The sequence below is a fragment of the Cryptomeria japonica genome, chromosome 3 (assembly GCF_030272615.1).
Source record: "Cryptomeria japonica chromosome 3, Sugi_1.0, whole genome shotgun sequence".
In the NCBI taxonomy this organism is placed as follows: domain Eukaryota; kingdom Viridiplantae; phylum Streptophyta; class Pinopsida; order Cupressales; family Cupressaceae; genus Cryptomeria; species Cryptomeria japonica.
In genome coordinates, this window is record NC_081407.1 from 553,066,063 (window position 1) to 553,210,241 (window position 144,179).

Genomic DNA, 144,179 nt, shown 5'->3' on the forward strand with positions numbered 1-144,179 from the left:
TCATGTTGTTGGATTAGTGGCTAGATTTCAAAAAGAGCCTAAGGAGAGTCACATGGTGGTTGTGAAGAGAATTTGTTGGTATCTCAAAGGCACAGTATACTATGGTTTATAGTATCCCTATAAAGGAGATTTTACTTTGTATGTCTTTACTGATGCTGATTGGCCAGGTAATGTGGATGATTGGAAAAGCACAACCAGTGGGGATTTTCTACTTGGCGGAAGATTAGTGGCACAAAAAAGCAAGAAACAAACATGTGTTTCTAAATCTATAGCTGAAGCAGAGTATGTAGCTGCATCCATGAATTCCATGCAGACAATATGGATGAGACACGTGCTAGAAGGATTCAAGATAGATATGTCTAAACTGGTGACTATCTATTGTGATAATACAAGTGCAATAAATATTTCTAAGAATCCTGTACTTCATTCTAGAACCAAGTACATTTAATTTAAGTATCATTTCCTAAGGGAAAGAGTTCAAGAAAAACATGTGAAAATGGAATATGTGAATAGTAAAGATCAGTTAGCTGATATCTTTACTAAGCCCTTACTGAAGGCTACCTTTGACTTTCTTAGAGGTAAACTAGGGGTTAGACCCCTACATTGGAAGAAATAGAATGATGGAGATGCATTAATCCTATGTATTTCATGTTTATCTTTCATTAAGGATTGATGAAGGTGCAGGCTACTCCTTTGGGGGAGAAAGTCTGATGTGAAGTTCTGATTTAATACTCTGATATAATTTTTCTGATTTGATTGGCAGAGATGATGGAAGAGGCAACAAAAAAATTGAAGACAAGTGATGCATTTACACCTTTGGCATTTCTTTCAAAGGGGGAGAAGAAAAGAAATCAGAAATGGGAGAAGAAAAGAAATTAGATATGAGAGAAGTTGATCAGATTGAGAGAAGCGTTGGTTAAGGGGGAGAAGTCAAAAGGAGGAGAACCGACAAATGATGTGAGACCAGAAAGCAAGTTGCAAATGATGATGTTACTTTGATTGTATATGTAATTGGTGTTGCCATCAATACCAAAAGGGGGTAATTTTGGCATTTGGCATAACTAATACAAATGAGGTGATGCAGTTGAAGATGGATGATTGCACTGGTAAAGGATAGAAGTCTATTTGTGATGAAGAGATTGATATTTTTTTATTAGATGACTTGATCAGTTATTTGTGTTGTCATTGATGGCAACTGATGTCAAATGGTGATTACTGATTCCTGATGTTTTATTTTGTCATCTAAGTGATTTGGTTTACCGGAAGACAAGGTTTACCGACAAAGAACTGAAGTCTATGAAATAGGACTTTAACTGGCAAAGCAGAGATGTTTTGATTGAGTTGGATGATCGGTGATGATTGATGATTTGTGGTTCGGATGGTGATATTTTATCATCGAAAGGAGTATCTAACCAAAACTGGAATTTGTGATGACTATCGGAAGACATGTTTCAAATTTATGATGAAGTTTTTCTAAGGTTTTAGTAGGGTTTAAGACCGATGAAGAAATCATCTAACCGGTACTGATTTTTGTTATGACGGTAATCAACGACGAGTCTACATGAAGGTGGTAACATGACACAACCCGTGTGAAATGATTTGATTTCTATTTTGGTGCGATACAAGGAAGAATTTCTTAGGAAACCGTGAAATGCCTAGTAGAGTGTTTTGAGGGTTTGACTTTGGTACAAATTAGATTTTTGTGATGGGTTACAGCCAACCAACGGTTGATCTTACATTGTAATTTGATTTAATGATTTGTATATTGATCTGAGATGATCTCTTATGATTTGTATTGTAAACTCATGATATAATTAGGGTTTAGTGGCCGACCTAGTTGAGATGGCTATTTAGATGGCACAGTTGATGTTTATTGTGTCAGTGGTCTTAGAGAATGTGTTGAGCTATCCAAGTGAAGTGTGAGATCTTCTTGGGAGTTGCAGAGTGTTAAGCATAATTGGATCTGATCAAGCAAGCTGAGAAGTGCAAGTAACATATCACTTTTTCAATGTTGTTCCCTAACAGTTGCAACAGGTTAAATCCCTTAACCAGTTAGGTCCTAACATTCCTTAAACATTTAAGTCCCCTAACAGGGAAGCTCTCAAAAGAGTGTTAAATCCTCTCACAAGGTTGATCCTAATAGATCATCAAGCTCCTAAGCTGCTAGGCAAATCCCTTAACTGGGTGATTCCTATTATAGGGCATATTGTAAGTTCCTAAAAGGGCATGCTTGAAAAGAGTACAAATATTTGTGGGTACCAACTCCCACCGTGGTTTTTCCCTATTTGGGTCTCCACGTCAAAAAATATGGTTTCCATGTGATGTTCTTGTTTATGTTACATTTCATGCATTATTTCTGAGTACAGCGGTGATGATGTTTTATCAGAGCTTTATCAAAGGTTATCGGTACTGATAAGAGTTTTTAGAGAAAGTGTCTGATCTGATAGATGAGGATAATGAGTTGGTAAATGATCAAATCTATATGATTGCTTAAGTGGTGAAATAATTGATAGATGTTGTAAATGATTTGATTATTGTGTTAAGCAAATCTGATAAAGAGGTTGTTAGATCTGATAAAAGAAGAGATATTCTGATAAATGATTTCAGATCTAATGTAAGTTTGTTTTTGGTTTAAAGTTTCAATTGGTATTAATATTGATTCACCCCCCTCTCAGTATTAACTGGATCCTCATAGGATTAACACTAATATGAGGCATATGTGCCAGATGAACCAATCTAATCGCATCACTCTGAGCCCACTTTGCAGGTTTGAATCCATCAGCTACCCTCAAAACCGCTGAGCGCCTCTTTTGACTCACCAAGATGTCTATGCCTTAATGCATCCAATAAAATCAACATGCTAGAGTCATTTCTTCTATCTATCTTATCTCCTCTTAGTTTTTTAACATTTCTTTTTTCCTCTTTTTCCCTTTAATCCCGCCAATTGTGGCAGTTTTCTATTTTTTGGACAGTGGCAGGGAAATCTCGCCTGTCCTTGGATAGTAGGATCACAATATTTCTATTCCTTTTTGTGATCCTACTAGAGTGTGAACACAATACTACAACATCCTAGTTTAGTGTTCTTCCTACCCTTTCCCTGGTGGCAGGATTGTGATGTCGTTGGCCTAAAGTAGTCGGATTGCATTCCCGCCATCACCATCAATGAACCCACTTTTAAGGGATCATGATCTATTTTCCATCTATTTCTAACCTAATCCTACCCGATCCTTCTCTTGTGTGCGAGCAGCAGGAATGCATTCCCGCAGCTTTAGCACGTAATCCCATTGTTCAAGAACTGATAGGATCGCTATTTTGGTGGTATTAAATGCTAATAAATACATAAAAACTAAACTAAAGCTCAAGTTTTTTGAGACATACCTTGGGATTGGGTCGTTGGTTTTGCCTAACACTCGCCACCATGTCCACACTATGCCTTAGGATCTCCCTAGCTTCCATCTCATCCAATTCTCTGAAAGCTCTCAACTGTAAAAGGTAAATGCAAAAGGGCTCTAAATTGCTCTGAGTTATCTCTCGTGTGCAGTAAAAATAAATAGTAAATTTCCCAATTTGCTAATATAGGGCTTTGCAAAGCTATATTTTTTACTATCTCGGTCGCTTTAAAACCGTTTTTCTTGCTACATGCTATCATTTTTTGAGTGTTATTCTTGCCTATTGAGCCTATTTCTTGTCCTTCCTCCATCTTCTTAGGGAATTTTCTCGTTCCCTATTCTTTGAGTTGTTGGTGTCTTATTGTCTTCACACTGATGCTATGTTAGCACCACCTCAAAGAGGGGCAAAATGTAGACACCTAAATTTGATTAATTTAATTAATTGAATTTAGTCTTCCCAAGCACTTGTTGTTAAATAATTACGCATTATTTAATTAATTGGCAAACTTTCCTTCTACCTAATTATTATGCCATATTTTGCTTTTAATTAATCAATTGGTAATTAAAATCAATTAGTTAATTGAATTTGTCCCTCTTCTATTAAATATGTCAAATTTTGTAATTTGATTATTTGATTCATGTTGACTTTTTCCTCTCAAATTATCTCGTTGAATTAATTTATTAATTAATTTATTCAATTCCCCACATGTCTCCTAGCTTGAACATTAAAATACCACCAAAACATGCTCTTGAAATTCAGGGAGAAGAAATCAGGACCAGGTAGCTAGCTACCTAGTCCGAACACCTAGTCCGACCAACTTTTTGCCAAATTTGCGGGGAAGCAAGATATTTTGATTCTAAAGCGAATTCTAGAAGGATATGGAAATTTACGATGTCTAGATATGCGAAATTGGGTCTTGAAGGTCGAAATATGACATAATTAGGGTATTTGATGAAATGATGTATTGGAGGAATAAAATAAAAAGGGGCACACTTAATTTAAAGGGCCCAATTTTAAGATATGTAGAGTGATGAAAGAAGACTTTAATTTTAATTAAATTAATTAATTAAATGTTTAAAGATAATTTGAAATGTAAGATACAAACACACTAAGGGGGGTGCTAACCTAAGCGTGGGATTGTACCACCCAATTAAGGGTGTACAATTTATGACGCTACATTTAGTTCCCACTTTAGCAATCATATGACACTGTGCATATGCAAGCTAAAGTACATAAAAGTAAACATTTCATGAAAAAAGATATATCCATAAGGTGTCAGACGAAGCACCTAGCGGTATCTATTGTACACTACTAGGAACCACACCCTACAAAACCACTTGTTTGATAAAATCACAAAATCACCTAATGTCTACTAGGGAAATGATGAAATTTGAGGGTAGCTATATGCCCCCCTATTTTGACTTTCTTATTAATGAGGTGAAACAGGGTATCATGTTTACCACATTGAATTGTGATAAAAGGCGATGACAAATGATGACAATGAGGCTCTATCAAAATGCATCATGGAACATTTGGCAAGAGACAGAATTAAATCATGATTCCAACGCCACCAACGGTTTAGAAATCAGAGTTCTCTAGCTAAGATACGAAAGATTAAGTAGAAAACTAGATATTAGGTTTTCAAAGAAAAGAGAAAAGTGCATACCTCATAAATAGTGAAAATGACACTTTCATTTGTCATTTTCTCATATTTTGTCTAATTTTTAGCAAAGGAGCCTACATAGGACCCACGATGCCTCAAAGATGACCTAAGATGCCTACCCGGATGGAGATCCTGCGATAATCCACCATCACCGATCAACCGCTTGATGAGGTGAGTGTACTAAACTACCTTCGTACTTTCCATTGACTTTCTATTGACTTAGGTTTGACTTTTTAGTGTTGAGGAAAGACTAATTTCATATGTGCACCTAGAAGGCCACCATGGTACCACCAAGGCGCCATGGTCCCAACTGGGTGCCCTAGTCTCACCAGGGTGCCATGGTCCCACTGGGGCGCCTTGGTCCTGCTAGAGCGCCTTGGTCCTTCCATGGCATCTTTGTCCCCGGACAAGGTGATCAAGGGCTAACAAAGGATCAAGCTTTCAATGTTGAATTGATTGATTGCATAATACTGATTATTTGATTTTGTAGAAATTACCTTACATGCGAGAGCACATTACCGAGCATACATATTGGAATCTGCGAAGCCAAATTCCCCGCTTGTCTCAAGATGACAGAGATTTGCTTAAGGCAGTAGGGTTGTGGTACATACACAACATTCCATCCATTAAGTTCCATCCAATGATGCTTATGGCACTCATGGAGAGATGGGATGTAGACACCTCCACATTTGTCCTACCAATGGGAGAGATGACAATTATGCTTGAGGGCATGTATCGCATACTAAGGTTTCCCATCATAGGACATATGGTGAGATATCAGATAGGTCGTTCACCATCTTCTTTTAGGAGAGAGTAGATGTATTGCATCGGGCGGCCCATGCCCAATGAGACTGGAGGTCGGATTTTAATTCACTGTCTACTACACCCTATCGGTGCAATTCCACTCATGAGGAGACTCATGATAGCCACAATAGGGCTAGCCATATGCACTAATGGATGAGGCAGTCACATGCATGGGGGTCTCAATTATGTTATTCGAGCGATGGAGAAGCGACAAATAGTGTTCTCCTAGGGATGAAGCATGTTGGCCCATCTCTACCATGACTTAGGATATTATGTCTATGGCAAGGGATGTAGTTTGATGACATGAACCATTCTACAGGTTTGGATGTTTGAGTGTATCAAATGCACTAGGCCAACACACTCATACCAGTTGATATTGGTTTAGAGGTCCCTAGAGAATATGCATACCCACTCACTAGACCATGGTAGAATGGTGAATTGATGCATTGGAGGATTGTGATTGATATATTAAGATAGATGTCATTTCATGGAGGCCATATCAGCACATGGCCACATGGTGAGACCAACACCATCAAATTTTCTTTATGCAGAGGAACCACTACCTTGAGGGGTGCCACAGACATATCATAGTCCCATTCTACTTTGATCAAATCAAGTGACAGTTTGGGCTAGAGCATAGCATTCCATCATATGTGTCGATCTTTGTACACCACTCTCAAGTGATCATGAGACTCGGAGCAGTTCTTAGGCCTAGTAGTGATGAGATTGAGATGACAGATTCAGATGATTCTGATCGAGATGTCATGGTTCCCTTTAATGATGATGTGGGAGCTCACCACAGGTACATCACATGGTGTGACAAGACTTACCTGGGAGCCGTATTTCCTTTTGACTATCTGCGGGGTAATATTGAGCCACGGAGGCGATCAACTGGCTCCATTAGCAATGATAATGAGACATCTAAGGACCCGAGTGATGGAGACAATGTGGATCACCAAGATGAGAGGGAGGAGGAGGAGAGAGAACATTAAGGGGAAGAAGATGATGATGATGGTGATGAATATATTGGTGGGGAGGGAGGTCAGGGTGGGGATGATGAGGATGATGATCCAGAGGAAGGAAGAGAGGGTGAGTGAGGAGAATAGGTGGACAAGGAAGAGCAAGAGGAGAGGGAGAGAGAGGAGAAAGAGGAGGAAGATATTCCTCATCACTTGGGGGACAACACCATAGCCCTATATCCACCAACAGTGTCAGCTAAAGGAGAGGAATCCGATCTTGGGAGACCCACCTCTAGCTTAAGCCGATCATCTCCCACAATACCACCTGCTAGAGTATAGAGGCACTACAAGTATGGAGAGGGCAGTGGCTCCAGTTTAGAGATGGCCTTGACACATGATCCACACTAGCGGGCGGGGGATCCAGGTAAGGGTCTTTTACCTAATTGAGTTAGTTTTTAAATTATGATGTATATTTGATTTGGTTTTTATTGCCTCTTCTGCAGTTACAGTATAGGAGTGGCGATCCCTGATCCAGTAGACCCTATTTGAGATCATCACTATTTAAAACATACCTAGGTCTTTGTAGATCATACATAGACCTCAAAGGAGTTTCGGACAACACTAGGATCTATTCAACTCTGTTCGAATAGAGCTAGATATCAAACGAGAAGAGGAGAAGCGGCTACGACGTGAGCTAGAAGAGTCTCGGGTGGAGTCAGCCATGCATCGAGGCATATTCATGGATTGAGATCGAAGGAGCTCTTCAAAGATTCACTCATGGTCCTCATCCCTTTATACACCTATGAGACCACCACGACAGGGACCAAAGGGATCGGGTAGCCACTAGCTATAGATAGTGTTGATAGAGCAGAGACCACATTTTGTCTCTAGTGGTTGATTTTGTATATGATGATGTACCTTAAAACTTTTGATGATGTATATATATGATGATTTTGGTCTCAAATGTGTTCTTTTAATTTGCAAAAATAATGTATATATACTGCTTTGATTAAAAGTAACAGATCTAGAAATTGACATGTATGTCTAAATAATTCTCATGTGATGAATCTTTTAATACCTCATGATTAAATTGATACATGTGTGATCTAATTAAATAAATAAGTATTTGATTTAAATACAACATTGATGATGTAAAGAAACGTGTTTAAGTTAGGAACTACATAAATAATGTGATCTAATTAAGGGCTTAATTAAACACAATTTGATGTATTCTAACCCCAAACACAAGAAAATTGCATGATATGCTAGCACATAAAAATCTAAATTCCTAAATATTTACACAATGAATTCAAGACAACCAAAAATTTGAAACATGTTTGTCAAGAATGAAGCAATATAGATCAAATATCAATAATTTAATACTACATGATTTAATGAAGACATGCTACCATATCACATAATTTTGAAAAAGGAAAATAAAGGAAAAGAAAAGGAAAGGAAAGGAATGATTAGGCATAATATCTACGAAGATGCATAGCATTTATGGGTTCCTTAAGAGGAGTACCATCCACATATGCTATTTTTTAAGCACTTGACCCATAGGCCTCAGTGATGATATATGGTCCTAGCCAATTTAGGCTAAACTTTCCTTTTTCTTCAGGTAAGGCATTCACGTTACGCTGATTCTCATCAAGCATGAGGTCACCCACTAAGAAGGAACATTGAATGACCTTATCATTGTAACTTCACTACAAGGATTTGTGATATGCTTGGAGATGCTCAAGAGAATTTATACGTTGTTTGTCAAGCATCTCAAGTTGTTGAAGGCATTGTTCTCAATAAAAATCGTCATCAACTATACCCTTAAGAGAAATTATCGGCGAGGGAATCTCTAACTCTAAAGGCATAATAGTGTCAACACCATAAACAAGATTGTAGGGAGTAGTACCTGTAGCTATGCGAACACTTGTTCAATAGGCCCAAAGAGCATAGGTCAACTAGGTGTGCCAATCTTTACCATGCTTGTTTACAGTCTTACAAAGAATTTGTCCAAGGATTTTGTTAGAAGACGCAACTTGGCCATTAGATTGAGGATAATAAGGTGTAGAGAAGTGATGTTGAATATGGTATTTCTCAAGAAATTTTTTCACAACTTTGCTCTTGAATGAAGTCCTATTGTCAGAGATCAAAATGGAAGGTATTCCAAATCGAGCAAGGATGTTATCTAAGATGAACTGATAAATTACTTCAATGGTAGTGGATCGAAGAGGAATCACTTCTACCCATTTTGTAAAATAATATGTAGCAGTTATGATGAAAGTATGCCCTTGGGATGAAGGAGGAGAAATTTTACCAATAAGATCCAAACCCCATATGAAGAAGGGCCAAGAGGCCACTTGTGGCCTAAGTTTTTGTGTAGGAGCATGAATCAAATTGTTATGTTTATGGACTAAGGTTTTGCCCCCAAAATGCCCTCTCCCAAGCACCTGAATGTGCCTCCTCAAGAGAAATCAAGATCTCCATTTTGTTGAGACAATGAAGGAGAAGACCATTATAACCTCTCTTATAGAGGACATTAGAGAGGATAATGTATCTTGCGGTTAACTTACAAATCCTATCTCTAGCATTTTGCTTGTGGAATCTGGAAATGTACCATCAGTCAAATATCTTAAGATATGCGAGTACCATTCATTAGAGTCTATAGTGTTGGAATTATTATCATTGATGTCAACCAGTATTGTAGGGATCTACAGGGATGTCTTGAGGATGTAGAGGAACAAGTGTTGCAGGTTGCAGAAGAGATCAAAATAATATCGATAATCATTTTGATCTTCTAAGTTTAGTCTGTGATTGTATCAGGATAACTCGATTGACGAGCAACTAGGAACAACAAATCGAAATAACTAGGCCAATACCGAGTTGTGTGGAGGAAGTTGCTATTGACATAAGTCAAGCCGATATTGGGTAGTGGGTAGTTTATGTCATATCTAGATAGCTATGCCAACCAGGAGACCGAGGATGTGCATCAGAATAGCTAAACATAGGCGGAGTAGCAATTTTGTGTAACACCGATAGAGTAAACTACTCTGATATCATTGTTATCGGAATAGCGATGCCAACCAGTAGACCGAGGATATGTATCAGAATAATAATTGAAGGTGGAATGACTAGTTTCAACTATGTCGATAGAATAAAGTATCTCGACATCTTCTTATCAAGATACTTTATGTCGATGCGGACACAATCGGATCACATTCAAGATCAGGATAGCTATCTCGACGGAGGTAAATGTAGAAAAGACCCCTTGGGTAAATCATTGGAATAACATATGCCGATGAAGTTTGTCATCGTGGAGTTTAAACTTCAGAATACCTATGTCGATAAAGGTGAGTTGACAGTGTGGCATCGGAATAACTTGTTCGATCGATCTAACATGTTTTCCCTATGCCGATAGTTATAACTATTCCAACAAGTGGTTGTTTGGCTTGTAGTCTTCCAGTTTGGGGTAACCTGTGCTGATAAAGTGTGTCATCATGGAGACTATGTTCGAGATAGCTTATGGTGATATGTGAAATCGAAGGTGAGGACTTCATTGGAGTAACTCCTGCCAACGAAAGTAACCAAAGACATCACAAAGTGACCGAGATAGGTTGTGAAGGTGGAATAGATGCAAGATATCAAACCAATAGTTAAAAATATACCGATGGAGCTTTGAGAAAGAGACTTTGGGATAACTATGGTGATGAACATGAGGGTAGAAAAATCTAATTGACAGAGTTGATCAGGATAGGTGTTTAATTGTAAAACCGATATGTACAACATGTTTGGATAACACAAAGGTTAGTCACAACATGAAGGTCAACTGGTCTGGGTAACCCGATAGTCCACAAGGATACTGATTAGGATTGCCAAAGTGACTTGGATGAAGAAAATGAAGGCATGTGGATTATTGGTGGATAGAACAAATCAAATTTGTAGAGTTAGTGCATCTAATGGAGGTAGTTGTCGATCTTTTCTGGGTAGGTCAACAGAGGATGAAGAATGGATTCATGGTGAGCCTAGTGGAGATTTTTGCAGGGCTCGAGGTGATCGAAAATGGCAAAATCAAATCTTTAAGGTAGATTTAGATTGCTAAAAATAGCAACCTAGTATAGAAAACGTGCAGGAAACCAGAGAAGAGTCATTTAATGCAGATGGTCAATTCAGGAGAGAAAATCCAATATTCTACTCGCCAGATCCTTAAACAGATATAATGAATCATTTTTTAAATGCTCATCTGGAGGGAAAAACATTCTCTAATGAAGAACTGATAGAGTAGAGAAATAAATGTGATTGGACAGAGGTAGTTGTTTTTGCAGAGATAGAGATAAATGTGAAGTATTGAAGAGAGGTGTATCTATTGTTAGAAGTTGTTGTTGATTAGATAGAGTGGTGTTGCCACCAAGAAAAGTATAGGGGATTGAGAATGGTGAAGTTTTGTCGTGAAAGTGAGAGAGTAGAGAAGAGAGAGAGTGAGTTATGAACAATTGTAGAAGTAGAGACAGAGAGCAACAAAGGTCAATAATCAATGTGCAGGAGGCAAAGACAGCTAGAGTCAGCATGAAGTTGAGCAGGGACAGAGAGAGCGGTATCAAGAGAGTAGAGATGAACAAGGTACAGAGAGTAAAGAGAAGAAAGGCAAAAAGGAAATCATTAAGGTGCTACAAAACTTCATTTGTAGCAAGGTGTCTAATTTGTAATTGAATCTATATTCTGTGTAATCTCTGAGTGGGTGCTCAAAGCAGGGGTAGGTGCTCCTTTGGGTTGTAGCCCATAAAACTAGGGGTTGGTGCTCCTTGGGTTGGTACCCTAAAACATATTTTAATTAGTGATTTCTTGTGAGGTTGGATTGGAGTAGTAGACTCCAGCAGCTATTCTCACCGAGGTTTTTCCCACATTGGGTTTTCCTTGTATATCTGGTGTTATGTGGTGTGCTCTTGTTTGTATGTGTGTATGCTTGTATTACATACTTAAAATTTGCACACTGAACTTAAAGTTTTGAAATACAATGATTCACCCCCCCCCCCCCCTTAGTGACCTTTTGTGTTCTTCAATTGGTATCAAAGCCTAAGTTCCACTATAGTTGAAAGCTTTCTCTAGCTTGGGTAGATTCTGGCTAGTGAGCATAATGGCTAGTAATTAATCCTCATCTTCTAAAGCACCTATCTTTGATGGCACCTAACTATGCTTTTCGGAGCAGAAGAATGGAAACCTACATGTCCTCCCTAGGATTTGATGTCTGGATGTCAGTAAAAAATGGTTATACTATCCCTCAAGCTCCTCCTACCGACCCTGATGCTAAAAGGGAATATGAGAATAATGCTAAAGCTAAGAATGTAATATTAAGTGGTCTTTTTGATATAGAGTTCATCAAAGTCATGCATTGCACATCATCAAAAGAATTTGTAGAAGATATATGAAGGAGATGTCAAAGTGAAGAAGGTTAAGCTGTAAAATCTTAGAGCTCAGTTTGAAGGTCTGAAAATGAAGGAAGAAGAGAAGATTGTAGATTCTTTCCAAAGAGTATATCAGACTGTTAACATCATAAGAGGACTAGGAGAAGAAGTCAAAGATGAAGTTATTGTCAAAAAGATACTCAAATCTCTCAATCCAAAGTATGACACAAAGGTCTTTGTTATTGAGGAAGCTAAAGATTTAAAGACATTCTCTATCGATGAATTGTTTGGCTCTTTGTTTGCCTATGAGATGAGAACAATAAGTGTTGAACCTTCAAAGAGAGAAGTTGCCTTCAATACCACACAGAAAGGAAAAGAACAAGCTACAAATGAAGATAAAAATGACTCCAATGTTGTTGAAGCTAACTTTGTTAGAAAGCTCAAGAAAGGATCGGGCAAATATAGAGGAAAATAACCTTTCAAATGTTTTAACTATGGTAAAATAGAACACTTTTCTGCTAAGTGTCCCTATAAGAAGAAGGTATAAAATTATGTGGAAGATGTCAAGGATAAGGGTAAAATGTCTTATAAACCAAGAAGAAGAAACTTTCAAAGTTCTTTACTCAATTGATAGTGATGTCTCTGATGATGAAAGTGAGTCGGTTGAGGAATACATTAAAGAGATCCTTAAAGAGAAACATAGTGATGATCAATCTTAAAATATAAATGACAGTGATGAAGAAGATGTAGATGTTGTGGTTGAACTTGAAGGAGAATTGGTTTGTGCTCTTGAAGAACTCAAAAAAGTAAGAAAAGAGTTCAAGAAATACAAGAAGTTTGTCATAAAGGAGCATGACTTACTAAACAAGAATATTGAAGAATCAAACGACAATATTGCTACCTTAACTACTCAGTTGGATGAAGCTAGAAGAATCTATGAAGTGACCAAATCAGTTTTAGAAAACAAAGGGAAAGAATGTCAAAAGATGGAGGAAGAAATTGTGAATATCAGAAAAGAACTTGAAAAGTGCAAAGATGAACTCAAGGTGAGAGTCAAGTATGAGGGCAACATTGATGCATTGGATAAAATGTTGAATAGGCAAAAGAACTCAAAAGATATAGGAGGAGTTGCATTTGATGTTGGTCAATGTTCTACCATTAAGGACTCAACAAATAAAGAGATACATTTTGTCTCTTCAAGTAAGAATGGAAATGAACAAACCTTTACTATCAGCAAGCCCACTAAGAAGAAAAATTATGTTGTTGTTACAAAGAACAGTTATGTTGATCCAAAATGAAAAGCCAAGATGGATGATGGAAGTTTCACAAGAGTCAAGGATATGAGGAAGAGCTCAAGAAGACCGAGTTATGTTGCTCCAAGGAGACCAATGAGAAATAACCTCAACAATGATTGGTATGTACCTCATTTTCATGGCTAGTATTATAAATACAATACTTATGGTCGTAGAATTGCAGAATGTAGACTCATGCATAGGTCCTCTCCTAGTTATGAGAGTATAAATCCTTTTGATGCTCTTAGAGATATAAATGTTATTTGTTATCATTGTAATCAGTATGTTCATAGAAGTTATGAATGTAGGACAAAGGTATCTCATTCCTACAATAGATTTTCAAATGCATCATTCAATGTAAATATAAAATGCTATCATTGTCAAAACTTGGGCCACATTGCAAAATACTATAAGCTTAGAACAACTAAGAAAAAGAAGAAAGTGTCAACATCTGAACCTAATGCAAAATCAAAACCGAATGGGACAATACAAAATGAGAAAGAAACCAAACAAGTTTGGGCTGAAAAGGATAAGGGTAAGGCTGAGTCAAGTTTGATTGTTCAAATTGCCCTGCATGCATAAAGGAAAAACTTGTGTGTAGTAGATAGTAGATGATCCAACCACATGAATGTTGATAAGAAGAAATTCATTAATCTTTAATATTGGAATGGTGTCTCAGTGAGTTTTGGAGACAAATCTTCAATCAGGATAAAAGGGAAGGGCACACTAAACATTGATGGAAAATTAAAAGCTCATGATTTATATTATGTGGAAGGTATAAAACATAATTTGTTGAGTGTAAGTCAAATGTGAAATCAGAAAGGAAAGCATCGACAAACTTGTTGTTGAAGGCAAAATGACAGATGGAAATGTGTACAACTTGAAAGAATGCTTTGAATCCCAATGCATGTTGGGACAAGTTGATGGAAGTTGGTTGTGGCATAGAAGGCTTGGTCACATAAATTTTGATAATCTTGTTAAAGTAAGCAAGAGAGGGTATGTTAGGCACATACCTCATATCATCAAACCACCTAGTACTTTTTATGATGAGTGTCAAAGAGGAAAACAAACTAAAGAGAGTTTCAAGACAAAGGAGTACTCAACTACAAGGCCTTTAGAGCTTGTGCATACTGATTTGTGTGGGCCTACAAGAACAAGAGCCCTAAATGGAGAAAGATACTTCATTGTGCTCATAGATGATTTCTCAAGAATGACCTGGGTCACCTTCCTACAAGACAAGTCTCAAGCCTATGAAAGATTCAAAATCTTTAGGAAGATGGTTGAGAAGGAAAGTGGATACAAACTAAAAATTTTAAGATTAGATTGTGGAGGTGACTTTACATCAAATGAATTTGAAGACTACTGTGAGAGACATGGAATCAGAAGACAATATTCAACCCCTAAGACAACACAACAAAATAGTGTTGTGGAAAGGAAGAACAAAATAGTCAAGGAAATGACAAGGATGATGTTGAATGAAGCTAATCTGCCTGATATATACTACAAAGAAGTAGTCCATACTATTGTATACACATTAAATAGAGTTCAACTGAGAGTGAACAAAAGAATGACACCTTATGAGTTATGGTATGATAGGAAACCATCACTCAAGTATTTCAAGGTGTTTGGTAGCAAGTGCTTCATCAAAAGAGATGAAGATGGATTAGGAAGTTTTGATTCAAGAAGTGATGAAGGTATCTTCTTGGGGTACTCTACTCAGAGAAAGGCCTACAATTGCTTCAACAAAAGACTAAAAAGGGTAGTTGAGAGTGTACATGTAAGAGTGGATGGATATCTACATAAAGGAAAATAGAGCATAATAAATCAGATTGAAGAATCACATAGTGAAGATGAAGATGAATCTGAAAGTGAGCAAGAAGAAGTACCCATCAAGACTCCAAATAGATATGTGCAAAAGAATCACTCTGAAGAACAGATCATAGGCAACAAAAATGAGGGCGTACAAACTAGAAGAAGACTTGAAAGAAATAATGAACATGTAAACTTTTTCCTTATGACTGAGATGGAACCCAGGAATTATGAAAGAGTCAACAAGAGTGAGAAGTGGATAAAGGCTATGAAAGAAGAGCTACAACAAATTGAAAAGAACAAAACATGGGATTTGGTTCCTAGGCTAGCAGACAAGAATGTTATTGGCACTAAGTGGGTCTATAGGAACAAGACGAATGAAGAAGGCAAGGTAATAAGGAACAAGGCAAGGCTTGTATGCAATGGGTATGCTCAGGTAGAGGGCATAGATTTTGAAGAAACATTTGCACCAGTTGCAAGGTTTGAAGCTATAAGGATGTTCTTGGCATTCTCAGCCCATAAAGGATATATCAGATGAATGTCAAGTCTGCAATTTTGAATGACAATCTTGAAGAAGAGGTCTACATAAAGCAACCTGAAGGTTTTCAGCTGCATGAATATGAGAACTTTGTTTGTAGATTGAAAAAAGCATTATATGGTCTGAAGCAGGCACCTAGAGCATGATATTCTAGGTTGGATAAGTACCTCCATTAGCAAGGTTTCAGAAAAGGAAATGCTAACAACAACCTGTACATTAAGGTGGATGGAGACCACATGATCATAGTTGTGGTGTTTGTAGATGACATCATATTTGGAGGCAACAAGGACATCTTATGTAAAGAGTTTGTTGATCAAATGCAGTCCAAGTTTGAGATGTCAATGTTTGGAGAGTTGCCATATTTCATTGGTTTGCAGATTTATCAGTTAGATAAAGGAATATTTATATCACAAACCAAGTATGCAAAGGACATGTTGAAAAGGTTTCAAATGGAGGACAACAAACCGATTAGTACTCCCATGGTGATAGGATGCAAAATAAGCAAGGATGATGAGTTGCCTAGTGTAGATCGAACCTTGTATAGATCCATGATTGGTAGTTTATTGTATCTCATAGCTTCAAGGCCTGATATTGTGGAAGAAGTATGCATGGTAGCTATATTTCAAGCTACTCCAAAGAAATCACATATAAATTCTATTAGAAGAATCTTCAAGTATCTGCAGGGAACACTCACTTATGGCTTGTGGTATCCAAAGAAAGGAGATCTCACTTTACAATCTTTTATTGATGTTGATTGGGTAGGTTGTGTAGATGACATAAAGAGTACCAGTGGTGGAGATTTATTCCTTGGTGACAAAATGGTCTCATGGAACAACAAGAAGAAAGATTATATCTCTCTATCCACAGCTGAAGCAGAGTATATAGTTGTTGCCACATGTTTCTCACAGGTTTCGTGGATGAAACAGACTTTAAAGGATATTCAGGTATCATATTTAGATCCTATAGCTATTATGCATGACAATTCAAGTGCAATAAACATCTCCAAGAACCTTGTTATGCACTCAAGGACAAAACATATAGCAATTAAGTATCATTTTTTGAGGGAGAAGCTTGTAGAGAAGGAAGTTAAGGTTGTATATGTTCCCACAAGTGCATAGGTTGCTGACATTTTTACAAATCCTCTTCCAAAGGACACATTTGAGTATCTAAAATACAAGTTGGGTGTTGTTCCACCTTCCTTCAACACAGATGTATTGTTGAGGTTTGTGGTTCAGGGGGAGCATATTGTTTTTCAATTTTTCATCGTTGAACCTCATGTTGGTCTCAGGAGGAGCTTAGAATTTTTTTTGTGAGCAATATTAATCCTGCCTTGTATATTGTAATAATGGTTCATCTAGTGGAATCTACAGAAAATATGAATTGGCAGCCATTGTCTATGGTGAATGTCTATAGGGAGAGAAGAAGTGTACAGGTTTTTATGGCAGGTGATATGCAAGTCCCTTTGCCATTGTTGTCAAAGGGGGAGAAAGAGATGCATGTGTGTGTTGACATCAATGCAAAAGGGGGAGATTGTTGGCATTATTGTCAGAGATGTCAACAAGTGTTGCAAGGATCTGCAGGGATGCCTTGAGTATGCAAAGGAACAAGTGTTGTAGGTTGCAGAAGAGATCAGAATAATACCGATAATTATTTTGATCTTCTAAGTTTAGTCTGTGATTGTATCAGGATAACTTGATCGATGAGCAACTAGGAATAACATATCAAAATAACTAGGCCAATACCGAGTTATGTGGAGGAAGTTGCTATCGACATAAGTCAAGATTATATTGGGTAGTGGGAATTTTATGTAATATCGAGATAGCCATGCCGACCAGGAGACCGAGGATGTGCATCGAAATAGCTAAACATAGGCGGAGTAGCAATTTTGTGTAACACTAATAGAGTAAACTACTCTGATATAATTGTTATCAGAATAGCTATATCGACCAGTAGACCAAGGATACCTATCAAAATAATAATTGAAGGTGGAATGACTAATTTCAACTATGTCGATAGACCAAACTATTCTGAAATCTTCTTATCAAGATACTCTATGCCGATGCGGACACCATCATATCACATTCAAGATCAAGGTAGCTATCCCAAGGGAGGTAAATGTAGAGAAGACCCCTTGGGTAAATCATCAGAATAACATATGTTGAAGAATTTTGTCGCCATGGAGTTTAAACTTTAAAATACCTATGTTGATAAAGGTGAGTTGACAGTGTGGCATCAAAATAACTTGTTTGGTCAATCTAACATGTTTTCCCTATGTTGATAGTTATAACTATTCATGGAGATTGTGTTCAGGATAGTTGCATAATAGATTAAAATAATACTGATAATCATTTTGATCTTTTAAGTTTAGTATGTGATTGTATCAAGATAGCTCGGTTGATGAGCAGCTAGGAATAACAAATCAGAATAACTAGGCTGATACCGAGTTGTGTGGAGGAAGTTGCTATTGGCATTAGTCAAGCCGATGTTGGGTAGTGAGCAGTTTATGTCATATCGGGATAGCTATTCCAACCAGGAGACCGAGGATGTGCATAAAAATAGCTAGACATAGGCAGAGTAGCAATTTTGTGTAACACCGATAGAGTAAACTACTCTGATATTATTGTTCTCGGAATAGCTATGCCGACGAGTAGACCGAGGATACCTATCAGAATAATCATTGAAGATGGAATGACTTTTTCAACTATGCCGATAGACCAAACTATCCTGACATTTGCTTATCTGGATACTCTATGTTGATGCGGACACCATCGGATCACATTCAAGATCAGGATAGTTATCCCGACAGAGGTAAATGTAGAGAAGACCCCTTGGGTAAATCATTGAAATAAGATATGTCAATGAAATTTGTCACCGTGGAGTTTAAACGTCAGAACACCTATGTCGGTAACGGTGAGTTGATAGTGTGGCATCAGAATAACTTGTTTGGTCGATCTAACATGTTTTCCCTATGCAGATAGTTATAACTATTTCGATGAGTGGTTGTTTGGCTTGTAGTCTTCCAGTGCGGGGTAAGCTATGCGGAACAGGTGTATCATCATGGAGACTGTGTTTGGGATAGCTTTTGGCGATACATGAAATCAAAGGTGAGGAACTCATCAGAGTAACTCTTGCCGACAAAAGGAACTAAAGACATCACAAAGTGAGCGGGATAGGTTGTGAAGACAGAATAGATGCAAGATGTCAACCCGATAGTAAAAACTATACTGATGGAGCTTTGAGAAACCAACTTCGGGATAACTATGGCGATGAACATGAGGGTAGAAAAGTCCAATTGACAGAGTTGATCATGATAGTTGTTTAATTGTAAAATCGATACGTACAACATGTATGCATAACACAAAGGTTAGTCATAACATGAAGGTCAACTATTCTGGGCAGCTTGATATTCCACAAGGATGTTGATTAGGATTGACAGAGTGACTCGGACAAAGAACGTGAAGACATGTGGCTTCTTGGTGGATAGAACAAATCAGATTTGTAGAGTTAGTGCATCTAATGGAGGTAGTTGTCGATCTTTTCTGGGTAGGTCGACAGAGGATGATAGAATGCATTAATGGCAAACCAGGTTGAGATTTTTTGCAGGGCTCGAGGTGATAAAAAATGGCAAAATCAAATCTGTAAGGAAGATTTAGATTGCTAAAAATAGAAACCCATTATAGAGAACGTCCATGAAACCAGAGAAGAGTCATTTAATGCAGATGGTCAATTCAGGAGAGAAAATCCAATTCGTTAATGATCAAATCCTTAGACAGATATAATGAATCATTTTTTAAATGTTGATCTGGAGGGAAAAATAATCTCTGATGAAGAACTGATAGAGAAAAGAAGTAAATGTGATTGGATAGAGGTAGTTGTTTTTGCAGACATATAGATAGATGTGAAGTACTGAAGAGAGGTGTATCTTCTGTTAGAAGTTGTTGCTGATTAGATAGAGTGGTGTTATCGTCAAGAAAAGTGTAGGGGATTGAGAATGGTGAAGTGTTGTTGTGCAAGTGAGAGAGAGTTAAATTAGAGAGAGAGAGAGCTGTGAACAGTTGCAGAACCAGAGACTGAGAGCAACAAAGGTCAGTAATCAGTGTGCATGAGGCAAAGACAAGTAGAGGTAGCAAGAAGTCGAGCAGGGACAGAGAGAGAAGCATCAGGAGAGCATAGATGAACAAGGTACAGAGAGTAATGAGAAGAAAGGCAAAAAGGAAATCAGTAAGGTGCTACAAAACTTCATTTTTAGCAAGGTGTCTAATTTGTAACTGAATTTGTACTCTTTGTAATCTCTGAGTTGGTACTTAGAGAAAGGGTAGGTGCTCCTTAGGGTTGTAGCCCATAAATCTAGGGGTTGGTGCTTAGAATATCAGGGGTCGGTGCTCTTTGGGTTGGTGCCCTAAAACATATTATAATCAATGATTTCTTGTGAGGCTAGATTGAACCAGTAGACTCTAGTAGCTATTCTCACTAAGGTTGTTCCCACATTGGGTTTTCCTTGTAAATCTGTTGTTATGTGATGTGCTCTTGTGTGTGTGTGTTTATGCTTGCATTACATCCTTAAAATTTGCACATTGAACTTAAAGTTTTAAAATACATTGATTCACCACCCCCCCTTTCAGTGACCTTCTGTGTTTTTCATATAGTACAATAATAAGCTACATCGCTCGGATTATCAACAATATCCGAAGAAGAAAGGTTATGAATAATAAATTTAAAGTCCACCGAGGGTTCCTCTAAGAATATGAGGGAAGCGACACAGGTCATTGCATCGGCATGTCGATTATCCTTTCAATGGACAGGCTCCATGGTATAGTAATTGAATTTTTCTAACAAGGATAAGGCTAAGTCTTGATATTGTGATAATTTGTCTTGTTTAGCTTGATAAATTATTGTAACTTGTCTAATAATCAATTGGATAGATATGTATATGCTTAACAATCAAGGCTAAAGCTTCTTTAAGACCAGCTATATGGGCTTCATACTTGACAATATTATTGGTACATAAGAAGTTAAGATAATAGGATAAGGGAATGTGTTTTTTATTAGGAGGAAATAGAACAAAACCTGCCCACGAGCCTGTACGACACCTAGAGCCATCGAAATACAACTGTCAAGTTTCATCAATCTCAATAGGAAGGATAAACTTGTTAGGAAAGGATTCTTGATTAGGTAATGGGAGTGTCAGCTAAGTGGTAAGTCAAAGCTTGTCCTTTAATTTCTTTCTGGGAGACAAATTTAATGTCAAATTCGGTCAACATCATAACCCACTTCACCAAACGTCCTAAAAGGTCTGTCTTAGAAAAGAGATGCTTCAAAGGATCGAATTTAATGATAACATGAATCTCAACATTCAAAAGGTAATGCCTCAACTTATGAGTTGCACAGACAAGAGAAAGACATTACCTTTCTATCGTAGTATACCGGACTTCATAATTGAGTAAAGTGAGGCTTATGTAATAAACCAAACGTTCTTTACTATCACCACTATGTTGCAAAAATAAAGTTGTGAGTGCATGAGAAGAAGTAGTTGTGTATAGAAGAAATGGTTTAGTAGGATTAGCAGGTTGTAGGATGGGAGGATTGGCCAAATAGGACTTTAAATCCTCAAAGGCTTGGTGGCAATCCTCATTCCATTGAAAGGCGATGTTTTTCTTGAGCAATTAAGTGAAAGGGAAAGTCTGATCCACAAGTTGTGACACAAACCTACGAATAGCTTGTATCTTTCCTTGCAAATTTCTCAATTGGGAAATATTTTTAAGAGTTGGCATATTAACTATAGCATCTATCTTTTTCGTATCTACCTCAATACCACGATGCAAGACTATGAACCCTAACAGTTTTCCACTATCTACACCAAAAACGCACTTTTGGGGGTTCAAGTGCATGTTGTATTTATGAATTCTCTCAAAGACTTGGCAAGGGATCTTAACATGGTCTTGACGAAGTATGGATTTAGATAAGATGTCATCATCATAATCTTCTAAGATTTTATGCATGTAATCATGAAAGATAAGAGTCATAGCACGTTGGTAGGTAGTGCCTACGTTTTTCAATCCAAAAGGCATCATCACCCAACAAAACATGCCCCAAGGGGTGGTGAAAGTAGTTTTAAATTGATCTTGAAGGTTAATGAAGATTTGATTATATCTTGAGAAACCATCCATAAAGGACAACAAGGCATCTCCAATAATAGAATCCACTATCATGTGAATGTTTGGAAGCGGAAAATCATCTTGTAAGGAAGCCTTATTGAGATCTCAAAAATTGGTGCACATGTATCTTGCGTCCAATAGTTTCTCAATTTCATCTTTGACAATTAAAGCTATTTTGGGATTCATTTTTCTAATCTTCTGCTTCACAGGTTTAGCATCAAGAATTAGGACAATGTTATGAGTGAAAATCTTAGGATCAATGCCAGGCATGTTAGAGTACATCCAAGCAAAGATTTCAGAGAACTCGTGTGATAACTTAGAATATTCCTTTTGTTCTCCATCATTCAAGATCTTCCCTATCTTTATGATCTTATCCTTACTAAAGGATCCATCTTGATTTCAACGATATCGCTTACAAGGATACTACTTTTTTGAAGAATATCCTTTAGTTGAGGGAACTATCTAATCATATCATCGTTATATTTGGCTAATCCAACATCTTTCCCAAAGTATGCTTCCACATTCAAATAATAGGGAAATCCATGGTTATCAAGGTAACAAGGAAGATTATTGTAAGCTCCTAAAAACTCAGCTAAGGAATCATCAGTAGAAAAGACATCTAAAGAAAGCACACTAGAATTAAAATCAATGTATTTGGGATGCTTTAATGAAAGAGATTTAGAAGAAAAGGAAATGACATTAACACTAATGGATGGTCTCTTGGAGGATTTGGTGGGTTTGAGGGGATTGTATCCAAGTCCAAAAGATGTCTCCTAGAAATAGCTCTCTATAGGAACTTTTATCCCCTATTCTTGAGCACCACAACCATTACCGTTATACCCACTCTTAACTAGGATATAAAAACTAGGACCATAGGGGTTAACCATTTCAGTAAGGGATGGAGGATTTTCATGAGTTTGAATGTAAAAATGAATTGAATTATAAATAGGTGAAGGTATAGAATTGGAAGCAGCCACAAAGTTGTTACTTAATGGTTTAGACAAAGTGGGTTGCTTTTTTGGTTAATCCTCATATTTCTTCTTTTTAACCTCAGATTCTCTCAAAGGAATTTTATATTCTCCCACAAAAGTAGGGTTAAAATTTAAAGACCCCCAATCATCATCTAAGAGTATCTTTTCGAGAGGAGATTCGGATTGAGAAGAATCCTTTTCAAGAATCTCAGGATTACTAGAAGGGGAAGGAATGGTAGAAGGGACATCAGAACTAGTTGGAGAGGAGCTAGTTGAGGAAGACTTAGAAGCATATGTTTGTAAACAAGCTTGAAGATTGGTATCAACAAACAAGGTATACATCTTGTTGTTATAAATGAACTTAACTTGCCTATGCAAAGTAGAAGGGACAACTTGCATGCTATGAATCCAAGGTCTTCCTAACAAAAAAATGTAGGTCAAATTGTCAGGCGTGACATGAATAGGTGTGGTTAAGGTAACGGGTCCTACCTTAATAGGCAAGGTTATGATACCTAATGAGGACCTAGCCACATTATCAAAGCCACGAATAGTAAGAGAATAAGGTTTTATGAGAGAAGTGTCCACATTAATCTTATGCAATAAGTTAACACTATAAACATTAAGGCCGGAGCTATTATCCACAAGGATTTGTCTTACAGCATTACCATTGACAAGAACAACAATAATAAGAGGATCATATTGGTGTTGAACTTCTCAAGGAGAAAAATCATCTTGGGTGAACACAATTTGAGCTTTAGGTGTTGCCATGGAATCAATCAAGGAAGCCATATTATTGGATGTCACTGCGGGTGGGACATTCAAGGTTTTTAAGGCATCTTACAACATTCCATAATATGTTAAGGAAGTTTGAATCAGGTCCCAAAGGGAAATCTTGGTAGGAGTATCCTTAAGTTTTTCAATGAGATCATACTCCTTACAAAGAGCCTGTGAAATTTGAGGTGTTTGAGGAGGAATGGGTTGAGGATTAGGAAGTGAAGTTGGAATAACCAGAGGAGGGTTAGATTGTATGTTGTTTCATGTGTTATAGGTATGAGAAACCGAATGATAACTCTCTCTAGTTATTTTTTTAGCATACTCATAAGTACTCTTACTCGGATATCCTCCTTGCACAGTGATAACAGGTTTACTGGGAGTGTGAAAAGGATAATTACCATAACCACCTTGAACCATAAAAAGAGGCTTGTTAAGAGATTGTGATGTTGGAGAAGTGAAAGCACCTTGAACCACAAAAAGAGGTTTTCTATGCTCATTCATATTTATCATGTTCATCAATTTTTTAGATGTGTGATTTTTGTTTGAAGAGGACATAAAATCATCAAGAGCATTAGCTAACATAGCATGGTCATATCTATTAAATGGCTTGTCTTTAGATTCAAAAGGAGATAAGTCCTCATAAAGGGGATTGTTGTAAACCACCATGTTACTATATTTAGAGGACGAGTTGATAGGAATGTATGCTTGAGAAGAACCATTCAACTTATCTTTCTCATCACTACGAAATGGCATAGTAACAAGGTTGATTATTTTTTGGCAAAATGATGGTTTAGAAGGCTTAGGGTATAAAAACTCATCAAGAGCCTCATATAATTCTTTCTTACTAAAATCATAATCATCATGAGAAAATGAATTATCAAAGGAATGAAAGTCTTTCAAATAAAGATCTGACATTTTTTAAATGAAAAGTGCAGACAAAATGCAATGAATGATGTTTCTCTCTCTTTTTTTATGCTTTTTAATGAAAGGAAATATGCAATAAGTAGATCTAACTAAAAAATGTTAAATCAAAGAAGTTTGGGTTCACGTTGGGTTCACCAAAAATGTGTTGGCATAAAAATGGAACTAAGTAGCTAAGACCTAATCCCACTCTCATGTACACATAGTGGAATACGAAAGAGCTTAGGGAGATATCTCACTTTGACTACTTGTGGAGAAGAGAGAGTCAAGGAATATCTCTTTGGGTTTATATTCCTTTACTATAATGAAGAGTAGATATGGGTGTGTGCACCAAGATGGTGTGCAAAAAAGTGGACACACATAAAAAAAACTTGAAAAAATAGCAACCGCGATCGTAGTTTTAAAATTTTTAAATACCCCGTATGCGGTTAGGTTCATTGTGGTTGAGCCTAAAGGGCCAAAACCGCGTATGGGGTCCTTTTGGAAATAAGACCGCGTACATGGTCCTGTAGGAACAAGGACCTTGTACACGGTCTTAATTCCTAAAGGACTGTGTATGTGGTCCCTATTGATAAATTGTTTTTTAAAACTGTCGACTGTAACTTTTTTACCCCGCGGTCGAGGAGTTTAGATGTGCTTTTACCGTCCAAACCACACACGGGCTCGATTTCTTCACACCCAATCACTATGGAAGGAGGTTAGTTATGATTTTTTTTTGTTTTTTCTTTGCACATTTGATAAATTTTATTTACATTTTCAATGAAAATTCGTTGATTTTGATTAGTTTTTTTAATTTTTTGTTACCAATATCAGATTTTGAAAATCCAGAACCACAACAAGACGCCCCTCAAAAACCAAAACAATTCCCACAACAAACACCTCTAGCTCCTACTTTAGACCATACAACAGCTACATAGGAGGAATTGCGTAATCAGTTAGGGCAAAAAACTACTAAAATAACTAGACTGATTAATGGATTGAAAACATCCGAGCTTGAGCATCATTTATTCCTTGCCACTAGCCTATAAACATTGACTAGTGATGCCACTACAGTTTAGAGTCAGATTACAAAATGGGGAAACTATAGGGATAGGTGTCACACTTTTTATGTTGATGGGTTATCATATGATGCAGTGAAAAATAAAAATATAAGTAAAGCACAAATATATGCTCTTTTTGTTGATCCTAGAACTAGTGAGTCCTTACCTCTTAATGCAAAGAGGTTTCATATACATTGGTGTACCAATGTGCAGATGAATCTTTTTTGGAATAGGTGGTGGATGGTCTTTGACGAACCACTTTGTAATAATTTTGAGGTTCCATTATATTTTTTGAGGAAAGTATATTGTGAGTTTGTCCTCAATGAGTGACCTAATTATTTTGATATGAGAGAGTTCCATGGTAGAGGTGGCGGCTCTGCCCAAGATAGACCTAGAGCCCATAGGGTATTAGACCCGTAGAGTCGTTGCCCCTAGCACCCAAACCCATCCTAGTAGTCCTGAAAGAGTCGATGGAGCTACAGACTCTTCAGGAGGCCACACCATTGACTGATGTGATCATCCAACATGGGACACAGTTATCACACCCTCTTGGCCTAGAAGATGATCCATTAGATGAGGCAACTAGCGTTGGTCAGCCCATTGAGCATGTGTGTCCCACTTGCTCAGGAATATGCACAGGGATGAATGTCGAGGTTAGTGTAGATGGTTCCATATCCCATCTATGCACTATGTGCAGGAGCAGATGTCAGACCCGCATGATTGAGGATATGGTGCTGACAAATAAATTGATGGACATGTTGTTTGCTAGTCAGTTGCAGACACAGGTGTGTTAATTTGAATTCATAACATTTTATTTATCAGTCACTTAAAATTTGTAATTGTAAATGAATTTTCATTTATAGATCAATTTAAATTGATACAAACAATATGCATTTTAGGATGCAGCAACGGGTGTTAATACACCATCTAATATTCCTCCCACAGTTATTGCAGCTACAACTTTGACGCTTGGGGTATAAATTTTGTAACATGTTAAAATAGAATAGTACTTTGAATTCAAACAAATTTATAAGATATACTAACTCTCTTTAATGCTTGACAATTTTTTGTTTTGTAGGCATTGACAGGGGACCAAATGTCCCACATTGATGATGTCACCCTCTCAGCGATTGATTTTGGCCTACAAAGCTATGCGATATCATATTTTGTACACCTTATTTTATGTATTCTTTTGATGGAATATGCAAGTCATTTAATTTTAGATTTGTTAAATTATGTTTCATATTATTTACTAATATCTCGTGTTAATTTTATTTGTTTTAGGGTACCCCCTTCATGTCTAGGCCTCGTCCTCAGTGAAAGAAAACCTCGACGATGCCTAAACGTGGGAAGAAGGTAATTGAACACATTTTTAATTGTACAATTGTTTGAAAATGTTGAAATTGTCTTAGTTGGAATTTGTAGATTGATTAGTGTTTTTTGTTTGTTTTATATATAGCAGTCATTGGGCTTTGTAGATTTGTTGAATGCACCTGATATGCTTGAGGATTGAGAGAGGGCAGAGGTATGTATCTCTACTTTATTTTCTTGATTTGATGATTATATGCACATGTACATGTGAACTTGTGATAAATTATAATTATCATTTTTCGTACAGGAAATATCCATAGCCGCTTCATTAATGGAGAGCCCTCCTCCATGTACTGGAGAAGCATCTCAAGCTTCGGTACACTTTTGTTTTATATATTGCATTAATTATATTTAACCTACAATAATTATCAGTATATTGATTGTATTTAATCTTTAATCATTTTTCGTATAGGTAATAGCCACAACTGATCCATCAATGGCGAGCACTCCTCAGACTACTGGAGAAGCATCTGAGGCTTCGATACACTTTTGTTCTCTATTTTGTAGATTTTTATTATTTTTGATCTATATATGTTAGTAAATTGTATTAATTGATTTTAATCTACAATAGGCCCCTACACGGTTCAGCTATAACTTGGATCCTTTCAAGTTTGTATTCAAGAAAAATCCTAAGATTGACAAGGAGAAGAGAAAGAAGACAATAGATCCTAGATCAGCAGATGAGGTAATCTACATTTCAATTGCAAAGAAATTATGGTTGAATGCATAGTTATGTTGATAATTGCGAACTATTTTCTACAAAAGGATTCTAACTTGGCTTTTGAATTGTGGTTATGTAGCCATCTACAGAGTCGTGTACTGCATCAAAGAGGCTCAATTTTGATGATCCACCACAAGTATAAGATCATATAGTGTTATTTGTGATCATTGAATGACTAATACATGTAGATATAGTCTACATTTTTATTGTATATCGATTTGGACATAGCATATACCATATTTTCGTAAAACTTATATTGACTTGGCATATATGCCTTTTTTGATATATATAAATGTTGATATTTGATCTAATAAATGTGTATTGTGTTCATTATTATGCATTTCATTGATATTGATAGGCATATTCTATACATACATAATTTGTTCATTGTGTTGCTTACTGTGCATTTTGATATATATAAATGATTATTTATAAAGAATTTGTTCGGTGTATTTGGTTTATAAAGTTAAATGAATATTTGTCTATGTAATCAACAATATGAATATAAACAACAAAAATCTATGATACAAAGCATTGCAATTATAGTGTATGATTTGATAAGATTTGTAAAATATTCAATTAACCCTACAAAACTTCTTGTCTCAATCAAAATGAAATTCAATGGTAATGGTCAGATTCGATCCGTGGTAATGATCACTGGATGCTTTTGATTCCTTTCGTCAAAAATATTTTTTTCTTGTTTTCCATTTGTTTTATCTAAATAAGGTAATTTGGGACCATTAATGATCATCTGAAATCATTTGTGAAAGTTTGGGGTCATTTGGATAAAAGATGTAAAAGTTGCTTAGTTGTTGTCAAAGTTGTTAATGTCAAAGTTTTGTCGTGGGCACAAACCAACATCACGAGCATGTCCAGGTGGGCAGGTTTATGCTAGGAATGCTCTTGTTATGCCTCCCAACACACTGAAACGTCAAGAGCCATACCCTACCGACTTGATCTCTCAAGTGCCTTCAGTCCAAAAAATTGTCAAACTTTGACGGGTTGTTTCTTGCAATCCAAGATGCATATGATCAATCTATTTGAATCTATAGGGTCATGTGAGGCTCCTCTACAATGACCTATCTCAGTTTCTAACGAATCGGAGCCATTTTCAAATGGTAGCATTTTTTCACCTGCTACAAAAACCGTTAGTGGCATGCAATGCAAAGTTGCAAGATAGGCTAGATTTGATTCTGTTTGTTGTGGGCACAAACCAACATCATGAACGCGCCCAGGTGGATTTTTTTATGCTAGGAATTCTCTTGTTGTACCTCCCAATGCGCCGAAATGTCAATTGCCATACCCTATCGACGCGATCTCTCAAGTGCCCTGAGTCCAAAAAAAGGTCAAACTTTGATGGACTATTTATCGCAATCTAGGACATATATGATCAATCCATTTGAACCTATAGGGTCATGTGAGGCTCCTCTATAATGACCTATCTAGGTTTCTAACGACTCGGAGCCATTTTCAAATGGTAGCATTTTTTCACCCGCTGCAAAAAGCGTCAATGGCATGCAATGCAAAGTTGCAAGATAGGCTAGATTTGATCTCGTTTATCATGGGCACAAACCAACATCACAAGCACGTTTGGATGGGTAGGTTTATGCTAGGCATGCTCCTGTTGTGCCTCCCAATGCGTTAGAACGTCGAGAGCCATACCCTACGACATGATCTCTCAAGTGCCCTAAGTCCAAAACATTGTCAAACTTTGACGGACTATTTCTCACAATTAAGGATGCATATGATCAATCCATTTGAACCTATAGCATCATGTGAGGCTCATCTACAATGACCTATCTTGATTTTTGACGACTCGGAGCCATTTTCAAATGGTAGCATTTTTTCACCTGCTACAAAAATCGTCAGTGGCATGCAGTGCAAAGTTGCAAGATAGGCTATATTTGATCTCGTTCATTGTGGGAACAAACCAACATCACGAGCGTGTCCGGATGGGTAGGTTTACACTAGGCATGCTCCTTTTGTGCCTCCCAATGCATCAGATCGTCGAGAGCCATAACCTAGCGACGTGATCTCTCAAGTGCCCTGAGTCCAAAAAATTGTCAAACTTTGACAAATTGTTTCTTGCAATCTATGATGCATATGATCGATTTGTTTGAACCTATAAGGTCACGTAAGGCTCATCTAAAATGACCTATCTCAGTTTTTGATGACTTGAAACCATTTTCAAATGGTAGCATTCTTTCACCTGCTACAAAAATCGTCAGTGGCATGCAGTGCGAAGTTGCAAGATAGGCTAGATTTGATTCCGTTTGTCGTGGGAAAAAACCAACATCATGAACGCATTTGGTTGGGTAGAGTTATGCTATAAATTCTCTTGTTATGCATCCCAATGCGCCAGAACGTCGAGAGCCATACCCTACTGGTGCGATCTCTCAAGTTCCCTGAGTCCAAAAAATTGTCAAACTTTGACGGACTGTTTCTCACAATCTAAGACGCAAATTATTGATCCGTTTGAATCTATAGGCTCACATGAGGCTTGTCTACACTTACCTATCTCGGTTTTTGATGACTCGGAGCCATTTTCAAATGGTAGCGTTTTTTAACCTGCTACAAAAATCATCAGTGGCATGCAATGCAAAGTTGCAAGATAGGATAGATTTGATTTTGTTCATTGTGAGCACAAAACAACATCACGAGTGTGTTTGGGTGGGAATTTTTACGCTGGGCATGCTCCTGTTGTGCCTCCCAATGCACCGGAACGTCGAGAGCCATACCCTACCGGTACGATCTCTCAAGTGCCCTGAGTCCAAAAAAATGCCAAACTTTGACAGATAATTTCTTGCAATCTAGGACACATATGATCGGTATGTTTGAATATATAGAGTCACATGAGGCTCCTCTACAATTACCTATCTCAGTTTGTGACGACTCAGAGCCATTTTCAAATGGTAGCACTTTTTCACTTGCTACAAAAACCGTCAGTGGCATGCAATGCAAAGTTGCAAGATAGGCTAGATTTGATTTCGTTTGTCATGGGAACAAACCAACATCACAAGCATGTCTGGTTGGGTAGGTTTACGCTAGGCATGCACCGGAGCATCGAGATCCATACCCTACCGACGCGATCTCTCAAGTGCCCTGAGTCCAAAAAATGCATATGACCGATCATGGCGTCCTCTACAAGCCCATTCCTACCAAACTATTCTAATGAGAGGGCCAAAACCAACCCGACTTATCACATCTCATAAACTCAAAACCCTTAAGATATTCAAAACATAGTCACATATATTCAAAAAATAGTCACAAAACATAGTCACATATAATCAAAAAATGTTTTGCAAATCATCTCATCGGCTTTTATACAAAATTTGGCATTTAAATATGTGTGAATCAGCTCATCGCCGTTTAAATATACAAAATTTAGCATCTAAATATGTACAAATCAGCTCATGGCCATTTAAATATACAAAATTATGCTCTTAAATATGTACAAATCAGCTCGTGGTCATTTGAATATACAAAATTATTCCCCTAAATATGTACAAACTAGTTCATGGGCATTTATATATGCAAAAAATGAATACAGAACAATTCGCCGATGAGATATACAAAATTGTCAAAATCATTCTACCTTGAACTGTCAAATCAATCAAGTGAGCCTTTTGGATCGACTCTAACCCGTATTGTGTCAAGTATTGCCTCGTGGTCAGATTGATGAACTTTTCATAAAATCTTGTTATGAGGTCTACCATGATACTTAATCAAATGAATATTTGTTCCAACAACAAGGTTGGAGAAATGAAGAATATGTTTGTGTGTTTCAAAGTCCTCGAGAAACCAAACATCAGAATTATTGATAGGGTATCTCCTAAGCCATGTGCCTATCACGACAATAGACCCTACTCGATACTCAATACCCTCTCCATCAGTGATTGAGGTTGTCAATTTTCTCTTAGGCTCAATACAACGACACAAAAAGTAATGTGTTCCTTCTTCATTGTTCTCTTTTGCAACAATTGCATACACATGACCTGAATATTATAGAATGATAAGTAATACCAAAAATAATGTTTGATGTAACAAAATGAGCCAAAAAAAATTCCTGCAATAAAATTTACCAAAAAAATCACCCGGTTCCACTAGGTCAGATACATAATCAAAATCAACTAATGCTTCCATCTGGTTCAACTGTAGTGCTCTGGGAATTTGATAGCATTCAATGGGAACCAACGGTCCACAAGACCATTTGTCAAACCACTCTTGTGATTCACATTCTTTCCACAAAAAATAATACTTAAAGAGCAAAAACATACAATTTGTCTAGTATAAATTATCAGTGAACTTGCATTTGAACTTCGAAATGAGAGAATGTCACTGGATCCTTCAACTATACAACAATCTTGATAGTTTCAATGCCAGATTCAGTGGTCAACTAAAAAAATCTATGAACCATTGACATACCTGCATTACTTGGTCCCACTGTAGAGTTACACCATCGCACAATTGTTGTTGCATCTGTCAACTCAACACCACCTTCATACTTCAATTCTTCTCTAGCTAGGGCTCTTTTTACACATGCTCCTGCATCATCGTGATTTCCCTTTCCATGTCCAGCCTCAGTGAAATTCCAAAAATGTTGTACACTGCTTGTCACATGCATCCTACTCAACCAATAGAACATCCTTGTTTTTTTGAATTGCGAGGTGCAATTATCTGACCATATTATGTGTTGCTTGTATCGTATGTTTCTTTCCCTTAAACCATCATAGAAAAATTTAAAGAATCCTTGCACAAAATTTGACGAATGTGTACAAATGTCATTTATGTAGAAGTGATACTCTCTTACAACCTTTCTATCCTCCTCTGTGCTATCATCTGCATGCATGAATGTTATGTGTACAAAAATAGAAACTTGTGTAGAATGGTAATACATAGATTGCACTTCATTTTGAGGTTGTAGTGTATAATTTTCAGCAAAATCAACTATAGATACAATGGTACCAAGAGGAAATGTGTCCTTGCATAGTTTGAATTGCTCATCTAACCACTGAGCTCCATGTGTATGTGTTATGTACCCATAAACTAGTTTCTCTTTAAACGCTTTCATTAAATCACCTACACATATATCATTTTTCACTAACTCACATCTCTTCAATTCTTTTCCATCTTTAACGCCATATGTCATTATCTTGTAGTTTCCAAAAGATACTAGTTTCTTACCAATTTCATGTGTGCTATCCAAATGTAGACATCTTTGCAAATGTTGCAAACCACGACATGTAGCACAAGAACCTTTCAAACATATCATCTTATAATAAATGCAACCATCATCTCTTTTACATAACACATTTGAAATAAATTCTCTTGGTGACTTAGGAGGTGGTTGTATATTGCATTCCTGCAAAACATCGTTAGTGTGCAAAATACAACATATATGACAATAAATATCATAGTGCATGTAAATTCAATATGCATCCTACAACAACACGTGGTGCGTACATGATTAATCTTAACATAAAAAGGTTTTGTCATTTCAAAAAATCTTTGACTAATTCTTATTGAGGAAAATTTTGAAGGAATCTTTCATAAAATTTTGTTTGAATTATATCCAAACAGTATTTGGCATGTGGCTCACGATTTCTAGATCCAAATCGTCTTCTAACAACATCTCTTTGGTTAGGTGAAACCTTTGTGTTGTCGTGCCAAAAAGTTTCAACTAATGTTCTTAGTGCATCAACAACAACCTTGTCTTTGCATGGTAGTCTACCCGAAAATGCCTAAAGAGAATTATTGTTAGGATCATCTATTTTCTCCCGCCTATCTAATGCTTTACGTAATGTTGTTCTACTTATGTTTAATGACTTACTTGTTTTGCTTATCAAATGATCTTTTTTTATTTTCTTGCTCCTTATGGTTGATGTAATAACACGTCTAGTAACATTAGAATCTTTAGTACATGATTTTGAACCAATATCTTGATATGCATCAAATATATTTCTCACAATAGTTCTTTCGCTATTACTTTTAGATGATCGTAGGCCTAGAGTTTTCATTGTCTTTCTAAAATTCAAATTTTTAATCATTTCAACAATTAATTGGCATCTTGCAGTTTGATTTAAGTTTTGAAAATAGTTTTTCCATAATCTTTTAACCATTCTCCTACAAGTTCGTTCATTCATTTTATCGGGCATTGGCTTCAAAATATTCTCATCGATGTCAATTAGATATTTTGGTTTCTTACGAATGATTCTAGGAGGTGTTAGCAGTAGAAGTATAAATCTGACCACTTTCTTAAATAAATATTTAATATTTATTTTAACCCTATCCCCTTATTAATAAATATTATTTAATTAATTTCTTCATTTTCATCTATTTGATTAAATGAATTACTCAATTTATTTAATTAAATTCACCTAGACCTTTTCTAGCCTTTAATTAAATAAGTCACTTTATTTAATTAATTCCCCTTTCTTCCTCTTAATTAAATTTACATTTATTTAAATTAACCCTTGCATATAAATAAATCTAATTTATTTATAAAAATCCCCCCATTTGTATTTATGCAAGTTGCATATATTTTAGTTGAATTAAACTAATTGTATTTTAATTAAAATCCTAAATCCCCCCACTTCCATTTTCCTACATCTCCCACTTGCCTCCTAAACCTCTTCTAAAGCCTTTTAGATTCTTCTAATCCTATCTTAATTAGCTTTAATCCCTCTAAACATGTCATTTCCATAAGTTTGAGGATGTCACTTCTCAAATTTGGAGGAAAATCTTCTAAATCCATTTAAGGCTATATTTCTTCAACAAGATAGCTTGTTGAGTTCCCCCAAATTTGGAAAGACTCTTACAAATTTGTCCCCAAAGTCTTCTTAACCATTAATGGTTAACTCAACCCTCCTTTCATGGTAAGATACTTTCTCTCTAACTTAACCCTCATCTTACCCAAGGGTCTCATCAAGCACTTATGGCTTTGACCCTAGTTATCCTATTAACCCTTGCACAAGAGTTTACCCCTTGGGTAAAATCTTTATCCAATGGATAACCCTAACCTAACCATTACCTTACCTCCTAAGGTAACCTCCATGTCTTCTTAGGCATTTAATGCCTCTTGCATCTCCTCTCAAGCCACCTCTTGTTCACAATTATCACCATTTCATTAGTGAAAATTGTAAACATGAATTGAGTAACTTTCAATCCTAGTCATTGTTAAGAGTATTCAATCTTAACCCTCCATTGCCCTATTTGCCCTATAAATAGAGCTCTCATTCTTCATTCTCCAAGATAGATCCAAGTTTCATGCATCTACATTATAGTCTAATTTACTAAACATTTTAGCTTCTCTTTGTTAAAATATCATCAGAAAAATTTAGAAGCATTTCATTTTCATATCAATAATATATCCATGCTAGTATATCATGATTAGAATAATTTAGCAATATCTTTATCATATCACTATCTTCATACTAGCTTAATCATCATAGTTTTAACACATCATATAGATCTCAGAGTGCATTCATGCATATAGATCACAATATCACTCGTTCTTGGAGTTGTCATTCCTAAGTCATTTGCTCAATGATCTGAGAGCAAAACATTGGCTTTAGGGATCTTGTGAGATAGAGAACAATGGGACATCCCATGGGAAGTTAAACTAGTTCAAATTAGTTTATATACTTGCACCAAGAGTCTCATTGATATGTAGGTTATTTGATCTCGATTTATTCATTTTAATCACCACGTTTTCTTGCATACATTTTTGGCGCCCACCGTGGGGAACGTCCCCAAAAATAACATCTTTTTGTGTGCAATTAGAAGACAACACTCACATCAAAATTGCAAACTAGCACATCCGGGAATTTATTTAGCGCATCTGTGGCGAACTTTAGTGCATGTATGGCACTGTTTAGCGCATAGATGCCATAACTTAGCACATTCTATTATCTTTCTGGCACATACATCTTTCTTCTTGTTCAAACGCATAGGAGCATTGCTTTAGCGCATTCAGGCAGCATAACAACGTGTAGGTGCTCTCTTTTAGTGCTTCTGCACCATACTTTAGTGCATATGTGTGAAAGTTTAGCACGTATCTCTGATAAAGAGAAAATTTGTAACAGAGTCGGAAAATTTAGGCTTGTGAAGCCCACCATTAGGATTTAATTTTTTTGACTAATTGTGTGCAGGTTCTAACATTTTTCAGTGCAGGAAAAGGAGGAGTTAATTGGTTTTATTTACTTTCTTTTATAAGTTGGTAAAAAGAACTCACTTTTCTTTTTATTGCAAAAGTAAAATGAATCTCACTTCTCCTTTTGGATGCTTAAAAAGAACTTCATCATTTCTTTTTGGTGCCTAAAATCGACTTCATCTTTCTTTCTTGCATGATTAGAAAACAAAAACATTTTTTTTCTTTTATGCAAGATAGGATCATCTTTCTTTGGGCTCTAAAAAGAACAAAACAAAATTTCCCATTTTTGCAAAAAGTTAAAATTGAACATCATTTTCTTTTGGTGTTGATTAAAATGAACTTCATTTTTCATTTGGGAGTTTAAAAAGAAACTTCACTTCATTTCAAAAGAGCTTTCAATATTGCAAAACCATTGTTATTCATTTCATGAATTTACTTTGGTTGACCAAGATTTCTTTAAGTTCAAAAATTTTGCTATCTTCACACATTGTTATATTCGGATAAAAAGAACATCATGTCTTCTTGGAGCAATATCTCCATCTAGTTTAGACAATTTTGAAATGAAGGTTTAAAAATAATCCTTGTCTTTTGTGTTTGTGAGGTGATAGGTAAATGCTCTCACCTTCAATGGGTGATAAAAAAGCCAGAACCACCTCTTTTATGCTTTCTTTTAGTTTTATGCATTAACACCTTTAGAAGGCCAGCCCTCCCAAGTTTCCCTTAGGGTGCCATTAAGGTCGGTGACAGGGGAACGACCTAAGTGAGAAATGACTCTATCGCCAAGTATTACAACCCACTGTAATCAAAAGGGGAGGCTGATGAAAATCCCCTCCAACGGTTTTGCTCAGTGATTAGCCTTCCCTTAGTATCTTTAAGATACGTAAATCCTTTGTTCTAAAGGTTGGGAAGCCTCTCAAGGGATTTTATCACTGAAGACCGAAAGAAAGCCTGATTATAAACCTTAGCATTAGAAAATTTGAGTTGGGTCGGTTACCAAACATTGGCAATATTATAGTGCAAGGGTGGGGAAGAATCCGCCCCCCAAGATCACTCACCATATATCTCCCAAAATAACTACTCAATTGTGAAGAAATTCACTTTGGGTTAAATTCTGGACAAAGGCAAAAAAATGGGTGCCCCCTAGGGGGTGACAAGGTTGTTTGAGTTGACGGGCTATCGAGACTAGTAGGCTATGATATTATCAATGACCTTTGAATAAAGAGTCTGTTTGATCTGTCTTCTTTGTATCCAAGCCACTGAAAACATTAGGGATTTGAAAACATCCTCAAAAGATCATAGACTAATTGTTTAGCATAGACAAACTGTTATTACTTCTATCTATTGTGTTTTCAAATCATTTTATGAGAAAATCATCCATCAAAGCACAAAATTCATTTCTCAACATCTTAGCAAAATCATCAAAACAAGGTTATTAGGACAGTTAGCGCGTAGGAGCAACATCTTAGTGCATATCAACCATCAGATGGCGCATTCCAACCAACAATTAGCACTTCCATCATTCACATTAGCACATGACTAGTATCATATTGGTGAAAACTCAGATAGCGCTTGCCAACATCTTTGTAGTGCATAGGAGCATCAGCCTAACACATCTGAAACATATTATAGCACATTTGCATCAAACGTTAGCGCCTCAAAGGGACATATTAGCACATAACAAATTCAACAATTGTGTTATCAAACAACAAAAAACAATGCATTTGAGAAGCATCATAGCACATCTGGATCATTCTGTAGTGCTTTGGAGGCATCCTTTAGCACATCAGGGCTTTGTTCTAGCACATGATCAAAATTGGCAAAACCGTTTTCAAAAACCCTAGCATACTTTGTTTCAATCTTTCTATTCTCATCACAAAGTTATTTCAACTGTGTATTAATGTATAGAGATCCTAAATCTTCTATCTTGTAGTCAATATAACTAGACAAATCACCTTTGATCAAAACTCCACTCGGAACTTGTGACAATGCATTATATGACACAATTTGTTTAGCCTCTATTACTTCCATACGCTCAAAAGTAATCATTAACCTCTCTACAGTCTTTGAAGTTGATGCCATTCTAAATGAACGGGATTCAAAGCAGGATGTTCAAAGAAATACCTTGTTTCGTGCACGTTGCCCCATTTACCGGTTGAAATGCCCAAGTGCACACCAGTTTGTTTTTCTGCAACCTTCAATTCAACTTAATTACACAAATCATGAAGCAATTCGGCAATTAACAGCAAAAACAATCTTTCTCACGTCAGCAAGCACTCCAAATTTCTGTCTCGAATGCGTTAGGATAAAAATGACAAAGTAAAACTCGCATTTATCCTTTTTACCTATTGCATTTAATGCTCGCCCGTTATGGTTACAAACCCTAATTTCACTGCTCAAGGAGAAAACCAGTTGATAACATATTAACAAAAAGTTACCAAAATTTCATGTTTCAAAATTCTTTTACCGCTCATTTTTCTCAAGGGGTCCGTAGGTAATTTGACCGTTAAGCTCCCCTTAGCCATATTAAAAGGCTTAAGTCACTAGTGCAGGGTTCTCTTCACTGGGTGAAGGAACAGTTTCTTCTCCAAGTGAGTCATCACTTTTCTTCTTCCAAATCCGATTCATTTCCTCTCTGGTTTCTTCAACATTAACTTTCTGCTTTCCTTTCTGATCCTTAGAAGAATTGATTGGTTTGCTATTTCTGAATCTACAAAATTTTGCTAAGTGCCCCGGTTTGTTACAGTGATAACAGGCCATACCAGATGATCTCCAAGGTCCTGCATTTCCTCTTCCTATTCTTCTTCTGTAGTTCATAGCCACATGACCAAAGTTATTACAGATGGTACAAATAACATGTGTTACCTTTTCCATCTCAAATGGACTAAACCGGTTGTCATAGGAGCTTTGCTATTTAAGGTTTATCCGGTTGTCAAAGTTCCTCATCCGGTCACCATTTGGTCTTGGGAGCATGTGTGGTATAGGATTGTTTACTCCATATCTGCACTCAACAGATCTATGCCCATACATTCCACATGTGAAGAACTGACCTTCAAATTTCATGGACACATACCTAGCATTAGTATTGTAACTTGCATTTGTTTTAGGTTGGTCTCTACAAACATTTGCAGTGTGACCAGGTTTATGGCAAACAAAACAAACAGGTTTAAAGACCTTCTTACTGGTAGGCTTATTGATCTTAGGAGCAGATTTGTTCTTAGGAATGTTGCTCTTTGTACCGGAGGATTCACCTTTTTCAGATGTGTGAAAACCAAGTCCAAAGATATCACCCTTCATTCTTTGTGATTGAATTTGTTCTTCCAACATGGTAGAACTTCTGTTGAACTTCTCCAATTTCTCATTAGCTTCAGTAAGCTGTTTGGTGAGATCTTCATTATGCTTTGACAGGTTCTCTCTCAGAGATGATGCAAGTTCAAGATTTAGTTGTAGGTTCTCCTTTTCTTCTCTTTCAGTAACCAAATGCTCATGCATAGTGACATTTTCCCGCTTGATCTTTGCAATCTCTTGATCTCTTTCTTTGATAAGATCTCCAGCAACTCTTATGGCTTCCAGTTCCTGACTCATGCAGATAGTGAGACCTTCTAGCTCTCTCCTCATATTCAATTTCTCACCGTTTAACTTTTAAAATTCCTCTACTAAAGCATCAATATTGGCTTCGTCTGAAGAACTATTATCAAATATCTCTAATAGTTGTTCAGTTAGCTCTCTCATTTTGACTTGTGAAGCTTTCAGTTTGACCCTAAGGGTTTCAAGCTCATTTCTGCTAGCTTCTAGCTCTCTAGCCATCTTGAAGTAGCTCATGTCCCTCATGGTGGTTTCAAGGCTCCCTTCTAAGTGATTAGGCTTCAAAGAAGTTTGGCTCTGATACCAATTGATGGACTTGAAAAGCACTGAGAAGGGGGGGTGAATCAGTAACACCAAAAATAAAACTACTTCAAACACTAACTGGTAGATGAACTTAACAAAGCTTTTAAACACAATGCATGCAATCCAAAATGATATAACAACATCCACAAAAAGTAAAGCATCCACCATAACACAAGTGTTTGTACATGGAAAACCCAAATAGGTAAAAACCACGTGAGATAGAACTCACAAGTTAACTATTTGCAGTAATAGATAACTAACCGGTTAAGGTTTACAAAGTGCTCTGCTAGGAGCGAATCTTGTTAGAGATCCCAAAAATTGATTAGAAGCTTATATCCTGTTAAAGGCAGTACCCTATTAGGAGTAACCTCAGTAAGGATTTCTGAATCCAAACTAATGGATCACCCTGTTAAAGGATTTATACATTGAAGCTTGTTAGAGCTTACCCGGTTAGGGGATTTGATTCTGTTGTAATCGTTAAAAACAACAAGAATGGTTTGATATGTTCTGAGTAGCACAATACTTGCTTGATCAGATCCTTCTAAACATATTCAACACTGCTCTTCTGCATACTCTACAACTTAAGTCTTTTTCCTTTCGCACATAACATAACACTTTCACTTGTATCAAAATATTTCATTGCGATGTCAATATATAGACCTTATGATTTCATGTCGGCCTTAAGAAATCATAACACAATTTCCTAGGTGCAGTGTATCTAGACAAGTGATCATAACTCATCACAAAAATTACCACCAAGCAGTCTGTGCAAGTAACTCATCACGAAATTACCAAATACCGGTTGGAACAATCAAATACTGGTTTGAGTAAAACATATGAACCGTTGTCCTTGAATCTCTGCTTGATCTCCATCTTGATCTTCATCTTGATGTCAACTTAGTATAATCACAGGTTGTCTCTAATGCACATACCAGTTGACACAAAGTACCGATTAGAGATAAACCTCTAACATACCGGTTGACATTGTAAACAATTGAAGTTACACCGGTAGTCAATATAATCGTGTGTGTGTGTGTGTGTGTGTGTGTGTGTGTGTGTGTGTGTGTGTGTGTGTGTGTTCATCAATGACAACATATGATGAATACATCAAGACAACAATAGATTACTAATAATTCAATGTATCATATATACAATTTTATAAAAATATAACATGTTAACCTATATAGTCTAATTAAAAGGGAAAGATGAACCCAAAAAGCCATTTACACCTCTAGTATCCTAGGGTTTGCTATAGCTTGATACAAGCACATACACTATGTCATTAAAGTAGAAACTAATAGAGTTGATTTGCCATCCATTAACCCTTAGAGAAAAGATAATGTAGCTAGCAAATCTACATAGATTTCGAGAACATAATGACATATAAATCAATACTTCAAAAACATAAAAGAAGAAAAATAGAAGAAAGACAAATAGAAGAGGAGAAATGATGATATGCATGGGAAAAACGCTTTCTAGTGAAAAAATCCCCACTCCAAAGCATCAAACCAATATTAATTTGAAAAAAAATATTTACAATACACTTGTAAGCTCTAAATCTTTACATGGAGTCTACATCTCACTCTTATAGAGGAAATATGATAGCATAACCATGCAAATAAATATTTTCCTCTCCTCTCTCAATCCCACATCAAATACATAATATATAGAGAAATACAAGTTTGAAGTAGCTTCAAGACAAAGCCAAAAGAGAGGGTCGTCCAAATCCTTGTGACATATTTTCCATCCACTTGTAAGCATGCAAATGGCACTTGTGCATCATTTTCTAACCCCTCTTACATGCCTTCAAACTTAGGTACACATTTTGTCAATGCAACATGCCATCTAGCACTTGTACAACTTTGATAAGAATCCATCATCACCTATCATAAGAATTTGTCATGTACAATAATGACTTACATAGGTTTCTAAGATGTCGACGCATGACAAAACATCTCTACAAAAGTAGGATGCCTAGATACCCATATAAGGATAAAATGTATTCTTGTCATCCTTCATTTCACCCCCCAATGCGAAGATAACTCACTAATGTCATGTCACACTAGATGACAAACTACAATGAGTAAGAAATTACAATTAAGGCATTAAATAAATAATACAATGTTAGGAATGTTTAAGGTTGAGACACCTTAATCCCCAACGCTCTCCCACTTGTTGAACACCTTACCATGACCAATCTAAAAAATATTTAATTGCAAAGGGCCAAACAAACAGATGCATCATAACCATCCATGAAATCGCATGAATATATAGCATGCTCTTGTGCTCCAACAATATATTTGAAATAACATATAGTATCTCCACTATATCAAGCAAGAACTCTCTCATTCTCCAGCATACTAGCTATGATGAAAATGAACAAGCCAAGGTAAAAAGGCATCGATCCAAAGAGCACAAGCATCAAATCCAGGTGATAAAAAATATACAAATTGTTGTCACAAATCACTATGCTCACAAGCTTTATTGAAACATTAATATATACAACTTCAAACCCATTACCAGAACACAAATCTAAAGTTCAAAAAATCCCCCCCTTAACAAGATTGAACATGAATGTTCCAAAATAGTTAGAAAAACAACCAAAATTGCTTGTTAACATTCAACCAAAAAAACCACATGACTGGAAAAGGCAACCACGACAATTGCCAATCCATTCAATCACCCATGCCTCAGATATATCTAAAACATTAGAACTCAAACCAATAACATGTCAACCCATAAATTGCAATCACAAGCTCCATGTATAAAAGCTATCAATGGAGGATGTATGTATATAGGAACTCCCACTGCATGGGTAATGTCAAAACTAAAAATAAATCATGGCATACCAAGTCTACCAATCAACACTTCTATCAAAAATGTGTCAAAACAATTAAACCGTGTACTAACAAAGAACAATCAAAATGACACACACATGCAACACAAACTATTGCATAATCTTTGATAACATGTAACCATAACTCTTCCAAGTCCATCACAATAAAGCACGTGACCACAAACCTCTAGAAAGTAGCTATTTAACAAGGAGAAGTCATGTAAATCATATCACAGTCATGTCCTTCTACAAACACCTTAAAGTGCTATGTTGTATCAAGTGAGATCTCCTTCACAAGGTCCCCAACAAAAAACCTCAACAAAACCCAAACGTTCAATCTCATTAGGTTAACAAAAATTATATAAGATACCATTGTTATGGATGTAAGTTTCTCCAAGACAAGGAAGATCAAATCCAAAGTAATCATTTTCAAAGAAGCAAATTATCCTAATAAAATCATCTCCTAATATCCTCATAATGACATCATAACTCATATACACAAGGAGATAATCATGTTATTTATCTCTCAAAATGAATCCTCCAGAACTAACCATCCATCCATAACTAAAGATCCATATCTATGAAAGACAAGCATAAATCTTACCTAAAAGGAACTATGGACAATACCTCTCAAGTGATAAACCACTGAGTAGACTATTACTGGGGAATCAAAATGCCCCTCCAAGATATCCAAGTCATCATGACTCATCCAAGAACAATATTCTCTCAACTCCATACCAGGTGAAAACACCTCAATCTTCCCATTGAAACCACTAACCATCTCAACACATGTCTCTAATCACAAGAGAACTCTAGTTGATCAATCCAATCCAAACTCCAAATGCAACATAGCATCATCATGAAGTAATCAAGAAAATAATCATGTACTCAATACAAAGAGAACCAACCAAGATTAATATCATAATCCCAACCATCGAATCAAGAACATAAACATGACACCATGATTGAAACATCTCCTCCTAAGAGATCACATGCTCTAGTATGAACATATCAAATAGCTATATCATGCCAAAACTCTAAACTAGTAATCAAGAGTATACCAAGACATAATAACAATCATCATATCAAACAAGGATCACCTACTGCCAAAAACAATTCATAAACTGACACCTCAACCAAAGGCTTCCAAAAGTCCTCCATGGCTAAATAAGAAGTCAAGATCTTCAATCACATGAAGATAAATATCTCCTAACAATAAAATTGTGAATGTGAAAGAACTCTTCTGCTACAACAAGATCTAAGATCTCCTTCAAAACATCTGCAAACATTAGGGAAGATCATCCATCACCAAGTAATGAATTTACAATCACTACCCAAGCTCCCAATGCACTATGATACCGAGCTTTCCAATTATCATGATAAAACTTCCTCCTAACCCAAAGATCATCCAAGTTTACAAACATACAACTGAAATATCAATAACACCAAAGTAAGACCAATATCTCCAAGCCAAGAGAATAAACCACTACTGTCAAAATCTCCCATTGAATGTGTAACTCTGAAATTTAACCATGTTTGACATGACATCATGATAACCATATCATAAATGAAGATCATCCATGCCTCTAATTCAATCAAATACCACACTTGCAATATCTACAATAGTAAGTAGATCAAGATCACCAAAACTAGAAGATAAACAACATGATACAAGTCCTAGCATACCAAAAATAAAATCTATCCTCTCATCACAAAATACCATACCAATGTACAAATGACCACAAACAAGGTCAACTAACAAAGTTTGCATCAATGTTGAATCAAACCTTGTGGATATAGACAATTCACATCTATGTCATCCCACTATAATCAATAGGTTGCACATATCTACCAATCACATAAGTCGTAGATCCAAATTGAAAAATACAAACTCATCGTCGCAGTTGTAAACTTCAAACTGAGATATCAAAGAGGATAACCTATAAATTTTCATGACAAACACCAAATGAGCAATAGATCTGATTTTCCAAACAAATCCACAACTGAGCACCAAAGTCAAGGAACTAAAAAGCATTCTTGCAAATCTAAAAGATTGTCTTCATCTATAAAGCTCTAGAAGTATGAACACAATCTTTTCCACAGATCTACAAAACACATATTTGGTAGGCATGCAATAATTTCAAAACCATCTATGTGCAACTATGAATCCACCATGAATACTCCATATTTACACAAACCTGTAACTTTTAGTAGATTGGGATAGCTACAAATCCTTCAGAGGTGTGACAGGTGGAAAGTCAGGTCTTCACCAAAATGTAGGTAAAACCACTAATTTCATGGGATTAACCCTTCACACTTAAAAGAGGAATAGAAACCAATAGATCTAACCACAATTAAATTAAAGAAAGGGTTGAGATGCTGATTGGATTCATGTGCTTGATTCCTCTTTTGGAGTCAAATTTATATTTGAATTGCAAAGTTGGATCGAGAGAAAATAATTAGGAATTATAGCAAAACAACAATGATTGAGTGTTCCGAATTTTTAAGACAAAAAAGTGAACATAATTGCAAACCAAGTTAGAACATGAGAATCTAACTTCAATTTTTCTAGAGAAGTTTGATATTTTCATTAATTGATTTTAAAACTATATTTTCATTAATTGATTCATAGACAATGATAGCTATGCCACACACTAGTCAACTGTGTATATAGTTAGTGTCATAATGTGAGAGAAAAATGACAAGAAAAAATTAAGGGATATGAAAGATGAGACAACATGAGATATTTAGACACCATGAATTTGGGACCGACATACCCTAGAGAAACCCCTTTCATATACAAACTCCAATTAAATGTGTTATAATTTCACAAACTAATAATTTCACCAACAAATTACTTTGTTTTGAAAATTGCATACAAGATCTACACATTGATGTCCTATAACCCTAATCACTCTCAAGGATACAAGTAGTCATCTATCCAAAACATGCCAATAAGCACCAAAAACAGATCCTTTTCAAATCACTAATGGAATAAAATTGAAAAGATAACTCTAATTTAGCTAACCAGTGGGCAAATTTTAAGCGTTTACTTAACCTTTTAAGGTTGAATCTCTATTTCAGCCTCTACTTTGCATGGAAGTTAGGTTTAGTTGGCATGGGTTTCTCATGATCATAAAAGTTTTCACCTCTTCATTTGTTTATCATATCTCCATTGAAAATCCTAATTTACCCTTGTGAGCATCCCTAATCTTTTCCAACCTTTCATACTTCTATGTGGGGTGAGAAATGTTCAAGACATTCTCCTTTGGCTTATTGAATCTCTTCATCATCTAGAAATATTCATTCTTCAAGAGCCATGTTTTTAATTCTTCCATTTCACCTTATTGTGGATGTTTCGTGTTAAAATTAATCAAGACACTTTCGATAGCACTAGCTGCTCTCATAATGGGCATAAATATGTTAAAAAATTGTCACGACATACAAACCAAACAAAGCTACACAACAATGAACACAAAAGTCATGCTTTGATGCCAGTCTAATATGTAATTAGTACGGATATTCTATTACTTGATTCATCAGCACAAATCTTGTAGATAAGTTGTCCCTTATGCGAATGAAAGAAAAACCAATCGCTGTGACATTAGCAAAAAGAAAGAATGTGGTTTATAACAAGAGCTAAAAAACAAAAACAAATATCAGAACAGGGTTTAACCTCAAGAAACCCAAATAGGAAAAAAACTAAAATAGGGGAAAATTTCTCCTCATGCAAGTAACTCCAACTATTATAGGTTAATTGCCTTCTTGAAGCCTTCATGGACGTTCTTTACATAAAAAAACATGCACAAACACTCATACAAGGTCTTTGACTCACTATTACTACTTAGTCACAATCCGTTTCACTAAAACACCCAAGAGAGAGTAACAATACAACTCTCACTCAACCAAACTGAACCGCTCTCATTACAATAACCTCTTTTCTCTGAGCACAAATAAAAATAAAAAACTGTTCTTGACACTTGAAAAAGATTAAGCTGCTCCATTGAGAACAAGAACAATATGCTGCTTCTCCAAAAGATCATTCTATAAAACTAACCAAAAGACAGATCTGAAAAAAAAAAATCTAACCACCAACAGAATCCCATGAATAGAGGGAAATTTCATATAGATATTGTAGAAATTTCAAAAAAGACTAGTTATCATTATATACAGTCCACACATCTGACTTTTGAGGCATCACTGTCACCAAAAAAGTATTTCAATGTGAAATGACCTTTACACTTTCATCAGCACTAGAAACTGCCATTTTTTCCTCTGAAAATATTTTTAAATCAAGTTCTCTTAGAACATGAAGACGCTCTTCCAATGTAATAAAACCTGCAGATGATGCAATGATTCCGGAATTGCCTGCTTTATGTAAGAAAAGAATGGTGGCTCCAATGTCAGGACCATGAAGTTTGCCAGTGAGTATCACACGCAATGGCATAAACAGTCTTTTTCCCTGCAATCATATGCAGAACTGCTATTAAAAATGTGCTTCTAAGGAAATATATGCCTAAAGGATCAAAGTAGAACATTCTTGGATGACCAATATTATTGTGTGTGCACACACCTTTCGCTTCAATGCCTTCCCAAAACTCTTAACCCAGTTTTGCCAGCCAGAAGGACCACTCTCAAGGGCATTTTGTAAATTTCCACTATCAACCTCAGACAATAGAGCTTCTATAACTTCGACAAGATTATCATTTATAACTTCCTTTCCTTCAGGACTGCAAAGGTTAACAACAACAAGAGACCCAAAGTTCTTAATTCTATATAATATCTGAAACAGCTTTATTCTAATATTTTTCACTGCTTCCCACTAAATTCAACTTGATCATAAGTTTGATCACAATTTATAACATATCTAATCTGAAAAGGAAGTATCATGCTCAATAACTCAGAAAATATAAATGCTCAAATATAAGATCACAACTTACCCCGAATCGGCACCCATGGAATCAGAAAGTTTCTTAAAATCAATAATAAACAAGCAGCTAAGCTGTAACCTATGTCCTACCTCATTAAAGTAGATTGCAATGGATATGAAAATAAATCCCGAAGTGCTTGATCTGAACTTGGTACCAAGTCAATCGCATCCTTTAACAGCTCTGTTGCTTCCTGACATACACAATATACATGAGTTTTCCACTGTCAAGAAAAAAAAAAATAACATAAAATAAACAAAACTCCTGAGACCTAACTAATACATTCCTTCCGAATCACATTTGACAATGACTGTATCCATAAGTCTGAACTGTGCTTATCAGAGTTTCTGGAACCGGGTGGGCAGCAATAAATTTTCAAATATCTGGGGAGGGCTACTTAAAATATATAAAATAAATGTTTAAAATTAAATTACCAAAAACAAACAAATAACTTAAACAAAATAAAAATGGATATTAAATAAGTGAGTTTAGGGTTGGATTAGGGTTAGGAACATAGATGGGGCTCCATTTAAAATTTGGATGATGTATTAAATGTGTTTGTCCCTAAGATAGTTGATTGATGTCTTACCATCCCCAGGATGTCTCTCTAGTACATGCCAAAAAGAGGGGTGGCGTCCACAAGCTTGGGGATGTAGTAATTTTTGACACCATACCAGGCCTAGGGCACACCTTTGTGGTATGCTTGGAATTTATAGTTCATATCAAAACAATGGACATTTAGCTCTTCATTTATAGCGGGACAGTAAAACATGAATACTTAGAAAGGGAATAAGCTAAAATAATCTCCACAAATGCATACATGTTCTTAATTTGAGGAGACCAAAATGGTTTTATGGTTCAGTTCAATCATGCACATCAAATTCACCATAAAGAGAAAAATGTCTCCTCAAAAATATCTGTCTTAAACAATAGAAAAAGTATAGGAGTCAGGCTTTGATGAATGTTAAACATATTACATGTATGAAAGAACCCTCAGATTCAGACAGAATGCCACTTTTCTTCCAATGCTCTCCTAAAAGCTTGGCTAACTCATCTGATGGAAGGGACCTCAAATGCTGCCCATTCATCCACCTGTCAGGAGAAACATAATATCATAGACTGAGTCAGTGAGTAATAGTCAGAGAAACAAGAAATTCCATGCGTAGAAACAAGGAATTCATATCACCTCTACCTTCTGATAAGAAGAGAAACGACTGCATAACCTAACCTAACCTAAAATGCTACGCACAAGGTTTACAAAGAAAAACAGATGCTTCTATAAGAAAAGTATCATGGATAAAGAAACACAATAGATCAAAAATACCGAACATATAGATATTCCATAAGAATGCAAGAGAATAGACATATACCGTAATTTTGCCAAATCAAAGATAGCTGCACTTTTCGTAATTCGATCAACTGAAAAAATTTTTACTGCAAAAAGAAAACTTAGCACTACAATAAGTGAAGGTAACTTTATTATTTCCAAACTCACTTTCCTCCAAAATATTAACTGGCTTTTCATAAGGCCAGAATCTGATCAGGATAAAGAAAAATCCAAGATCATCTCATAAAATCTAATCAAGTCAATGAAATAATCAAGGAATGAGAAAGGAGGCTTATGAAAAAGTAATATATCTATGTACTTGCATAATAGGCCATTAAAGAGAAGTCAGCAGGAAGATGCATGTAAATTTTTATCCAAGTTGAAATCACACAAACTAGCATTAAAATGTTATGTTTTTGCATGCATTGTCGCTGGGAAACAAGCTAATACTGGGATTATGGTATGAATAACATAACAAAGAAAACAGGGACCTACTCAGTTGTTCAATGTTAAAATATTCTGCTTCTGTGCCATCATTCCATCCCAAGAGGGCTAAATAGTTCACCATTGCTTCGGGTAAGTACCCCATCTCTTTAAACTGCGAAAACAGAAAATCTCATTAACTACATGCAATTATGTTCACAATAATCATTTCCATTTGAAAATGCAAAACATGATGGACAACCAACCTGTCCCACTGACGTGGCACCATGCCGCTTAGATAGTTTACTGCGATCTGGGGCAAGGATCAAAGATACATGTGCAAAATAAGGCATTGAGAATCCTAAGGCCTGCATAAAAAAGTTATTCTCTTTTTTCAATTATGTTCGCAGGCATAAGATAAGATACTGCAATATGATTTCTATCCTTTTAAATGCAAGCTCATCTAGAAAACTTCAAAACGTACTTTGTAGATTAGTGCCTGCCTCAATGTGTTTGGCAAGTGTTCCTCTGCCCTGTATTAAAAATGGCAAAAAAGCATTTAGAACAACAAAAAGAATAGAGACATGACAAATCAGCTGTTATTATCTAATAAGTTATATTATATTAACCTGCTAGCATGCCACAACTAATTGAACTTTAGACAAAGCAAGAAAGTATTTAACCTTATAACATGAGAAATCTCCATGGTTGCATCGTCCACAGCAACACAAAAATTGTAGACAGGCTGTCCATTACTCCTCATAATTACAAAGTCACCAAGTGTATCCAGATTCCATGAAACCTTCAATGACAATTTGAAAATTGCTATCAGAACATTACATTTGACTATTTACCAGACATAAACTTCTCCATGTTCATTTAACCATAGGGGCTGGTACAATTGACTTACTTCACCACGGATAAGATCATTAATTTTCATGTTCCCTTCTTTAGGAACTCGAAAACGGAATGTATATGGTGTCCCCTTAAGCAACTCTTCCTGAATTTCTTCATCTGTAGCTGAAGCCCACTTGCCTGTATACACTGGAGGCAACTGCTTCAACTTAGCTTCCTCCCTCATTCTATCTAGTTCCTGAGATTATAATGAATATGCTTCAGTCTTGAAAACAAAAAATCAACTAACCTTATATTGTTTTTTGTTAAGTATAAATCCAAGCAGCCTGGATCGTTCAAGACATGAATTTTAAAAATGTATGTTATATAGGATGCAACAAACTCTATAATTCAAAGCCTGGTGATTGAGAAGTTCAAAATTGAGATTTTGACCATCACATGGTAATATGCATACACAAATTTGAATACTTACATATACTTAGAAAACAATCACTGACATTGTATACCTTTAAAAGAAAACAAATATTGCTTCTTTCAATATGAAAAGACTTGAAGTTGCATAGTGTCATCAAAACATTCTACGACTAAGTTGATTTCATAAATCTTTGTTTCAGATTTGGATCCTAACTTGCAAGACCGAGAATCCCAATACAGACTCATAAATAAGAAGAGTCTAGTCACTGCTAAGACTCTAGAATGCCCGCTGGGTTTCTCATTGCATTCATACAGAGTGGTGTTCAATTCAAATGTCAAAACACAAAACTAAATGAAAGAGGCTATGAGTAAGGTCATAACAACATTTTGGAAGGGAATAGACTCTAGGCTTTAAGAGTTTGAAAACAATGAATCGCCTTCATCCTCTCAAACTGCTGTGCATGGTTGCCATAATTTTGAGATTTAATGGGAATGTAATAGTTTGTTATCGATCCTTTTTGTTTAACTGCTTAAAGTTCTTAATTCTAACCAGTGGATGCACATGTTAAAGGAGGAAAGTTGGAATCAAACCAGAACTATTTCATTATTTATCCTTTGTTATTAAGTTATTAACTGCACTCTACAAGAGAAAAATAACCCAGCCACCAAATTGCAAATAAGATCATATTGCGCTTGTACATGTTGTGTATAACATTTATACACCTTATCATTCTAAGTTTACCTTAGTCTAGCTAGGTAGCTCGGGTTAGATTATTATGATTATGGAAACAATTATTTGTAATATGGATAATTCATAGTATTTTCCCCATGCAGTTGAACTAGCAGACAATCCTAGTCAGTACTCAACTCAGCACCCTAGTTCACTCCCTAATTTAACTCAATGTTAAATTAGAAGACTAATTTCGCTAAATTCATCCCATGAATTTGCTCTTAATCAGCTTCAATCAGAGAAGCAAAAACTAGGAAAATGGCCTAGACATTAGGCTATGCCAGTTTGAACCAACCAGCTGGTTTTCAATCAATTGGGTTAGAAGTTTCAAATAACTGTGGTTTTTTCAAAAGCCTTGTCCTCTTTGTTTACCACATACGGGTAAACGATTAAATGTAGATAGTAAATGCACAGGAAACATAATGGAAATATATTAAATAACCAGCCTCTGTATTAATTCAACAGTCCATGTACATCAAGTGCTTATAACATTACATCAGACACAACTATCATGATGCCACTACGAAGGAACGGTATGCAATATATAATACCCGAAGGGGTGCGACCAACCGTCACGTCCAACTGCCCTTTGGGACGACTAACCGACTGTCGTAACTCATTATTACCGACGACAACATAAACATAATATGACAACATAACATAATGATTATTCCCGGCAACATCATCCCCCCCAAGAAAAGAAGTCGACTCCGAACGACTTAATACAAAATAGAGATGAACGGCAGGAACTGCTGACGCTAGTCGAGCGTGGAACTCATACACCTACTGTGTCCTTGCCTAAAAACCCTTTTCTGCTACCATCTGATGCTCAAGTGCGGATCGCACCATTATTGCTTCCTTTGACATCACAGTCCTCCTGTGCCTAAACCAAACTTGTTTGCAAAACACATTTTTCAGTCTCAACCTCCACCAACTGCTACTCAAATGATGTTGTCTCCCTAGCCAATTTGTCCTCAATAGCCACCCGCGCTGCCCTCTCGGCATCCAACACCTGGGTACACTGAGCTGAGTCTCATGCTACTACTGCCTCCAACCTGGTGGTCAGCTCCTCCCGAGCCCTCTATGCATCCACCAAGGCAACCTCACGTCCAGCCGAGACATACTCTGAGTTCCTCAAAGTGTACCATTCGTGCCTAGAAGTGGCCACAACCTTCGGGCACAAAGGCTAGGAGACGCCTCAAATCCTCCATCACACTCCCCAAAGTTTGATAACTGAACTGAATAACTCTCAGGTGCAGTATGACTTCGTGTTCTTGCAATGCCTTCCCTCAAACTCTGTTTGTTCGCAACCTCCAAATCCGCCTCCCTCTATGGCTTATGGCTTCCCCGCCAATGCTTAGCTACAGGCTTCTTTCTCACAATATGGGACAACCCAACACTTACCGTGCCTTCTCTGATGCCCTTCGCCCAACTCCAACAAGTGTACTGTAGCTCAAAAATAAACTGGGGGTCTGGGGGCAGTGCCCCCAACGGAGTCGAGGGGCAGTGCCCCTCGCGGGGTCTGGGGGCAGCGGCCCACTCTAATATTTTCAGCGTCCTGGCTCCATTTTTCAATCTGGTCGTCGTCGTTTTTTTTTTTTTTTTTTTTCCACTGTAATGTTCCCGATGGCACCCTGGCCATACAACCTCCTCGTACGGTCAATCAACAGCACTGACACCTCCAATCGTACGGCCACCTTCTCGTGCGGTCAACACCCCTCCACCATATGGATCACCCCATATGGAATACACGACCAACCGTCTACCATACACACCGTACGGGCCTCCTTCTGCACGCCGAACGCTTAACTACCTCCTCGATGGCTGTGTATGCCTTTCCTGTGCTTGTGTGCTGCGTTGTTGGGTGGAGTGCGTGTTTGTGTGCCTGTGCGTTTGGGGCTACTACGTGTTTTATTTCTTGCGTGGCCGATGGTATCCACCGCACGGTGGTTTCCACCGCTCGGTGGTCCACTGTCGGTGGTCCCACCGTCGGTGTTGCACTGCACGGTGGTTCCACCGCCAGTGGTCCCACCGTCGGCGTTGCCACCGCACAGTGGTACCACTGTACGGTGGTCCCACCGTGGCTTTCTTCAATTTTTTTATTTTTTTTTCCTAAGTGTCTAGATTAGTGGTACCACTGTGGCTTTCTTCAATTTTTTTATTTATTTTTCCTAAGTGTCTAGATTCGGCTAGGGTTTCGTGCCTCTGGGATCGCCCTTTCTCGGTTTACCTCGCCCAAGAGTTTCCCGCTTTGGTCCCGTGCCTCTCGAGTCGCCTGCCCGGCCTCTCAGGTCCCCTTCCATCCTATCGGGTTCTCCTCCGGACTCTCGGGTGTCCTTCCGGCCTCTTGGGTCCCCTGCGCGCTTCTCGTGGTAGGGTTTCAATTTGGACCTGTTGGTGGCAAGTCTATTTTCAATGGCCATCCAAAGACTTGGAACCACAAATTCTATAGGGACCACAGTCTCCTTCCCGTACATAAGAAGAAGAATAATAAAGATTTTGAAGGTTGTGGCCTTCCACACAGGGTTCCAATCGTTGCCGACACGAATGATCTTCGGATTATCTACGTCACCGAGGTTTGGGGCGTCTCCCTTCCAATATTCTTTGTATTCCGCCAGGTACACCTCCTCTGTTGCTTGCTCTGGTTCCTCTACTTCGAGCCTGTAGCTTTGGAACATTTCGTAATCCTCCATCTGCCAGTGGAAGAGCCCGTTCAATGACCCCGTCTCATCCTCGGAGCACTCTCCTAGTTTGAGAATCCCTTTGTCGTTGGGCTCCCTGCAGCCCCGTCCTTCGTTCCTCAGGTCGCCTTCTCCTTCACCCTCCAATTCCGAAGATGATGCTAGTTCCTCACTAACCAACTGTGTCTCGAGGTCTATGATAAACTTCCTTCCTCCATTCTCCATAGACAGAGTGTTCTTCTTCTAGTTGTGGGTGGCCTTGGCTGCCACTAGCCACCCTCTCCCTAAGATCGCATCATACCCTTTTTTCTTTAGTGGGATTACCACGAAGTCCAGTATGAAGGGTTGCGTCCCGATGGTAACTTGCTGGCCCATCAGTGTCCCAATGGGTTTGATTCCATGTTGATCTGCTCCCAGTAGATTGAATGTAGATGGCCACAGCGTCGGCTTCCCCAGCTTCCGCCAGGTTTCTTCTGGAAGAACATTCACTCCTGATCCGCCATCGACGATGGTATCGGTTAGAATGGTGCCAAGGATACCCATCTCCACAATGGTCGGGTTCCTTCTAGTGTTAACTGCCAACAGCATGGGGTCTATTGCAGACCCCCCAGGAACATCTGTGCGGTGGTTGGTATTGGTGCGTGGTTGGGAGAGATTATTCAGCAACGTCGTTCGTAATTGAGGCATCGTCTGGAGGAGGTCGTGTACCTTCACAGGCACCTCCAGTTTTAATTTTAAAATTTGATTTAGTATAGCATCCTCCGCCTCCGATCGGCTGGAAGTACCCACCATACCCTTCGCCTTCACCCTTTCTCGTGTCTCTTTCTCAATTTCTTCCTGTGCTTCCCGTACCCTTCGCTTCTCTGTCTCCGGGTCTGGGCACATTGCATGTCTGGCTTGGGCGCAGGTTACGGCCAGCACTTCCTCTTCTTTGGTTTCCTCGATATTGAGCAAGTTGACGCCGGACTTCGGGCAGGTGGCGTCTTCGTGGTCTCCCGGTCCGCACCATTTGCACAAATATTGTGTGGTCTCTCCCTTCGTGCAGTCTTGGGCAAAGTGCCCCCACTAGTTGCACGCTCTGCATTGTACCATCGGTCGACCTTTGGAGTCGTATTGGATCTGGCTCCTTGTATTGTTATTGTTGTTTCGTCCTCCCCACCGGTTATCTTGGTAGCCTCCCAATGTTGCATTGTTGTTCGCCTGGGAGCTGCCGGTACCGCCTGACGTAGTGGGTTGTTCCTGCATAAGCAATACTTGTTGGTTTCGTGTTTCATGTTGTAGGGGCATTCTTTGACAGCGTGTCCCAACATCTGGCAAATTTTGCAAAATGCCTTCTTCAGGCAGGTGCCTTTTGTGTGACCACCTTCCTTATAATCAGTGCACCACACGTCTTCGTTTTTGCTTGTGCTTCCTTTCATGTTCTTAAATTCCTTCAACATACGGTGCATATCCTTTTGAAGAGCTTGCACCTTCTTACTTGATGATTCGTCACTGCTGCTTTCTCCCGAGGACTTCTCCTTTTTCTTCCGTGATGTTTTTCCTTCACTTTCCAAATCCATTGCGCGGTTGTACACGTCATCGTATGAGGTGGGCGGTACAATTTTCATCTTTCTCCGCAGGGATGACCACAACCCTTCCACGAACCACCTCTTCTTTAGTCCGTAAGTCGGCTGGTTCTCCATCTTCCCCAGTAACTCCTTTAACCGTTGGCTGTATGTTCACACTGTCTCATGCTTTCCTTGCTTTGTGCTTAATATCTCCGCCACGATCTCATTATCATCTCGAAGGAGTCGAAACTCCTTCTCGAAAGCTTTTTGTAGGTCATCCCATGTTCCCACCTTTGCTTTATCCACATCAGAGTACCAATCAATGGCTACTCCTCTTAGGGTGGTAGGGAACTGCACCACCCAATCCGCTTTGTCAACTACCCCGTTGGCTGACCATATTGTCTCACATGTACGGCAGTGCCGTACGGGGTCATCGTTGCCATCTCCGTTGAATTTAGGCAACTTCTGTTTGCCCGCCATCAATGGGGGTCGCCTTCTTGGAGGTGATTGTGGTTGTGTTTGTGTGTCGCTCCCTCCGACACCGATGGTGTGTCCTGCGTGGGTGACTGGAGGTACGATGTTTTGCCTGTTGTGTGTGGCACCTACAACCGTATGGTTGTCCTCCCCTCCGTTCTCACCCGCACCCACTCCTGGCTCCCTTTGGTGGTCCTCACTTCGTGGCGTAAGGGATAAGTTTCTAAACTGATCCCAGGTCTCTTCGACTAGATTCCTCCGTAATCTTGTTTCCTCCAGAAACTCTTCGTGGCTTCTCACCCTACGGTGTTCTAGCGACGCGTAGAAATTTCCCTCGGCTTCTGCACCCTCCGTGACACCTCCTTGGTTCCCTTTGGGCCACCCTTCGGCAGGTCGTCCTTCGGCAAGTTGCCTCAGCCTCTGTCTACGTTCTACTTGTTGCTCCGGAATCAAGGCCCTCTGCGCGGCCTCCCACTCGTTCGTTTCTGCTTTCTTATTTCTATCTTTATTTAATAGGTTGGGCATTAATTCCCATACATTTCCATAATTCACAACACATAAACGAGAACACGCCTTTATTAATTCATTTCGTCAGATACAACTCGTGTCAATATTATGACACCTTTATTTGAATATAGAATGCTCCTTTATCCCTATGGGATTCAGGGTTCAATTCCTTCCTAGCCTCGTGCCATCCCGCTACTCTTCCTGACGGCTGCTTTCTTTGTACTGTTGGAGGATTTGTTGGCGTCGCTCTTCCTGGGCAATCTCCTCCAGGCGAGCTTGTTGTGCCAGCGATGCCTGTGCAAGCAACCAGGGGAGGTGGTTCATCAACCGATTTACTGTCGGGCTAACCTCTAGTGCTGTCCACACGGCACTTGGTGGGATTTCAGCCTTTGTGGCTTCTCGTCGGACATAGGTCTCGATGGCTACCTGGAGTAGGATTGAAAATTCCCTCGTCGCAGTGTCTTCTCCGTTTTAGAGCTCTATTTGCGTGTCGTCGACCTCTGGGTTTATCTCAACAACGGGCAGGCCCATCGTGTCTATGCGCCATCCGCGTCTTCCCGAGTACTCCCGAGTATGTCTAGGCAACGGCGCCAAATGTTTACCACATACGGGTAAACGATTAAATGCAGAAAGTAAATGCACAGAACATAATGGAAATATATTAAATAACCAGTCTTTGTATTAATTCAACAGTCCATGTACATCAAGTGCTTATAACATTACATCAGACACAACTATCATGATGCCACTATGAAGGAACGGTATGCAATATATAATACCCAAAGGGGTGCGACCAACCGTCGCATCCAACTGCCCTTCGGGACGACTAACCAACTGACTGCCGTAACTCATTATTACCGACGACAACATAAACATAATATGACAACATAACATCATGATTATTCCCGGCAACACTCTTCCTTAAAAATTCTGATGTATTAATTTTTAATTAATTTTCTGACTAGTGTTCCATGCAGTTTTAAAAAGGATGTGAGGATAGGGGATCGGGTTTCAGGAACAAGGGAACTATGGACTTAAATTTGGGGATAGTAGGGGATGGTAGAACATATAATATATAAATATAATATTTAAAATATTTATTATAAAAAATAGTAAAAAAATTAAATTTATTACTTTAACAGTTAATCCTTAACAGTAGAAGAATACAAGATAAATAAAAATATATAAACAATAAATAATATATGCCCCTAAGGTGTATACCAAATGGTTAAGAACTTAAGTCATTGGAAAACAGGAGTAATGGTTGTGTGTTCAAACCCCAACAAATATTGATGGCGTGAAGCAAGCCTTCGACCAAAGAGTTATAGTGGGTGTTGGTTCTCAAATATGTACTCCCACAAATCCTAACAATTGACACCAAAATCTGAAGCCAGGGTTGCTGTCAATGTAGTAGGTAACCCTGGAATTATTTTTTGAAAGTTTAAATAGAGCTAAGAGGATAACTTGACAACACAAACAGAGTTTTCTTGCTGATAAAATGTCTGATTAGAGTTTTCATGGGATTTTGACATATCCCAACAACTACATCAACATGAAATGATAATGAATTGAACCAACAACTCGAACATACCAAAATACCCTTAAGCATGCAGCAAAATGAAACGATTCTGACATGTAGCAGATGGATCAGAATGATGACAGTCAACAGCAAATATTGAAAAAAAATGCCCAATGACTTTAGTCAGCCCCCAACAATGGTGATGCACATAAAACGTTCCTCCGACTTCAAATCAGCTCCTCTAGATCACTCAGACTACTGTATCAGACATAGTCATCCATAAACAGTCACCTTCAAGGTAGAAAAAACTAACAAAACCCCCTTCTGTAGTAAACTGGGCACTAATATACAGGGGCGGTTGGCTCCAAATATTCCTTTCTTCTTTCTAGGCATCAAACTCTGTCAACATCTCACCAAACCACCAGCTACTATCCTGGACGCCACCTCTGAAAAGGATAGCAATTACAAAATTCAACTCAAACTGATTTAAATATCAAATTGAACCACCATAGACAAGGACGGCTAGCTGGGAAGGGGTGGTCTGCTCCAAAAACTCAATACTCAACCAAAACTCTTGAAATTTGTTTGCAATGTGGGCACCTTGACCAAGGGAAATGATTTCAACAATGTCCAAAAAGATTAAATTGAAGCCCTAACATTCAACTCCAAAGTGTGTGAATCGACCTGCTAGAAAGGATGGATGGCCAGCTTGAAAATGTGTCCACATAAGAGTTGGTTTTCTTACCAAGCTATTGATGGTGGTGGTGTTCTTATAGGAACAATGTTCCTTGTAAGCCTATTAGACTTGGGAGCGTTCAGATTAAGATGTTCAATGGTGTTGTAAGAACATTAATAGAGGTAAAGACATGTACCAGAACTCAAAAAAAATTTAATTTCTTTTGGGATTCTAGAGGTTATAAATTTACATGTGAAGGTGGAAAACTAAAAGTATCCAAGGGCATTTTGGTGGTCATGAAGACTACAAATATTGGTAACCTTTACAAGCTAGAAGGGAGTATTGAAATAAGTGAAGTAGCGGTGGCATTTTAGGAAGAAAATGAATCTACTCGTTTATGGCATCAATGACTGGGCCATATGAGCGAGCAAGGGCTAAAGGTACTAATAAACCATGAGATACTTCCAAATTTAAAATCTTTGAATTTGAATTTCTAAAGTATTGTCTTTGGGAAGTAGAGTAAACAAAAGTATAAAATAGATAGTCATACAAGTAAGGGTATTCTAGATTATATTCATTCAAATGTTTGGGGACCATCCCCCATAGTTTCTTTTGGAGGATCATCATATTTTGTGACATTTATAGATGCGTACTCAACAGAGGTGTGGGCCTATATTCTAAAAGTAAAGCTAATATGTTTAGTCTATTTAAGCATTTTAAAGTTTTAGTTGAAAAGAGTACTACTAGGTCAATCAAGTGTTTAAGAATAATAATGGAGGCAAATTCACATCTTTGGAGTTTAAAATTATTGCAAGAAAGCTAGGATAGAAAGGCATAAAAACCACAGTTTGCATTCCTCAGCAAAATGGTGTTGCTAAATGCATGAACAAGACTCTTCTAGAGAGAGCATGCTCATTAATGCCAAGTTGGAACAAGAGAAAAAATAGTCAATACAACATGCTATCTGATAAATCAATCACCATTAGTTGCAATAAACTGTAAGTTTCCTGAAGACGTATGGACAAGTCATTCTTGTGATTACTCAAATCTCAAAAACTTTAGTTGTTATGCATATGCTCTTATTGCTAAAGGTAAGTGTTCTAAATTGGACTCCAAATCCAAGAAGTATATTTTTGTTGGTTATTGCAATGGAGATGAGCGATATAGATAGTGGGATCCTACTACCCACAAAATCATCATCAGCAAAGATAGAGTATTTGATGAATCTTCTCTCATTAAATCAGACATAGTAATTGATATGAAATAGGAAGAAGTATCACAATATCAACAAATCCACTTGGAAGCTCATCTATCTACAGAAAATAGGGAGCAAGAAGAAGCTTTTTAAGAAGAAGATGAGGATGTAGAAAATATTGTTGACGGGAATAATCATTATGTTATGTTGGTATATTATGTTTATGTTGTCGTCGGTAATAATGAGTTACGGCGGTCAGTTAGTTAGCCGACGGGTAGGTAGTTGGAGTCGCGACGGTTGTGTCGCACCCCTTTGGCTGTCATATATTGTACCACCTCCAGGTGTTGGAGGACATGTAATATTGACGACAGATTATAATATGAACCTCCCTTGACATTAATGGCAAGCTTATTCTGGTACTTCTTTTGTATTTGCATTGTGCATTACTGTTCGATTTCTGTATTCTTCCTGTTTACCCAGTGAGGTAAACATTTGGCGCCGTTGCCTAGACTAACTCGGGAACGGAAGACACGGATGGCGCACAGACCAAATGGGCCTACCCGTTGGTGAAATAAACCCAGAAGTGGACGATGCCCAAATAGAACTCTACGTAGGAGAAGACACGGCGACAAGAGAATTTTCAATTCTACTCCAAGTAGCCATTCAGACCTACGTGCGACGAGAGGCGGCGCAGGCGGAAGTCCCACCAAGTGCCGTGTGGACAGCGTTGGAAGTGAGTCCGGAGGTAAATCGGTTGATGAACCATCTCCCCCGACTGCTAGCACAAGCATCGTTGGCACAACAAGCTCGCCTGGAGGAGATTGCCCGGGAAGAGCGACGCCAACAAATTTTGCAGCAGTACAAGGAACGGGAAGCAGAACGACATGGCGCCAGGGGCATGTGAACCGTGAGCCATACAGGGCGGAATAAAGAACACTTATTGTAATAATGATGTCATATTGTTGGCATAAACTTGTCTTCCACATTATGAATGAATAAAAGTGTTCTACTTTTTATGTCATTAAGTATATAGAAAGCGGTCTGGGAATTAATGCCCAATACACTGAATAAAGACAAAAATAAGCAACAATATATAGATGAATGTGCAGTAGCCCAACGTGCCTTGATCCTTGAACAGCAAGCGGAAAGGCGACAAAGGTATAAGAGAAGAGAGGAGGAACGCTCCGAAGGGGACGGTGAGGCCAGCGGCCACCCACGGAGTCGGGAGGAGTTACTTGCGGAAACCCGCCGCAGGATAGAGTGTACCAAAACTCAGTTGAGGGATTTGAGGGACTTGCCACACACACCAGAGGCTAGGAAAACTCCAAGGAGTGGGGAGGAGGCAGAAGAGGGAGAAGACACTGGGGCTGCCAGGAGTGTCGGAGGGACACCGGGGCACGGCGGTCAAGCACCCCTTATAGGATCTGACCCATCCGGAGTAGGACAACAGCCACCAGTAGTAAAAAGGCAAGGTATGGCACAAAAACAAAAACTTCCAAAGTTCCATGGGGATGGGAAAGAAGACCCTGTCCGCCACTGTCGCACTTGTGAAACAATTTGGGGAGCGAATGGTGTTACCGATGAGGACGAGTGGGTAACACAGTTTCCCGCAACCCTGAGGGGCGTAGCCATCGACTGGTTTTCGAATACGGATAAGGCTAAAATTAGCACATGGGCAGACTTGAAGAAGGAATTTCAAGCAGAGTTTCGTCTCCTAAGAGACGATAATGAGATCGTAGCCGAAATCTACGGCACGAAACAAAGAAAGGACGAGACTGTTCGAACCTACAGCCGGCGGCTCAAAGAGCTGCTAGGAAAGATGGAGAACCAGCCGGCAGACGGACTGAAAAAATGGTGGTTCGTGGAAGGTCTAAAGAAATCCCTTAGACGAAAAATGAAGATAGTACCTCCTTCTTCATACTCCGACGCCTATAACAGGGCAATGGATTTAGAAAGTGAACAAAAGACGTCCAAGAAGAAGAAAAATAAATCCTCGTCGGAGGATGATTCCTCTTCTGACAAAAGTGATAGCAGTGATGACGACTCTAATCGGAAGGTACGGGCTCTCCAGAAAGATATGGAGCGAATGATGAGAGAGATAAAGGCAACCAAAGGAAGCACAAGCAAAGGCGACGAAGGGGATTTATGGTGCACGGACTGCCGTACCGACGGACACACCAAGGGGTCTTGTCCGAAAAAAGCATTTTGCGATATTTGCCAGATTGCCGGACACCTTACCAAGGAGTGTCCGTACAATATGAGGACCCGTAACCAACAGGTTCTCTTTACAGAACCATCTGCGTCAGCCGGCACGTCCCAGCCTGCAAGCAACAACGCCTCGTCTGGCGGCTACCGAAACAACAGGCGAGGAAGAGGCAACAATAACAATAACGGAAGCCGTATCCAGTATGACGCCAAGGGCCGGCCAATTATCCAATGTAGGGCCTGTAATCAGTGGGGGCACTTCGCCCGTGATTGCATGAAGGAAGCCACCCCTCAGCACCTCTGCCGTTGGTGTGGGCCAGGCGACCATGAGGACGCAAATTGCCCGCAGGCAGGGGTTAATCTCCTCAACATCGAGAAGGCTGAGAAGACTGGTGAGAAAGAAGTACTGGCGATCACCCGCGCCCAGACGAAAAAAGCCACTTATCCCGACCCCCGTACGGAGAAGGAGCGATTACGGGAGGCAAAGGCCAATATTGAACGTGAGATGACGACCGAACGACGGGACAACGAGGTGGCGAGTACATCATTCCGTACGGAAGCGGAAAATAACATCATTGAGCAAATCTTGCAGATAGAGGTGCCGATAAAGGTAAAAGACCTTCTAGACTCTATGCCACAATTGAGGACTGCCATCCTCACCAATGTGCAAAGCACCGCATCGTCGAGTGCACCACAGGTAGGGGTTCCCGCCACTGCTACGAAGAGTACACCACAGGTGGAGGTTTCCGTCAGCCCTTCGACTGACCCGATGTTACTAGCCGTGAGCAGTGATAGACACCCAGCTGTGGTAGAAATGCGTATCCGTGGGACCATTTTGAAGGACACCATTGTGGACGGAGGATCTGGGGTGAATGTACTACCAGAAGAAACATGGAAGCGGCTGGGGAAGCCCACCCTGTGGCCACCCACATTCAACCTGGTGGGAGCGGACCAACACGGCATTAAGCCACTCGGCCTGTTGATGGCCCAGCAAGTGACAATTGGTACGCAACCATTCTTGTTAGATTTCGTGGTTATTCCCTCGAAGAAGAAAGGCTATGACGCCATCCTGGGGAGAGTGTGGTTGATCAACGCAAGGCTAAACCACAACTGGAAGAAAAATACACTTTCCATGGAGAAGGGAGGGCGAAAATATACCATTGACCTACACACCCAAAATGTCGGCGAAGAGCTCGCCTCTTCCGACTCGGAGGACTCTAATAAAGGGGAAGGGGGTCACGATGAAAGTAAGGGCAAGAACGCGATGGAGCCGAACAGTGAAGGGGTGCTAGAATTGGAGGGATGTTCTGAAGATGAGGTATGCTCGACTAACGGGCTCTTCCACTGGCAAATGGAGGATTACGAAATGTTCCAAAGCTACAGGCTCGAAGTAGAGGAACCAGAGCAACCAACAGAGGTGTACCTGCCGGAATACAGAGAATATTGGAAGGGAGACGCCCCAAACCCTAGCGGCATAAATAATCCGAAGAGTGTCGGCAACGATTGGAACCCTATATGGAAGACCGCAGTCTTCAAAATCTTTATTATCCTTCTTCTTCTTATGTACGGGAAGGAGGTCGTGGTCCCTATAGAATTTGTGGTTCCAGGTCTTCCGATGGCCATTGAAAATAGACTTGCCACCAACGGGCCCAAATTGAAACCCTACCACGCGAAGCGTGCAGGGGACCCGAGAGGCCGGACGGACACCCGAGAGCCCGAAGGGGGACCCGAGAGGATGGAAGGGGACCTAAGAGGCCAGGCAAGCAACTCGAGAGGCATGGGACAAAAGCAGGAGACTTTTGGGCGAGAAAAACCGAGAAGGATGAAGGGCAATCCCAGAGACAGGGGACCCGAGCCGAAGACTCTCTAGACAACTTCAAAAAAAAAAAAAAAATCGCACGGTCGTACGATACCGACCGTACGGTCAAAAAAAAAAGAAAAAAAGAAAAAAAAAGAAGGGGAAAATGGCCACCGTACGGTGGGGCCAAGGTGACAAGGTGACACCACCGTGTGGTGGAATCACCGACGGTGACACCACCGTGCGGTGGAATCATCGTGTGGTGACACCACCGTGGGGTGGAATCACCGACGGTGACACCACCGTGCGGTGGAACCACCGACGGTGGAACCATCATGCGGTGGGACCACCGTGCGGTGGAACCATCGTGCGGTGGTCACACCGTGCGGTGGGAGCCACCGAAGGCCGCGCAAGGATATAAAACGCCGCACACCGCTGAGGAAAGGAAGAAGCGACCACACCGCACAGCCGACCTTGGCAATAAAACCCCGCGGAGGAAGAAGACACCGAACACGGCCGAAGGCACATCACCGCGCAGCCAGGGAAAGGGACACACCGCACGGCCGGATCAATACACACAGCCCACGAGCTACCACAGGGAGTGAAGCGGATGGATGGGGTCGAGGGTTCCTACAGATTGATCTGCCGCTTAGGGAGAGCGGGATTTCGCACAATTCCACACAGCCACGTAAGGGCAAAACGATCGCCACAGGTAGACCAAGCAGCTGCACGATTGGAGGTGGTATGGCGGGACATTACAGTGCCTAAAAAAAAAACGACGACGGATTGAAAAATGATTCGATGACATCTGGAGCCTAGACACTGAAAATATTGGAGTGTAGAAGAAGGGTTTTGACATCATAAAATATCACAGAAATGATGCGCGCCATGGACTTTCGTGGGGTTCTGAAGGTTGTAAATTGGTGTTGGCAGCGGGGGCGCTGCCCCTCGACCCCGCTAGGGGCGTTGCCCCCAGACCCCCAGTTTATTTTGAGCTACAAAAGACCACGGGAAGTGTTGTGCCTGCAGCTAAGCATTGGCAGGGAAGCCATAAGCCGTAGAGGGAGACGGATTTGGAGGTTGGGAACAAACAGAGTTTGACGGAAGGCATTGCAAGTCTGTGAAGTTGTATGACACCAGGGAGTTATTCAGTTCAGTTTTTAGCCTTTGGGGAGTGTGATGGAGGATTTGAGTTGGCTCCTAGCATTTGTGCCAACGGATTGTGGCCACCTCCAGGCATGACTAGTACGCTTTGAGGAACTCGGAGTATGTCTCGGTTGGACGTGAGGTTGCCTTGGTGGATGCACAGAGGGCTCGGGAGGAGCTGACCACCAAGTTGGAGGCAATAGTCGCGTGAGACTTAGTTCAGCGTACCCAGGAGTTGGATGCCGGGAGAGCAGCACGGGTGGCCATCGAGGACAAATTGGCTAGGGAGACAATATCAATTGAGTAGCAGTTGGTGGAAGCTGAGACTGAAAAACGTGTTTTGCAGACAAGTTTGGGTTAGGCCCAGGAGAACTGTGATGGCAAAGGAAGCAATATTGGTGAAATCCGCACTTGAGCATCAGATGGTAGCAGAAAAGGGTTTTCAGGCGAGGACGCAGCAAGTGTATAAGATCCGGGCCCGACTGGCGTCAGTAGTTCCTGCCGTTCATCTCTATTTTGTATTAAGTCGTCGGAGTCGACTTCTTTTCTTGGGGGAGATGATGTTGACGGGAATAATCATTATGTTATGTTGGTATATTATGTTTATGTTGTCGTTGGTAATAATGAGTTACGGCGGTCAGTTAGTTAGCCGACGGGTAGGTAGTTGGAGTCGCGACGGTTGTGTCGCACCCCTTTGGCTGTCATATATTGTACCACCTCCGGGGTTGGAGGACACGTAATATTGACGACAGATTATAATATGAACCTCCCTTGACATTAATGGCAAGCTTATTCTGGTACTTCTTTTGTATTTGCATTGTGCATTACTGTTCGATTTCTGTATTCTTCCTGTTTACCCAGTGAGGTAAACAAATATAGAGGAAAATGTGAAAAAGCAACAACCAGCTCTAAGGAGATCTACACGTATCAGAAATCCACCTAAAAGGTATGATGATTATGTTTCATTTATTGCTTTGATTTCTAACAATGGGGATCCTAGTTGTTATCAAGAAGCAAGTGATGGTATTGAAAATGCTAAATGGATAATAGCAAAGAAAGAAGAAATGGATGCCTCTAAAAAGAAAAAAACATGGAACCTAGTAAAACTCCCAAAGGGCAAGAAAGTTGTTGGTTGAAAATAGATCTACAAACCAAAAACGGGTGTTGAAGAGAAGTTGAAAGGTACAAAGCAAACTGGTAACAAAAGGGTATTCTCAAAAGGAAGGTATTTTCCATGAAATTTTTAGTTTTTTGACCAATTGTTAAGCTTGTTTCCATTCAAGTAGTTTTAGCACTAGTTGCTTTACTTGATCTTGAATTAGAGCAGCTAGCTATTAAAACAACATTTTTACATGGAGATTTGGATGAGATATATATGGAATAGGCAGAAGGGTGGTTTAGGATTGCAAAAGGAAAATTGTTTGCAAACTCAAGAAGTAATTGTATGGCCTAAAACAGTCACCCAAGCAACGGTACAAGATGTTTGATTCCTTCATGGTAGGCCAAAACTTTACAAGAAGTGAGTATGACCATTGTGTTTACTTTAAAAGTTTGAAAAACAATTTATGACAATTTATGATTATATTGGTGTTATATGTTGGTCATATGCTTGTAGCAAGCAAAAGCATGGTTGAAATTAACAGGTTAAAGCTAAGTTGGTCAGGATGTTTGATATGAAGGATCTAGGAGTAGCAAAACAAATTTTGGGCTTGAAATACATTGACATTAAACATGGTAAGCTTTGGTTATCACAGTAGAAGTATGTGGAGAAGATTCTCGTAAGATTCATTATGAAGAATGTGAAAACCAATAAATATCTCTTTAGCTTCCCATTTTAAGCTTTCTTCATGTCTATGTCCTAGTAATAAAGAAAAGTATGTCTCATGTACCGTATGCTAGAGCAGTAGGAACTTTAATGTATGTGATAGTATATACAAGACCAAATATTTTGCATGTAGTTGGTGTTGTCAATAGATACATGACAAATCCAAGTAGAGAGCATTGAGAAGAAATGAAATGAGCACTTTAGTATCTTAAAGGAACAAGTGATTATTGTATCACCTATAAAGGTTGCAATGATTTAGTTTGTGGTTATGTTGATTCAGATTTTGCAAATGATTTGGACAAAAGGAGATTTAATTCAGGTTACATCTTTATTCTTGCAGGAGGGCTATTTATTAAATGTCAAAGCTTCAAGAAACAATTGTTTTATCCACTTCCAAGGTATAGTATATGGTTGTCTCACATGTATATAAAGAGGCAATTTTGTTAAAGGATCTATTGGATGAGTTTGGAAAAGTGCAGGACAAAGTGATTGTACTTTGTGATAGTCAAAGTGATATTTATTTGGCTAAAATTCCAATTTATCATAGTAGGAGCAACCATATAGTTTTTAAATACCATTTAGTAAGATAGGTTATTGATAGAGGTGGAGTAGCTCTTGAGAAAGTTCATGCACCTGAAAATTGTGCAGACATGTTTACAAAACTAGTACTGTTAGAGAAGCTGAGGTAGAGTTTGGCTTCTCTTGGCTTGTAGAAAAGATGATGAATGGGCATGGACAAGTATCAAGTAAATTGTTGTCAAGGTGGAGATTGTTGGATTATGACCTAAGTCACGAGATATGGCGATTTTCATGGATGAGGTTCGAATTTAATCGAATTTCAAACTTCTATAAAAAAAATCGAATTTAACTGAATTTCCTCTATAAAGCATTGCTATCCGCTTCTAAACACAACTCAGCTAGTCATGGGTATTCTTTGTATATGCTTTGTATCTATTGGGTCATGGGTGTCTGCAACTGCTGGGTCGCCCTCAGATTTTCTCCAACAAGGGTCGCTATTCTGATAATTTATTAGAAGTATACATATATTTAAAAATAAACAAAATTATAGAAGACGAATTTTATCCGAATTTTTTTTCGAATTTTTCCCTCGTCGAATTTCATCCGAATTTCATGGCTGTCGAATTTGAATTCGAATTCAAACCTTGTGACTTAGATTATGACAACAACAAAGAAAAATATTATCTTAAGAGATTGTTAGATTGGGGCAATACTAAATCTTATCGTGTTACCTTCTTATAAAAATCTACTTTTTCCTTAAGAGATAATCGATAATTTCCTTAAGAGAAAGTCTAGATTTTTCTTAAGCTTGACGGTGGGCTATCTTGTGGAAGATATTATACATATCTTTGTAGCCTTTAAAGGTATATCAATTTATAGTAGCAACAGCAGCATGTAAATTATAATAACTCCTCTGAGCAATAAGAATATCGATATCTTTGCCATGTGGATGTTTCCTTGGCTTATTGTTTACCACATTAAATTGTGTCTTTTTGAATGTTATCCTATTATTCTGTTTTATCTTTTCTATTATTTCTTCACAACTAGTTTGTACTGCAATAATATTTTATTCTACAAGTTCATGTTTCCACAACACCTATTACTAAGACTCAAAGCTAATAAATGAGAGATTAAGTGAAATGTTGCAGCTAATAAAAAATTTGAATTGTTGAAGAATAAGGTGACAAAACAACCAGTTTTAGCTTTACCTGACTTTGATAAGTTAATCCAAGTAGATTGTGATAACTACAATTGAAGTTCTTTTTGATGTTTACTTTAGTGAGAAATTGAATAATGCTCGAAGGAAATGTTATGTTTATGATCAGGAATTTTAGGCAATTGAATAGGCCTTGAAGAAATGGCGACCCTATTTGTTATCAAAAAAATTGTTTTATACACTAATCATCAAGCACTACAATAAATGAATTGTCAAGGTAAATTGAATTATAGACATTAAATGGGATGAATTTATGCAGAGATGTTCATTTGTATTGAAACATAAAAGTGGAAATTCCAACAAAGCGGTTGATGAGTTAAGGAGAAGGCATAATTTATTGACTTAAATGAGAGCTGAAGTTGTTGGTTTTCATGAAATGAAAAAATTGCATGAGAATGATGTTAATTTTGCTGAGGAATTGAAAGTGCTGGTAAGTATAGATAGAACCAAATGGATAGATTTTCTAATTCAAGATGATTTGTTATTTAAAAGAGTCAATTATGTATACCAAAATATTCTATGAGAGAAAAGTTGATTAAAAAAAACATAGTAGTGGATTAGACTGCCATTTTGGCATTGCAAAACAAGACCTTTGGTGGGTGAAACTATTATTGGTCTAAATTGTAATTGGATGTTAAAAAACTCATGCAAAGTTTTCGAATATGTCAAGATTCAAAGGGAAGCAGTCAAAAATGTAAGATTATTTTAGTTGTTGTCTTTTCTAAAGAGACCATGAGATAATAACTTATAATACCAGTATAGATTTTGTGTTAAGTTTGTGAAGAAATCAAAGGGATCTTGATTCAGTCTGGTGAGAAGTTGACAGATTTTCCAAAATGGTACATTTTATGTCTTGTAATAAAACTAATAATGTTGTGCATGTAGCTGATCTGTTTTTCAAAGAAGTCATCAAATTACATGCATTGCCTAACTATTGTTTCAGTTAGTAAAATTTGTTGATCATTTTTGGTGCATATTGCGGAAAAAGATTAATATTAAATTAAGGTTTAGTTTAGTGTATCACCCCAAACTGATGAACAAACAGAAGCTGTAAATAGAGGTTGGGAATTTAATGAGATATTGAAAAGTGAAAAGACAAGTAATTAGGATTGCCATTACTACAAGCTAAGCTTTCCTATAAAAATTCAGTGAACAGAAGTACAAGAATGACATCATTTCAGATTGTGTATAGACAGAGTCTAAGATGATTTTGAATTGAGAAAATTCATAGAGGTATATAACACAAGTGATATAGTTGAAGATTATGCAAAAACATATGAAGGGATTGCATTAAGAGGAGAGAAGACGGTTGAAGAAAGTGAATAATAAATATAAGGAATATGCAAATCAGAAAAGAAGGCATAAGATTTATGAAATTCGAGATTTTGCCATGATTTATTTGAGAAAGGAAAGATTTCTGCAAGGAATATACAATAAGCTAAAGAAAAAGGAAACTGGAACATGCAAGGTAATTAAGAAAATTTCCAATAATTACTTTGAGATTGAATTACCTGAGGAATTTAGGATATCACACATATTCAATATTACTGGTTTGCATGATTATCTTGGAGAGAATACTAGAGGAGTTGTAACAGAAGTTGATTGGATGACACGATTTTGAGCAGATGAAATAAATTTCAGAATGAGATGATTCTTTAGAGAACAAGAATCAAGAGTTGTGAAGAATATTTGGTTAAGTGGAAGAATAGACCAGTTGAAGAAATCTACATGGATGTCTGAAGTTGAGGTAGATAGTTAAGATTTTCCTTTATCTGGAAGTCCTGATTGAAAATGAGAGGCTGACTTTTCAGCTACTAGCGTGCATAATGCAAGAGCATCATAGGCCTAAGAGCAATCCTGTGTCACTAAAGATGTGTTCTTGTGTTTGTTGTGTTTTGCATTTGTTTTCTGTGTGTTGTCATTTTGTGTTGCCAAAATTGCATATTTCTTGCTGCAATTTCAAAGAAGTGAATTTGGGCCTATCAAATAAGATCTTGTTGTGCACATCTGCAACTGTAGCCAATCAGCATAGCAGTTTTAACCAAGTATCTTGTGACCATCATAAACATGCCCACATGGTAAATTTTGTATTTGACGTCTTATTGCAAGCCACAACATGTTTTCATGTAGTGCTTTGATTGGACTGTGCATCAAAGTATTTGAATCTCACGACAATTCTTGAGGTTATCTAATCAATTATTGATCTTAAGGAGGTTTATGTGAGGAGCCACATCAAGTTTCGAGACGCATATCTATATGTACAACAAAGATGTTGATTAATAGATTTTTAAAGAGATAAACTAAATTCCAAGGTAGAATCCATATTGAAATCATTTAGTATGGAGCCATTGATCCTTATGTACTTAAGGTAATGCACTACATTTTTCTCTTTGTGAAACCTTTCTTCTTCTAAGAAGGTGGCAAAAATCATTTAAAGCCATAGAGGGAAAAAACCAGAGAGTGTAAAGGCAGACAAAAAACAGTTGACTGTTAGATATTCAGAGATCTATTTTGTATTGAAAGTTCTAAGCCTGAATTGTATCGAAGCTCAAGAAGCTATGATGCAATCGTGTATTGAAGTGATAAGAATCTTTTCTATCATGTGAAGTTGTTATTATCAGTTGAGGAAGTGTGTGATAGTTATTATTTTCTGTGCGGTTAAAAAGTCTTTGATTAGATCCTCCATCCACTAACATCAATGAATGACATAAAGCTGATAAACAATATCACATATTCATCATAAAACAGCAACAAGACTATCTGGATAAAAGATAACACAAAAGCTGCGATGCAAAACAAAGAAGACTCTTTGTACAAAGCCTCATTAGAGCAGAAGCACCTGTAAACATGACCAGTATACAGCAGAATCTCTGCATAATCCTTATATAAAGTATTCCATTGTGATTGGCAACATATCAAATCATCCATGTTGTATCAGACAAGACCAACACCCTAAAACTCAAAGTATAGGCAATGAAAATCTCCAGATTACTGCATAGTTTTGAGATAGTGAAAGTTTAACAAATCCAAGAATAACAACAAAATCTAAAGAAGGAAAGAAAATATGAACTGGTGGGAATGAACGATATACAACCATTGACTGACATAAAGCAGATAAGCAATATCACATATTCATCTTAAAAAAGCAACAAGACAATTTGGAGGATCAAAGATAACACAAAAGCTGCAATGCAAAAAAAATAGGACTCTTTTACAAACCTCATTAGAGCAGAAGCATCTGTAAACATGACCGGTATTCAGCAGCATGTCTGTATATTCCTTATATAAAGTATTCCTTTCTGATTGGCGATAAGGGCCAAAATTACCACCTTTGTCTGGGCCTGTAAATTTTATAAAATTAGTTTATCACAATGAAATGAGTCAAAAACAGAAGCTTGTAAATTTTAAAGTAACATGTTTTGTTAATTCTATTAATAAAATTATATCAAACTATCTATGTTGTTGTAGTGAAGATCAATTCACTGCAAGATAATAAAGTTATAGACTAGGTTTAGAAAAACATCAGCTGGTGTTTTGATAGTACAAATTTTATGCATTCAAAATGAACCAATACAGAATTACAGCAAAATATTAATATACTATGTTATCATCAAAACAACATTGAGAAATACAGACTTGATTAGAGAGAGTTTGTACTGATGACAATATTGATTTCCTTGAGAAGGACTCAATATTATCATATGCAATACACTATTGTCTAGGCGCATTATTTATCACTATGAAATGAGCCATTAACATGGACTTGTTTTATTTGATTCTACAAAAAAATTATATCAAATTTTCTAAGTTGTAGTAAACATCAATTTTCTGCAAGGCAATAAAGATTTGCAGACAAGGTTTGAAAAATTCGGCTGCCATTTTAATCACACAAGCTTTAAGCACTGACAATGATACAATTGCTCATGTGAACTACATAACTATTGCCAAAAAAATATAATCATATGTACTATCATTATAATAATATTGAGAAATAAAATCCATGGGCTTGATAAGAGAGAGCACCATACAGAAGGAAGATATCGATTGACTTGAGATAGTGTTATTATACTCCAAACTCTGGTATACAGGTGCCGGTACATTATTAACATGTGTATATATTTAGAGCACTGATGACGTGCATGTAGAGTCGCTTTATCAACAAACAATGACTTATCTACATAGATTCTTGCAGCATCCAGCCCATCAATAACTTAAAGATTGGGTAAGCATGACCCAGATACAAGCATCTGTTACATAGATACCTAGCATGCTCATGCAAGTTATTAAATTTGAGTTATGTTCTGTTGATGAACTAACATTTTCCGAAATAACATTGTCCAATATCAGTATAGATCAAGTAGTTCAAAGTATAATTAGAAATACAAATAGCAATTTTGTTATGTATTCTGTACACAGATTTTAAAGGAGTTACTACTTTTAAGGCAACATTGCTTTCTCAAACAAGTCATGGCATTTGGGAATTAGTGTTAATTAATGAAAATTCCACCTTGTTATTCTGGTTTTGACACCATCAAATAACCTCCATATTTCTCAGGACACATAAGCCATGACTTTTGAGTTCACTTTCCTACACACTATCTGCAGCTACAGCTTTCCAGAGATCAATAACGTCTCAAGTATAGGAACTAGGCATCAATTTTCGGTGGTATTTTACTTTTTAATATATGAACAATTCCTCAATGTTCCTAAATACAGAAAAACGTATATAGAAAAGAAGCATTCAAAACATTTGGAAAGACCTTAGTGAAACATATGAAGGTCACTTGCTGCATCTCGATGCAAAAGTTTCTATAGACTCTCACCTAACCAAACATATCCTGCTTGATGACTCACCTACCTAAATAATCTTCCCTCTATTTTTTCTCCAAAACACTCGACTACTCTAAGAAAGGAGGAAAAAGTACAACCCACTGAACCATTAAATGAAAGAAAAAAATTGACAGCTAGAGAGTCATAACATATATCAAATGTCGACTGAGGGGGTGGCATGAAAAGCCAGGTAAAAGAAAGAGAAAAAATTTAACAATGATGTCAAGAAATTTTATTTTAGACTTTTGTTGATGGTGTTGAATGATCTCTGGAGGCTCTAGTGGATCTTGAGTTTATATGTCTTGTGCTTACAAAATGTGGTTGTGCTACAATGCCATAAGAACCTTTCTGCAATGTGCTTGGAATTATTTTATTATTTGCAATAAAGTTATAAAGTTATGTTTTTAATATTTACTTTAGTATTAAATATTATTAACTTATGTTCCTCAAAGTGGATGCTTAAAAGAGATGGGAGGGGGTAGGGGGGCCTTTTCACATAATTGTTATTAATATTTCAAAGAGGTCTTTTTGAGTGGAATATTGCTTTTTCAAAAAACCAAAAAAAGTGTTTTTTCAAAAAGAAGTAATGAAAAAGAAAACAAAAGCGCATTTCCGAGAAAGTGCAAAAAGGCAAAAAAAGTTTTTTTTTTCAAAAAACAATGAAAAAGCAAAAAGCACTTTTTAAAAAAAACCAGCAAAAAAGAAAAAATGTTTTTCCCTAAAGTAGTTCTCAAAAGTCATAAAAGGAGGATCTCTCATTTGCATTATTCTGTTTGTGCATACATAACAAGATATTGTTGAAATGAACTTGGAGAGTTCTTTCAGAGATTGTTGACAACGAAAACCCTCTACAGTTGATCTGGTTTCGATGGTGCAAGATCCACCCTAGCTGGTTGTTGATTTCCAGTCAGAGTTTTCACTGTTTGTTCGAAATTTGGTGATAAATGTTTGATGAAGATAAAGATATATGAAGTTTTTTTATTTGGGTTTTCAGTTTTTGGTGAGTTTGGTTTCTTTCTGGAGAGCTGTTTGAGTGTGCAAAGTATGGACACTTTTTCCAGTGCTGGCCATACTTTCCAGCAACCCACCCTAAGATTCACTTTTTGGTTCATACTTCGAGATTAGGTCATAAATCATTTTGGATACTCCTGCATTGGTTTTATCTTGGTTGGGTGATAAGAATCTAGAGGTTATTTGCAAGTTTTTGACCATAACTGAATTTTCTATGCAATTCATCCATTCTAGCAAGGCTGTACAGTTCCTCTTGTGGCTCATGAGGATTTTAAGAGGCTTAAACTTCTGTTTTGAAACTGCAAATTCGTTCATCTATGGTGCCTAGGTATCAAGAAAGAAATCTTAAGTGCTGATAGTGGATTTAAGACAAAGGGAGGCATTTAAGAACTTATTTTCAGATCACCCTGAGCTTTTTCTAGTGCCCAGTTTGCAGGGGAAGAACTTTCTGAAGTTTATTTCAGATTTAAGAGAGATTTGTATGCATTGATTGGTGTTTGGGTATGACTGAAATTTAATTGTAGATCTGTTGTAATTCATCACTGAGCATTTGATGGTAATTTTGGTATAAATTCAGACCTGTAGCAGCAAGAGGACCTCTATTTCTTAAGGTACTCAAGTTCAGTTAAGGTGCCAAGATCATTAATTGGTTGTATTGTTCATGTTGAATGCCAAACTATCCTAATTTTGTAAACAGCAGTATTTATAGTGATGTTATTTCAGTTTTGGGTGTTGTTAGTGTTATTTTCCATAGTCATGTACCTGCTATGAATGGATGAAACAAATCAGATCAGTTTATTTTGCAAACAATTCCATTTGTTTTTTGGCAAGCATTTGTAAGTCAAACTACTACAATGGTAAAACTAAAAAAAGTCAGGGGTATAAGTTACAGAAAATATTTATATTTTGTTGGTGGTTTTTAATATTTTGGTGAAACTCCAGCTGAAGGCCGTACTTTAATTGTTGGGCCACTTTGGTCTCTTGACATCATTATATTATTGCAGATTGGAGGCCTTAGGCATAGAAAATTCAAATGTCTTTATGGTCTCATATCAAATGCCTCCAATTCTCTTTCATTATGCACAGCATTCCTAATCATGACGTGAACTATTTAGTGCAATTCGTTGTAATATCCGGCCTAGTGTGATTTATTTCAGCAGCTGCTACAATTAATAATCTCATTTCAGACATTTTTCCATCCTTTTCTGAAGTTATTTTGGCCTCAATCAACTCCAATCTTTTCCAACTCTGCATGCATAAGGTATTGGTCAATTTATGGAATTTGAGTTTATCACTGAAGTGTTTGACAAAATGCTCATACTCAAAAGTTTGGATGGTCCAAATATGATTTTAAAAGAAAATCATTCATCATAGTAACAATTCTAAGGTATTTTGTCAAATTATTTCATTTCCAATTATTTTCATTGTAATTGATCCTCGGACAATAGTATCACCAAATCCCATATAATTTTTCTATTTTACTTCACCTTGCATGGCGTGAATTGGAATCAAGTGAGTTTATCCACCATTTTGGCATTGATGCAATTTTGTTTGCACTCGCTATCAGCCAATTCAGCTAGAGTGATTTTATGATTGTTTTAAATTGTAAGTCGGTTGGCTTGCCACTAACACTTTTCAATTAGTTTTTCCTTTTTGTTCTTTCTCTGTATGCTCTCACCTTTCTCGTTGTAGAATTGAGTTGATTGCAAAAAATATATTGGGTTTTCAATTAACTCCCTTCATGGGTCATTTTCTCTTGTTCTAGAGGTCGAGGCATGCTATCCACAAGGACTACCATCTATAAATCATGGGAAGTTCACATTTCCTCAATTTCTTTGCCGTATTTTAATTTATGGGATCCCCTCACCTAAATAGCATCATGTATGAGTGAAAGAGCAAATGTCACAAACTTACTTTAGGAGCAACAAATGAGAGACCCCTTCCTCTTCTGCATAGCCCAAATGATCATAGGATTGTGCACATAGATACCATTCTCAACTAATCAATATTCTTTTGCAATAGTTGTCTAGTTATACCCACAACATCTGTCAGAGAATGAGTAGATCTCATAAGCTACCCCTTCAAGGATTGAGTGAATAAATTTTGATGGAAAAGGTGACCTTCCACTAACAAACCCAAATCTGCCACTTTCTTCTTTAGACTAAAGGCTACAAGCCTACAAGTGATACCTAGTCACATGTGTTAACTTAAAGGATACTTCTTAGATACAACATATTGTTTTTCTTTTTTCATTCTCGTCATGCACATAGGATTCATTCATTATAGTCTCATCTTGATAGGCTGAGGTGCTAATACTTGGGGCATTCTGTATTCATGTAATTTAGGTGGATCCCACTTTAAATATCTATACTTCCACATGAATATGTCGTTGTAGTCGAGAAATAGTGGAAGGCAAATGCTTTCAATATGTGCTTCTAATCATCTATCACCTAAATGACTAAAGGGGTCTTATCCATCCCAAGGTTCACTTCCACTATCTTAAGAGTAACATGTTGAATTGTTCCCCTTTGTCAAAAATGAATGTGTTGGGGTGTTGTTTGTCTTACTTTCCTCTTCGGGCTTAATCCTAATGGACTTTATCTATCCACAAGAATCCTAAAAAAGGCACCATAAATTGGTTTCAATATACATATCACCAAAAGACAATCATAAACTAACATCCTCCCACTCAAACTCGGGCTACCAAAAATCCTAGAAGATTAATTCCAAATTGATTTCCCATTTCCAACATAAATGTAGGCATTACCATAGTAGCAAAAAACTTTCTTGAGCTAGACTCAACAAACAAAAAGACGGATATTTTTCAATTAATCAAGAAAATTTGAAAAATTAAAAGATGTTTTAAAATTCATAAAAACATGGGGAATTTGCAAGTAAAATTGTAATTAAATCATGATATTTTGCTTTTTTTCGGTTCCTAAGTATTTGTGCCCAAGTATTGAGAAAGAATCAGTAATATAATTCAAATTGAGTCACCAAAACTATCAAGTGCAAATTACTCACAAGTAATCATGATGTTTTGTAGATTTTTGCTAAATTTTGTGAGGCATGACATAAAGTGAGACTTGGGTCCTATTGTGACTATTGATTTTACCACAGGTATTGATTCTTTCTTTTACTGCTGCATATGGGTGCCCATCTACATATTGTCCATTCTTATCACATCTGAAACACTGCACTTGAGATATGTCCCTCCTCTTCTTGGAAGAGCCTTTTCTATTGGTGCCCCCGTCCTTCCTCTTGAAGTTCCTCTTCTTCCCTTTCTTGTGAGAGTGAGAGTTCAACACATGAATATCTTCATTGGTGGCATTTTGGTCAATCCCCCTGGTGATCAATCTGGGTTCTTCTTGAATGTAATCCGTCTTCAACCGATCGAACTTGGGGAGCTTTGAACATGCACTTATTCCTTGAATAATTGGTTCCCGTGATGTTGAGAGTCCATTTAGAGCCACTCCATCCTTCTCAATAAAATAAGTGTTTTTATGCCCATCATGTTGGGCTCTCCTATCAAATTGCCAAGGCCTTCCAAGAAGAAGGTGGCACACATCCATTGGAACAATATCACAAAGAACTTTATCCTTGTAAGGACCCATATTAAACTCTACCCATGCCTGCTCATTCACAAGTACCCGCTGTCCCTTATTAAGCCATGATATCTTATAAGGATTTTGATGAGGGATTCTCTTCAGCTTAAGTTTTTCTACCATTTCTAAAGACACTATATTATCTGTTGAACCTGAATCAACTATAACTTTGCATACCTTGCCTTGAGATTTGCAGGCTGTTCGGAACAAAGCTTTCCTTTGAGGAGGCTCCTTGATGGTTGGTACTTTTATTAGAGTCCTTTTAATCATCAAAGATTCTCCTGTCTCCGAAGTGACATGAACAGAAGGAGAGTTCACACTCCCTTCATCTTCCTCCCGCACTAATTGGTTCCTCTTCTCTCCATTATAAGAACTAGTACCAACTTTATCAGGACACTTCCATGCTGGATGTCCGATTTGGTTGCAGTTATAGCACTTTCCTGAGAAAGTATTAGAACCCCTTCCTCGTCCATTGAATCTTCCTCTGCCTCCTTGTCTCCTACCTCTAAAACTTCCTCTTTAATCACCATTAGACTCTTGGTTTGTATTTTGCTCACCTGGGTCCTTTTGTGGTCCTCTTCCACTATGATTTCCTCTGCCTCTAAAATTTCTTCCCCTACCTCTTCCTTGTTGTTCTTGTTTCCTCTTGATCTTTTCTTCAGCCTTACAAGCGAGTTGATAGCATTCTTCCATAGTCCTTGGGGTGGCCAAGTTCAATTCATCCTGTATGTTGAATCTCAGCCCATTGAGATACCTTGCAATCTTTTCCACCTCATCTTCATGGTGTCCGGATCTCAAAGTCAGTTTATAAAATTCTTCAGTATAGGACATAACATCCATATCCTTCTGCTTCAGATTTTGAAGTTTCCTAAATGTCTACACAGCATAATCAACTGGTAGGAACTGAGCCTTGAGTTTTGAGACCATTCTGTCCCATGACACTATCTTTGTTTTACCTCCTTTCACCCTCTCTTCTTGATCAAAATTCCACCAAGTGAGTGTTGGACCTTTCAACTTTGTTTTGGCATACCTTACTTTCTTGGTATCCTCTACCTCCTCAAATTCAAAGAAATTGTCAAGTGCATCTATCCATGCTAGGAGCTCTTCACTATCTCTTTTTCCTCCATACATGGGCACTTCAACCTTCGCCATGGAAACACTATCCCCTTTCACAGCCTTGAGCATCCTTACCATTCTCAACTCTTAAGGGTCCATTCGTGACTCTGGCACGTGTTGACCCACAACTAGAGGGTTGTTACCGTCACCCCCCTTTCTCTTCCTCATCACTTTGGTCAACACTGACCATTCCTCTTCTTTGATTCTTCTCCAAAGCTGTTAACCGGGCCAAGGTTGCTTCTTGAGATTCTTTGAAAAGTTTTTCCTTCGAGAGCAGCTGATCTTTCAATTCTCGAATCTCCCTAGCTGCAAAATAACCTTTCAGAAGCATCTTGGACTTCAACTTACTAGCACCTAGTTTCATTCATTTCTTCCTCTTGATCTACAACTGTGCTCTGATACCACTTGATGCAACAGAGGGTGGAAACTATCTTTCTATCACCATTCACATATCCTTCTCAGAGGGTCTTTTGTCTTAACAGTCAGCAGGAAAACTTCCTAACCTAGCACATGAAGATGCTAGGTTCAATTTTGAAGAGAGACAATCCCCTCTCCACTCTCTGCTGCAAAACACAAAACTACCATTAAAACTACCCTAACATTACCCATTCCACCTGGTCTTATCTTACAGCAAGGTGGAATGGTAATCATTTACATCTTAGACTCTCAACCTCACAGACCACTCGGGTTCAAACACTTCTTGACTTAGAAATGACAGGAACTCCTATCTTCCTTACCACCCGAACTCCAGACAAATGTAAGAACAAATCAATTCATAACATCACTAACAGAACATGAAATACTTCTACTGAATGAGACCCTACAGGTCGAGCAAACAAGAGCAGAAAAGAAAATTCAGGAAACTCCCGAGTTGAGCAGCAAAAAATGAATCGTTTTTTTATTCCTCCTTCCTTCAATCTTTCATTCCAAAAGAAACAAGCACTAACTCCTGCCTCATAGCTTATGAGGCATATAAAAACTACAACTTCTGGACACCAACAGTCATGGTATGACTGTTGGTGTTCTAGTTACAACCGATTGAGCATCTTTACATTCCAAAACAGAGGGTGGAAACTATCTTTCTCTCACCATTCACCTATCCTTCTTAAAGGGTCTTTTGTCTTAACAGTCAGCGGTAAACTTCCTGACCTAGCACATGAAGATGCTAGGTTCAATTTTTGAAGAGAGACAATCCACTCTCCACTCTCTGCTGCAGAACACAAAACTACCATTAAAACTACCCTAACATTACCCATTCCACTTGATCTTATCTTACAACAAAGTGGAATGGTAATCATTTACATCTTAGACTCTCAACCTCATAGACCACTCGGGTTCAAACACTTTCTGACTTAGAAATGACAGGAACTCCTATCTTCCTTACCACCCGAACTCCAAACAAATGTAAGAACAGATCAATTCATGACATCACTAATAGAACATGAAATACTTATACTGAACGAGACCCTACAGATCGAGCAAACAAGAGCAGAAAAGAAAATTCAAGAAACTCTCGAGTTGAGCAGCAGAAAATGAATCGTTTTTTTAACTCCTCCTTCCTTCAATCTTTCATTCACAAAGTAACAAGCACTAACTCTTGCCTTACGAGGCATATAAAAACTACAACTTCTGGACTGTTGGTGTTCCAGTTACAACCGATTGAGCATCTTTATATTCCAAAACAAACCCTACAAGAAACATAGTAGAGATAAATACAAAACGGTCATCATGGACCTTTATTCAAACCAAAAATAAATCAAAACCCCTAAACTCCTAAACCACACTTAGAACAAAAATGCCAAGTCGGTGCTCCTGCACCACACTATCACCATGAGAGAAGCTTCAATCAGTAAAGCCAAAAAAATAAGAAGAAATTCTCTCCAATTATGAAAAAGCATCATATCAAAATATTAACCTCCCCAAGAGTACTATTTTTTCATAAAAACCCCAAATGTGAAACAACGAAAGGTTGCCCAAAATCTTAATTATCAAGTGGGTCACCTTCCTTCTAAATATCTTGGGTTGCCTCTATTTTTTGGTGTTGATCTAGAATCCTTTTGGAATGAAATGCTTGATAGGTTTCAACATAAGCTGGCAGGTTTACAGGAGACCCTCCTTAGTCAAGCTCATAAAATTTAGTTGATTAAAGCTGCCTTGCAAAACTTCCGAGTGTATAGCTTGAGTTTGCTGAAAATGCTTTCAAAAATTGCCAATAGAATTGAACAAATTCAAAGAACTTTCCTTTGGGCTGGAACTAACGATAGAAACAGATTTCCATTAATTTCTTCATAATATATGTGTAGGCTAAGGATTAGAGAAGGCCTAGGAATAAGAAAGATTAGGGAATTCAACCTTGCTCTGAATGCCAAAATCAACTGAAGGAATGGAAAAAGATTATCACGAAGTATGTCCATCATTCTGGGGATATCCAATAGATTTATCTTAACAAAGGTGCAAAGTGGAAACTCAGTGATGGGTTGTTATTAACTTTTGGGAAGACTTGTGGTTGCTTAAAATCCCAATTGTGAATAGGCAATTGAGATGATGAACCATTGTAAGAGGTTCTATGGTTATAAAGTGATACAAACTATATTAAGGTTGTAAATAGTTTCAAATCATGGAAACCCTTGTCAAACTCCTTTGAGTCTTAGACTTCTTTGGTGTCCCATTATAGGTTGCAAGCTCTAATGTCTCTCTTCCATATACCTCAATGTCCTTATAAAGATGAACTGATTTGGATTGGATCTACCTTCGGAACCTACTCAATTACCTTGGTTTTTCTCTCTTTGTTATCTTTTTAAGACCATCCCCCCTTTTGGGCTAAGCTTTGGTTGCCATGGGAGATCCCTAAAATTAACATCTTTTTTTGGCTCTTGGCTCAAAACAAAATCCTTCATACTACTAATCTCATTAAGAGAGGTTTTGACTCCTTCCTAAATCCTAATAGATGTGCACTTTGTGAATTGGCTGAAGAAAATGTCCCCCATTTGTTGCTAAAATGCTTGGGATTCCCTTCTCTTTCTTTTCAAGGTTGGCTGGGTCTTTTTGCATTTGTCTAGTGGAACGATGGGTTTCTTCTCCTCTTTATCCTTCTTTAGAATTCTAATGGGCCCTTGTCTTACCCCATATAGCTTGGTACCTTTGGAAAAAGAGAAACAACAAGATTTTTCAAGAAAAGAATGCCTTGGCTAGTAGAGTGGCAACAAGAATCTGTTTGGCAATCAAGGAAAATTTTCTTGTTGGGATAAAAGAGGTCTCATCTACCCCAAAGATTGGAATCTCGCTTTTGATTTAGAGATTGCAGCAGCTTGGAACTCAAGTTTTGATATTTCTACCCCCTCGATGGTTCCAAGTCTTGGAGATCAAATGGGTTGGGGACTCCTTCACCGTCTAATTGGTATAAAATAGATTTTGATAGAGCCACCAGAGGAAATCTGAGACTTGCAGGTGGTGGTGGTTTTTGAGAGACCAAAAAATGAATGTGATAGCCACCTACGCAATCAACTTGGGGCAGCATGCTAACCATAGAGCCAAAGCAACAATGACATTGAGTGCCCTAAAAATGGCCCACCATGTTGGTGTTAAAAAACTCATAGTTGAGAGCGATTCCTTGGATATTCTAAACTGCTTCTAAGGAAAACAAACTCCTAGCTAAATGACAGATAATTATATACAAGATTTTCTTCTCCTAAGCAAAAACTTTGATAAGGTCTAATTTTGCCATGTTTATTGGGAAGCGAATAAAATTGCTGATTATTTGTGAATTGGAGTGTTCTCAATGAAGGGATCACAAGTTGGAAGGATAACAACTTTCTACCCACAGAGGCTACCAAATTAATTAATAATCATAGCCATAATCATAATGGTTAAAACCAGGAGAAGGAATGGAAAAAAAGATCACTCAAGGGAAGATCACATCATAATGGTTAGTTAACACTTGGAGCACAAACAAAAATGAAGATCACTCACATCATTTTTAATGATGATAAGTAACTCATTAAGCATGAGTCTTCTAGCAAGTATTCTGTCTCGTATAGATTCCTAATGTTGCTTTTGATTTTCACCTATAAGATTTTGTGGGCTTGTTGTGAAGGTGACCAAGAGAATTCTACCATGGGTGGCAAAAGGGATTGTGTGGAGCCTTCAAGCTACAATGGGGTGCAACAGGCTAAGCAAGTGTGGAAAATCTTAGCCAAAGGTGGCCTAACCCACTTTTTAGAGAGTGGAAGCCTATGATACTATTGTAGCAAAGGCATTTGCTAAAGGTTGTAAGGAAAGGAAAATCTCAATACAAGGAATGGAATGTGTTATTTTGGAGGAGCTTGTTGCTAATGTCACTAGCCTATCCATGGAGGGGGCTAAATTGTTCATTTTTTCAGCTTGGTGAAGAAATAGTGAAGCTTCATTTTGGCCATGCCACTAGTTCACTGAATCTAGTCTAGCGTGAAGTCATGCTTTGCATAATGAGGTACGTAACCCTTAAAGGGAGATTTCAGATGGTGTATAGTTATCAATACATTCTCCTAAACCATTTTAGGATAGGTTGAGTGTCTCTTTCCCCTTTTATCCCTTTCCTCCCAAGAATCTTCAATAAACAAGTGCAAACGAGCTCCCAGAATGATAGACTCCACCAAGATCTCATTCTATTAATTGTCAACCATATGAAGGCTTTGCAACCTAGCCCTAGGAAGCCTACCCTCAACCTCAAGACTAGAGAGGGTGGGGTGAAGAGTCATTGAATTTTTGGAGACCAACTCCAACTTTCTAATAATTCTAAGCAATCTCTAGATCGGTTTTCAAAGGATGAGGAAAAAAGGGATCCCCTTGGGTATGATACTGAGGCCTCCGCCTTTAAGGAAAGTAGCCCAGAGTATTAGATTGACAATGATAGTCAAGATTCAAGGAATGAGAATACTAGTAGCTCAAAATGAAAAAGGAAGGTTCAGAACCCCAAAACTAAGCCTAAAATTGAGAGGGTCAAAAAGAAAAAGAAGGAATCGGCTAGGAAAGAAATCCTTGAAGATAGACACATTTGGGAAAGGTGTGAGGAGAAAGCCTTTTTTAAGGAGCAAAGCACTAAGAAGAAAGAAAAAGCTACCAGCATCCTTGATCTCTCGATGAGTATCACAAGTGTGAGTGAAAAGAATGCCCAACTAGAGGAGTAAACGGCTATTAAGAAAGTTGAAGCTATCAATGTCTTGGATCCCCCAATGAGAAAATCCTTTCCTCAATTCTTAGATCCCTAACCTTCCTAAAGATGTTCTATTATGTTGGCTAAGGCTTCTTCTATGCAAGAATTTTCTATGGATACACAAACATTCCCTAACAAAATGGTTCTTTGTGAAAATTGAGAGGTTAACCCTATAACTCTCTCTTTTGGAGAAAATTATTGATGGACCAACTCATATTTAAAGGGAGGATGATTCAAGGATTTTCCAAAGTTGGTATAGAATCCCCAAAATCAATAATCTCAATCAAGAGTTTAAATAAATTGAAAAATAGTGTGACCACATTGGCTAAGGAGGAGAACTAGAAAATTGGTCACCATAATAGACTAGTAGCCTTGGAAAATGAGATGATTGGCATAAACGAGAATCTTGATAAGGTCAATTGGATCAACAAATCCATTCAAAATAGTGCCATGGGAGTCAAGATTCTCTTTGAGAAAATAAAAGAAAAGGTTCAAGGACTGATTATCTAAACTATGGAGGAAGACCAAGGCTAGTCTAGCACTAGAACTAGGAGCAGCAAGAAGTCTTATGAAGAGGAGAAGGAACTCCAAGACTTTGTGAAACTACATGAGGGCTTCTATCACCAAGAGCTATAAGAGACTGAAATGATGAAAAAAAAATTAACTCCTAGGGTGTCTATTTGGCTTTTTTGTTTGTTTGCTCTCGATAAGGTCATTTGGATCAACAAATACTCCATTCCAAATAGTGCCACAGGAGTCGAGATTCTCTTTGAGAAAATAAAAGAAAAGGTTGAGGGACCGGTTATTTGAAGTGTGGAGGAAGACCAAGGCTAGCCTAGCACTAGAACTAGGAGCAGCAAAACATCTTATGAAGAGAAGGAACTCCAAGACTGTGTGAAACTACATCAGAGCTTCTATCAACAAGAGCTATAAGCTATTGAAACGATGAATAAACTTTAATCCCTAGGATGTCTATTTGGCTTTTTTGTTTGTTCGCTAGTCTATGGTTCTCTCCTTTTGTCTAATTGTTGTTCTAGGTTCATGTTTTGTGGTGGGGGTGCAATCGTGCTTCTTGTCACTGTTTTACCATGTACCTTCACTGCACCATTCTTAGTTATATACAAGTTCCCTTTGCCATAGAATTGTAGGGCAACTTGTTGCTTGGTCATCTTGGGACTTATCGTGATTCCTTCTACCTTGTTTTAGTAGATCCGGGTTCACTTCCAGGGTAGAGTTTCTATCATCCTTAGCCCCGAGTTTTGTCCCATTCTCCCAATTCATCAGCAAATGGATGGCCAACTCCTTTCCTTCTATGTAGGCCTAACCTCTCCTTTATCATATCCCAGAACCGCTTCGGGAACCTTTTGTTGTTATTATGTTGTGACTTTGCTAATTTTTTGTTAATGTAAAGGGTTTCAGAGTCACTTCAAAACCTGTTTTACCAATATTATAAAAAAAATTACTTCATAATATTCATAAATATATTAAAAAAATGTATAATTTATTATTTTGTATAAACAATAAATAGTTATTAAATTAAATCATACTAAATATAATAGAGATTAAAATCATAAAAGCATTTCTTGTCCCTGCAAAAGAAGCATGAACAAAATGGAGACTAGAATAGAGGTATAAGCAATTGAAGTGTAGTGATTAAGAATGTTGTGGAGTATAAGACTCAAATGCCATTGATCCCTCTAATGACAATGAACAAGAAATTAATTATGCTTCTAGTGATTGCATATTTTTTAGGCATGTGAAGAGAAATGTCAAGGAGATCAATATCCATAAACAAATATTGCTTGCCAAATTGTTCTGAAAATCAAAATGAAAAGGACGTGTTTGGGATTGCTCCTACTTCCTTTAATAGAGGAACAAGGGAGCCATTGACATGAGAGGTCATTATGTGATTGAGGCCAACTACCAACTTACCCCAAAGGAACACAACAAGCATATATTAGCCACTACCAAATAGTTTGAGCAGCACATTCTCAATCTCAAATCAAACACTCACAAACGTTTAGAAGTAAAATTTATATAATTGAACAGCCCCCAAAAATCCATATTTCACCTTTTTTGTGGGGGTTTGAAATGTACAAACCCCAGGCATATCCAAACCCACATTACTAGTGAACCCAATAACATAGGTTACAATATTTTATTACAATAAATAATCTGAAAAGCATGCATGGTACATGACCAAATGTACCATTGCAATGTTAGTTGAACATTGCTATGCACCTTCCACTGATAGAAATATTGTGATGGTCCTCTCCACTCCAAAATGTCCCACCCCTCAATCGTGATGCACCTTCTAGACTATCTCTAGATGCTCGCCTCGTGTTATAGAAAGATGTTGCAAATAGCACAAAATTTCATCCTAATGGTAGCCAAATCAGTTACAAGTAGTGTTGGATGCATGATTACAAAGTTCCTACCACTCTGTAAATCTTGAGCCAAGATAAGGCATCATGTCTATATGAGTCTAGGATAGTGATCAATATTGTAATGGGTGGCTTACTCAAGTTGTCAATAACCCTTTAGACACAAACCATATTAAACTTGATGTTAAGGGGAGAACTGTTGCAAATAAGTGTACCACTTTTACAATTTTCTCTATGTCTACAAACTAAATGTACTTGCAGTCAATGTGAATGGCCGTTTACTTTCCCAAGATGTAGTGCTTCCTTTGTCAATGGGATTAGACAATGGTGTCAAGCTCCCGAATCCCTATCATACATCAATTATATTTGAATTGAGTCAATGAATGTCTCATTGTGATAGAAAATGGGAGACCAAGTTGATAGAGTATAGGGCCAAGTGCATACTTTGAAGCATGAATTCCTATCTCAAAGGATTTTGCAAATTATTAGTACCAAGAGAAATTGGCACTTTGTGTTTCAAATGCTTTCTACTCTACCTTGCCTTAGATGAACTTTGCTTCAGCTTCGCCTTATGTTACCATCAACTATAATGTCACCCTTCTCTTTCTTGGGCTGTGACTTATTGGCAAGAATAATTTCTCTTTCCTTTACATTAAAACTTCTCTTTATGTAATGTCCCCTTTTGTAAACACCCTAGTTTTTGCCCTTAAATCACAATTCCAAGTAAAGCAAGAAATGAAATAGAGATATCATTTACCAATTAGATCCTGGTTGAGACCCCTCAATCATGTTAGATATAAAATTGATCAATCCTACTAGGGTTAGGAACATTATCATAATCATCATAGTAAATTACATAATGTGCATGTGGGATTCAATAACACTTCCCCTACAACCTATCCTCATTATGGAGTCCCTTAAAACATCATACAAGGCACCTCGAGCTTATTCTTTTCCATCAAGCCCAAGAGCACAGAATGACACCCGCCAATTGGCCCCCTAGCCCCACCCGGGGTTGCTCTACTTGAATGGAGCTTTGTGCTACTTGCATCCCTTATATGCATTCTATTCTACCATCCATAATGACATGGTTGGTCAAATAAAGTGTTAAGGAATCTACTATATGATTTATTACCAATAAATATCATAATGGCAAGAATAGCAACATATAAATATGTATTCGCATCAATATGTTCTGCTCTCATTCTGCTTGTATTCTGCTTATTTTATTATTATCAATTAATTATATTCTTAAATTCCCATTTGCAGATCATAACTGTCTTATATATGTATTAGATCAGAACTTCTTTCCTTATCATTTTGTTCCTTATCTTAGAGCAGATGCTTATTCCATTTCCATTTTTTATTGATCCTTCCTGGATGATTGTTCAAATGATTCGTCCTTCCTTTATATCTCTCATTTGGAGAGAAACATACCTCTTCAATAACATCCCTTTCCCTTGGCAATAGTTACACCTTTTCGAGGCTGAGCGCTGCCTTTAACAATCCTCAGTCGGCCTTAAAGAAATTATTATTATTTGAATGTGTGCTTATTCCCCTAACCTAGTCAGCCACTTACCTGCAGACATTTATTTTTCTTCCTAGCTGGGTCGGCCTTTTAGAATAATCTGCCCGTAATTATTTGTTTCCCTGGGCTTAGTCGGCCCTCTTCCAGTAATTATTATTATATTCCTAAGTTTAGTCGGCCCTATTTGCTAATGCATGGGTTAAATGGCTAAGTAAGGCTGTGATTTGATCTATAAAGAAATATTAATAGCGGGGGTCATGACACTTTAATCTTGATGCTTACCCATAGGCTTCTCCCAATGTCTTGACCTTCAAGAAGTCCATTTTGTCATGCATGAATACACAAAAGATACAAAGTGCTTGAAGAGTTCATCTTTCACTATCACTTATGCAAGGTGTAACCCTACAGCATCTGTTCTCAAGAATCGCATAATAATGTCAATTTGTGATAAACATCATTATTTATCAGGGCATCATCTTCAATCTTGATGGCTTCAACAAAGTCTACCCAAATTTTGAGTCTTTTTACCAAAGTATCCTCGTGCTAAAGTATTATCCCATTGTTGATCCTCTTCATGGTTGTTTTCATGACAATCCTCAAAGTTCTAGCTTCATATTTTCAGAGATACAGATGATTCAGTGAAGAACAAATCAACGGGTCAGCAAGTAAAAGAGGAGAATCTAGAATCACCACGCTTGGTTGATGGACATATATGTGCAATTTGAGAACATACAAAGAAACAACAGACATAATGCAGCTATCATCTTATTGACCTTTATATACAATATAGATTTGTATAAGTATCAAGGGCCAATCTGACTCCTAAGTGTATTGTGCGAGTATTATAAATTATGATAAAGATGAGGATGCTTTATAATTTCTGAGAATTTAAGCTTAAAAAATGATATATATGCAGCTACAAAAAGTTACAACAGATAGCATCAACCATTTTGACAAAATCACATCTTCAGTAGTTATCAAAGATAAATAAACTCATTCACTCATAGCAAATGGGTGATAATCTCTCAATTTACTGTCAAATTATATTTGTACACAAGCTATACATAAATATATTGTAGAGAATACATGCTTCAAATGTGACATAATTGTGTATGTTGACCATGAAGGTAAAATACATACATCCCATGAAAAGCCAAATGTATGTAAAAGGTGTCTTCCAGAAATATAATTAATGTTATGCAACTAGAAACAATGCACAAGATTTCAAATGTAAAAGCACATGGGAACTCTGTTTTCAATTGGACAACCTGAGAATGTTCAGAAGATTTCATTATAATCACCTTCATCCCAATCTAATCCCAGCCAAGCCAAATCACGTAGAACTACTTCCTCCGACTCTTTAGTAGACCTTTCTAAGTCAGTATCTTCAATCCGCAGAATGAATTTACCTCCTTTGGACCTGGAGAAGGAAAATAGGAAGTCTGAATTAGGTTTGCTGACACATGCCATTATTGCAATAAAGAGACCTGGATTTTGAAGCAATACCTTGAAATGAATTCCACCAAATACGGCAATGCAAGCTAGTCTAAGTTTCAACCAGACTAATTAATTGCAAGACTAAAAGTCACTAAAGGGCATAACTGACACACATTCTGTAAATTTAGTAACCAGGGCATAGAACCAGGAGAAGAAAATGTGCACATGACAAAGAATGGGATATCAGATGTTTTCCACCCAATGCTAGGTTTTCTCCCAGACAACTTGGTGTGTTTACAACTTGTAGTTGGAAAATAAGGTTTATATTTTGTAATAAAGTCACCTTAGTGACTTAGTGATGTTAGCAATTAAAATTTTTAATTAGTATCGTATTTGTTGTTGGGTGATTTGAGGAGTTATGCTTTGAAAAGGCTTTATATAACTCTTATTGTGGTGTATGTGTAATCATCCCAAATAACTTAATATTATTATTATGATATTATCATTCAGTGTTATTGGTTGTGCTAGTATAGTTTAATATCTTTCAACATTTTACTCTTCTGTTTTTCAACATGATATTAGAGCATGTAATAGTTTTGATCCTGTGAGCGATGGAAATCCACTTAGGCAAGTTGGAATGCATGTTGAAATTCCCCAAGGCAATGAGATGCAAATTGAGGATACCTACCAAGGAGAGTTAAAAGATACAAAGAAGGCTGCAAAGGATTGAACAAATGTGTTAATTAAAACTATTGTATTATTCAAAAATGTGTGACATTTATTACCAAAGGAAGAGCATCATAAATCACAAAGCTTTGCTTGCAACGGTGGTTGTTTTTGTGCACGTTTTTTTCTTGAAGAGGTTTTCATGAGGATTTATATGTTTAATAAAACCTGTCAATTGCAATCCAAAGATTGTGCCAGAGCCTCAATGAATTCTTTATTAAATATATAATTTGTATGCCCTTTGTGCAAGGTTTCCCAGTAGTGGAAACATTTGTGTTAAAAGAGATTCAATCATAAGTTATTTTTTCTGGTTGAAAATAAATGTGGAGTTTGCCTTTGAAAAATTTTAGGAGCTTTTATAAGAAAGTGATTTCTGTTGGAAGTGAAGTCCAACGAACTCCTTCCATTTGCCACCAAAACTCTTGGCTATTCGACTTCTCCTTGCAAGCTCTTTAAGAGCTGATTGTAATTCATTTGTAGAGGTTAATTGTTGTAGCTGAATGCAGTTGTGTATGTGTAAAACCAGATTGGTGATTAATAGATTGATTCCCCTGCTTCAAGTGTGGATGTAGGCAATTGCCGAACCACGATAAATCTGTGTGTCTCATTGTGTGTGTTGTGTGTTGTTAATTCTGTTTATCTGCTGTTTTCAATTCGTTTCTTCATCCTAACAATTGGTATCAGAGCGAGGTTAGATCACTGTTTAGATTTTGGTGTTTGAATTTCCAGAATCATGGGAGAATCGAAGATAGAGAAGTTCTCCGGTCAGAGCTTCGGGTTATGGAAAGTGCAAATGGAGTCTTTGCTAATAAAGCAAGACCTCTCACTCGCGCTTGAAGGGAAAACAAAGAAACCAGCTGGGATGGCTGATGAAGAATGGGAAAAATTGGACAAGAAAGCGAGAGCGACAATCTTTCTCTCGCTATCCAATAATGTTCTCTTCAATGTCACGGGCGATGCAACAACAAAAGATGTATGGGATAGACTCTCAGCCATGTATGAAATGGCATCGACTGCAAATAAAGTTTTTATTATGAAGCGCTTGTACAAACTGAAAATGAAGGAAGGTTGTGCCATGGCAAACCACATCAATGAATTCAATACATTGATTAGTCAAGCGACTTCGGTGGGGATGACACAAGATGATGAAAGCAAGGCCGTTTTGTTATTATGTTCTTTACCAAGCAGCTGGGATGGTGTTGTAACAGCAGTTAGCACATCTATATCCGGTAAAAATAAGTTGGTTTTTAATGATGTAGCAGCTACTCTTCTCAGCGAGGATTTGAGAAGAAAGAATGATGAACCTTCATCCGGTGAAGCCTTAACGGTGGTCAACACTGAAAATAGAGGTAGAAGTCATAATAGAGGCAGAAATAATTACCATAGACGTTCGAAATCAGCAAAGAGATCGAAGTCTAGAAACAAAAATAGTGAATGTTGGTTTTGTGGCAAAGCTGGTCATGTGAAGAAGGATTGTAGAAACTTCAAAAGGGCACAAGAGAGGGTGCGGGACAACGAAGCAAATACAGTTTATGATAAAGATGATAGTATATTAATCCTTTCAACAACCGACACTACTTCAGATTCATGGGTGCTTGATTCCAGTGCCTCCTATCATGCTACCTCATGTCTTGAAGCGTTCATTAACTACCATGAAGGTCATTTTGGCAATGTTTTCTTAGGAGATAACAAAGCTTGTGAAATTACAGGCAAAGGGGATGTATTGCTGCCATTAGAAGGTGGTAAAACATGGCTGCTCAAAGATATTCACCATGTCCCAAAATTGAAGCGGAATTTGATATCCGTTGGACAGCTCTTTGGTCAAGGTCTTAATGCTAATTTTCTCCTGGATACATGGAAAGTAACCCATGGTACCATGCTGATTGCAAATGGTAACAAAGTGGGAAGCCTATACATATTTAAGACTCATGGTGAAGTGGGAGCTGCAATGGTGATTGAGGACAGCAAAGTGGATCTTTGGCATCAAAGACTTGGGCACATTAGCAAGAAAGGACTCCATGTTATGCATACAAGAAATCCTCTACCAGGCCTCAAGCTTGTTGACTTAGCCTTTTGTGAACATTGCCTTTATGGCAAACAAAAGAGAGTCAGTTTTTTGAAAGGTGGGCGTGACACAAAGACAACACCGCTGGAGCTTGTATACTCAGATGTTTTTGGGCCTACCGAGGTAACCTCCATTGGAGGAGCTAACTATTTTGTAACATTTCTTGATGATTGTACAAGAAAAGTATGGATTTATATGCTTTCTAGGAAATCTGAAGTATTTTCAAAATTTAAAATTTTCAAGGCTTTAGTTGAAAATCAGATTGGGCATAAGATTAAATGCTTACAAACCGATAACGGTGGGGAATTTTGTTCACATGAATTTGATGATTTTTGTGCTGATAATGGGATTAGAAGAATCAAGGTTGTTCCTTTCACTCCTCAAGAAAACGGTGCAGCCAAGAGGATGAATAGAACAATTCTTGAAAAGGCACGATGTATGTTGTCTAATGCAGGTTAAGGCAAAGAATTTTGGGCAAAAGCGTGTAACACAGCAGTGTATTTAATCAACCGAAGTCCATCATCTAAATTGGATTTTGGTATTCCGGAAGAGGAATGGCAAGGGAAGAGGATTTCATACTCGCATCTTCATGTGTTTGGATGCGAAGCCTTCTCGCATATACCCAAGGAAAAGAGAACGAAATTGGATCCAAAGTCGCTGAAATGTATTTTTGTGGGGTATGGAGAAGAGCGGTTTGGTTTCAGATTGTGAGATTTAGTTCACAAAAGGATTTTTCGTAGCAGGGATGTAGTTTTTCATGAAACTTCCTTTCCCGCACTACAAGATGCAAATAAATCAGAGACAGAATATGTCCCTATGTCTCTATTTCAGAATTTGACTACCAGCGCTCTGCCTCCGGTCTCTCATTCAGTGGGAGCTCCTATGACATCTACATCTGTTGAATATAATTCTCAGACTGAGAATGATGAAGAAAGTGCTGATAATGTTTGGTCTTCGTGTAATTTTGAAATTGGGGGTCTGCAGAACAGAGCGAATTCTCCCCAAAATAACACTCATGTTGCAGGAAACTTTGGCTCAGTTTATTCCCAATTGGCTGGGCAACCCACACGGTGGTCTGCAACTCCACCTCAGCCTGCACGCTGTGTTTCATCCTCCCCACACCCACCTCCACGGCAGCCTCCCCAAGCACGTGCCTCCCCTCACTCCTCGCGTGACCTGCCAACGCTGCAGGCTTCCCTCAACCCCCCCGCAGCTTCCTTCCCCTCTCCCCAGGCCCTCTCCCGTGAGCTCCCCACCTACTCTCACGCCACGGCCTCTCCACCGCCCCGTCCGCTGCACTCACCTGCAGTTACGGGGTCTCTGCCACCATCGTGCATCCAAACTGTCGATGGTGATGTGGCAGCCCCCTCCCGCAGACCCAACTCCCTACACAAACAGTCAACACAGGCAAAGCACGATGTCTCTGTAGGCCCTCTCTCCCGCGAATTGCCTGCACACAATGTGGATAAAAATCCACAAGTTTTCGCATACCCTGCAGATAGGAAAACGAACAGGGATATTAGTAGAGACATTAACAGTGGGAGCAATGTAAATGTACATAAACAGGGAACACATAATGATTCTACTACTCCAACAGAGAGTCAATTGAGGAAATCAACCAGACAGAGGCGACCTCCTGCAAAGTTCTCCAATTATGATTTACTGTTTTGTGAAGAAGTTGAACCTTCTTTGCTCATCTCTGATCAAACAGAGCCTGCAACATACAAAGAAGCTTGTAAAAATGCAGATCGTGATAACTAGCACGCTACAATGTGCAAAGAAATGGACGCACTCGTGAAAAATCAGACATGGGATTTGGTACCACTTCCGCTTGACAGAAAGGCATTAAGAAATAAATGGGTGTATAAACTAAAAGATGAAGCCAATGGTCACAAAAGATTTCGAGCAAGACTAGTTGTAAAGGGATATGCTCAGCAGCAAGACCTCGACTTCAAAGAAATTTTCTCACCAGTAGTTAAAATGACTACCATCCGAGTAGTTTTGGGCTTAGTTGCAGCTTGGGATCTTGAACTTGAACAGCTAGATGTGAAGACGGCTTTTCTCCATGGCGACCTTAATGAGGAACTATTTATGCATCAATCGGAAGGGTTCATTAAAAAGGGGCAGGAACACCTTTATTGCAGATTGAAACGCAGTTTGTATGGGCTTAAGCAAGCCCCCCGGCAGTGGTATCTTAAATTTGACAAATTCATGATTGATCACAAGTTTACTCGCATCGAGTCTGATCCTTGTATCTATTACAAGAAGCTTCCTAATGGTAAATTTGTCATTCTTCTCCTTTATGTGGATGATATGCTAGTGGCCGGCACAAGCATGAGGATTGTGAGTGAACTTAAGCAAAGGAATTTGCCATGAAAGATTTAGGGGCAGCAAAGAAGATCCTAGGAATGACTATTTTTCGGGATAGAAAAACGAGAGAAGTCAAACTATCTCAACAAGACTACATTAAAAAAGTATTGGACAGATTTGGTATGACGGATGCTAAGTCTATTTGTGTACCCTTAGCCTCTCATTTTCAGTTGTCTTCTCAATTGTGTCCAAAAACACAAGAAGATAAGGAGTCTATGGATAAAATTTCATACAAATCTGCAGTTGGAAGTCTCATGTATGCTATGGTGTCTACTTGACCAGACATTGCTCATGCCGTGGGATTGGTGAGCAGATTTATGGCTAATCCGGGCAAATCACATTGGGAGGCGGTTAAGTATATCTTGAGGTATCTCAAAGGTACTTCTGATTTTTGTTTATGGTTTGGAAAGAACAAGGCAGTTTTGCAAGGGTTTACCGATTCTGATTTTACCGGTGACTTAGACAAAAGAAAGTCTACTTCTGGTTATGCTTTCACATTTGCCGGGGCAGCGATTAGTTGGGCTTCAAAATTGCAACATACAGTTACTCAATCAACCGCGGAAGCTGAATACATAGATCTTTTTGAGGGAGCAAAAGAGATGGTATGGTTGCAACTCTTGTTCAGCGAGTTGGGTTTGAAGCAATCAGATTTTGCTTTGTTTTGTGATAACAGCAGTGCAATTTTTATGACTAAACATCAGACATCTCAGCCGCGGTCAAAACATGTTAATGTTCGCAGTCATTATGTTCACCATATGGTCGAAGAAGGCAAGTTTCATGTAGATAAGATTCATACCGACCTGAATCCAGCTGATGTGCTCACTAAAGTGGTTAAGTGGGAGAAGTTCAATTTCTGCCGAGCTTCTCTCGGCCTTTCCAATAACTGATAGCAGGACTGAGTGGGGGAATCTACTTGTTGCAGCAGTTCGTTGGCCTTCAGTGGGAGATTGTTGGAAGTGAAGTCCAACGGACTCCTTCCATTTGCTGCCAAAACTCTTGGCTATTCGACTTCTCCTTGCAAGCTCTTTAAGAGCTGATTGTAATTCATTTGTAGAGGTTAATTGCTGTAGCTGAATGCAGCTGTGTATGTGTAAAACCAAATTGGTGATTAATAGATTGATTCCCCTGCTTCAAGTGTGGATGTAGGCAATTGCCGAACCACGATAACTCTGTGTGTCTCATTGTTTGTGTTGTGTGTTGTTAATTCTGTTTATCTGCTGTTTTCAATTCGTTTCTTTATCCTAACAATTTTCTTCATCCTAACAGTTTCATAGATTTTGTAACGATGGGCAAGCATGAAACTTTCAGCTCCAAAATTTCAGGAAGCTGGTGGTCTCATAATTGTTTTTTAATGAAAACAAATGTTAGATCTTAATTTAAATCTGTAATTGTATAATAAAATATAAAAAATTATTATCAGGAATTTAAAAAATTTGAAATGAATGACATCTAGTAGCAAAATTTTAGGAAGCAAATGGGAGAAACTTTCAGCCCCACCCCAAAGATGCCTCCTTAAAATCTAAAATTAGATTTTAAAAGTAGGGGCTCCTATTTCTTACACAGATTCTAACTTGCCATATAAAATAATTTGCTTCCTCTCATGGAACCCATGCTCCATAAAAATAGCCCCTGAAGCAGCTCCAAGGAACCCCTTCCTAAAAAGCTCCTGTCGAACACTATGCAAGCATAGAAAGAGAATGGAAAAATGAAATGCACGTTTGGTTTTTTGGGTGGACAATTCTGTTAAAGTTAACTACATTATTTGAAGGCAGCATGTGAACTTTTTGTTTTGGTTTTGTGAGGAGAAAGCAACATTCGTTTAATTCATAACAAACACCAATGGGTAGATAGAGTCAGTAAAGCTATTCAAACAGAGATTAAAGGATTTGGAAGTTCAAAAATCTCAAAGCAAGAAAAATTTTGCAAGGAGATATAAGAGATTTGTTGTGAGAGTGCATTTTCAGTTGAATCCGACACCTTTATTTTTTCAAATATTCAGTTTTATCATGTCAACAAATGCTTGTGCTTTTGAAGCCATACATGCTACACTTGATAGAGCTTTCAAAGACACTTAAGCTACATTCGGCAAGTAGAGCATAAAGCACATCGAAGAGGAGGCTAGAGGACAAAGGACCACATTTCAAGCTAACTTTTCACTCTAAGATAGTAGATTGTTTGAAAAACACCACCACATTTGTGCCCCTTCATGGAGTAAGAGAGGGCTTGGCAATATTTGTGAATGGTGTAACCTCTAGAATAGTTGTGTTTAGTGTGTCTACATTTACTTGTTTTGTGGATAGTTTTACTTTTATCCTTTGAAATAGTTGGGGATAGTGTATCTACATTGTTTTGTTTTTTTTCTATTATATAACAAAGAATGAATTTAGTTCCCACATCACTAAGAAAGGATATTGACACTTTAAGAGGAAAGTGGACCCTTAGAGGAGGTTTGTTATTTCATTGTGCAAGCATTGGAGGAGGGACTTTTACATGCTTAGAGGAGGGTGGACTCTCAACGGAGAATTGTTCTCTCATTGTGCATTGAAGTCGGGATATGTTTTCCCATGTGATACAAAGGATTTGTAGAGTTTGACAACCGAGAAATTTGCTGATGAAATTAGCTTGGTGTGTGTTAGGTGAGTGAATGATTTGGTGGAGGTGCTTCATTAGAATCATAGTTGGGCCACTATGTTTAGTCCGGGAAACATTCCACCTGTTATTTGAATTAATTTTGTAAAAGGGATAATGTTGGATATTGGACAGCACGCTTTTGTTATCTGTTTGTAGGGATGTTAGAAAATAAGGCTTACATTTTGTAATTTTGTAATAAAGTCACATTAGTGACTCGGTGATGTTAAGCAGTTAGATATTTAGTGAGTATCATTAGCTATTAATAACTCTATATTATTATCATACGGTGTTATTGGTTATGCTACCATGGTTTAATATCTTTCAACATTCTATTCTTCTATTTTTCATTAGTTATGTTCCTTTCTCATCTTTTCTATCAGTCTATTGAGATGATATAAGTTGATTTCCATGATACATGCAATGTTATGTTGTTAACCATTTGAAAAGGTTTGTAGTGTGTATTGAAAGTTTGTTGAAGTCATTGAGTATCCATTTTGCATGGTAGTATGAGGAATATCATTACTATTTATAGATGAGAGGACTACTATAGCTTGGTTTTTTTTAAATAATATCATTTTCCTCACATTCTTTGTTTTTCCCGATAATTATAATTTAAATCTAAATTTTTATATTATTCTAGTTCTTATCAAATATTAATATAAGTTATCTTCATTTTAATTGACATTTATTCTAATATTTTATAATATTGCTTTTCTTTGCTTTTAAACACTTTAATATTTTACATTCTTTAAAATTACAAATCTATTATATAATTATAATTTTCTATACGTATATATTCCTTTGTCTGCCTTCAACATTTTTTACGAAGGCATACCTGTACCCATCTCATCTCCTGATAACAATGAAATTATCAAATGTAACTTGTAATTTCTTCAGCATCTCATGTAGTATGCTAAAACATTTTTTCTAAATTATACATTTTGTATCTTTCTAAATTTTATTTCAATGTTCAGGTCTATGTCATAGAGATTCAGTAGCTGGAGTAAATTTCAGATATTTCAATAACAAAAGTTGTTTTTGCATTTTCAAAGGTATCTGCAAGTACCCCTAACATAGTTCTGCAAATGTACGTCCCCGATACATGGTGACCGTGCTTGAAGCACACAGGAGGACTTGTGACAGAAATAAAATGCAGGGAAAGGATACTTATAGAGCAAACTGACCTGGCAAATAAATAGTTGAAAAGAGCAGTCCTGGCGCCTCCCACATGAAGATTTCCGGTGGGAGAAGGGGCAAAGCGCACTCGTACTGAATCCCCTACACTGGCTGCCACAGCAAGACACCTTGCCCTTGTCTTTCCACCGATACAGCCCCTGGCGGATGCGGGTACCAGAAATGTGGCTGTTTTCGCAATTGAACAGGACCTTGTAAGAAGCTCCATCATCGAATCACCTAAGACAGGGCTCTGCCTGCTTGTTAAAACAGCAATATTATCCTAAATCTATGTGCGGGTTTCAGCCATTTTTGAGTTTCATTTTGAGTATCATCAAAATTGACGGCCGTTTATACGTTTTCTGTGTTCTGGACAGGGCCTTCCTTGGGTCTAATTTTTTTCTGATTTCAAGTCAAAGATAGATTGGAAAGAAAGTAAAGAAAAAAAATTAATATCTCATTAAACATTAATTAGTTTGTGGGATAATCTGTCTTGTCATCTTCAACTTTTGCAATTTCTTTTTCTATACAAGATGATGATGAACCCTTCCAATATCTCAATTTTTTGATAATGAATTCATTCATTCTTTTGATGAATAAAATATCTATATTTAAAAAATATATGTAAAATATGCCGAGAGATATCCTATAATAGAAAGTATCATCTGTAAAATAAATGTTTTCTAAAATACTAAACACCAAGAATACAAATATATTAAAGTCCTGCATGCAAGAAATCGTGAATCTAGTTGGAGACAAGTGACGAGGGTTCTATTTTATTTGGAGTAATAAAATAACACCTCCACAAAAGCTGAAACATGACATATTTCATGCATTTACCTGTCATTTGCATGTCAAATTGTTTCAAAAATGGATTTTTGTTTATGGATACTTTGATGTCATTGTAGATGTCTCTCGGCAGAAAGACACAAACTATCTCTTCCCATATCTTTTTTGTCCTTTCAATCTACATGATCCACATTAAAGATGATGTGAGCAAGTCTTTAATTGAGCTATGAGTAATTTTGTTCTTCAATAGATAATGGCTTCTAAATAGGCCTTTTGTTGATAACTAGTAGTGGGGTTAAATTCCTTTAGGTAATTATTTTGTTATCCTTAACTCCTTTTTCCCTAGAGCCTTATGAAACTTATCTACAACAAATGTTGTTATTTCTTTGTCATTATTAGGACAAACATTAACATGTGTTAAGCATGCAAGGGATAAAAGTGTCACTCATACACTTTCGCACTTTATTTTAGATCATTTTGTGTTTCATTGTAAATATATTATTGTGGTGCTCAATTTGATTTGTTTAATGTACAAACCTATGTCTTTCTTCAACTTGGTAGCTCAATTTTATTTAGGATTGGTATATTATTTTAGGTCTCTAACAAGCCTTGACGAGGTTGTATGGTATGGCCTTGTCCGCAAGTTGCCCTAAATGATGTGGCCTTGTCTATGGATTGTGGCATACAATGTGGCCTAGTCCACTAGCTAGTTTTTTATTGAGAAACATTTGTTAATTGATAGAAATTTTGTATCATCTAATTTGATTCAACAAATATAATGAAACAATTGGGGACCCAAACTATCAAGACATTATCATTATCAATCTAATGGGTGTTAAATCACTATTAAACATCAACAAGGGAACAATCCTTATAGCCAAATTTACCATCATGGAATAAAAGTGGTCAATGTGCTTCATTAAGATACCTGCAACAAGAAACAAGATGAACACCATCCCAAACATGAATTCTATTGTCCTCCATCATGCCAAATGCAGAAAGATAAGAAATCATCCAAAGAGAAGTCGCACTATTAGTCACAATGAAGCAAAAGTCTTGCCTCAATTGATATCCCAAACATAAACACACAATCCAAACTCAAAGGTATCAATATGCACCAATAACCATCAAATATAATATCCATAGCTGAAATAGCACCCACAACAAGTGCTAACACATCCAACTATCCATAACTCAAAGGTATACAAAACATAGTAAAATCATGCTATCAACATGTGCAACCCATAAACCATAATTGCAAACTCCATGTGTAAACCTATCAAAGAATAACATACAAACTAGGGAACTCCCACTGTGTGGGTAATGTAAATCTAAAAATATCAAGGCATACCAAGTCTACCAATAGAATCACATAGAAAGGGTAATTATGTAGTACCAAAGAACATCCACAATGATATGTGAAGCCTATAAATGAATAATGTGTAAGTACAACTCTCACCTTAAGTCGCCAAAGCTCTCTTATGTTCTCCACACTCAACACAAGAAAGAGATAAAGGAACCTCCATTTCATCACCCAAAGAACAAGTGAAAACACATGACCGCAATCTAGTGATCACCATAGCTACAACCAAACCTCAAACAAATATCATCTGAAAGTAAACATTAGAGATGATAACCAAGACCAAAGAGAGAAAATGTAAATCATAAGCATGTGTAGCATGTCCTTCTACATACACCTCTAAATGATAATCATTTCAAGTGTAATCTCCTTAACAAAACACCTCAAGAGAATAGAATAAACAACATTCAACTATTCGATCACCAAGATCAAGCACAACATATGTATCATGTAACGAAAATGGATGTAAGCCTCTCAAACCAAGAAGATCAAATCCAAAGTATCCATTCCATATCAAGAAAAATAACTCAATAAATCATTTCCTAAAATCCTCTTAATGACATCATAATATCAACCATATATATAAGGAGATAACCATGTTATCCATCTTTCAAAATGAATCCTCTAAAAGTAACTATCTATCCATAGCTCAAGATCTGTATTTATGAAACATAAAGCTTAAAACATAATGCACCTAAAAGGAACAATGGCCAATACATCTCAAGCAGTAAACCTCAAATTTAACAATTAGTAGGTAATGAGAATGCTCCTCCAAGACATCCAAGTCATCATGACTCATCCAATAACACTCTCCTCATAGGTCCATTGTGAACTCATGTCCAACTAAGGTGTAAACTCCTTAGACTTCCTACTTAAATCTCATCAAGAGTATCCATCTCAACAGTATGTCTCTAATCAGAAGAGTACTCCTAGCCTCACCTATGTCTCCAAGTATCCATGAACACCTGTAACCAAACCAATCAATTCATGCCAAACTCCAAATATAACATAGCATCATTATGAAGTAATAGAGAAAATGATTATGTACTCAACACAAAGAGAACCCAACAAGATTAATCTCTAGGTCCAACCATGGAATCAAGAACACAAACATGACATCTTTATCTAACTATTTCCTCATAGGAGATCACATACTCCAAGTGAATATATCAAATACCACTATCATGCCTAAACTCTAATCTAGAATCAAGAGTACATCATAAGAGAATACAAACCATCTTGTCAAACAAGAATAACATGTCAAAAAATAAATCATGTACAACGCCTCAATCAAAGACTCCATGAGTCCTCCATGGCTCCAAGATATCAACATATCCAATCTTATGAATATAATCATCTCCTACTAGTGAACTTAAAAATGTGAAAGACCCTTCTACAACAATAGAATCTAAGAGCTTCTCTAAACATTTGCAACACTAAAGAAGATCATCCACCATCAAATGGTGAATCCACGTCACTGACCACAACTCCCATTGAGCTATGATATCAAGTCACACATGACATCTTGATAACCATCTCCTTTCTTGTGTGTGTTTTGCTTTCATGTTTCATATTTGCAGTGCTAAGTTAAATTTGGTTTGAGGGTTAAAGATCATTTAGGTCTACACACACAAATGAAATGTTAGTAACATCAATTGAAACCATGATCTTAAAGTCAAGAAGATACAACTACCAACAAATAATCAGGAATTTATCCAACACCACCAATCCACCACTATCAAAAGATCCCACTAAAATTCATAACCAAGCTATCATGACAAAGTGATAAAACACATGCTATAAGTCCCAAAATTGAATATCCAAGTGCTATAAATGAAATTCATCCTCTCACCTCAAAGTAAACATATCAATGTACAAATGACCAAAATCAAGGCCAACTAACAATGTCCGCATCAACATTTAATCAACCTAGTGGATATAAATAATACACATTTGAGTCATCCCATTGTAATCAATAGGTTGCACATACCTAAAAATCACATAACTTGTAGATCTAAACACTAAAACATGCAAACTCATCATCACATTAGGAACTTGCATTGAATTGAGATATCAACGAGAATAGTTATGTAGACCAAATAACTCAAACACCAAATCAACCTCAAATTTGATTTTCCAAACATGTTTGCATCCAAGTACAATAGTCAAGGAACTAAACAAGCATGAAGGAGATAAAGAACAACCTACCAACATTAAACCAAATCGCCACCAAACCACCACAAACCTAATTATGGCATGACAATGCAAGAGTGCACCTGCATAATCATGACACCATAATTAGTCTCAGTATTGTACCTACACTCAACTATCATGCACATGATACTCCAAGTCTCAAACTATGTCCAATCATGTCCTCAGAATTGAATACAACTTGTGTACCTATCACCATCAAAGTCTAACTTTGAAAGATACATGTAAACTTTTACCAAGAAGCACCAAATCTAAAAAATTAGTTGTACTATCATGAATAACATGTGAAAACATGTACTCCCTCAAGGTTTTGCCTCTTAACTCATTTGAATGCTCACATAATCACACTCCAAATATTAGGTACCTACAAGTCATCAAACAAGTATGTGCAACTCACTATGCTCATCAAACTAGAAAAAATAACAACCCCACTTTGTATTATGGTGAACATGCTCTCTAATTCCTATTCAAAATTGAAAAATCAATTTTTTATGCTAAAGTTGTGTTGAAAATTGTGAAAACGAGAATATCTAGATTACAATCCCCAAAAGCTATTCAAAATTGCATAATCAACAAACTAACCCTATACCACTATGTAGTTCTCAGAATTAACTTTCCAATGAGTATAAAAAGTTGAAAAATGGACAATCTGGGTGAAAGTTACATTTGTTTGACAAAAAGGCCCAATTTGGCTATACAGGGAACAATTGGACAACCCCTAAGCAGTGGTGGAGCACTCATGGGCGGTAAAAAATTTTGGGTTTTAAAATATTTAAAATGATGATTTAAAATTTTAGTAAAAATAGCAACAAAAATTTAACATATGATAGTTATGATAAAGGTGTGTCAGTTAAAGAGTTAACCTGCAAAAAGAGGGGGCCACTGCCAACAGGCCCTATCGACTAGAGTTGACAAGGCACCAACGGAGCTTGTTGCCACAAGAACATACCTTGCATATTGTAGGGTGTCAACTTACTTAGAAGTATGTAGGGTACAGGATGCACCAAGAAAGTAAGTTTTATTTATTTATATTTTTATGTTTAAACAAACTTTGTTTTAAAAAATTCTCACCCTCCCTTATTTCTTTACTTTAACTTTTCCATGATTTAAATTTTTGAATAGGGCTTAAATTAATATATTTTATTTAGTGAATGTAGACACCCCTGGTTTGGTAGTGCGGCCATATGATTAGAGTTAAGGGATTTTTTTTCTTTTGGGGAGTTTTTTTTTTTTGTTGCTTTTTTCCAACTTCTTTTGAAATAGGTCAAATTTTATGTCAGTTTTCATCTGAGGTTTGTTTTGTCCCATGGGGTCATCTGCAACACTTTCCCCTTAAAACTCTCATTTGAATTTACATTCAAGAAACCCTTGACCTCTATTTTATGAGCCAAATTACATATCGAAATAATTCAAATTAAATTTTTTGCCTAAGATTAAAACTATGCCTTTAATTTCTAGGATACTAGACTAAAATTTGAAGTTTTTAATCATAACTTACTATTGGATTAGAAGTCACTCATGAAATAAGTGCGTGTACATATTGTATCATGATTTCTCTAAGATTTCACTAATACTCAAAATTGAGTTCTATATAATGTGTATGAAACATTAATCTCCTAGCTTTCATAAAATAGTTATTCACCTTGAGGTTGGTAGATAGATTGGTCCCACATTGGAATCTTCTTGAGTATAAAAGGTTGAACATTTAGGATTGAGAGAAAAATTAAGGACAATTTAAGTAAATGAAGGATTATAAGGTTACTACATATTTTGTATATAAGTAATCAATAACCAAAGAACTTAGAGAGTATTATGATAAACAATTGGCCACTGTATTGCATTGCATTTCAATCAAATAATAAGATGTAGAACCTAGGTGCTTGAGATACAAGTAAAATATATAAATGTGAAGAAGGAAACAAAATCAATGCATGCGTTAAAGTTGGATAGATGTATATCACTTTTTATTCTTTAAATTGAGAAAACTTATGTCTAAAAATATATTTTATGAAACAAAACTTGAATTAGGTGGATATTTAAATCCTTATCTAAAACACCTATTTTCGCACAAAAGTTCTCTTAAATTCATTGTACACACACAAATATGTGTCTGTGTGTACATATATATACGTATATATATATGTGTGTGTGTGTGTGTGTGTGTGTGTGTGTGTGTGTGTGTGCGTATGTATGTATATATATACATGTATGTATGTATGTATGTATACATACATACATACATACATACATACATACATACATACATACATACATACATACATACATACATACATACATACATATGTATATGTATGTGTATGTGTATGTGTTTGTGTATGTGTGTGTATGTGTATGTGTATGTGTATGTGTATGTGTATGTGTATGTGTATGTATGTATGTTTGTATTTGTGTATACCATATATATGTATTGTTGGAATCAGGGATCATTGAGAGGGGGGGTGAATAAGTGATCTACTGGTTAACAAATTTTCAGACTTAACTTTAAACCACCAGAAGCATACACATGAAACTGAAATGCAGGAACATAAAACAATCAACCACAAAATCATAACACCAAATTTTTATGTTGAAACCCAAATGGGAAAAAACATGGTGGGATTTGAACCCATAATATTATTCCACTATGGCTAGTAGCAAAACAATATTACAATATGGGGAATGCACAAGCATTCAAGCATACTACGTAGAGCTCACTGCTCAAATACAATAAGGGCTACAACCCCTGAAGGCTCACTACCTTACTGATTAATTAAAATGATTAACTACAACAAATGAATTCCAAAATAACATCTCCAATGCTTTCATGAGTTCCGGTTAAGTGTCAAATACACTAACTGAATCACCTCTGTTGTTTTTCTATGTTCATCCCTGTTCACTGTCTCAATCAGCTACCAGATCAAGAATGCGCACATGAAACTACGCCAAAACGGATTCTCAATCACCACTCGCTCACATACAATCATATCATACATCAAAAAGATCATCTACACCGGTCTTATATATCCATAATCACAAAATAGATCATTTATCATGTCAGCTTGCTAATGTAACATGTAGTCATATGTCAGCTTGACCGGATCACCAAAGATAAATGTGGATCACCAAAACAATGATAAAATGATGTATGTATGTCAGCTAGCTCAATCAACCCATTCATAGCTCTACAATCACCAAAAGGCTTTTGGACCAAAACTACTCTATTCATCCTTAAATACTAGTTAATAGACTATTGGTTGACATCCTCTTTCGAAAATCAATATCTGTGATTATCGGATGGGAATATCATGAAGAGTTGCCACCAATGACAATCCTAAACCTATAATAAACCATCAGAAGCCACTGAATGAGTATCAATTGCCAACAATCTCCCCCTTTGGCATTGATGGCAACACTCATGAAAAATGGCTAAGTGTTGAGAAATGTACACCGGATCAAGAATTTCTAAGGCTCCCCCTTAGACAAAGAATTTTGAAACCTATAATTACACTCTTTTATATTGTGCATTTTTCACCTTTTCTCTCCCCCTTTGATAGCAATGCCAAAGATGGGGTGTTATCCAAAATTTATATACAGAGATACCTGTCAGAGACTTTACAAATACTTGAAGATGTCAGCAAAAATGGTCTTCAAAAATCCTAGGTGAGTATCCCACCCACTCTTCAAGTTATCCAAAACTGTAATGAATGCACTAAATACAGCTGCATGAATCTCTACTTCCTTCAGATTAGATGACATAGGTTGAGCCATTTCTTTCATACAATCTACCTTATTGCTTAACATGGTGTCCAACTGGGGGGCAGTCAAGTTCCGGAGTTTACCAACTCTCCTCAAAATTATGTCCTTGTCCACATTGAGGCTTGAGATCTGATCATTTAGAGTCAATATTTGTCCATCAACACTGCTGGTGAGAGCTACATTGGGATCAAAGGACTATGAAATACTAGCAAGTTTGCCCTGGCAAACACTTATTTGCTTGTCTATATCTACAGTGAATTTGGGCAAAATTAGACAAGACTTATAGAATTTACCACCTTTTGTCAGTGCATATGAAATAACCTACAGACCTTTATTCAATCTCACTCTATCATCTTCAATCATCTTCCAGAATGTCTGCATTTTTACTTCCTTAAATCTATCCAATACTCTCTTAGTAGTAGATTTTTCTAAAGAATCAAAACTAGTATTTAAACTATTAATCAATTGTAACAATTTACCAGAGGGGCTATCATTATAATCTAACTATACACCCGGAGCCACATTCTGCAAAACATTGACAGACATCAAAATGAGCTTTTTATCTTCTGACTCAAATTTTACTAGATCCTGACTGCTCTAATCTTGAACAGTTGCTACAAGCATTAGCTTCTCGGTAGGAGACATTTGTCCAAGGTTAAGAGGACCACCTAGATTAATAGAGATTTGAGGTGGGGTCCTTGTGACTATAGAAGTGTCAATTGTCAGATCAACAACTCCTTTGCTCTTGTCTACCTCAACAACTTTTACCTATGCTCTCTCAGGTTCCTTTTTCTCTGCTCCATCCCCTTTATCTTGTGCACCAGTGTTGCCACTTGGTGCAGTATCATCCTTTTGTATCTCAGGGGCTGCTAAAATGTCTATCACCGGAGGATTATCACCGGTTTCAACATCAAGAGTTGTGTTGCCTTGAACTTCTAGATGTCCCTCAGTTTCAGTTTCATCCTTCTGATCATTGGAAACACCTTCTTTTTCTTCTGGTTGAGAAGACTTAAATGCATATTTATACAAAGGATCATTCACAATTATTTTTCTCCACTTTAATAACAAAACCATGAGCAAAGATATTAAACACATGAGCACACACACATAAGAGGCAACCCATAACACAAGTGCATACGGGGAAAACCCACGATGGGGAAAAACCTCGATGAGAAATATTGTTGAAGTCTAATGCTAGAATCCAACCTCACAGGTAAAACTAATTACAACATTTAGGGCACAAACCCAATGAGCACCAACCCCTAGCTCTGAGCACCCACTCAAAGATTACAATGAACATATATTGAATATAGTTTAAATACCTTGTTGCAAATGAGGTTTTGCAACTCACAAATATTGTTCTCTTGATATTGAATTGACTCGTTTCTGCTCTCTAATCTTGGGCTTAAATCTCAGCTCTCTTCTCTCTATTTGTCTCTTCTCTTATATTCTTCTCTTTTATCTCTATCTTCTGCTCAGATAACTTCTCCCTCTTTGCCTCTCTGCCTTGGCTCTTCACCCTCTAGACTGAATATGCTCTTTTCTACTTGCAAGCTTGAACTTCTTTCTAATCTCTGCAATTAATCCTCGATATCTTCCTTCTTCTTTGCTATTCTATTTGCTTTAGCTCTGCACATTTTACCTTCTAGTCACTACTTCTCCCTATACACTATCTCTCTATTCTGCTCTCTGCGTTTTTACCCTGTAACAACAACACACCACTATTTGTTCTCCCCTACCTCTATCTCTTCTTGTTTCAATCATCAAAACATACTACACTGTTTGCCTCGTTGTCATGCCCCACGATCTGTACAAGTTCCTATGCAGCATGCAGATCGTTCATATAGTTGGTCAGTTGGCAATCTGAGTTCTTATATACACAGGACTCCTGCCAACCTGTATTCTCCATTGACTTTTACTCAGGATCATTGATCTACAAGATTCAACCTAAAAATGGTTAGGTCATAGCTGATATTGTGGCAGTTTCATGTGCCACACCATCAACTACATCTGCCACATGTTCACACAACCTTGCCAACTCAACTGCCTCACAGCTATCCATTCTCATCACGATCATCTCTATATCTGCCCATAAGATCTTTTGCCTCTGTCTACTCTGATACCTATCCACACAACTCTCCCATCTTAGTTGCCTTAACCAATGTTGTCAAATCTCATCAAAATGCTTCTTCATTTGGTCAGCTCTGTATCTGCAAGATTTCATTGTCTTGAGTATGATCTTAGACTAGTCGCTCACATTAAATGTGTTCTATTTATTTTCAAGTCATTCTGTACATAGATTACTAAACTTAGTAATCTCAGTCTGCCCAAAAAATATGATCCAACCTCTGTTGATCACCTCGAGCCCATCAACCAACTGATATAGATCTGTCATTAATGTCTTATGCATCCTCTATCAACCTACCCAGACAAGATCGACAACTACCTCCATCAGATGCACTAACTCTGCAAGAACAGACTGCACATATTTGATTTGTTCAGTCAACCAAGGAGCCATGTGTCTTCATATTCATAGTCCAAGTCACTCTATCAATCCTAATCAACATCTTTGTGAACCTCTGAGTCTATCGGCTTACAGACATGGTTGCAAAGTCGGTTACAGTCTTCAAATATGTCAACAAAATAACCATTCATCTTTTAGATAGGTTTCCACTAATTCGCTCTGTATAGGCCACACCATCAAGTCATACTTAGTTAAAGCTTATGTGAACTATCGGGCTGCCTGGTGGTATGCTTTGCAAACACATTGGGTTAACAATAAACACTTATGTCGATCTATTATGTCTTTTGGATTTCTCTTTCCTCATGGTCATTGCCATAGTTATCCCGATGTCGCATTGTTCACTTGCTATCATAATGACTTTAACTATCAGGCAGATATCTTGCATCTATTCCGCCTTCACAACCTATCCCGATGACCTTGTGATGCCTTTGGTCCCTTTCATTGGCATGAGTTACTCTGATGAGAATCTCAACTTTGATTTCCCTTATCGCCATAAGTTATCCCAAAGCACAATCTCCATGTTGTTAGACCTTATTGGCACAAGTTATTCCAAGCTAAAAGACTTCAAGCCAAAACAACCACCCATCGAGATGACCATAACTATCGGCATAGGAAAATCGTGTAGGAATGATAGAACAAGTTATATCAATGACATACTGTCAACCTCCCTTTATCGGCATAGGTATTCTGAAATGCATACTCCACGGTGACAAACTTCATTGACTTAGGTGTTGGAATCGGAGATCACTGAGAGGGGGTGGGGGGGGTGAATCAGTGATTTACCGGAAATTAAAACCGCAAACTTATTCTTTATCCATCGGTTAGCAATACATAACAAAAAAGAACATAAACATGCGACAATGAATACACAAATCCACAACACCAAAATTTTACGTGGAAACTCAGAAAGGGAAAAACCATGGTGGGGCTGGAACCCACAATATTCATATACTATGACCAGGAGTACATAAATATTACATAGATGGGGAATGCACTTGCATTCAGGCACACTTCCTAGAGCTCACTGCTCAAATATAGTTGCCCGGAAGGCTACAACCTTCAGGGAAGTCTCACTAACTTACAATATGATTACAATGAGAAATTAAAATGAAATGAACTCCTGACTATGCAAAAATGAGTTTCGGTTAAGTGTTGAATCTCTGACTATCTTTGCTCTGCTAAGTACTATGTTTCTGTCTTAGTTAGCTACCAGTTGGTCTAAAAGAAAAATGTGCACATGAAACTATGCTTAATTGCACCAAAACTAATCACCACACCTTTAACATCCCAAAAATCAATTGCCAAATCGATCTTAAATATCCAGTCTTACCACAAAAGCAAGCTCTTTTAAGTCGGCCTCAATAAGTGTAACGTGTAGCTCCAAGTCAGATTCAATCTTGAACAAAATATAGCACCGGACCAAAAGATTATAATCACATGCTTCCTAAAGGTCTTTCCAATCACCGAGATCACAAAAACAATCACCAAAATTACCGCAATCATCGGAAATCATTCCGGACCATAACATTATCGAAATACCCTATTTTACCGGTTAATTGACTACCGATTAACACCAACTTACAGATAAGATGAATCATGATTGCTAGCTCAAATCACCATGAAGAGTTTCCATCAATGACAACCCTAGATAAATATGCAACTACCGAAAACCACCTGAACTCACCGGATGAGTGTCAATTGCCAACAATCTCCCCATTTGGCATTGATGGCAACACCTATGAAAAATGGCTAAGTGTTGAAACCTTTGAAACCTGTACACCAAAGGAAAGAATAAAATAATTCTAAGGTTCCCCCTTAGATCAACAATCCAAAAATCTGCATCATCGAACTGTACACTCTATACACAATTAGTGTGTACATTTTTCACCTCATCTCTCCCCCTTTGACAACAATGTCAAAGATGAAGTTCTGCCCAAAACTGATATGCATATGATATATAATTTACAAATACTTGAATAGGTTAGCATAGGTAGTCTTCAAAAATCCCAAGTGAGTTTCCCACCCATTCTTCAGGTTATCCAAAATTGTGATAAATTCATTGAATACTGTAGCATGAATTTCTCTCTCTCTCTCTCTCTCTCTCTGATCTGATGGTATAGGTCGGGCCATTTCCTTCATACAGTCTGCCTTATTTCTTAGCATATTATCTATCCACATGGAAATTAGGTTCCGAAGTTCACTTACTTTCCTCAAAATTTTCTCTTTATTTGCTTAAAGGCCGGAGATCTGATCATTCAAAGCTATAATTTGTCCTTCAATGTTTTTGGTTAATGATACATTGGGGTCAAAAGATTGAGAAATGCTAGCAAGCTTCCCATGACAAACATCTATCTGATTATCAATATCAATAGTAAATTTGGGTAAAATGAGATAAGATTTGTACAATTTACCAACTTCTGACAATGTGTCAGAAATAGTCTGCAACCTCTTATTCAATGTAACCCTATCATCTTCAATCATTTTTAGGAATGTTTGTTTTCTAACTTCTTTAAATCTGCCCAAAACTTTTTGAGTAGTCGTCTTCTCCAAATAATCAAAATTGGTATTTACACTGCTAATCAATTATAATAATTTATCGGAGGGGTTGTTATTTGAATCTAACTGTACATTTGAAGCCACCTTCTGCAAAACATCTATGGACATCAAAATTATATTTTTATCTTCATTTTATGATTTTACCAGATCTTGGCTGGCTTAATCTTGGACTGTAGCAACAAGCATAAGCTTCTCTGCAGGAGACAACTTTTCGAGATCAACTGAGCCATCAAGATTGATATGAGATGGAATCCCTGTAACCGGAGGAGTGACAATTGTTGGATCAACTATGCCTTTACCTTTGTCCACCTTAGCTTCTCCTGACTCAGCAACCTTCTTCTTACCCTTGTCCCCAATATCAGTCTGTTGAATTACATGGGCTGCAGTGCTATCAGTCACTAGAGGATTGTCACCGGTCTCAGGATCAATTGTGGTATTCCCTTGGTCTTCTGGTTGATCTTTAGACTGAGTCTCAACCTTCTGACTTTCGAAATCACCTTGCTTATCTTTCGACTGAGATGATTTAAATGCATCTTTATACAAAGGGTCATTCTGAATGATCTTTTTCCATATTTCCTATGTCTCTTTCCTTACCTCTTCAACATTTGCAATCATTAATCTATTAATTATGTTCTTACTTCTGAATTCCTTTTTATTAGCTTCTTCAATCAATCTATTAACTTCATCATGAGTAATACATGTACATCTATTTACAAGCTCTCTCTCCTTCATTTCTCTATCCATTTTACTTGCATTCATTCTTCTAGCATCTATTATACTATACAAGTCCTTTGGAATGGACTCTTCTAATTCAATTAATGTCTTGCTAAAGTTATGTAAGTATAATACTACTGCTTCCACAACCTTCCTTTGATCACCATGATCATTTTTTTTTAAATTTGCTTCAAGATTCTTTAAATTACTTTAGTGTCATAAAATTGTGACCCTTGCAATTTTCGACCACATTAGGGTACTCATGCATGCAAACGAAATCCCTAGGCCTGATCAGAGACTGGAGACTTGCTTGGCACCTGAAAATTGCATCTTTCTTTCCCTTCGCACTGCCCAAATTGCATCCTATCCTGTAAAAAAGGGCAGGATAGGGGTGTGGTGCCCCTGTCCCTGCCCCATTTTGGGGTAGGACCCTTTCTAATTGTGCTTTGGTGGTTGCGCATTGAGCGGGAAAACTCCCCTAGTGTTGGCCTGTGATGGAAAATAAGTCAATTAATCCTATTTGACAAGTATATAAGTCGCATTTTCGCTCTCATTTGCATAAGTTCAACAAGTGGAAAAGTTGGATAAGTGATAAGGTGGGCATAAGTTTAAGCATTCAAGCATTCCTTTCTAGCATTGAGCATTCTCAAGTCTCCTTTCAAGGCTAGGTGTTGCATTCAAGTCAAGGATTCAACCATTGAAGAGGAGATTCATTCCAACATTCAACTTCATACAAGCAATTCTATCAATATTTCTATCACAACCTCCCTTGAGGTGATTTACATTTCAGTCTTTCATTTACATTTACTTGCAAGTACTTTATTTCATCATTTGGTTAATTCCAAAACTGGGGTTTGACCTGAAGGCAAACCCCCAATCCCAACCCGTTTTCCTCTCTTTTATGTGTATAGGTTGCAGGTGCGCAATTGTACTTTCAAATTTGGACTCCACTTGCAGAGGCAGAAAAACCCTTTTCATTTCGCGGATTTTTCGAAGGACCGTGTACACTTTCGCCATGGTCTAGACAACTTTTTCTCAAATTTGTAGGGCAGCTTTGTCTCGACATATTATTGCCAGATCCAGGTGCATAGCTTCATCCTACGCTTCTATCTCAAGTTATAGTCAGAACTTTGTCACTTTCCCACTTGGTCATAAGTACATAATTTAGTCAATTCAAATCTCATTCCAGAAGAGAGGATTAACTTACCATTCTTATATCACTCAGAATTCAATCTCCTATGGAGGTTGAATCTAGTATATTTCCTCCCCTCTTCTAATATAATGTGTGAAAAGTATTTAAAGGGAAATCTGAAGTGAAACTTTCATCTCTCCTCGAAGGGAAGAAAATCTTTCCTCTAGATCTCTCCATCATTCACCTTTTTCAACATCAACTGAATTTTTGCAAACCCTAATCCTAGCTCCTAGAATCGAACAAAGTGACTTACCAAATGAGCATAGTCCTTGTTTAGAACTTGTGATAGCTCCATCTGCTGTGCTCAATGTCTCTCCTCTGGCATGTTGCTCGCCTTCCCGAAATAGTGATCAACAAGATTAGGAGGCAGATGTCGTGCTTGATTAGCAATATTAGCATTGTAGATCTTCTCCTTCTCTCCTCTCTTGCTCTTTGTGAATATTTTTCTATGTGTATCCATGTTCTTCTATTGTTCCCTTAATATCTATTTGGGGAGGATGCAAAGCATTGAGATCGTTTCTTGGTCTCTTTCATGTTGACTCAAAAGACTCTTGTCTTCCCTTTCTTCCAAGGTAGCTTCCTTTCTTTGGGGAACGACGATTATTATATGCACATATACATATATGAAATACATGACTTATCATACAACATACTGACCCTGAGGAAAGCAAAAATACCTCATGTTTTGTGTTCATTATCCTTGGGTTTATCCCTTGGCTGGGGGCTAAATCCTTGCAATAACATGCTCCCTATCTTCTCTATCTCTTGAGTGTATCCTACCTTAAATCAATCGCTACTAGTAAGGCGCATGCGATCACTTTAACATGGGGGCATACAATTCGCTCATATTTTTCTTTTTGATACTTCAAATTATTTAGTGAACTTGGCTTTGCTTCATAATTTTGGCATCTTTTTCGTGAATCATAGTGAGGGGAATCTTGCTACTTGCAGTCATGATTTTCCCTTCTCAATCTTCCTTTTTACTTTGTCAATCAAAGTTGTAGGATCATAAGTCCATTGGGGGCTTGGTGCATCTTTCCTACTTGACGTGGTAGAAGTCTTTCAATCTTGTTTCCTTGTACTTCACCAACAGTATTGGCGTATGCTTATACTCCTGCTAAAGTGGGGGCTAAATGTAGTGTCATAAAATTGCGACCCTTACAATTTTTGACCACATTAGGGTCCTCATGCATGCGAACCAAATCCCTAGGCCTGATCGGAGACCAAAGACTTACTCGACACTTGAAAACTGCATCTTTCTTGCCCTCCGCACTACCCTAACTTCATCTTGTCTTGGAAAAAAGGGCAAGACAGGGGCATGGCACCCCTGTCCCCCCTAGGATAGGGGCGTGGTGCCCCTGTCCCTACCCCATTTTGGGGCAGGACCCTTTCCAATTGTGCTTTGGTGGTTTTGCATTGAGTAGGGAAACTCCCCCAATGTCGGTCTGTGATGGAAAATAAGTCAATTAACCCTAATTGACAAGCATATAAGTCACATTTGCCCTCTCATTTGCATAAGTTAAACAAGCGTAAAAGTTGGATAAGCAAGAAGGCGAGCATAAGTTTAAGCATTCAAGCATTCCTTTCCAGCATTGAGCATTCTCAAGTCTCCTTTCAAGGTTAGGAGTTGCATTCAAGTCAAGGATTCAACCATTGAAGAGGAGATTCATTCCAACATTCAACTTCATACAAGAAATTCTATCAACATTTTTATCACAACCTCCCTTGAGGTGATTTACATTTTGTCTTTCATTTACATTTGCTTGCAAGTAATTTCTTTCATCGTTTGATTAATTCCAAAACTGGGGTTTGGCCTGAATGCAAACCCCCAATCCCAACCCCCTTTCCTCTCTTTTCTATGTGTAGGTTGCAGGTGCGTAGCTGTACTTTCAGATTTGGACTCCACTTGCAGAGGCAGAAAAACCCTTTTCATTTCACAGATTTTTCGGAGGACTGTGTACACTTTTGCCACAGTCTAGATAACTTTTTCTCAAATTTGCAGGGTGGCTTTGTCTTGACATATTATTGCCAGATCTAGGTGCACAACTTCATCCTATGCTTCTATCTCGAGTTATAATTGTCATAAGTGTGAAGTAGGGTACCTGCAACTGCAACACAAACACTCAATAGATCATTACAAGCATGGTTAGCAAATTGAAATCAAATAAAAGATAAACCATGGCAAAGCAACCTATCACCTCCTAAGAGATGCGAGTGTGGATTTTCTCTTAGATAGAGATGAGCAATCCCAGTGACTTGACTACACCAAGACAGATGATTTAAAATGATATGATGTGCAAGCTAGATGAATACATGATTAAGCTAGATTGATTCAAGAAGCTAATTATGCTAATGATATGCATGACTATGCTAAATGATAGATGCAATTAAGCTAGACGGGAGATTGATTGTGCTATATGATTAAGAAATTATGTTAGAAGATGATCAAATTATGCTAGATCTAAGATGCAATAAATGATAACAATGCTAAACTAGAATACTAGAAATGATATGCTTATAATAACAATGCTTGAGATGGTATCCATTATGCTCCAAGATGGGGGATATTTATAGGATTTCCAAGGCCAGGGGTGAGGTGGTAGGAATCAATGGTCAAGATTGAATTTGAAGATATCAAGGGTCAAATTGGAGGAGGTTGGAGGGAGGGACACTTTTCATCTCCGTGGTGACAAGTGTCAAGGAATCTTGCTCACAAGAGGGCAAGTGTCCAAGGGAGGAGACTTGTGGCATAAGTTCCATGTGTCTCAAGGGAAGAATATCCAACCCATAGGAGGTTAGGATAAGGAGGTTAGGATGTGCAAGAGGATAGGGTTAGATAAACCTATGACTAGGTGGAATGGGTTAGGTTAGGGGTGGTTAGGTTAGGTGGTTAGAAGTTAGGAGACATGTAGGGAATTTGAATTTAAAAATTCAAAAAGGCTAATTAAATTTCAACAAACTCATAAATTGATTTATTTTAATTAATTAGGGGATTAGAAGAATGAATTAAATGGGGGAGGATTAATTAATCAAAGGGGACTATTGAAATGAACTTATTAAATAAATCCTTAGATTTATTAATAAGTAGGTGAATGGGGAATTTAATCAAATTGCTAATGAATTCAATTAAATTGGGGAGGAGGATTAATTAAATAATTGCTTATTTAATTAATTATCTTTAGACAATTTTTAGGTGTATACATTTTGCCCCTCTTTGAAGCGAGGTGTGATGACGCGTTGATTCAAAGAATTCTCAATTTGATGATGTTGGTGTGATATTGGTTTGATAGGATGCCCCAACCACTGATTGCTAAATTGTGATATGATGATGCCCCCTTGGGAGATCAATTGAGATAATTGACCTTTGGAGTGTTTGAATCTTTGTGAAATTGATTTCCTGATTAGAAAAAAATTGATTTATGCAATGTTGATTGATGAAACTGCAAGTGCTTCGATCACTGTGATGTGGTTCTTGATGTGATGATTGATAGAGTTTGATTGAATTGATAAGATTGATTATATTGATGAGATTGAGATCAAGTCTCGTTTCGGGAATGACACCTCCTATATAAGACAAAGATGATCAAAGCGTCTAGTTTCAAGAACGATATATCCTATATAAGACTTGATCAAAACGTCCGGTTCCAGGAAAGATACATCATGTATAAGAGATGATAGAAAGGATCAGATGAGATGGATTGATATAATTGATAAGATTGATTGGATAAAGAACTGACATTTTGTTAATATCCTGTTGTAGGAAGATATAGATGTGCTGATGTTGGCACATTCGAGGGAGTAGCATAAGATTTGCCTTGGGTCGACAACATTTGGACAAAGACAAGTCATCATTCTGATTATGTATACACCTATGATGCTACATTGATGATTCATGCGATAGATTTGGCCTTGGATAAGATGAGCTTTTGTGATCTTATGCAAGAATAAAATGCAAACTAAATGCAAATGCAATGTTGCAATTGGACCAGTCACTGGGTTATTGCTTTGTGTCATCATTGAGCTTTTTAAAATGTGGGAAGTGAGTGCAAACATCAATGGTATAATTGAACCATGATGACTTGAGCACTACTTTCCTAGATTTTGATATTGCAAGTTAGCACAAGCATCGAGGTATAATTGAACTATGATGACCTGAGTGTTGCTTGCGTAAAACAGGCAGTATTAACCATTTCTATATGCAAATCAGAAATGTCTTCGATGATACTCCAATGATCATGTCCTAAGACAAATTTGCACATATTAATGATTAATTTATAAGAAACAGACAACAAAAATATTATGTTCCTTCCTTGTTCCTCTCGTCAAAGACATCCTGGAGTCACTTAGAAATCATGATAGCGAAAATCAAGATAGATAAATTGAACCAAAGTGTTAAAATCATTAGTCAAAAGATATCATCCATTGATATTTGTTTGATGTGCTTAGACTGACATGTGGTAGTTTGATGGTTGACAAATTGATCTTGTGTTCAACGTTGGATGTGTCTCACTTTTGCTTGACAAGAGTTGTCTAACTATTGTTCTACCTATTTGATTAAGCTCAAAATGATGAAAATTTTTGCCCCCAACAAGGTTCAGGATTTTGCCCCCAGTCTAGAAACAAACTTTTATTATGGTAAATACAATGATCCAAACCATGGTGAGAAATCACCTGCGATGCCTACGTATGTACAAAGGCTTTATTATGGATATGAACAACGCTGATGGAAAATGAATGCAAGCAGAAAGATGCATGAACTAATAGATAGAAGAGCTAGCTAACATATAGTGCCCGTTGCCATGTTTTCACCATCTGTTATTATTGCACTTTTTCTCATATTTGATTTTTTTCTTTTTTTGTTTTCGTTGTTTTTGCATTTTCTAATTTTTCACTCTTTTTATTTTTCTGCTTTTTCACTTTTTTGGATTTTTCTGCTTTTTCACTTTTATTTTTTATTTTTCATCTTTTTCACTTTTTGGGGATTTTTCTGCTTTTTCACTTTTTTTTTTTAATGCTTTTTCACTTTTTTTGGATTTTTCTGCTTTTTTAGACATAAAACTTCTTCAGATGTATGCTATTGATGGGTTCTTCAAGTTGATCCTTGTCTAGCGTTGATAGCTAATATGCTCATGATCCAAATACTGTTGTGACCACAAACATACCCAACCAATTTGGTTCAAACTTCCCTTTCTTTTCTCGATCTAACTGGTTTCGTGAATTTTCCTTGAGAACTAGTTCTCCAACTTGAAATGCTCTTGGTTTGAGCTTGTGATTATAACTTCGGCACACTCTTTGCTGATACACTTTTAAATGATCAAAGGCATTTTGTCTTCGTTGATGGATCAATTCTAACTTTTACAGTCTAGATACTCGTTGTTCTTCATCTGGGATAAGGCCTTTTAATGATACTCGTAGAGAAGGTATCTCTACTTCTATTGGCAGTATTGCTTCTGATCCATAGACAAGAGAGAAAGGTGTGGCGCTTGTTGCTATGGGGATACTGGTACGGTAGGCCCATAGAGCAGGGTTCAATTGAATATGCCAATCTCTGCCAGCATCATTCACTATCTTTGAGGATTTTCAGAATAGTTTTGTTTGATGCTTCTTCTTGCCCGATCCCTTGAGGATAGTAGGGTGTGGAGAATCTATGTTGGATCTTGAATTTCTCACATAGCTCTTGTACATCCTGATTCTTGAACGATCGCCCATTATCAGTGATAATGGTCATAGGTATGACATAGTGACATATAATGTAGTTCAAGATAAATGCAACAATTTGTTTCATGTGATATTTGTGAGAGGAACTGCCTCAATTCATTTTATGAAATATTCTGTAGCTACAAGGATGAATTTGTGACTATTGGATGAAGGAGGATGTATCTTTCCTACTAGATCAAGACCCCATTGGCATAAAGGCCAAGATGTTGCCAAAGCATGAAGTTCTTGTGTTGGTGCATGAATTAAATTTCCATGGATCTGACATTGTTTGCATGTTTTAGCTATCTGAAAAGAATCTCATTCCATAGTTGGCCAATAATAGCCCAAGCGTATGAGTTTTTACGAAAGGGTAAGACCACTTGAATGAGTGCCACAAATGCCATTATGGACTTCATTTAAGGCCTTCTCGGATTCTTCTTGCTCAAGACATCTTAGAAGAGTATCGTCCAGACCTCATTTAAAAAGGGTATCTGCGATAAGAGTATAATGGGAGGATTGGTGAATAAAGTTTCTCTTTTGGTTCTTTGACAAGTCAGGAGGGAGGATATTATCTTTCAGGTATGTATAAGTTTGGCCATAACAGGAGGAATCATGCCCAACAAGGTGAAAAATAGTTTGTGAATTAGCACAATTATAAGCAAGGTAAAACAACTCTTCCACCAGGAATTCGTAATGCTCTCAGTTTTCCTGTGTCTGAAGTAGAGAAGTAAGTGTTTCCATGGCGTCTGCTGATTTGCTGTCATTTCTCAGAATCTATTCAAAATTTATTTTGACAAAGAACTTCTTGACATCATCAACCATCTTCTTATAAGGCATTAGCTTTTTATCCTTTGTTTGATAATCGTCATTGATTTGATTAATGGCAAGCTGAGAGTCTCCAAAGACCTGTAGCTGTGTAATGTTCCACTATGTGTCCATCTTTATTCTTGTGACCAAAGCTTCATATTCTACTGTATTATTGGTGCATGGAAATCTTAGTTTGTACGCCTTTCTGAATTGTATGACCTTGTGGCATGATGAATAGAATGCTTGCTCTTGATCCATGTTGTGTATATGAACCATCAAAGTACAATTGCCATGTCTTTGTGGTGACCGTTAGGATATCAACATCTGGAAATTCAATATGTAAAGGATGATCATCTTGAAGTGGTTCCTCTACTAGTTGGTCTGCAATGAATTGTCCCTTGATAGCTTTTTTATCCACATACTCAATATCAAACTTGCTTAGGATCATGATCCATTTTGCTAATCTTCCCGTTAATGTTGCCTTGCTGAGCAAATACATTAATGGATCAATTTTAGCAATCAACTTGATAGAGTGAGATAGTAGATAGTGACTCAATTTTTGAGAAGCAAACACTACTGCCAAGCATGCTTGTTCTGTTGGTGAATAGTTGAGCTTGTATCCCACTAATGTTCTGCTGATGTAGTAGATAGCTCATTCTTTTCCTTCATTATCATGTTGTGCGAGTAGAACTCTAATGATACTTTTGTGGTTGATACATATAGTAACAATGACTTTCCTTGAATTGGTGACATTAGGACTGGTGGTTGCATGAGATATTCCTTGATTTTGTTGAATGATTCTTCACATTGATGGTCCCACTTGAAATTAACATTCTTGTGCAATAGATGTGTAAATGGTTGACATTTATCTGCTAGTTGAGCAACAAATCTTTTGATTGATTATAGTCTTCCTTAGAGTGATCTAAGTTTACTGATATTCCTGGGAGATGCCATTTCCATGATTGAGATCTCTGAAGTCTGTGCATACTCTGATACTTTTATCTGGTTTAGAAATAAGAACTATGTTTGATACCCATTGATGATATGCTACAGGTCTAATGAATCCCACGTCCAGTAATTTCTTTAGTTCTGCATTGACAAGAAGAGCGATATGAGGATGCATCTTCCTTAATTTTTGTTTAACTGGTTTGGCTCTTGGACTGACATTTAAGTGATGCATAATAAGATATGGATCCAACCCTGACATGTCTGCATATGACCAGGCGAAATTGATTTGCCATCTTTTGAAGAATTCCAGATATTTCTTCTTTTCTTGTTCTGATAGGGAGGTTGATGGATGTAGAATCTTTGGTTGCTCTGTTGTCCCAATGTTAACTACCTCAATTGGTTCAATCAGTATAAATGATCTCTTTTGATAATATTTAGGTAAGGTGTCAAATATCCCATCTTTCGGTGCCTCAAGGAGGTTTTCACCATTATTGTGTCCTTTCTTTTTACTTTTCCTTGGTCTAATAATGCCAATAAATGGTTTCCAGCATTAGATATGATATTGTTTTCTTTATTTTCACTTTTGCAACTGGGAGATTTGGCACCCACTTGACTGGAAGATGCATTGTTGAAATCCCTGGTGAAATTTGTTGCGAGTTTGATTGCATTAAGATATAAGGATATGGCATGGTCATTAGGAAAGGTATCAATGGCAGTATGTCTTTCATATCCTAGTCAATAAGTTCAGGATGGATTAGAGGTAAGGGGTCCTCAGGTTGAGATGCTTCAAAGGTATTAAGGGTCATGATAGAGATGTCAAAGTTTTCGATATGTATTTTAATGTCTAGAATGACACTCTCGTCAGAATGACCTCTTGCAAGTAGCTCCTGATTGTCCTTGTTTAAGTCCAAGTTGATCGAATGTGATTTTAATTCAAGTGGGCTAGTTCCTAACGTTTGTCCTACATATGCATGAACTACGTCGACACCTACATCTTTCTCAAAGCAAGTTTCTTTAGCTGATTGTTTATAATGATAGGAATCTCATTCCCATTCATTAGAATATGTCTCACTTGCAGCTTGCAATCTGCAGATTTGTTCATATAGTGTTTGATTTATTTCTTATGTTTTTCTTGCTATATCTTTTCTTCTCTTGTATTAAGCTTCCTCTGGGCTAATATTGAGTTTTGTCAACGTTGCTATCATCTCTCCTTGATTTGTACAACTTCTTGTCTGTTTTGATTAGGAGTTAACTCCGCTTGGGAAGTGCCTTTAGTTTATTTTTCCTGTTGATTAGAAGTTTTCTTCTTTTGCCATTTCATGTTTGTTTGTTCTCATTGTTTGGTAGATGTTTCTTCCCTTTCAATTGCAAGTTGCTCTTGTCTATTATCATGTTCATCTTTTTGTTGCCTAGAAGATGTGTCATCTAGTAGAGTAACTTGTCCATACCCTAAGCCTGATTTGTCTGCAGCCTGCTGAGTATGAGGTTGTATAGGTTCCGAGATACCTTCTTTTCTTTTTCCTATAGGACCCGTTCTAGTATATCCCATTTTATGAAGGATGTTAAATCCTTTTCCATATTTTTCTGTAGGCATTCTGACATTATTGATCTTTTGTTGGACTTCTTCATCCTTGTATAGCCATTGTAGCACATCTTTGTCCTCTGTTTCCTCTAATAAGGCCCCAAAACTAACAAATGCTCCATCAAATATTGGAAGATGTTTCACAATTGTTTGTTGTTTAGAGTTTGATGTCTTTCCATAGGATTTAGGAGAAAGTGGTAACTGTGATAGTGAATATTCTTCGTTCCCTCGATCTCTTAGCTGCATTTGTTTTTCCATGAAAAAATTTAGGCAAATGGTTTTTCTTTGGATTGTGTGTTTGAAGACGATGCCTCCCTATTATGAGGAACAATGACCTCTTGAGCTGGTTTTAGATTACTATAGTTTTGGAATGGATTTGAATCTACTGAGATTGTGATTTCCTGCCCATTGTATGGAAACTTCAGGCACTGATGATATGTTGATGGAATATCTTGTATGTCATGTATTCATGGTATTCCCAAGAGTATATTGTATGATAAATCCAAGTCTAGAACTTGGCATGATGTGTCTTTCTGCAAAGGTCCCACTTTGATGGGTAATACCACAATTCCTTTGGAGGAATGCTCTTCTTCATCATATGCTTTGATTGTGATCTTTTTCCAGGGATCAACAACATCTTCAGAATAACCTAGAGCACGAACAAGACTTAATGAGCAAAGGCCAACTCCCCCATCTATTAGGATGAGCTTAACACACGTCTTATAAATGAGGACTTCAATATGCAAGGGAGCATTATGGGGATGTTGCAAGGACATGTCATCTTCTTCGGTGAATGATAAGAAGTGAGGGGTTATGAGGTGTCCCACCACGGTTTGGAATTGATATACATCAAGATCTTTGGACACTGTCGCATCTACTAATGCTCTTTGTAGAATTTCTTTGTGTGCAGGTGAAAGCCTTAAAAGTTCTAAGATGGATATTTGTGCGGGAGTTTTTTGTAGTTGATCCACTAGACTATATTGTTTTGAAGTGGATGACGTGTTAGTTGTAGGACCCAGAAAAACAACTTTGGCTTTGATTCTTGTGATGGCATGAGTGGGTTCTTGATGTTGTTTCTCTTTAACCACAATCAAATTTACCATATTGTTATATGCATGAGCATAGTTAACCTTTGCTTTGCTTTTACCGTTATGCACTATTGATGATTCACCCTTCTCATAGTTAGGAAGTGGAGTTTTGAAAGTTGTATGAGATTCATTTTTCGTATGTACATCCACAATTATCACTCCATTATCAATCAAATCTTGGATGACATGTTTTAACCGTTGACAATTATCCATTTGGTGTCCCTTGTTTTGATGAAGATCACAATAATGGTTGTCATTCCACCAAGAGGGTTTCACCTGAGGTTCAAACTTTCTTCCTTTTGGTAAGGTAATCAACTTGTTTGCAAGAAGCGTCTTTAATGCTGACCCAAGTGGTTCACCAATGTTTATAAATTTCTTGCGAAATAAATTATTGAAAGTTGATTTGTGGTGATTGTTGTTTTGTTGAGTTGTTGCTGAGTGATTGGATAAATTGAAAACCAGTTGCTTTGGTTTTACTTTTTTGTTATCCACTATCCCATAGTTGACGACATTTTGAATTCTATTCCAAAATTTGGGCTTATCATTGTTGTTGTTACTAGTATTGTTGTTAGGAGTATTAACTCCTTCTTTGTATAGCTTCAACTCACCCTTCTTTACCATAGCTTCCTCCATTCTGATTCCATTATCAATCATTTTTTAAAATTTTTGATGATATTGCATTTTTAGATGATAGCTCATTTGTCCATTTAGATTATCGATGAATATGTCCATTTTCTCGTATTCTTGCATCGTACGAGGATATCATGAAGCTAACCGTCTCCATCTATGTAGAAACGTCATGAAAGGTTCTTCACTCTTTTGTTTAGTATTACATAGGTCTAGCATTGTGACCTCATGTTGTATGTTGTAAGAGTATTGTGAAACAAACTTATCCACCAATTCTATGAATGATCTAATTCCGGGTGGAAGTTTGGAGAACCATTCCATAACTAGTCCACTTAAGCTCTTTGGAAATAATCTCATCAGGTATGTATTCTCATGTGAAAACTCCATACTCATCGTGCAAAATTATCGTATATGATCTTGGGGATCAGTATTCCATTATATTTATCATATCTAGGAGTTTCACAACATGTAGGAAATGGTATCATGTTTAGATTTCTATCGAATGGGTAAGGATAGATTTCTTGAAGCAAATATCTTCTAATAGTTCCTCTCTGCATATCTTGAATTTGTGTTTGCAGCGTTTGTATTTGTTGTGTAAGAGTTGTGAGAGGATTATCAACATGATTTATCCTTGCATAACCATGAGTTTGCATTCTAGTATGATCTTGATCTCTTCTTATATCATCCTGACTCTTTCTTGTGTCCTCATTAGATTTGGCATTGTTGAGAATTTCTACGTCATCCTTTTTGGGAACGAAAGTTTCCTCATTAGTTCTCATGTTATCAGGAATTGATGTGTTGTCCTTTTTGTGACCGAAAATCTCCTCATGTCGCTCATTATAATGGAAAGGGTCACTTCTCCTTTGTCCTAAATTGCTCACATCAAAGTCTTGGGGGAGTGTAGCACCAGATTTTGCCAACATTAGGAAGTATTTTTCTTTTTCTCCCTCCAATATTTTCTCCATAAATTTATCGAATTTAGGATCTTGTTTGATTTCTCTGATATGTTGATCTGTTATGTCCTTTTCTTGTACTTCGCTTTGGTATGCCATGTTCCTATGATCTTAAGCTATTTCAAATGTTTCTATTTTTGTTTCTACGATCTTATGTCTTTGCGCTCTAGTTAAAACAGGCATACACATGTGTTGAATATTGTGGAAGGATTCAATAATCTAAAAGGTGTTTCAATAAGTGACCGACTGTCAATGTAGATATGATAGAGTGATATGACACAAAAAGATAATTCAAGTTTTTCTAAGTTTGTATGTTTTTTTGATCTTAGGTTGGAATGCAATGATGATGATTTTGATAAGACCAAGTCCAATAGGAATGATATATCCTATGATATGAGATGAGGTTATCCTTATCATACATTATAGTTTCGTGATAGAGGATGATAGATCCTGATGAGAAACTATGTTTTGAGTGATCAATTTATCAAAGAAGGTGATAATGCACTTTGAGATGTTAGATCTTGAACTTGTTGAAGATGAATACTTGAAAATCTTGGGGTGTCTAGTTCTAGAATCCGTTTTGACAGAAGATTACTTAACCGAGCGAACCAAGAAGACAACTTAAGCATAGGATGACATATATTAGGTGTATACGCTCACTATGAATTGACCAAGCAAACATGGCATATCTGGAAAAGACATGCAATAAGACAACTCTGGACTGACAAAGACAAAACCTTGTACGATAGTTTAATAAGCTCTAGACAATAATTTAGGTAGTCCCATATGACAAACTAGGAATCTTGTATGCAATTTAGAGAACACCATATGACAAATTGATAACAAAGAACCTCTATTGATATGACTCTTATGACAATTTAGAAAGAACAAAATGATGAACTAGCTTTCTTGTACGACAAACTAGGAAACTCGTATGACTTATGATAGAGCAGAGACAAATTTTTGACTTTGGCAGATTTTTGACCAATGATGTTTGATGTTTTGATTATGTTTCCCAATTTTAGATGTTTCAGTTTCAGTGCCAAGGATGAAAATATAGCAAACATGCGATATGATAAGTGAACTCAAGCACAACCTGCTAAATCCTAAGGAAGTTGGCTGAGAGAGAAAACATTTGCTTACAAACTTAGGTACACACCCAATAGATAATTAGAATATGACCACTGAGTCTCACACAATGGATTCTCAATGCCGTATTATCCAACTCCAAACACAAATGGGGGCACAATATGGCAAGTGTCTTGGGAGAGTTACTATCTCTCTTGCACAAATATTATCCCACTTTCGGAGGTAAATCGGGTAGCTTCTGTCTTAGGGTTTGTAGTAAGGATTTCCATTTGGAATTACCCCTTGTAGTCGTGCAAGCGCAATTTAGACATATAGCCCAACAAGATACTGAAACAAGAAGTAGTCATGCAAGTGTGATTGAGACCACGAGGCCCTACAAAATGTTTGATACGAGAGATGTCAAAATATAAAACTCAAATAATCCCATCCTCCAATACTTTAATCCTGAGAGGCCTATTTTATAGAGTGAGTTAGAAATATTAGGTCTAGTTGTACTCGGATAGTTCTTATAGGGTGATTACTTTTTCCCACTATAACAGGCCCGCTAAAGGTATTCAAATCTCAAACATAGAAGCACTTCAAGGGTTGGGTTTTCTAATTGTCCATATGGATAGGAGTATACTCTCCTACCTTTTAGATAACTTTTCAAGCATAGAAAACAAGATTGTTCATTTACCAATAGCAAATTAAGTGTGCGTAGAAAACTTTAAGAAGACATAAATTTTAGTTGATTTTCCTTAGGCAACCTACAAAACCAATACATTAGTAATTACATTTGTTTTGAGTAATTGATTCTTTGGCCTGCGTAATCTTGGACAAACGTTTTATAGAAAACCAGTTAGGCTGCTAGAAAAATCACAAACAAAACCAGGGTTAGCATTAGTAATAGCCAAATTTAAGCATAAAAACCCTAAAATGAACTCTATTTATGAAAAGATAGCAATAGAAAATCGTACGAGTTTTCTCACCTAGTAGTACGAGTATTCCCACATACCCATACGAGTGCCCAAAGAAACTCGTACGGTACTGCAAAGGTACTCGTATGAGATTTTGAAGATAGTACGACCAAAGATCTGTGAGATTGAAGATTTGAAGATGCAAGAGGCCAAGAAATAATATTTTTGGCCCCATGGTGGGCCCCAAAATGTCATGAGTGTGAAGTAGGGTACATGCAACTGCAACACAAACACTCAATAGATCATTACAAGCATGGTTAGCAAATTGAAATCAAATGAAAGCTAAACCATGGCAAAGCGACCTATTGCCTCCTAAGAGATGCGAGTGTGGATTTGCTCTCAGATATAGATGAGCAATCCCAGTGACTTGAGCACACCAAAATGGAGGATTTAAAATGATATGATGTGCAAGCTAGATGAATTCATAATTAAGCTAGATTGATTCAAGAAGCTAATTATGCTAATGATATGCATGTTTATGCTAAATGATATATACAATTAAACTAGATGGGAGATTGATTATGCTATATGATTAAGCAATTATGCTAGAAGATGATCAAATTAAGCTAGATCTAAGATACAATAAATGATAACAATGCTAAACTAGAATACTAGAAATGATATGCCTATAATAACAATGCTTGAGATGGGATCCATTGTGCTCCAAGATGGGGGATATTTATAGGATTCCAAGGCCATGGGTGATGTGGTAGGAATCAATGGTCAAGATTGAATCTGAAGATATCAAGGGTCAAATTGGAGGAGGTTGGAGAAGAGGTTGGAGGGAGGGACACTTTTCATCTCTGTGGTGACAAGTGTCAAGGATTCTTGCTCACAAGAGGGCAAGTGTCCAAGGGAGGAGACATGTGGCATAAGTTCCATGCATCTCAAGGGAAGAATATCCAACCCATAGGAGGTTAGGATAAGGAGGTTAGGATGTGCAAGAGGATAGGGTTAGCTAAACCTAGGATTAGGTGGAATGGGTTAGGTTAGGGGTGGTTAGGTTAGGTGGTTAGAAGTTAGGAGGAATGTGGGGAATTTGAATTTAAAAATTCAAAAAGGCTAATTAACTTTCAACAAACTCATAAATTGATTTGTTTCAATTAATTAGGGGATTAGAAGAATGAATTAAATGGGGGAGGATTAATTAATCAAAGGGGACTATTGAAATGAACTTATTAAATAAATCCTTAGATTTATTAATAACAAGGTGAATGGGGAATTTAATCAAATTGCTAATGAATTCAATTAAATTGGGAAGGAGGATTAGTTAAATAATTGCTTATTTAATTAATTAACTTCAGACCATTTTTAGGTGTATACAATAATCATATCTTTGTCACTTTCCCACTTGGTCATAAGTACATAATTCAATCAATTCAAATCTCATTCTAGAAGAGGGGATTAACTTACTATTCTTATATCACTCAGAATTCAATCTCCTTCTCTGGAGGTTGAATCTAGTATATTTCCCCCCCTCTTCTAATGTAATGTATGAAAAGTGTTTGAAGGGAAATCTGAAGTGAAACTTTCATCTCTCCTCGGAGGGAAGAAAATATTTCCTCTAGATCTCTCCATCATTCACCTTTTTCAACATTACAATTACCATCCACTAATATTTTATCTATCAATTGATCTGCTGATAGTGGAGGAATGATTGTATACTTACCTTGTATATTACTAGATTCAAGGTCTTTGTCGAGTTGACTTTTGACCTATTTGCTTCTTTGTGGTATTCTAGAGGGAGCAGTATCTGACTTAGTCTTTCTTTTTTATTGTGCTCCACCGGATTGAGGCTTTTTCACCAATCTGACAAATTGTCCCTTTTCCTTAGCTCTTCCTAAAATCTTCCTTAGATTTAGTTTTTGAGGCCATCAGAGATACAACAACAAAGGTTCTCTTGGGTTTTTCCTTCTGCTTCAACTCACCTCTTCCAGATGGGCTAGGTAGGTTGTGCCTCCGGAGAAGGAGCAAACTTAGTTGCCTTAGGTTTTTCCCTGGAGGGAACCAAATCTTCTTTGGCCTCCTTTTGGGCATATTTTTTTCTTGATTTATTCACCTCCTCCTTGGTGAACCCCATTTGAGAAGCTACTTCTTCTACCATCTTAATTACTTTTCTCTTCCAGGCAGGAGCAGTGAACTACATATGCAAACTAAGGTCCTTTTCCTTAAATGCCTCAAATCTCCCTTCCTTGGGATCCATCGGTTGACTCAGAAGGTGTTGTGCATATGCCTCAAGTGTAGCAGAGTCAACTTCATACCCCATGGGCATGATCCAGACTATCTGGGGTTGCAATGCTTCCATCAGACACTGATCTTTATCAACCATGAAGCAAATGGTTTGCTTATATTTCTCAACTACCTCCTTCAGAAATCCTTTCCCTTCTTTTAATGGCTTCTTGGAAAGTTTTAAAATATCCCTAGAGGGCAAATATCCTCATGGTTGCATCACCAATTCCCCATATACCTTCCTTGATCTGCTTGGCCACTGGTCTATCATAGGCCCATTGGACCTTGTTGTTGATACTGGGTATCTCATTAAGGAAGTATAGTGCCAGGAAAATAAGGAGTGTACCATACTTAAAAGTGTGATTTTTATCTTGCTTTATTTTCTTTAGATTGTTTAATAATTCATTCATAAGTGTCGTGCATATATCATATCTCTTATCTTCTTTGAGCATTTGATATGCAAAGTAGATCGCAGTACCAGAGATAGAGTTGTACCAACTGGAGTAGTAAACCTTGTATCCAACTACCATTGAAGCAAACTTCACGTCATTCTCCAAAATATAATTCACAAACATGGATCTATTGTCAAACTTGGATCCAGTGGTAGCTATGACGGTGTCATTTGATACCTTTCTTAAGTTGGGAACATCACTGGTTTCAGTTAAACCAATTACAACATGGATTGCTTTCTTGGTAATTTTGTGGGGCCTATCAATCTAGATAAATTCATCATGCATGCAACTAAGGATGTAGCGAATCCATTCTGCCTCATCAAACAATGAAAAATACACAAACTGCTAGAAACCCTTATCCTGCAGCACCTTATATTTGAGTTTGAGATTCCCCAAACCGTTAGCCAAATGCTTGTTGTATAGGTCCAACATGTCAGCATTCCCAAGCTCCACAAGGTCATAGTGAATGTAGGCCTTGATATCCTCATTGTGCAGCACGTCGTAGGGCACATATGAGAATGCACTTTCTGGATCATCCTCGACCGATTTGAATGGATGTTTCTAGAATATTGGATGAGCCCTATCCTTGATTTCAACCACCAAAGGAGTTGCAATACTAGAAACTAAAGCCATTTTGAATCTTAGGGTTTACAAAAAACAAAAAATCTGAACAGATAAATATCTTGCTTCACAACCGGGCACTAGAATTCACTTAGAAGTTGTTGAAATTGCTTTTGACATTGCCAAGTTGCTTTGCTCTCACTTCTTCTCTTACTTACTTGATCACATTGTGATGAATGAAGTCTTGAAATTCACTTTTATCCTTTGAAAACCTATTTTTTCGCTGTAATAAATGCAACAATTGGTTATCATGATTTTCATGAAATTTTGTACCGGAGCACAAGATCCTTTAGAAACTTCCGGATATCATTTGCACATATGATTCAGTCCTTCTGGAACCTTTTAGAGTTGATTCCAGACCATTGAAGAGGGGGTTCTTATAATCTGCATGAAAATCTCCCCCTAAGGCATAAAGCCCTAGTTACCAGTTAAAGATCCTGCACCGGATTTGGGTGCACACCCGTTGTCAGCTCTAGATTCATCCTTTTTCACCCACATCTTCTCATACTTCTCCTTGATCTCTTCTAATTTCACTTTTCCTTTCTCATCTGATTTGTTCTTGTCTACCAGAGCATTGTTCTTGGTTCTGCAGTACTTTGCAATGTGACCAATTTTGTTGCATTCTCGGCAAACAACATTATTCTTCATAGCCCTGAAGTTCATCTGATTCTGTCTTGCCTTGCACTGTTTAGAAATATGTCCAAACATTCCACAAGCATAACATCTTCTATTTTGAAAGTTACTCATTACTGCTCTACACACATTTGACTTGATTTCAAAGTTATTGCATAAGAAACACTGACTGGTAAAGGTAGGAACATTATTCATATTGTTGTTGTTCATCATTCTAGTATTCATCCTACTTCTACACTGACTTTCCATATGACCAAATTTGTTGCAAGTAAAATATCTACCATTGAATTTATGAGCATTAGGCTATCTTACCAGAGGATTCTTTCTCTTCTTCTGATCAGGTTTAGCATTGCCTTGTCCAGATCTGGATGATTCACCTTTCTCAAATCCTAGACCTCACATATCCTTTCAATGTCTCTAACTTTCCACATCTCATCAAGCCTTCCTGAACTAGCTTTGAATTTGTCTTTGTATTCATTGGCAGTAGCAAGTTCATCCCTCAAGGTAGCAACCTATCTTTCAAGTTCTTGACCATTATTCCTTGATTGTGTCAGTTCAAGCTTCAACTAATCATTCTCATAGGTAAGCCTAAAGCATTCATCAGCTCTTTCCTTCAATAATTGTGCCAGATTCTCTTCATTCTTCTTTCGGTCCTCAATTTCATTAGTCAGTCTCATCACAATGGATTGCATCTCATTCTTCAAAGAAATATTCTCTCTCTAAAGCTTAATTACCTCACTAGCCTTGTCCTGGTATTCCATGATCTGATCTTCTTTTTCCTTCAACTCATCCTTTAATTCATTCCTCTTTTCTCTATAGATACTCGCTTGATCCTTTAGCTCACTAATGAATTCATCAACAGCATTTAGATTCTTCTTCAAGGTGCAGAGCTCACTTCTAGTTGCATCAAGATTCTCAAGTGCCACATTGAGTTGTCTCTAAAAACCAAAATCCATTGAATCAATCTCTCAGATCTTCCTCAAGTGGTTAATCTTCCTAAGAGGAACTAGGCTCTGATACCAATTGTTGGAATCAAATATCACTAAGAGGGAGGGGGAGGTGAATTAGTGATCTACTGGAAGTTAAAACCACAAACTTATTCTTTATCCACTAGTAAGCAATGCATAACAAAAAAGAACATAAACATGCGACAATGAATACACAAATCCACAACACCAAAATTTTTACGTGGAAACCCGGAAAGGGGAAAATCACGGTGGGGATGGAACCCACAATATTCATATACTATGACCAGGAGTACATAAATATTACATAGATGGGGAATGCACTTGCATTCAGGCACACTGCCTAGAGTTCACTGCTCAAATATAGTTGCCTGGAAGGCTACAACCTTCAAGGAAATCTCATTGACTTACAATATGATTACAATGAGAAATTATAATGAAATGAACTCTTAATTAGCATCTGACTATGCAAAAATGAGTTCCGGTTAAGTGTTGAATCTGTAACTGTCTCTGCTCTGCTAAGTACTCTATTTTTGTCTCAATCAGCTACCGATTGGTCTAAAAGCAAAATACTCATGTGAAATTGTGCTTAATTGCACAAAAATTAATCACCACACCTCTAACATCCCAAAAATCAATTGCCAAATCAATCTTATATATCCGGTCTTACCACAAAAGCAATCTCCTTTACATCAGTTTCAATAAGTGTAACGTGTAGCTCCAAGTCAACTTCAATATTGAATAAAACGTAGGACCAGACCAAAATATTATATTCATATGCTTCCTAAAGGTCTTCCCAATCAATGAGATCACAAAAACAATCGCCAAAAGCACTGCAATCATAGGAAATCATTCATAACCAAACATTACTGAAATACCCTATTTTACCGGTTAACTATCTATCGATTAACACCAACTTTCAGATAAGATGAATCACGACTGCCAGATCAAATCACCACAAAGAGTTGCCATCAATGACAACCCTAGACAAATATGCAACTACCAAAAACCACCTGAACTCACGGGATGAGTGTCAATTGCCAACATTAGGTTACCCGAAATGCAAACCCATTGGAATAGCAAACACTATCAGATTAACTTCTGGATATTATACCATCAATACAAACTTATTCCAATGACCCAACATGAACATGCATCGACATAGTAATTTTGAAAGAACAACTCCAAATTCCTTCAACATATCGACATTTGTTATTTTGATAAACTTACCAAGGGGTCTTCTCTTCATTTTCCTCTGTCGAAATAGCTTGGTCTCTCAGCATAGTGAGAATTAGTCATTTCCCCCTCAGTAGCTATTCCGATATGATGATATCATAGTAGTTACTCTATTGCTATTACTCAATATTTTTACTCCGCCTTTGTTGATTATTCTGATGAGAACCTCAAGTTTCTGTTTCGGCCGAGCTATACTGATATAGTGATATCAAAATAGTTTTCTCTATCGGTATCACCCAAAATTACTACTTTGCCTTTGTCCAACTATTTCGATGTGTGGCTCTGCCTTGATATTCAACATTTCTATCCCGATCCAACAAAACATGACATAAACTCCAAGAGACCCGACATCGGCCTAACGTACGTCGATAGCAATTTCCTCCTCATAACTCGGTATCAGCCTAGTTATTCTGATCAAACCACCAAAGCAGATATCACCTGCATAACACTTGATCGACTGAGTTATCCCGATATGATCACTTCAGTTGAGTTATCCTGATATGACTTGGATGTATATTTATCAGACCATAATGTGATCGGTATAACATATTGGAGTCTTTCCGATATACATGATTTATTGTTTTCACAACCCTAGCATCATGACATCCAACAGGAGCTTCATAGACACTTCATATGGCATTGTGGGAGTCTACAACAAAACTGTCTTATTCATCAACCTGATCACTGTGATCTCTTCTACTACATCTGCAACCTACAAGTTGACCTGCTTGGTTGACATCCATGACATCAATGACACTCATTTGCAAATTTATCAGCCCTGTACACACACATGATTGACACATGTTGACATTAATGAAAACTTTAATGCCAACAAAGGAATATGCAAATATTTTTGAGGATGAATTTGATAATGAAGGTAGAAAATGTTTTTTCTTAGCAGTAAAGGAAGATTCTTATTCTGCTAACCCTAGGAAAATTGTAAAGGATAAAGCTTTAGAAGATGATGCTAAAACATAAGGTACTGTTGTGTCTGATTTTCATGTTAGACAAGATGAAGATGAATGAATTATTGATAGTGGATGTTCAAAACATATGACTTGTGAAAAGAATAGGTTTGTAAAGATTGAAAAATTTAATGGAGGAGTTGTTAGATATGGAGATGATCAAACACCTAGGAATGTTGGAATTGGTTCAATAAGTTTTGATGGTATACATAATAATGACAATGTTTTCTATGTTAAAGGCTTAAATCATAATCTTTTGAGTGTTGGTCAAATGTGTGGAAATGGATATAATCTGAATTTTTAGGATGATGGTTGTGAGATCAGAAAAAGGTCCAGAATTGTGATTGTAGTAGGAAAGAGGACAAATGAAAATGTTTATCAGTTGAGTACTACTAGCGGATATTGCTTGATGGCAGATATCAATGAGAGTTAGTTATGGTATCGAAGGATGTGTCACATTAATTTTGATATTATGGTGAGGATTAGTTTGATTCAAGATGTGAGAGATTTTACAAAGATTAAAAGGCCTAGTAATGTGATTTGCAAAGAATGTCAAGTTGGAAAACAAACAAGAACTTTCAAAGTTAAGGAACAATCTTCTACTAGACTGTTGGAGTTAGTGCACATTGATCTTTATGGTTTGACCAGAACAAGAAGTCAACAAGGTAACAGGTATTTCATGCTCTTAATTGTTAATTACTTTAGAATGACTTGGGTTGCTTTCTTAAGAGAAAAATCTGAAGTTCTAGAAAAGTTCAATAAATTTAAGGTTATGGATGAAAATGAGATAGATAGAAGAATCAAATGTTTGAGGTCTGATAGAAGTTGAGAGATTACTTCTACTGAGTTCAATACTTTCTGTGAGAATCATGGGATAAGAAGATATTTGTTTGCTCCTAGGACGCCACAACAGAATGGTGTAGGTGAAAGGATGAACAAAACAATTCAAGAGGTTGCTCGAATAAAGATGAATGAAGAAAGTCTACCAAAAATATACTGGAATACAAACTGAAGTGTACACACTAAACAAAGTGTAGATTAGAAGAAATTATTGGAAGACATCTTATGAACTATGGTATGGAAGGACTCCATCTGTGAAATATTTCAGAGTATTCAGAAGTAAATGTTATAGTAGAAGAGATGAAGAAAATTTGGGAAAGTTTGACATAAGAGCTGATGAAGGTATATTACTTGGTTATTCTACTAAAAACAAAGCTTACGGATATTATAACAAAAGACTAAGAAGAATTGTTGAAACCACAAATGTGAAGGTTGATGATGACACTCCAAAGAATATAGTTTTAGAGATGGAATATAAATCTGATGAGTCTGTCGATAAACTAGAAGAAGAAAAGACTGAAGAAACATAAGTGCAGAATGACAAGGAAGGTGCTCCAAAAATTGCTCCTAAGAATCTGAGTATGTGCAGAAGAATCATTCAGAGAAATAGATTATTGGAGACAAGAACAAAGGTGTTATCACAAAAGTAAAGTTGTTGAAGAACATGTGAACTTATGCTTAATTTTAGAGACAAAGCTGAAAAATAGTAAAAGATGCTTGTAGTGATCAACAATGGATGAAAACTATGAAAGAAGAACCAGAACATATTGAGAAGAATCAAACTTGGGAACTTGTCCCAAGATCAGCTGACAAGAATGTGATAGGAACTAAATGGGTATTTTAGAACAAGCTGGATGAAGATGGACACATAGTAAGAATTAAGGCAAGACTTGTATGTCAAGTCTACTCATGGGTAGAAGGAATAGATTTTGAGGAAACTTATGCTCCTGTAGAAAGAATGGAAGCTATCAGAATGTTTTTAGCTTTTGTGACACACAAGGATTTAAAGCTCGATTAAATGGACGTGAAGTGTGCATTCCTAAATGGAGAATTGAAGGAGGAAGTGTATATAGAACAACCAGAAGGATTCAAGCTATCAAACACTCTGGATATGGTTTGCAAATTGAAGAAGGTGTTGTATGGATTGAAGCAAGCTCCTAGAGATTGGTATGCAAGACTTGATAGGTATTTGCTGAAGCAATAATTTCAAAAAGGTACTACTAATAGCAATCTCTTTTTTAAGGTTGAAGGGAATGACATCTTGACTATAGTTGTTTATGTAGATGATATAATCTTTGGAGGAAATGATAATATGTGCAAGAATTTTTTTGATGAAATGCAAGAAGAATTTGAAATGTCTATGATTGGGAAAATGAATTTATTTCTTTGTTTACAAGTAAGTCAGAAGGATGATGGTATCTTCATTTCACAATCTAAGTATGTTAAAGAAATGATGAGGAAGTTTGGAATGAAAAAATGCCAAATTTGTATGTACTCCTATGGCTACTAGTTGTACAAGTTGAGAAAAGATGTTGAATCTTTGAAGATTGATGAGAGAATATATAGATCAATTATTGGAGGATTATTGTACTTGACTACTACTAGACCAGATATTATGCATGTTGTTTGTCTTGTAGATAGATTCCAACAAGATCCCAAAGAGACACATGTTGTTGTGAAAAGAATTTTCATATACTTAAAAGGAATAGTAGAATATGGATTGTGGTATCCCAGAAGATCTAGTTTCACTCTTATTGCTTATACCAAAGCAGATTGGGTTGGTTGTGTGAATGAAAGGAAATGCACAAGTGGGGGTGCATTTTTCCTTGGTCCCCGATTGGTTGCTTGGTCAAGTAAGAAACAAGATTCAATATCCCTGTCTATTGTTGAAGTTGAATATATTGCTACTACTACTTGTTGTACACAAGTTTTATGGATGAAACAAAATTTGAAGGACATTGGAATATTATTTGATAACCTATTTCTCTCTTTTGTGACAATACCAGTGCAATAAATATTTCTAAGAATTTGGTACTGCATTCAAGAACGAACACATTTCTGAAGAGGGGAAAATCTAAAGCCTAATGGGTAGTGTATAAACCAAATAAAACATAAAATAATGTATTCAAATACACAAATAAACCATTATATCTTCTACTCTTCCTCTGATTGAGCTTGATGAAGTAGAGGCACCTTTGTTGCTCTACTTGATTTTCTCCTTTGATAATGGATTATTGATTGCTATCCACTACACAATGAGATTGGATTTGGATTGGATTTGAATGATGATGATGGATGAGAGGGATTTGGCTTAGAAGAGGGAATGTTTTGGATGTTCTCGTAGGACTAAAATGCACAGCATGACAACGCATGAGAAGTAGATGATTTGTGAAGAAAGGGGACTCCAATTTATAGATTAGAGGAGGCCAAAATGGAGGGCCAAGATTGATTTGGGATGAAGGGTTGAGATTGATTTGAAATGGAGGAGAGGATTGAGAGGACAAGGTGTGAAGACCAAGAGATATGCCATAAAGGCATTTCTTGTCTCCACACCTCTCAAGGTACATGGGGAAGAGCTCCCAAGTACATTGGGAAGAGAAAAAGAATATAAAATTCCTTGGGGGAATGGAGGAGGAATTAAGAATAAGAGAATGTGTGAGAAGAATAAATGGATAAAGGAATTAAAATTCCTTGGGAAGAGGATGTATGAAGATATTCAAAGGATTTGAATTTCTTTGAAATGATCAAGGTGATTAGTAATGTGCAAATGATTAAGGAGATTTATTAGGTGGTTTAATGAGTGATTAAAGTGCAAGAAGGAAAGTTAGGAGGATGTGACATGAGGAGAGATAATGAGTGGAGGAATTTTAAATTGGAGGATAATGATATGCATGATCATGGAAGAATTAATTAGGTTGTGAGGATTAAGAAAAGTGATTTGTAGGAATCACATGACTTAACTTAATTAATTAGAATTAATTAACTAAGAGGAATTTAGAAGAATTAACGATTTTAGAAGAAAAAGGGGAATAATCAATTTTGATAAATTGATTATAAGGTTGCAATGATAAAATTAATTAAATAAGATTTAGTTAATTTTAAGAGGAATAAAGATCAACGCAATTAATTAAATAAGATTTAGTTAATTTTAAGAGGAATAAAGATCAACGCAATTAATTAAATTAATTATGTGGAGAGGCTTAAATTAATTAAATATTAATTTAATGAATTTTAGGTGTCTACATTTTCCCCCTCTTTGATATAGCATCATGAAGTGATGTTATATCAAAGAAGAATAAAACATAGTGGATGGAAAGGATAAGGACTAGTAGCATGATGCCCCAGTCATAAGTGAGATGAGGAAGGATGACGAGGAGGTAGTCTTATGCCCACTCGAGAGGACATGCAAGTTCTAAGAACACGACTGTGCTCTTGAAATGGATTAGAGGACTAGAGGATTAAGGATGAAATGATGTAAAAAGGATAAGAACGATGAAGGGGAAATGAATGTTTGGAGTCTCCGAGATAAATGGATGAAAAAGATGAGTGAACCAAATGATTAAGTTGTGTAGTTATGGAGAGAAAACCTAGTTTTGATTTTGCAACAGACTATCTACACCACTAACTATGAGTTAGGATGTTGTGAATATTCGATGCGTGGACTAGACTCTCAAATAATAGGTATCTTAATGCACACAGGTTTGCAAACATAGATGATGGTGCAGATACAAAACTGTAGGATTGTACAAGAGAAACCATCAAACATGCCATACCACAAAGACTATTTCCCATTATACACCAAGCAAGACATACCGAGATATAGGATGATCAAGGCAGCCCTAAATAGGTATAGTCCTGGGACACAAGATAAAAATCAAAGAAAAAATCCCAATCATGCAAACAACATGCACATGGCCAACTGATATTTCCTGCCAAGAGTAGGACTTAGGATTATGGATAGACTGTCGAACATGGGAAGGATACATCCAGATGGGCAGGTCATCGATTTGAATAAACTGGCAAACATGGGAAGGATGCATCCCGATGGGCAGGGTGTGGATAGATTAAAAAGGTAGAAAAAGACCAGGTCTTTGTGCAGGGTCTGCAAATAAGAGGATTGTTGCTTGGATTTGATTAGCATAGTATGGATGGGTGTTTGGATTATGTGCAAGTAAATATAAGCTCAGACAGATGGGAAAGCTCAGTTTGATGGGTATCATAAATGGATTGGATGATATGAGAAGGGGATTAATGATTGAATAGGATTGGATGGGATTGTGGATATAGGATAAATGGACTGGAACTAATGAAAAGGGAGAACCAAGGCTTGGTAAAAGGATGGGTGCATGAAGAGACTGCTTGGATAGGAGATGGAGGGATTAAGTAGATGGATGATGATAAGATATGCAGGAGTAAAACATGAAAGATAGGTAGAATGAGGATCCAAGAACTATGTTGCAAATGAGGAAAATGCCCCACTAAAGGTAGTGCAATTAAGGATGGAAGGATGGTGGATAAAAATGTATGAGATGGAAAGATAAAGTGTAAGAGATATGAATGGAAGAGGAATGAAGGCTTGTGTGTATCCAAAGCATGCATGGATATTATTTTGCCTCTATTTTTATCAATGTCAAGGGTATGGATGGAGAATGGATTTGGATAGGATGAGGGATATGATATGGAGGATATGGATATGATAGTCAAGATCAATGATAGGAAAGGAGAATGGACATATATAGGATGCAGATAGTGGATAAGGAATATGGAATATGTGGATGGTAGGATGACATGGATGAAGCTTGCCTCCAAGTGTAGAAATGAAGAGTATGAGGGGATTACGCATGACACTTGTTTACCAAGATTTCATCATGGTACTTACCCAAGGTGCCACAAGAAGTGGTTTTCACCATTGGATGGATTTTTTCTCTTTACATTTTTTTGTATTTTTTTTTTTTAGAATAATTTGGACGGATAAGGATGAGGATAAATGGATGTGGAAGATAGTGGATGTGTGAAATGGAGATGGAGGGAGGACTCAAGTATCTAGTTACATGGATAGTATCCCTTAAAGATGTGATTTATTGAACCAATATAACATGAGGTATGCTCATAGATGTTGGTAGAAATAGATGGGGAGATGGAATGTATGGAAGATGGAGGGGGCCTGGGGGATAAGGATTTATGAAAAATCTTTAATTAAAGGGGTGGGATTATGGAAAATAGATGCTGGATAATGGATGGGGTTGTGAAAGACTTGTGGAAAGTGGATGGGGATATTGGGAAGATAAACATTGGAACACACCTTTAAGGGTGGTGGAGTTGTGGAGAAGAGGATTTTGAATGAGATGGAGGATCAAATCTAGATTTTGGGACATAAGGACCCAAAATAGGCGAAGGGGATGATGGACATGAGATATTTGATTTTAGGGCATAAGGGCCTAAAATAGATTTTGAAGATAAGGAACTTTTAGATGGATTATTGGAGGAGTTATGAGTGGAGGGAGATTTTGGATTAACAAGTTTGGATGTCAATTTGGATTTTACTTTGAGGTGCATTTTTTCTATGAGTAGCTTGGGAATCCACATAGTTTTGATTTTTTCTTTTTGGGCCTTTGTGGACTTTTGGATTTTCCTTTCTTTTGGATCATATTTTTCTTTTCTTGAGCATGTCTTTTTGATGGGACATGTTGATCCTCAGATTTTTGTGGATTGATGGCTTTATGCTTTTTATATTTGGCATCCAAATTTCTTCCAATAGCAATGATATGGGTGGATGAGGTTGGATGAATTAGAGGTTGTCTGGATGGAATGATGGAGGGGGGAATTTTGAAAGGAATTCAAGGATGTGTGCCTTTGTTGACCTTACTTAGGGATAATTTGAGGTGATGGAGTGATGGATGGAGGGATATAAGGATCCAAAATGGATGGAAGGGGTGGAGGGTCTAGATTTGGAACATAAGGACTCAAATTGGATGTGGATGAGGAAGGAATTGACTTTAGGGTATAAGGCCCCAAAATGGATGTGGAAGATGGGGGATGGTGTGATTTTTATTTATACGGAGGGATTTTGGATTTAGGAGGAATAGAAGATATACCAACATCTTGAGAATGAGCTTTGTATCCAAGGCCATATGAACTTTCATTTTCTTTGACTTGAAGGGGTTCCAATATGCCTTGTTAATGGAGGCCTAACCCTTTGCCTTCATAATTTGTTTTTTCACACATTATTTTTCCAACGAGATACTTATTATTTTAGAAACAAGATGCAAGTCCATTTTGAGGGGGATGTGATGTAGAAGGGATTGTAAGCTCTTGGAGGAAACTAGAGTGGGTGAAGGTGGAAGAGCCATGTTGATAGGTATGGGATCCATGGATGAATTGTCTAGGGGTGATGGGATCTTGTTTAGGATTGGGATCTTGTGGGGATTAGGAGGAATATTAGGATCATGAGAGGTATTGGGATCATGACATAGAGATGGAGAAATAATTTGATCTTGGCTTGGGATGGGATGATGTGGTGGAGTGGAAGGGATGATAGGATCTTGAGATTAAGTGGAGGGGATGGGATCATGAGATGGAGTGGGGCGGTCATGAAATGGAGTGGAGTGTAGACATGGATTTTTAGATGTAGAGGTATCATGATATGGAGGGGTGTCTTGATCTTGAGGTGGAGAGGAATCTATGATAGCATGCTTTGGAACAATAAATTTACATGTTTGGGGTTGAGGAGATGGTTTAATGGAGGAGGGGGTGGGTTCTTTGACTTGGATAGATGGGGGGATGGAAGTATCATGAAGCTTAGGGGATTGAGGTGGGTCTTGATAGGGAGGGGATGAAGGTGGATGGAGGACTTGAGGATATTGGTCAACTTTGTTTGGAGGTGGGGCTTTTTAAATCTTTTTTCTAGTATTTCTTGGATAAAATTACGGAGAAAGGACTTGGAAGATGGGGATGGTGTGGATTTTGGAGGATGAGGATTATGTGAAGGTTTAGGATTGGATGGAAAATTGGATTGGGATGTGAATGGGGGAGAAGATGGAGGTATAGATGTTGGATAGGAGTTGTATATGGATGAGGGATGATACAAAGACATGGATGGGGGATAAGATGGATTTCCCTTGTCAAAGGTAGGGGAAGAATAATAATGTGAGATGAATTGGGATTGACTTGGTAAGTGAGTTGGGGTGGGAGACATGAATAGGAAGAATTTGGATAACTTTGAGGCATGTATGAGTTGGATGAGCATGGTTGATAAGGTGATCCTTTAACTTCCATAACCATTTATTCAAACCAACCCATGATGTTTGAATGTGGATTTTGGGCTGCCAACTTTTCTTTTTGTGAGCGTGTGTAGACCATGCAAGGGTAACCTCAAAATGTTGAGAATAGGGGTGATAAGTTGGAATTGATTGAATTTGACTTGGTCAAGAAAGGTGATGGGATGATGTTAGATCAAGATGAGGACTAGAACTTAGCAACTTCAGATTTGATTAAGGATTGATTGGATTTGATTTAATTTTCCTGGATTGGATTGGGTTTGATTTGATTGGATTGGATTGGTCCTTGGATTAGGAAAAGACTTCTTAGTTTAAAATGACACCTTAGCCCTTGGATTAGGACTTAGATGGGAATTAATGATGTTAACCGTGCAAAGAAAGGTGACAACCAAGCTAGGTAAAATTCAGACCCTTGGATTAAGATGCAATTGATCAAGCCTTATTCTACTTAGGATAGCCTTATGTTCGTAAGTAAAAGAGGGTAAAAGGTTTAGGGTTTTGATCAACCCAAAATGATTAAGAAAAGGTACTCGGGGGAGATTATTTCCCAAGCACAAAAGCTAATTGATTGATTTATTAAAGATAAAGGTCTAAATTAAACTTTCACAAACTGTCGACCTTAGGATGAGGTTGATTGATTGATTGGATAATTTGATTGATTGGATTGATTAGGATTAATTGGGATTTTGGAGATTTGATTAGGTTAATGTGCTAAGTCTTTAAGGATGGAATGAAAATTATTATGATAGAATGAATTGATGATAGGAAGAAGAAGGGGAAGCTTACCCGAGACTGGATTGATGATTGGATAGAGATATTAGTTGGGGATTGATGATCGTTTGGATGGATAAAAATTGATTGGGGATTTGACTCAAATGGAGGTGACGAAATAGAGTTTGATAATGACAAAGTGAAGATTTAAGGGTTTGGTAAAATTTGGGAATGCTTTGGATGTTATCTACTCTTGGCAAGATAAATCAAACAATGACAAGCACATTGGCCAAGGGAACACTATATGACACGTGTGAAAGTGAAGGGGGCCTAGATTAGCCCAAACAAAATTTCACTGGTTTTGTACAAGATGAAGACATGCATCAGATATACAACTTAGGTTGGAAGATGGAAACCATTCAATAGGTCTCTCGCACAAGCGATACCTCAAACAAGCGGACATATAGAGATTCTGGTAGCACCGACTCCCCCTTATAGTGCACTCACTTCTTGGGCATACCAAATTCTCTTACCCCAAAGATTCGAGGATCTATGATATGGGGAATTCCTATCTCATCCTAAGTGGGTACATGAGAGGTAACTTCGGGGTACGATCCGCATCCCCTGTACTATGAATGTGGGATTTTGGCTACTAAAACTGGTGTCTAGTGT

General features: G+C 37.4%; 1 protein-coding gene across 1 annotated transcript; it reads right to left on the reverse strand.

Moving 5' to 3' along the window:
• Positions 1 to 46,762: 46,762 nt before the first annotated feature.
• Positions 46,763 to 99,134, reverse strand: LOC131029890 (glutamate--tRNA ligase, chloroplastic/mitochondrial). Its single transcript, XM_057960550.2, has 13 exons — positions 98,741 to 99,134; positions 89,629 to 89,747; positions 71,882 to 72,003; positions 50,266 to 50,448; positions 50,039 to 50,157; positions 49,840 to 49,888; positions 49,622 to 49,723; positions 49,428 to 49,530; positions 48,976 to 49,039; positions 48,583 to 48,697; positions 47,698 to 47,798; positions 47,251 to 47,407; positions 46,763 to 47,139 (listed from the first exon to the last, which is right to left on the reverse strand). The coding sequence occupies exons 1-13, from the start codon at positions 98,959 to 98,961 to the stop codon at positions 46,897 to 46,899; spliced, it is 1,698 nt and encodes a 565-aa protein (XP_057816533.1). The 5' UTR covers positions 98,962 to 99,134; the 3' UTR covers positions 46,763 to 46,896.
• Positions 99,135 to 144,179: the final 45,045 nt, after the last annotated feature.

Bases quoted from the DNA above. Each gene is read 5' to 3' on its own strand.
- LOC131029890 (XM_057960550.2), bottom strand. From the start codon at position 98,961: ATGATGGAGCTTCTTACAAGGTCCTGTTCAATTGCGAAAACAGCCACA. The intron at 89,748-98,740 runs GTCAGTTTGCTC...TTCCTTCTCCAG, and splicing joins TTCAACTATTTATTTGCCAG to GTCCAAAGGAGGTAAATTCA. The intron at 72,004-89,628 runs GTGATTATAATG...TAAAATTTACAG, and splicing joins GGGATTAGATTGGGATGAAG to GCCCAGACAAAGGTGGTAAT.